The sequence below is a fragment of the Peromyscus eremicus genome, chromosome 6, assembly GCF_949786415.1.
Source record: "Peromyscus eremicus chromosome 6, PerEre_H2_v1, whole genome shotgun sequence".
Lineage (NCBI taxonomy): Eukaryota > Metazoa > Chordata > Mammalia > Rodentia > Cricetidae > Peromyscus > Peromyscus eremicus.
In genome coordinates, this window is record NC_081421.1 from 12085 (window position 1) to 156263 (window position 144179).

The window sequence follows — 144179 nt, forward strand, 5'->3', positions numbered from 1 at the left end:
ACTGGCACCTAGAGATCTGTCTTATTTTCTATTGAAAGTCCTCCAGCGTTTTTCCTTCCTCCATGTTCTGGGAATGTCTGGTAATTCAGACTTAAAAGCCACCAATCTACTCAGACAAAACAAACAGCAAAGCCGTCTCGTCAACCAAACGTGGAAAATATGAAAATTAAAACTTAAGTTGAAAATCATACCACGCTGGGAGTGATTATTTCAATTAAAGCATAAGAAAATAGACTTCTGCAAATTTCCCCTTCAGAGGCAATTTCATGGTAGAAAATGCAGGGAGTCTGAACATAGAGTCATTCTGTCACCCTTCAGAGTCCCCTGTTCTTACAAAGTGACTAATTCCAAGACAGAGAGATAAGTAACAGGCCTCCTCTCACACAACAAAAACATAAGATATACAAGCTAAACTCTAGGAATATAGCCAAAGCACCTGAACTCATTAGCTACCTGGCTAAGAAGTATGTTAGGAGACAGGTGCAGAGGCACAGGCGTATAACCTAACATTTGGGAGGCCTAAGCAGGAAGATAAGAAGTTCAAGGTCATCCTTTCCTACAAGCTGAGCTAGGGGTCAGCCTGACCCGGGCTCATAAATACAATACAAGCAGCATGGTGGTACTCACCTCGAATCCCAGCATTGTCAGTTCTGGGAGACAAAGGAAGGAAGTGAGTTTGAGGCCAGCCTGGTCTGCATGAGTTCCAGGCTAGGCAGGGCTACCAAGAACTGCTGTGGGATGGTCTGTATGTCAAGTGTGTTGCTGATTGGTCAGTAAATAAATCACTGATTGGCCATTGGCTAGGCAGGAAGTATAGGCGGGACAAGGAAAAGAATTCTGGGAAGTGGAAGGCTGAGAGAGAGACACTGCCAGCCGCCATCAGGACAAGGAAGATGTAAGGTACCAGTAAGCCATGAGCCATGTGGCAAAGTAAAGATTAATAGAAATGGGCTAAATATAAGAGTAAGAGCTAGACAATAACAGGCCTGAGCTAATGGCCAAGCAGTTTAAATAATGTAAGAGTCTGTGTGTTTATTTTATAAGTGGGCTCTGGGACTGGCGGAACTTGGTGGCAGGAGCTGGAGAGAAATTCTCCAGCAACAAAGAACTCTTGTCAAACACAAAACAAAGAAGAGAAGGAGGAAGAGTCATGTCATCCTAAGACATGGCCAAATTGGTTTCATCCCAACCGGACAAGGCTGGCTCAACATGTGCAAATAAATGTAATATAATAGATACGAATAGACTTGAGGACAGAAATTATTTAAGCTTCTCCATGGATGTAGAAAAGACCTTTGACAGCCGGGCAGTGGTGGCGCACGCCTTTAAAATCCCAGCACTCGGGAGACAGAGGCAGGGATCTTTGTGAGTTCAAGGTCAGCCTGGTATACAGAGTGAGCTCCAGGACAGGCTCCAAAGCTATAAGAGAAACCCTGTCTGGGGGGGGGGGGGGGGAGAAAGAAAGAGAGAAAGAGAAAAAGAAAGGAAGGAAGGAAGGAAGGAAGGAAGGAAGGAAGGAAGGAAGGAAGGAAGGAAGGGAAAGACCTTTGACAAGTTCACCATCCTTCATGTAGCCTTGCAGAAGGCTACAGCCAACATTATAAGAAATAGCACAAAACTGACATTTCTTTCACAAGGGTGCCAGTCTCTCCTTGCCTGCTGAAAACAGTGCTTCAAGACTTACTTACTCTGTAGACCACATTAGTCTCAAACTCAGAGATTTCCCCTGCCTCCGCCTGAGCACTTGGGTTAAAGGCATGTGCCACCACTGCCACGCCAGAAAATTCTTAATACACACTTTCATCAAAGTAGCAGGACATACATGATAGAAACCTCATCCAACTACTGAGGGATCTGGATGCAGAGATCCATGACTAGGCCCCGGGTGGATCTCTGGGAGTCCAATTAGCGAGAATGAGGAGGGTTTATATGAGCGAGAATTGTTGAGACCAAGGTTGGATAAAGCACAGGGACAAATAGCCAAACGAACGGAAACACATGAAATATGAACCAATGGCTGAGGGGTCATCAACTGGATCAGGCCCTCTGAGTGGGTGAGACAGTTGATTGGCCTGATCTGTTTGGGAGGCATCCAGGCAGTGAGACCGGGTCCTGTGCTCATTGCATGAGTCAGCTGTTTGAAACCTGGGGCCTATGCAGGGTCGCTTGGCTCGGCCTGGGAGAAGGGGACTGGACCTGCCTGGACTGAGTTTACTCAGTTGATCTCAGTCTGCGGGGAAGGTTTTGCCCTGGAGGAGATGGGAATGGGGGGCGGGCTGGGGGGAAGGTGAAGGGGGCGGGGAGGGGGGAGAACAAGGGAATCCGTGGCTGATATGTAGAACTGAATTGTATTGCAAAATAAAAATTAAAAAAAAAAAAAAGTAGCAGGACATAAAAGCAAAAACAAAAATCAGTGGCCTTTACATATACCAATAAAAAAGTTGCCAGGTTAATTAAAAAAAAAAGAAAAAAAAACTCCTTAAAATTAACAGCCTAGGAGGTGCTAATTTCACCAAGAAGGTGAAAGACCTCTATAATGAAAAATTTTAAAACATTAAAGAAATTAAAAATGAAGGAAAGACTTTCTATCTTTATGGACAAACATAATTATATACGGTAAAAATGGCTATGTTACCTTAAGTGAGCTAAAAGTGCAACCTCATCAAAATTTCAATTGAATTCCTCACAGAATTACAAAAATAAAAATAACCCAAAACCCACATGGAACAAGAAAGGACCCTGAATACCCAATGGAATCCAAAGCAGAAAGAGCAATGCTGGGCTATCATAACCCTTGATCTCAAATTATACTATGGAACAACAGTAACAAAAACATAAGGTACAGGTACAAAACCAGACATGGATAACAATGGAATAGAGGATCCAGAAATAAACCCATGCAGCTACAGACACCTTAATTTCTTTGTATTTGTACTTTTTAATTTTTTTTAAATTATGTGTATGTGTGTGGGTATGGGTGTAGATATATGCCCATGAGAGCAGGTGCCGAAGGAGGCCAGAGGCATTGAATTCCTCTGGATCTCGACAGACAGACAAGAGCACTTGCTGCTCTTGCAGAAGACCAAGGCTTGGTGTCCAGCAACCACACAGCAGCTTCTAACTGCCTCAATCCCAGTCTGTGGGTTCTGACACCTCTTCTGGCCTCCAAAGGTACCAAACATGCACATGATATGCATAAAAACATGCAGGCAAACACATAAAATGTTTATTTTAAAAAGAATAGAGGTGTATGTTACTGTATTATGTTTTCCCATATATATATATATACATATATATATATATGTATATATATATTCCCAAACTACACTTGTACAGAAAAATAAAAGGAGATTTGTTTCTGATATATTTAGTTACATTACTGACTACATCACAGGTTTATATATACTTAAGATTAACCTTTAAAAGGTGCTAATTCTATTCTCTGAGAGTAATGCAAGTGTCTGTATTCAGACATTGGTTTCACACGTACCTAAACAACCTTCCACTAAGGGGGAATATCACTTAAATCCACCCGCCAGCTGCATTCCACTGACAAGTGCCAGAGTTCTAAATTTAACAAGTAAGGGGGAGGAAGAGGGTATGTCCTTCTTTTAATTCATGATAAAGACTGTGAGCCACAGGCAGGGCTGTGACTTAGAATAAAATGTTCTGAGTAAATGATTAAATTCTGGGATCATGCTGTGGTGTTGGGTGGACACGGGACAACGGATGGACTACAGACATGGTCCAGTGGTTAAGATCATTGGCTGCTCTTCCAGGAGACCAGAGTTCAATTCCCAACACCCACATTGCAGCTCACAACTATCTACAACTCCAATTCCAGAGGCTCTGACACCCTTTTGGGGTCTCCATGGTTACTAGGCACACACATGGTACATGTACACATATTCAGGCAACACATCCATATACATAAAATAAAATTCAAATTTTTAATAAAAAAGTAGACTGGCTCAGAGTAAGCACGTGCCTAGCATGTACAAGACAGGGTTCAATCCCTGGTACCATAAACAAACAAACAAATGAAAGCCACTACCCTAGCTTAATTAGAAATCTGAGAAGTAAGGAGTTTTATTCAGCTGCAAGTAAATGTTTCAGAACACTTAGATTACAGTTTTGCTAGTGTAAATGGGCCTTTAGTGTCTGCACAAGTTCATGTACACAGACTGATTCACATGTGCCTTCATTATCAGATTTTTAGCATTCAAGTTCTTTTTAATTATTCCACTTCTTGCTTTTACAGTTTTTTAAACTTTTGCAATTATTTATTTATTCTGTATATGATGTGTACATGTCATGATGCATATGAGGGGATCGGAGGATAAGGTAAAGGAGTTAGTTCTCTCTGTCTAGTATGTGGGTTCTGGGGAGTGATGTCAGGCCATCAGGCTTGGGGTGGGGCAAGCACCTTTAAGTCAACATAGCTTGTACAGTTTTTAAAACTAAGACGAATTCATTAAGGAGCACAGCCAAGCATACTGATTTCACATTGAAGTATGTACCAGGAGCATACCAATAACCTGAATGTCTGCCAGGTAGGAGCTAGCTAAATAAACTGAACATAACATATTAATGTGCTAAGACTATAAGCAATTCCGTCCAAAAGAGGAAGACTTATATACATATATGAATATATAAGATTTTCTAAAGATGCAGAACAATGGGTATATAATGCTAGTGTTCATATACACACAGAGTCATACACATAAACACACACACACATAAACACACACACACACACACACACACACACACACGACTGAAAACACTGCGTGGCTCTAGGAAGCACATTCAAGGTTTGAGTAAACAGCAATTGGAGGAGGTTTTTGAAAACTTCTCTGATGTGCCTGTGTGCATCTTTGTGTAAGTTTCTGTGTGTGTATGTCTGTGCACGTGTGTGTTTCTGTGTTTGTGTACATCTACGCATGTGTGTCTCTGTTTATGTACCTCTCTGTTGCTGTGGGAGGTCTTTCTGTACGCTGTGAATATATGTTGCTACCACTGGTTAATAAAGAAGCTGCTTTGACCTATGGCAAGACAGGAGACAGCCAGGCGGGAAATCCAAGAGAGATACAAGAAGAAAGGCAGGGTCAGAAGAGATGCTGTGAGCCGCCACCTGAGAAGCAAGATGTAATGGAACTCACATGGCAATACAAAGATTAGTAGAAATGGGTTAATTTAAGATTAATGAGCTAGTTAGTAATAAGCTTGGCTATAGACCAAACTGCTTCTAATTAATATTAAGCCTCTGACTGGTTATTCAGGAACAGGCTGGTGGGAGAGATTGACCATTTACACTCTGTGGAAGTATTTGTATGTGTACATCTTTGTGTGTGTGTGTGTCTGTGTGTATGCGCATCTGTGTGTATGTATACAGGGGTTCATACAGCACAGCATGTGACACAGCACATCCATGGATGCTGTTACTCAGGCAATGCCGACCTTTTCTTTGAAAAGGCATTTCTTGCTAGTCTAGAACAGGCCAGCAGGCTGGGCTGGTTTGCCATCCGACTCCCGTACCTGCCTGGCTCCGTGTTCCCAGCACTGAGGTTGCAAGTGCAGGCCATGGCATCCAGCTTTTTCATCTGGGCTCTAGGGAAGTCACTCAGGTTCTCCTGAGAAATCCCCAAGGCTCCAAGTGTTGGAATTTAAAACACCATGCTCATGAAAGGCATTTGTCAGTTACAACTGATTTTAAAGTTAAGGTCAAGAGCTGAGGATATACCACAGTAGCAGACCAAATGTTTAGCATGGGCAAGGCCCTGAGTCTGTTACCCAGAAACACACATAGAAAGAAAAAGAAAGAAAGAGAAAGAAAGAAAGAAAGAAAGAAAGAAAGAAAGAAAGAAAGAAAGAAAGAAAGAAAGAAAGAAAGAAAGGAGGAAAGAAAGGGAGGGAAGGAGGAAGAAAGGGAGGGAGGGAGGGAGGGAGGGAGGAAGGAAGGAAGGAAGGAAGAAAGGAAGGAAGGAAGATGAATGGTGAATGATGGAACTAGTCTGCTGTCGTCTAAGTTGGCATTTCTTTACAACCCTGACACACTTGCTTCTCGCACACTTCATTGATTTGGGACTCATGGAAACTTTTGGTTTATGACTACTAGTAGCAGGACTAGGGCCATCCTCCTTTATTTGCTGTCTAGGTCAGCTGCTTCGGGGTATAATGCATGTGGGCCAGCTCTAGACCCGCAGGTACAGAGTTCTGGGAAGACTTAAGTCTACTTAAGTTCACACTCACTTCGGCAAAGCACAAGATGAGTAAACAGAGCCCAGGAATAATGCTTCCATTGTTATTCATTTATATTTCTGATGATGCAGGAAGAGATTCCTTTTACTCCCTAACATCAACTATTTGGTGGGTAAAGCATCACCTGGAGGCCTAATCAGAAGTAGGAAACATCATCAGAAAACAGGAGCACCTTTTATAAAGTCTTTAGCCAGCCCTGTCAGTGTCTCCATTCAGGAGGATGGAGGTAAATGTTAAAAAATACTAACCTTGGGGCTGGAGAGATGGCTCAGAGGTTAAGAGCACTGACTACTCTTCCAGAGGTCCTGAGTTCAATTCCCAACAACCACATGGTGGCTCACAACTATCTGTAATGAGATCTGGTGCCCTCTTCTGTCCAGCAGTCATATATGCTGTATACATAATAAATAAATAAATCTTTAAAAAAAAAATACTAACCTCTCCTGTCTCTGCAGAATGTTCATCCAATTCTGTTCATCTCCAATGGACATTATCTTGTTGTTTTTAAAGTAAAACAAGGAGCAGAAAATACTCTCAATTCTAAAAACCACACTGAAACACTAAATATAGAGTATATGGGAAGAAGCCACCTGCAGGTTATGTAATAAGTACCCACTACTAAAGCCAGAACAACCGAGGTTCAAACTCTGGCTCTGTTGTCTACAAGCTATATGACTCAGAAAGTTTCCTCATCTATCTATCCAGTGGGGAATCCTGCTACTGTACGGTGTTCTGGGTTTAAGAGAAGAGGTATCCAAGCACCTCACCTGCTGGCAGGCTCACATGCATAGTCTTCAAGAACCAAATTACAAGAAGGCAGTATATGCCCTTCTTGCCTTGCTTGGTCTGAATAAAGACACCAGACCAAGATTTTTCAAAGAACCCAAGAAAATAAGGAGAATGTCACAACTCTACTGGAAGCCTATAGTACTAGTGTCACAAATTAGGGAGCAGAAACACCCAGCAAGGGAGGCCAAGGGATGTAGCAGAGAAGATGAAACACTCCAGTGAACGAAGAAACACAAGGCAAGCACAGGTGTTTCTGAGCCCCAAAGTCATTGGGTAGACTCTGTCAGGTCCCAAAGAAACCCTGGACAAGTCTCACTCAGTACCTGTGGCTTCTCCTGGTGCCTCTCACCCTGCCCCCTACCCTAAACCTCTCCAATCTAGGGGCTGGCCTCCACTTCCCTTCCCCCAGCTTCTCTTTCCTATATAACCTCAGCCATGTTGGCCCTGTGCTCTCTCTTTTGGTCGTCAGCTCTTGGCCAGCTCACTCTTGGCTTCTTGGTCCTTGGCTCCTCTCTTGGTTCTCTGTGGTGATATTTGTGATCTAACAAATAAAGCTTGCCTGGGGATCAGAGGACAAAGCTGGCTGCTATACTAAACACAGAGGTAGGGCAGTGGTAGCACACACCTTTAATCCTAGCATTCAGGAGGCAGAGATTCATCTGGGTCTCTGTGAGTTCAAGGCCACACTGGGAATGAAGCCAGGTGTGGTGGCACACGCCTTTAATCCCAGCACTAGTTAACACAGAGGTCTGGAGGTCTGTACAAAGAGACAGGAAGTGATAGAGCTGGGCAGAAAGAGGAAGTGATGTAGCTGGGCAGAGAGAGGAAGTAAGATGGCAGGGCACAGAAAGGTATATAAGGTGTGAGTATACAGGAAGTAGCTCTCTTGGACTGAGGATTTCCTAGTGTCAAGAGCTTGTGGCTGGGGCTTGTTCTATTCCTCTGATCTCTCAGCTTTCACCCCAATATCTGGCTTCTGGTTTTTAATTAATAAGACAGTTTAGTAATTCATGTTACAGTCCTCATCTCTCGGTCCTTGGCTCTTCTCTACTTGCCCTCTCTTCTCTTTCTCTCTGGCTGTCCCCCTCTCTTTTCTCTCCTGGCCCAGTTCAGTCTGGACCCTTCCAGATGCCTCTGGCTGAACGTGCCCCCTCATATCTACAATAAGAACCCTTCTCCTCAACCACACCTAGGAGCAGTCATGTCCTCATTCAGACTCCTCCTTCAGCTAGGGGTCAAAGGTCGGGGCTTACCAAGATTCGGCTGGGACACTGCCATGGACCTTTGTTGTGCTGATGTGGAAGTGATGGCATGGTGGAGGCTCCCATGATTCAGGGGCTGATTCATCGTCTTCCTAGGGTCTTGCCATGTGGTGATTTTTTCTATGTGACTGAAGGAAGGAAGACAATTAATTACTAGTTTATAACCATCCATATTGTCATCAACACCACCAGTAACAACCAACACACCAGGAACACTGGTTCTTCCCCTTGGCTCAGCCTACAAATTGCTTTTGGTTTTACCCAAGCAAGGACTCCCTAGCCCATTTGGCCCTGCATTATGGTTGTGCATAGCAAGGACTGTTTACATCTTAGCTCAAGGAACCTACACATATCAGCACGTCAGCTGCTTCCTCACGCCCTCCAATCCCCACTCACAGATGCCACTGGAGTGGCAGCCCTCCAAAGCTGGTCCCATACTCCACCCCCAAACCACATCACAGATCACTCTTACTGCTTTACAGGACCTGTCCCATTCCATCAAGCTCAACCTTTAGCAAGTGGCCTTTAGTGTGCTGGTGTGGGTGGGTGAGTGTATTTGAAAGATGAGTTAAATACATGCAGTGCCCTTACTCTGCTTTATAAATGATATCAGAGATCTCTCTATATCCATTAAAGACAATAAACTATGATATTTGAAACTGAATATTATCCCTTTGTTCTGGCCTTACAGCCAAGTTTGCCTCTTCCTGTCAAACCCTACTTAAACACTTCCTGAGATACAACAGGAATGCTCTTTCTGTTAAACACATCTGAATTTTGAATAACAAAAGTGTTCTTATCTTTAGTGTTAAGAAACTACAATAACTATCTCTCTGGATTTATGCTAGGTCTAGAAATTTCCTTTCTGTAAAGTTGCATTAGTTTTGCTTCTCTCTCTCTCTCTCTCTCTCTCTCTCTCTCTCTCTCTCTCTCTCCCTCCCTCCCTCCCTCCCTCCCTTCTTCCTTGGTTTTGCTTTTTCTTTCCTCCCAGTTAGATGCTTCTTCCAAGACTGGGATGGATTACCATGGGGAACTCTCCCATTGCCTAGAGTGAAGACATAAGTGTTCTTCTTCAAATTGAGTATGATTTAAAAAAAAAAAAAAAAATAGAACAATAAACCAAGGGCCAAGTGCATGGGGAGGGTTGGGGCCAGAGTTAAGTTTGATTACTGAATGTCAAACACAGCAGATGTCATCTCAATCTTCAAAAAAAAGGGCAGCAGTGAACTGTTTCGGACTTGAATAAAATCCTTTAGTCAGCCTTTGGGCATGAGGAAACCCAGGTAGTGCCAGGGTTCTTCGTCACAAGCCTTCAGAGTAAGGAACTAACTGACAGAAATAAACTAAATGTCAAAATGAAGTCAATTCCCTTTAGCAAAGTCATTACAACTAAAAACGATGCCTGTCTTTCCAGGGCCAATGCTATTGTTTCCAGGCTAGGAAGACGGCTTGGGTGGGGGGGGGGGGGGCAGTAGGCTCGTGCACATGAGGACCTCACAGCTCTGGAGAATGCATGGTACTGTATGTCTATTACCACAGTGCTGGGAGGCAAGACAGGAGGCAGGGACGGGAGAATGCCTGGAATCTGGCTAAATCCGCCAACACAGTGGCAAACAACAGTGAGACCCAGTCTAAAGGAAAATAAACAGTTTCAAACTCAAAACACCTGAGGTGGTCCTCGGACCACCGCATGCTCTCATGCAACAAATGTATCTCTCTCCCTCCCTCTCTCTCTCCTTCTCTCTCTCTCTCTCTCTCTCTCTCTCCCTCGGACCACCGCATGCTCTCATGCAACAAATGTATCTATCTCTCTCTCTCTCTCTCTCTCTCTCTCTCTCTCTCTCTCTCTCTCTCGGACCACCGCATGCTCTCATGCAACAAATGTATCTCTCTCTCTCTCTCTCTCTCTCTCTCTCTCTCTCTCTCTCTCTCTCCCTCGGACCACCGCATGCTCTCATGCAACAAATGTATCTCTCTCTCTCTCTCTCTCTCTCTCTCTCTCTCTCTCTCTCTCTCTCTCTCTCCCTCGGACCACCGCATGCTCTCATGCAACAAATGTATCTCTCTCTCTCTCTCTCTCTCTCTCTCTCTCTCTCTCTCTCTCTCACACACACACACACACACACACACACACACACACACACACACACACACTTCCAAGGTAGGCTTATCCTAAATGAGTATTTCCTGCCCTGGTACCATAAATCCTTCTCTGAGAAATGGTCTAAGATACCAGCATCAAAAATACTGAAAGCCAGCATCAGAACCCAGTCTACTCCTGATGGGGAGATACACCAATATACTGGACTGGTTGATAGAGAAAGGTCACTGCTGTCATCAGACATCTAAGGACAAAGCTGAAGGATTATCATAGCAATGCTACGTTCCCAGATGCTGAGCCTCACTCTCCCCACTTCTAAACAAGCAGGTGATGGCTTATGAAGGTGGTGGGACCTAGTGGGTCCTTGCACAAAGCTGGCATGTGAAGTGGTAGCTAAGCCCGGTGTGCCGAAAGACTGTCAACGCTTTCCAGCTTCCACTGCTTTGGAAAGAGGGTGGAGCCTTCTGTGTGGACACTGCCTCATCCTGACAAGTCTGACCCCAAGATATAAAAAAGGAGGGACTTAGCCTAGGCACTCCCACAGTGTCCTGGCAGCCGCCACAGCCCACCCTTCCAAATCTACAACCAGCCACGGCATTTGTTCCCAGATCTGCTACCTGTGTCATTCACTGCCTTTCCCAAGACGCCAATAAAAGAAGAGCCCTCCTTGGGTGAGAAACACGAAAGCCAAGCTGCTATCGGGGAGACTGGGTGGTTTTCTTCTGAAATTCTCACACAGTGAAAACTACTCATTTACCAAAACGCCTGAGGTAGCTGTGAACGGAGACAACACATCTGTAAACCACATCTTGTACCAATGTCGAAAGGCTGGACGCCCCTCTAGCCGGAGACTGTATTGGTCACAAGGTTAATGGCAGTGCTCTAGATCTGACTTGACTAATTTCTCCCACTGTTGAAGTGATTTAGGGCTTTCGGCTTTGGCTCCCCTCCCCAACTTCCCAAGCCCAAAGGACGCCATTCACTTTTTCATTCCACTGTCTCATCTCAGCTCCCTCTATTAATATGACTGAGTCACTTCCTTTCTCCTGTTCTCAGTGTGACCGTGCTGTGTGCCAGGACCGAGAGTTAGCAGGATTAATCCCACTTCCCTTCTACTCCCACCTCCTTCCTGGCTTTATTCCCTCACTGGGTCTACTTTAAGAAAAGGCCTTCTATTTCAAACGTATAATCTCTTGTGGAAATTAACATCAACACATCTATCTGCTCATATACTCAATTTCCCTGTGTTTTAAACAGTCTATTTTATTTTCAAATATAAAAAGGGAACAGGGTAGGGGGGACTAACCATGTATGGTGACATAAGCAAATAATGGGTTCACTGGTGGGATTTGTCTGTTTTTGTTCTGCTGTATTTTTCCTATCTAAATGCTTTTATGCTTTGCAGGTTTTTAACAGTGACTATGAATTGCTTTCATAAGCAGCCAAGGTTGAAATAAATACTCATGAAGGCACAAAAAAAGGAACAAAGGAAAATTAATGCACAAATATGAACACGACCCGGCACTAGTTACTGAAGATAAACTGCAGGAGATTTAAAGGTCAGTCACAACTGTCAGTGGTCCTCACCCTTTGGTGATGCTCCCCTCCAACCTCTCAGTCTGGGGAAGTCATATTTCTTTCCCAATAGAATATAAGCTCTTTCAGCACATGAGGAATATTAAGATATAGAAAATAAGAACAATTACAGACAGTTCATTTTTGAAAGAATTTAGACATCCTCATAGCATGGGCAAAGAATTTTGTCTTCAAATATAAACTTGGAGCTGGGTGTGGTGGTACGAGCCTTTCATTCCAACCCTCCAGGAAGAGTCAGGCTGATCTCTCTAAATTCAAGGCCAGCCAAGGCTACACAGAGAGACCTAGTCTCAAACAAAACAAGGCAAAAACAAAACAACAACAAGAAGAAAAAGCTGCTTCCCACTTTATCTTCATGCACCAAAAAAGAGGGTAAATGGAATCAGTTTCTTGGCCCCATGCTGTTGACAAAGAATAACAGTTCCTATGAGGAAGGAAAACTTTTCTTGACAACCAAAAACTTTTCCATAGACTTAAAAGAAACTCCCTACAAGGTTTCCCATGAAAGGCCTTGAGTTGCATGTGGTGGGAAAGGTGCTCACAATAAATATGAAGGAGTGGCCGTTCTCCTTCCTTTGAAGGCCAGGCCAGTAGCAGGCTTCAAACCCCAGCAGGAGTTTGCTCCAGAACTGGCCAGTCACAAACGAGCAGCAGCTCTAGGGACCTGGGGTTTTGCCAACAGACAGGAAAGGAAAAGGCCAGCTCGCCTCTGAGAAGATTCTTGACTGGAAAGGATGGCATCTGGAAAACCGATGTGTCAAATAATCTTGGATTAATACTTTCTGCCATACAGACAAATGCTATTTTAAATGCTAGATAAATTCTGTGGGCTAAAGATGAACTGTGATAGAGAGAGGAACCACTCTCGTACTCACGTCCAAGCCCAGCCCCACCTATCAGCCTGGGGGACTGTCACCACCTCTGGCTTTCTCCTCTCAAGCACTGCTTTGCCCTTCAGAACTTTTCCTCCAAAGGAGGCAAGGCCATGAGCTCCCTCCTCAGTCTTGCTGGCTTACCTTTCCTTCTCCCCTTCCCTCCTCTTCCTTGAACAGTGCGTCCTCTATTCCACTTAGACTCATATCCCAGGTGCATATGGAACTCAAGTCACCCTTGGGAATAAGTAAGTCTCCAAAGCCTCCCTCTCCAGATCCACTGCTGCCACAGAAATCTATAACCAGACTCCTCACAAGCCCAAAACATCAGTCTTGAAATCACAACATACCCGGGAACCTGAACTTTACTAGCAGGGACCCTGTGTCATCTAACTGGCTAAGTCATCTAACCCACCCAAGACTTGGCATCCATAGCCAAAGAGAAATGTAAGACAAACAAGCAAAACCCCTATAGCAAATACGCAGGTACAAGTAAAGCAGGTCTGCTCTCAGCATCCTAGACTATCAAAGTCACTTAACAGGTTTCATGATTTCATGACCAGATCCCCAAGTTCACTTATTTAGTAAGTACAGGAAAGGCAGGCAGCTCCTGCCTCAAGCTCAGGGCTGACAAAATTTACTCAACCATATATCCATGATGCACTGGGCAGGTATAAAAATAAAAAGCATTTTTTTTAAAGCATTTTCAGAACAGGAGCTCCTACCATCAGCAGGACTTAAAGGGCCTTCCCCCTGCCTCTTTACCCACCACAACCTAGTAAAGTACATAAATAGAACTGTACCAATGAGATGGGCATTTAAAGGCAAACTGGAGATCAAAAATCAACTGTAACTGTTATTTTGATGAAGTTCCTCTTTAACCTCTTCCTTGACTCCCTCTTATTTCTCTTCCAATAAAATGTAAGCTTTTCTCATGACCATGGAACAAACTGTATGGCATACAGTGGCATTTAAAAAAAAAAAATCTTGTAATCCCCATGACATTATAAACCCAATTTAGAGTATAGATAAACTTGATGCACTGGGCCAGTTCACCACCCTCTTAATACTATACAACATGTATGTATTAAAGGCAATTACCGCCATGCCTGGAAGTGCACGCCTGTAATCCTAGCTCTTGAAGAGGCAGGAGGATCTCAGTGAGTTCAAGGCTAGCCTGGTCTACATAGTGAGTTCCTGGACAATCAGGGCTACACGATGAAACTCTGTCTCAAAATAAACAAACAAACAAAGGCAATAATGTTAAGCACTGCTAAGTAAAACAGCCCTGGGAGCTGCTTTCTGTGAACAGAGAATTAGACTCAGTCTCGGAAAGTCTTAAAAAACGAAAACTGAAACAGATTTGAATAAGGCAAATAAATTCTCAGACAGGGTTTGCCAAGTAAATGACGCATTATAAGCAGACAACAGAGTTTATGCCAATTTTTAAGCCTATAACAGATAGCAAGACTTGTCCAAGACTTAAAAGTTTGAAGATTCTTCCTAATGACAACACAAATCTGCAATAGCTAATTTACTTTTCAAAAACAAACATTACCCATCTTCCAGTCTAGTTCAACATTCTAGAAAAGCATTCTGACTGAAATGTCAAGACTTGGGAAACAGCATAGCATTCCCTATCTTTTACTCAGTTCTGGCATTTCTTGATTACTATCTTTTTGTTTAGTTTTGTTTTCTGGCCAATGACATTTTGGTCTTCTGACACCAAAGACTGTGTCTTAAACCATAAGAAAACGGTGGCGGCCATGATCTTTCCTTTACTAATTCTCCCAGGCCCCAGTACATATGTTTTCCACTGATGCCACCTAAAACCAGAATGCCATTGACACAGTTGACGTGGAGCCTATAGCAGAAGCCTCCACTCTGGTGGCTACTGAGCTCACAGCTCATGTCTAAAGCTGAGTCAACCCTGTTCCTAACAGTGAGATCAGAAGCCTGCCCTCTGCTCACTACATCAGCCTACTTCCTTGGCGGGGAGCTCGATTTTGAGGTTAAACACACTGACCATCAGAAATAAAGCATTGCTACCTCACAGGATGAACAGATGCACAGTTTGTGTTTATTGTATTTCTAAAGTCATCAGTCTCCCCGCTCAGTTCATTCTCCTTGCTTTCCCTCCTACTGATCCTTTGTCCCAAAGCAGCTTTCATTAACTACAACCAGTTACAATTCTTCTCCCAATCTGCCAAATCCTATGACACCATCCTTGCTAGCCTAGAATACACGACACCTGGAGACAAAAGTCGAACTACAGATGTGCACAGCTGACGTATCCATTATTGAAAGAGTCAACATCTAAATCCCAAAGCGGTACAACTTGACTTGTGCCATACAATAAACCGTTCTGTTCACACAACAGAAATATGAGTGTTCACCTTCTGAAACCACAAAAAATTGGTTCAAAGAGGTTCAAAGGTGCCCTCCCAATTTCCACTCCGGCACCTTATACACAGATACAGCTGTAGGATGACACAGGAGTGCCAGCTCATATACAGATAGGGGGATTTTGAAGATCTTCTAGGAAAAGATGATATAAAACCAGAAGCATTATTTGGGTGCATGCTTCCGGTCTCTACCATTTACTTTCCACTTCAAAAAAAATTTCTGGAATTCTGGAATTCTAAATGGCAGGGACTGTATTTTTAACTACCGTGTCTCTAATCCTTGACTTCCATCCCAGCCTTGCCAAGAAGCCACTGGCATAACTTAGCAGCATCAGTGTGACCAGGCCTTGCCCTGGGGCCAGCTGTGGTGATCTGTCTACCTCAAATTTTTTCTACTGAGCTCCATTTACTTTCAATTTATTCCCTCTGAACCCACTCGGCTGAGGCAGAAGTGAGTCAGAAGTGAGACAGACAGAATGGCTATCAGCACAGGAAAATAGGGAGAGCCAACTGGGGACCGTAATATCTTAATATCTGTGGTTCCTAAAAGGGTTTATTTACCAGTGTTTTGTGCTCGGGACAGGAAAGAAAAACACTATGAATGTACCATGTCTCACAGAAAACTACTTTGGGAAATGGCTCATCAATCCAGCCCTACAGTGTGACTCATGGACTTGTCTTTGGAGGATAAAGGGGTTCAGCCATAGTGTAGAAACAGGCCATCACCTGCTCTAGCCCCCAATATCACCCCAGGACAGACAAATCTGACTTTGCTTCTGTAAGTAGAGCTAAATTCTTGCTTGACCTCATTTTTCCTAACCCCAAAGAGGGCACGAAGCAAAAGCCTGGTGTTCTGTCTGTTTGACTCAAGCCACAAAGCCCATGGCAGAAACTTGGCTGCAAAAACAACTTCATTATAAACACACAGCAGTTCCGTTCTCTTCGCCTGTTGAGATTAACAACGCTATTAAAAGACGCACAAAGCACAGTTGGGCTCTACTGTTGGGACCCAACCAGAATGTAGAAGGTTATTTCCCTCCATTTTCTTATTTCGAGATGTCTAAAAAGACAATTACAAAATACATATTGGGTATTCGTGTTCTGTATTTTCTCACAGACCATAACATGGAATGAAAAAGAGAAGGGTAGAAAATATGAGGTCCATTATCTATAGGAAATGGAATGTTTTCATCCCTTTATTTATTCACTGAATATTTAAAGTAGTGCTATGTCTTCTGTAGGGATTCAATTACAGAATCGGTTTTGGGAACTGGAGGCAAACACACAGCACTGAGCTCTGTCCCCGCCCAAAACAAAGTTTTGAACATATAGAGTATAGAGGAAACTACCACTGAAAACTCTGCTGGGGCTTAGTGCACAGCATATGCAGTAAGTCCAATGCAGCCAGCTCCTCCAGTGCAGCCAGCTCCTCCAGTGCAGCCAGCTCCTCCAGTGCAGCCAGCTCCTCCAGTGCAGCCAGCTCCTCCAATGCAGCCAGCTCCTCCAATGCAGCCAGCTCCTCCAATGCAGCCAGCTCCTTCCAGGGTTAGGATACAAGCGGTTTCTATGGCCCAGCTTCAGAGGAAGCTGTTCTACACCCACCATATACATATGCGGAGGTTTGCTAGGCATGGAGAATTGAATCTGTGCCATTTAAATATCTATATCCTGCTGAGGGCTAACAGTGTGGGGGCCCTCAAAAGATTGTGAAGCCAAGGGTGGGGATGGGGTAGGAGTGAAAATAAGAGCTCATAGGGGGCTAAGAGCTATTGTTTTTAATTATAATGGCGCAGAGGCTGACATTCTGCCTCAATGGCTTCTTGTCTGATACACCAACCCCGCTGCCTCCGTCGGACATCTGGAAAGCAGCTCAGTTTGTTTCAAAGCCACTAAACTACGATAAATGCTTAAAGGCTTTGAAAATTGTTTTTCCAGGCTCTCTGTGTCTGACACATGTTTCTCCGTGCTGTTTTTCCAGTTGCTCTTAAGTGGGACATCCATTGACCCAATGCTTGGCTGCTCTCAAGTCACTCCAAATACCCAATGTCTCCAAGTTGGGCTGCGCTACCCTTCTCTCCCTTCTAATTGGGCCAAACGAAATAAATGTCACTTGGCCAGAAAATGAGGGCAAAGCTATTTCCAGGCCAGAGAAGAGGAATTAATGGAGAATTAATGCTGTGGAGTTTAACATAGGAAAGACAATAACCCACTGAAAGACTGGCAGCCCTTAACCTACCTGAGCTTCATTCAGCCAAAGGAACACAAAGAGCTCTGAAAAGCCCAAGTCACATTACAGGAATTGGGTACTGAACTAATGACCCCACAGAAAGTCCCTGCCCCTTTTCCTGCCCTCCAGGAAGCAGGCCACAGCAGAGACACACCTCTACCTCCTCTGTACCCTTCCCTGTAACAAACTACCTCCTTTCTTGTACTATACACGTACAATGAGCTGTACAGAGGCACGGGAACCTGGAAGCTTCAAGATCTGCCCTCAGGACTCACATCTGCACCAGCAATGATTTTAAGACCTCAATTTCTTTTCCATTAGTGAGTTCCTCATCTACTCATGCGGGGAGATCCGGTCCCTTCGTTTGATTTCTTTCCTCCTTTAATTCTAGGAAGATGAGCCACAGACTCTGGCTGTCTGACCCACTTTCTGATCATGTTTTCAAGGCACAAGACAGCAGGAACCAACCAGAAAAAGGCTGGCAAGCACCCCAGAGTCTGAAGACAGACTCAAAGTGCTTTTCCCAGCCACGATCCCATTTTGTAAGAAGTAACTAGAAGAGTCAGAGATAAATGCCAAGGTACTGAAATGGCGACGCTAGACTTCTGAGGCCAGGATCATGCCACCAAGGGTCAAGAAAGCAACCAGAAGTACATCGTGAGGTTTTTCTGTCCGTCAGCAGTGCCAGGGGCTGTACCCAGGGCTTGTGCACGCCTGGCAAACATATGCTTCATGATTTCACGTCCATAGTGGTTTGTTTTGTTTGTTGTCTAGTTTTGCGGGGATTGGGTTTGGGTTGAGTTATTGTTGTTGTTTGTTTTGGGGTTTTGTTTTTGTTTGTTTGTTTGTTTGTTTTTTCAAGGCAAGCTTTCTTTTTGTAGCCCTGGCTGTCCTGGAAGTCACTCTGTAGACCAAGCTGGTCTCAAACTCAGAGATCGGACTGACTCTGCCTCCTGAGTACTGGGATTAAAGGCTTGTGCCACCACCACCCGACCCACAGTGATTTTTAATAATGGCCTTGGTGTCTTTGGTAGAAAGTAGCAAAATGAAATGAGACACTGAACTCTGCCTCTGTCACTGACTGATTAGGAGGCCACTGTCACTTCACATAACACCTCTAAGCCTTGGTCTCCTCCAAGAGGGCACAAGAACATCTATTACATGGTGCTGTGTAACACGAACTGCTAAACAGTCTTATTAATAAAAAACCCAGAGCCAGATATTGGGGTGAAAGCTGAAAGATCAGAGAAACAGAGCAAGCCAACCACAAGTTCTTACCTCAAGCCTCAAAAACAGTGAGTTCCTGTTTCCTCATGCCTTATATACCTTTTTATGCCCTGCCATCTTACTTCCTAGGATTAAAGGCATGTGTGCTTCCCAAACAAAGGCATAAAATCTCAAGTGTTGGGATTAAAGGCGTGTGCTACCATGCCTGGCTGTGTTCCCAGTGTGGCCTTGAACTCACAGAGATCCAGGATCTCTGTCTCTGAGTGATAGGATTAAGGAGGTGTGCCATCACTGTCTGGCCTCTGTGTCTAATCTAGTGGCTGGCTCTGTCCTCTACTCCACAGATAAGTTTTGTTGGGGTGCACAATATATCACCACAGTGCTGTTTTGAGTATTTCTCATTTAACAGAAACAGTACACCATGCCAGGTAACAACTACATTCTAAAACTATTATTTCCCATCTGTTCCCTTATGAAAATCTAACTACTCTGCCTACTTAAAGAGATCTGAGTGATACAACGCAAAAAGAATATGGAAGGGAAGGGGGAGAAAAGAAAACTGCAAATATCCTAGATTAACAAAGAACCCGAGAAATGGGAGAAAATAAAGATGAGCATTAATTTACTGCAAAACCTGTAAATTTCATGTAGTCAGGGTGGCTAATGACTGACCTTGAGAAAAAGATATTCTTTTTAAATGTTAGATATCCTTAACGGCATTTTCCAACAAAGTATGTTTTAGGGAATTCTCCTCCCTCACTTCCCCAACCCCAGCTACCTTAGGTCTGAACACACACACATACACACACCCCTTATAACCTCCCCCTCACCAGTCTCTTTTCTTCTCTTATTTTCTATGCATCCTTTGTCAGAGGTTACATCCGTTTACATATATATTTATATGCTGACAGCTAGGGGCTGCACATGAAAGAAAACGTGACTTCTGTCATTCTGAGTTTGGGTCACATCACCTAACACAATTATTTTCCAGACACATCTGTTTTCCTGCCAACTTCATGATCTAATTCTTCTTTACACATAAACATCTGTTGATGGACATCTGGACTGGTTCCTCTGGAACTGGAGTAAAACATGGTTTAAGTAACTACCTGGGGGCTGGGAATGGAACACAGGTCCTCTGCAAGAGAAAAAGTGTTCTGGGCCATGGAGTCCTCTCTCGAGCCCCTTGTCAGATTCTGATTAGAATAATGTGGTATCTCAAAGTAGCGTTAATTTGCATTTCTCTGATGCCAGTAACGTGGCATGTTCCTATATTTACTATCCATCTGTATTTCTTCTATGAAGAACTGTCTATTCACTTCACTAGTCCAAGCTAGGCGTGGCGATGCACACCTTTAATCCCAACACTCAGGAGGCAGACGGAGGATCATCCCTGTGAGTTTGTAGCTAGCCTGATCTACATAGTGAGTTCCAGGGCCACACAGAGAGACCCTGTCTCAAAAGACAGACATTCATTAGCCCATTTGTTGACTGATAGGTTTGTACGGATGTGTGTGTTTCAATTTTCTGGTTCTTTGTAAATTTTAGATATTAGCCCACTATCTGAGGCATACAGATAATAATTCTTTTTATACAGATGGTAAATTCTTTTCTGCTATCCCATGGGCTGTTTGCTCTGCTGAAAGTTTCTTTAAAAAAAAAAAAAAACTTTTTACTTTCACAGGGCCCCATCTCTTGATTTCCAAGCCTAGATCCTGTGCTGCTAGAGGACTGTTGGCAAAGTTTTTGCCTATGCATATCTTGGAAAGCATTGCTGCCAGGCTGGCCTACAGAGTGAATTTTATCAAAGCAACAGACACCAAACTAGAATAGTCAAACCCCAAGAAGGGCTCCTAAGAACCCTGATTGACAGCTGGTGAGAAGCACAAGCCAACGCCCAGCCTTTTCCATTAGCATCTGTAGAGGGAGGGACAACCTTGAGGACCGAGCCCTTCTCCTGTAAGATGTGTCTTCAACAAGACGGTGTTAGAAATTGTTTGCTTGTTTTGTGGTGCTGGGGAGGAAATACAAGGTCTCTTAAGGATGCTAAGAAAGTGGCCGAATACTGAGCCCCACGTTCTCAGAACTGAGTTAAAACCATAGCATACCTTGGTGGCATGCTGGAGAATCTGGCATCAGAAGAGTTGTGGGTACAAAAAGTGTGCAAAAGTGTATCTAAAAAGAGAAACATTGCAGTCTTATTTCTATGTAAATGTATGTTTATGCAATGGGTAAATAAATTATAGTCCAGGCAATGAAAACATGAACAGCTATTATAAATGACATAGATCTATATTTTTTTTTTAAATGGAAGGATGCCCGTGATACATTGTTGAGAAAACATAATCCCATTTTGGATAATAGAATACATATGAATGAGGAGGAAGCAGACTTTAGATTTCTTTGCATTTTCTTCATTAAGCATTATTCTTCTAACTTGGGGGGGAAAAAACAACTCTTCACTTCCTCCCCTCAACAGAATTCACTTCCCTCTTTAAAAATGATGCTGTTTTCCACATCTGAACTTATATTTGCTAATTACAACCTCACAAAATATATATATATCACAGTTATGGGGCTAGACAGACGGTTCAGCAGTTAAAAGTTCATACTGTTCTTGCAGAGGATTTGAATTTCCCAACACCTATATCAGATGGCTCACAACCACCAGTAACTCCAGCCTTTTGGGAGATCTGAGTCCCTGAGCCCTCCACCCCGCACCCCATGTAGGCATCTGCACTGATGTGCACACACACAAAATTAAAAATAACGCGATTTCTGGGGCTGGAGAGATGGCTCAGTGGTTAAGAGCACTCGCTGCTCTTCCAGGGGACCCAGGTTGGATCCCCAGCATCCCCATGACAGCTCACAACCATCTGTAACTCCAGTTCCATGGGATCAGGTGCCCTGTTCTGGCCTCTGAAAGCACTACACACACATAGTGTGCAGACATCCATGAGGGCAAAACATTCACACATAAAATCTCATCATCATCATCATCATCATCATCATCATCATCATCATCATCATAATTCCACAGCTGGGGAGTAGGGTCAGCAGTCTAGCTAAGGTGTTTAACTACCAGCTGGAAATGCAACACTGTACCACTTCCTGTGGTTGGTGCTCAGCCTGAAGGTACATGGAATCAGAGTTACAAAAAAGGAGACTAGCACAAAAACAGGATAGAGAATCAGGCAAACCCTATAAGCAGCATCCTTGCAGCTGCCTATGGCAAGCGCTTGAGTGAGATGGGAAATCTGAAGGAGGTGTCAACAGACCCAAGAGCAGCCCCCTCCTTGAGGAGATCAGGCAGGCACTACGTTCTATGCACCGTCCCTACTCCACAGGACAACCTGGCATCTGTGTCCAGCACCTGTCAGCCTTGAGCCTGCCAGCTCTAAGATTTCTATTACTGCCATCTGCCTGGCCCAAGAAGGAGCAGCACATATTGTATGTAGAAAAATTAAAATCAAAAATAACTTTTTAACTTTTGTAAAAATTGTACATGTATTGGTATTTTGTCCACATGCGTGTCTATGTACAATGCAATGCATATGCCTGGTGCCTGCCAGAAGCAGGCACTGGATCCCCATCGGCCTTACAGATGATGCTGTGAGCTGCCTGATGTGGGCACTGGGAACTGAGCTCCGGTCCTCTGAAACAGCAGCAAGTGCTCAACCACAGAACCATCTCTCCAGCCCCTCCTTTGATTGTCCTTATGAAATCTGAAATATGAAGCGTGTTTGACTGTGTTTTCCTCTTTTCCCATCTCTTTTTTTTTCCTTTTTCTTCCTTCCTTCCTTTTTTGTTTGTTTGTTTGTTTTATTAAAGGAAGAAACTTACTCAGGTTGCTTATTTCTCACCATTAACCCCATGTTAATTATATACTCACTACAAATAATAGTTTAAATTTAGTCTCATGACTAGCTACCAAGTTCCTTGTCATCCCACCATGAGGCACATCCGGCCTTCGCATTCCTCCTACGATTTCCACTGACTTGAGAGGAACTCTGAGCAAGGATACAGACCACGGTATCTGTAAAGGAAACGGTATTTTCTATACAGGATACATTTGGGCTTTTCCTTTCCACGAACCTTTGGTTTTATGGGACAGGATGTCATTATGTAGTCCAGGCTGGCTTTAAACACTGGAGCCTCCTCCTCGCCCCCCCCACCCCCCCCACCCCCCGCCCCAGGGCTGAGATTATAGCCAACCACCCCAGGCTTGAAACTGAAGGAGATTTTAGAAAAGTTCTCAACTTCCAAGTAGTCCCAACCACAGACTGAGAGGACAGAAGGCCTGACTTACAGCAGGGATTAAAAACTACTAACGGAATAAAGGAATAAAGCAATGAATGTATGAATTAGTGAATGAATGAACAAATTTAATGAGTTTAGTCCAACAAACCATTTTAGCTCAGCATCAAATGTATCAACAGATGTGGTGGCATGTGCCTGTAATCTTAGCAGCTCAGAGACGAAGGCAGGAAGATCAGGAGTTCAAGGCTATCTTTGAATATATGAAACCCTGTCTTTTAAAAGAAAACTTTTTCAAATGCATCAAAGAAATATTACATATACCTGAAACATCCTTTAAAAAAAAAAACACAAATACTCATAAAACTCATTCAGGAAGATTTTTATTTCTACCAAGGACATAAAACTAGAGAATTAAACAATACCACTTGGCTAGCCTAGCCATATGGGCTAAGTTCTTGTCCAGTAACTGACCCTCTGTCTTAAAGCAGTAAAAGCAAGAGAGGAAGGTGGCCACCATTCTCTTCTGGCATCATTATGCACGCCTATTATTGCACACATGCACAGTTACACACACGCACCATACACACATATACACACACGTATCACACATATACACACACATATCACACACAAAAAGGAAAGAAAGGAAGGGATAAAGGAGAAAGAGACTGATTCCATTTGGGGTAAGGATTTCAAGTCATTCCAAATGACTCTTTCTTAAAAGAAGTTCATGTTTGCCTGTTCATACATATAATAAATATCAGTGCAAAACATATGGGGATACATATAACATTCATTGTAACATATGACGCCTAATGTGCAGTAGAAGTCTATCATTACACTGACATAAAATGAAAAAAACAAACCCTTAATTCACATTGACTGTCTTAATAAATGACATGTCTCATCTTTATTTGCTCCAAATATCTCTGGAACAGTAGATTTTGTTAAGCCAAGAAATGGCACTTAAGCTTGGAAAATTCCCATTAAAATTTTGACCATTTTAACAAGAAGGACGGGGGGGGGGGGGGGGGGACGACAGGTAGCCAATGAAAACGGAGAATGGTCAATGAATAGTCAATACTTAGGTCACTGTGTGGCCACGGGGAACTAAAGTGATTCGAGTACATCACTGAACCGATGGACTTACATGCTTCTCAGGTAATGAACATTGTCAGGCTTAGTCAGGGTGAGTCATGAACTGGAGTAACTTCAAGTGTGGTTCTTCTATGAGAGTTTAGAAAGTAAACCTGGCCCTCTACAGGTTTCCTTCAAATAGTTTAGAAGTCACTGGAAGGTACAGTTACCCCTAAAATCTAGAGAATCTTCATGCATATTGAAGGCTTTCATTTTAAATTAGCATAGCCCCAACTATCTCTTAATATATTCTAGTGTGGTTTTCTTCACACTTACTAACGTCCTACAAAATACATGTGTATAAGGATGCCTGTTAACCCCAGCACTTGAGTATGGTGAGGCTGAGGCTAGGCTGAGTAACACCCTGTCTTAATGCCAATGTTTAAGGATTAAATTCCAAAATCCATGGCTTATGCCGCATGACTACTCTAATCAGCAGCACTCTCTGAACATTCCCAATATTTCGGAGATTGTATAATCATTTTCACCCCCAACTACCAGAATTTTAAAATCTCTGGCAGTTCCTAGGCATGCTGGGCATGGTGGCACACACCTTTAATCCCAGCACTTGAGAGGCAGAAGCAGGTGGATCTCTGTGGGTTTGGTCTACATAGTGAGTTCTAGGCCAGCGAAGGCTACACAGTGAGACCCTATTTCAAAAACAAAACAAAACAAAACAAAAACCAACCAACAACAAAGAGAGTCCCTGGGTAAATGCAAGCAGGCTGCTGTGAAGTTCTGGTTCTGAAGCATTCCAATACCAGCTCCCCCAGAGCAGAACTAAAACAGATTAGGCAGAAACAGACAGCAAGAACATGAGAGATACCTGCATGCAAACGTGTGTGTGTGTGTGTGTGTGTGTGTGTGTGTGTGTGTGTGTGTACAAATATATAAACATGCATATATAAACACGTTTATAGTTTGAAACCAAACTTGTGTTTTCAAAAAGTGACCTGAGCTATTTGCATCCAGAAAACTTTTTAATCTTCCTCTTTACTTTAAAACCAAGAGCCTACGTCTATTCTTAGGGTGCTTTCAAAACAAAACTTAGTTTGAAGTCACAGCTGCTAGAAAACACTCCGGGTGTCTCTTCCTCCATCCCTTTGAGACAACTGGTGGGAAGCAAGCAATAAGCCATCGACCCAGCTGTTGAATCTTATTTTCTATTTTAGCCAGTCACTTCCCACTAGTGTCACTGGGACATGCCACACTGAAAACCCACACCACTGATTCCCACACCCTCTCCCCAGAAAATGCCAGACACAGAGCAAAATCACACTTAGGTGCCAACCCCAGCATCAGTCAGATGCCATTCCCAGAATACATGCAACCTAATATATGTAGAGCTTACCAGTGATCAATGAGGGCTTCACCAGACATCACAAACCAGCGTGCCACCCCTGATCCCTACAGTTTAGTCCACTGGAAAGTCAGAGTCCAGGAGACTGAGAAGACCAACTTCAGACTCCATGGCTGTGCTATCTGCTGGCTTAGCACCATGCAGGCTACAAGCTTTTCCACAGTAAATGCACCGCACACAAAGCCCTCAGGATTCGGTGAGGGCACCTAACAGATAGTGCACACTCCCACCCTGGTTTCCTATTATTTAAAAGCACTCTCATTGTAACTGCTCCAAGCCAGGAGACTTCAGAATTATTTGCTGATTATTTTTTGAGACTTACCAGCTAAAACAATTTTCTTACTACCCACTCCTGTTGGTTTGTTTAAGACTGGGTACCCTCTCAGCCCAGTGACGATGGTGTACCAGAAACCAGAGGCCTTGATCCCGACCAATGAACATTTGAAAGTAAGGCTGATTGGACAAAAGGGTATACTGTGTGAAACACCTCGACTCCCAATGCCACAGAGATGAATGAATTGGAGAGATGGGAAAGATGGAGGAGCAAAGAGATTTGTTTGTTTGTTTGTTTGGTTGGTTGGTTGGTTGGTTGGTTGGTTGGTTTGATTTTTTTTTTTTTTTAATTTTCTAGTGGGGGGGACGCTGCAAGGGTGAGGGACAAATATGGGGAGACTGGGCTTCATGATGTGAAATTCTCAGAGTCAATAAAGAGATTATGTTGTTTAAAAAAAAAAAAAAGACAGAGTCTCATTATTTAGTACAGACTAACCCTCAGCCTAACGGCAATTGTCTTGCCTCGTTTTCCAAGTGCCAGGACTATGGGATGAGCCATGAAGTCTAAATGAACTTCCTCTCTGGGGGATTTATTATTTTCATATTTTATGTGTATGAGTGTTTTGCCTGCCCCCATGTGCACTGTATGCATGCCCAGTGTCCTTGGAGGCCAGAAGAGGGTGCAGGGTCCCTCGGAATTGGAGTTAAAGTGCTCTTAACCGCTGAGCTATCTCTCCAGGTGTCTCCCTTACTCTCCTTTTATTTTTGCTTTTTCGAGTTCTTTTCCTGCATTGCCTCAACCTTGCTCTCAGGAATGAAAACTCTAAGAATGCTTTACCAAGCGCCCGTGTAATTGACTTCCTCCATTGTTAACACAGCCAGAGACTCGAAAACTTCCACAAATGGAAATAAAATGTCCTTTGAGTTCTATTGATAACTTAACCTTTAGAGTTTTGTTGATGAAATCCTAATTCTCAGGAATTAGGAAGAGAGGCTGGACGAAACCATTATGTCAAGCTTTGCTGTGGGAAATATTTTGTGTGAAAAAAATATATATATATATTTTTGCTTTTACATATGAAATTTGGTCTCCGTGGTGGTCTTTTGGGTGTCCCTGCAATCTGGGTATAACAGTGACATTTCAGAAAGGCACAGACATTTTGTCAGAACAGCCAGGGAAGACCTCCCTAAGAGGTACTTTTGAGAAAAGACCTTAAAAAAAATATATATTTTTTTTTCACACAAAATATTTCCCACAGCAAAGCTTGACATAATGGTTTCATCCAGCCTCTCAGGAATTAGGAATTCTCAGGAATTAGGATTTCATCAACAAAACTCTAAAGGTTAAGTTATCAATAGAACTCAAAGGACATTTTGTCCTTTTATATATATATATTGGTATATGGTATATCATTTAAAACTGTCTTTGAAGGTGGGCGTTCATAATTCATAGCTGTCTTAGTGTTCTCTTGCTGTGAAGAGACATCATGACAACAGCAACTCTTACAAAAGAAAGTATTTAATCGGGGTGGCTTACAGTTTCATAGGTTTAGTCCACTGTCATGTGATGGCACACAGGCAGACACGGCACTGGAGAAGTAGCTGAGAGCTCTATATCAGGAACCACGGGCAGTGGGGAAAAAAAGACACTGGGTCTGGCTTGGGCTTTTGAAACCTCAAAGCCCATCTCCTGTGTCACACCTCCTCCAACAAGGCCACATCTCCTAATTTTTCTCAAGTATTGCCCCTCCCTGATCACCAAGCATTAAAAATATGAATCCATGAGGGCCATTTTTACTCAAACCACCACAATAGCTAACACATATATGCCTTTCAGTGGTTCCCCTACTTGGTGTTTTCACTAAGAAAAATAAAAGTAGTTTTCAATCTGCAAAGGCACTCATGGCTGTAATTGTCAGGGTCACTCTTGGGGCTGAAGGATCTGCAAGGGGGCAGAAAGGGGCTCCTACAGCACTTCTTCCAGACAACCTCCATCAGGGTTAGATACGGGACCCATCTCAGGGACTCTATCAGCTTCAAAGCCTCTTTGAACTTCCTTGAACTCTGCTAGGTGCCACTGAAACCTTCACACGGAAGGACGGACGGACGGACAGACAGATGGATGGATAATGGCTTGCTTTGCAATGTGTAATGTGTGATCAGAGAGTTAATATTATTAAGATTGGAATAAGAGATTCTGTTTTGTTGCAGCCAAGGCTATTAAAGAAAGCAGCAATATTAAGCAAATTCCTGCCAACGAAATGGCTCTACTTTGTGAACTTATTGTTATTCAATAAATCTGGCTCTGTTGAAAGACACAAATGTGATTCTTTCTAACAGCAGGCTCATGACAATTAATTCAGAGAAACTATTTCTCTTTTCTCAAGTAAATTTCTTAAGCTGGCTTCAAACTCATGAAGTCTATACATATTACTAATTTGGGATCCTCCTGCTTTGGCCTCTAGAATAGTTGGGAGTACAGCTGTCTGTGTGCCATGACACCTGACTAGTTGTGGTAATTTGAATGAACATGGCCGTCAACCACTCATAGGGTTAGGTACTATTGGGAGGTGTGGCCTCATTGGAAAAAGTGGGTCACTGGGGGTGGGCTTTGAGGTTTCAAATGCTCAAGCCAGACTCAATGTCTCCCTCTTCCTGCTGCTTGCCAATCCAGATGTAGAACCCTCAGCTCCTTCTCCAGCATAGTATCTGCCTGCACACTGCCATGCTTTGCACCATGACGATAATGGACTAAACCTCTGAACCTGTAAGCCTGCCCCAATTAAATGTTTTCCTTTATGAGGGTTGTTATAGTCATGGTATCTCTTCACAGCAGTACACACCCTAGCCAAGATGCTAGGGAAATGTCATTATGGCTTATTTACTATTCTTTTTTATTTTTTGTACATGAATATTTTGCCTACATGTATATATGTGCACCATCTGCATAACAGATGCCCACAGAGGTCAGTAGAAGGTACTGGATCTCCTGAACTGGAGTTAGAGGGTGGAGCTGCATGTGAGTGCTAGGAACTGAAGCCAGTCCTCCACAAAGAGCAACAGTGCTTCTAACCACTAATAAATCTCTCCAGCCCTGCATCAATTTTAAGAGATACTCACTTAAGTATATAGGGATAAAACATTTGTTGATTGCTTAAAAGTACTTCCATAAGGAGACTGAAGAGAAGGCACGTATACACAGAGACACATAAGTAAAACAAATCTTTTTTAAAAATACAAGAGGCCAGGCTGGAGAGATGGCTCAGTGGTTAAGAGTACCAGCTGCTCTTCCAGAGGTCCCGAGTTCAATTCCCAGCAACCACATGATGGCTCACAACCATCATATAAGAGGATATAATGCCCTCTTCTGGCATGCAGAACACTCATACATAAAATATAAATTAAATAAATTCTTAAAAAAAAAGATTTAAAAAAAATACAAGAGGCCATGAATTCGAAAAACAGCAAAGAGGTGGGGAGGTTCATGGGAAAGTCTGGAGGGTGGAAAGGGAAGGAAAGAATGTTATATTATAATCTCAAAAAATTGTAAGTTTAAAAAAATACCTCCCATCAAAGAATATATTCCTCACTTAATCTACCTTTTCAACTTTTATGACCACATTTAAAACTCTTAATTCTTCCCAGGTATGGTGGTATACACCTTTATATTTAATCCCAACACTCTAGGCCAGCCTAGTCTACGTAGTCAGTTCCAGGACAGTCAGTGCTGCATAGTGAGACCCTGCCCAAAAATAAATAAATGAATGAATGAATGAATGAATGAATGATCGATCCTTAATTTCTGGTTCTGGGTATGAGAGCTTGTTTATTATCATGAAACAGAACTTTGCTATCCTGAGCATTCACTAGCTACATAAACATGGTTCTTGTTTACCAGGCATTTTTAAAAGGTTATATGAAACAAATATGATAGATGTTAACAAACCGAAATCCTAATCCACGCAAGGTATATACCACAAGTCACTCCATTCTCTTCTGAAATTTTACTTAAAAATAACACATTTTTATGCTATTTCTTCCCTTATGAACAATGAGAGCCTTCTCAAGTCTTTCTGGTCCCAAATTTTCAAGATAAATATCATCAGACCTCCTCTACAATTAATACTGATGGTCTGGTACAAAGTTCTCTACTAGCTGGTTCGGTCTGGGGAAACACCTCTGGCTATCAGACCCCCTGCGTCCCTCCACTCCTGACAATAATTTAGAGAAGAGATGGTAAGTGACTAAGAGACATTCCAAAGTCTACTCCGAAATCATGAAAACCCTTGGAACCTGCCAGTAAAAACAGAGGACAGCTTCAGGAATTCATTTTTCGTTCAGGATCATTCTCTACCAAGTACCAATGTAATTAGCCTTGTTACTTCTAATGCCCCTGCTTCCACATTAGGGCACTGATTAACTTAAAAAGAGCCAGTTCCCTGTGACTGTCTAGCTTCAGGAAGAATGAAACAGTGGATTCGGGGATGAAGGACATGGGATTGAGTACAGGGCTTTATGCTCGTGAGGCACACAAAAGAACTGTGAGCCCCCAAAGAACTGTAGATTTTAATATACAAAGCTCTGGCTCTAGGAGATAGCCTGATGGGGACTTACTCCTAGCACACGTTTTATGAGTTGTTTTGACAACAATGGGCAAAAAGCCTTCAGAATACCTAATGCGATAGTCTTAGATTTTGAAGCTACATTGCGTGATAGGCAATGATGGGGACAGCCGGGCAGAAGAATCTTGCCGCTTACAGTATGACCTTGTGGTTGACAGTCAGCTCTGCCAGTTACTCAGTCCCTCTGCATTCCTCAGTTTCTTCATCTACAAAATGGCACTAGTGAATAGCGGTTCAAAATCTCTAGCCAGTCTGAGTGCCAATTCTACCTTCCTGCACTTTCTAGCTACATAAACTTGAGCAAATAGCTTAACCATTCCCAGTTGCTCTACAATACCTATGATATACAGACACCTTGAAACAAAGCCTGTCCAATAGAAAATCATCAATAAACACCAGCTACCATTATTAGCAGGACAAAAGTATCCACACAAAAAGTTACCTTGAAATTAAATTATGAAGGTGTGCCAAGATTTTAAATCTAGTGCCTGATACACATATATCTGTCAAATGAATGTCAGCTATCTTATTAGGCTTCATAATAACTACTGGTAAACAATGCCAGTGAGTATTTTACAGAAGGAAAAGACATTCCTTTTCCCCAAACTGGTAACAATGACTCTTCTACTCCATACCTGTTCTAGTTTCATCTGTTCCTGTGATAAAACACCAACCAAAAGCAACTTGGGGGTGTAGTGGTTTTAATGAGATTCATCCATAAGTCTCAAACGCTTGGTCCCCAGTTGGTGACCGTTTGGGAAGGATTAAGAGGTGTGGCCTTTTTGGACAAGATATCACTGGGTTGGCTTAAAGCTACAAAAGCATCCCACTATCTCCAACGCACTCTCTGCCTCCTGTTGGTGGATGGGCACGTGAGCACTTAGCTGTTGCTCCATGCCTACCTGCCTGCTACCACGCTCCCCACAATGACAGTGATGCACTCCTGTCCCTCGGGAACTGCAAACCCCAAATAAACCCTTTCCTTTAGAAATTGCCTTGGTCGTGGTATTTAATCACAGCAATAGAAAAGTAACTAATATAAATGTTGGTGCCCAGAAGTGGGCTTTCTCCTGTGACAGAGCAGGTGGTCTTTAGGGGAAATGTGGAAGTCTTTGGGAATTTGGACTAAAGTAGTTGAATACTACAAGCTAAACATAATGGGCCTTGGAAGACAGTGTGCTGAGAGCTATGTAGCCGGTAGTGTCCCAGCTCAAGAGGCATTAGGGGAAAGCAAGGGCTTCATCAGCAGCTGAGCCAGAGGCCCATTCCTGTGATATTTAGGCCAAGAAATTGGCTGCCTTCTACCCTTGTCCTAAGAATTTGCCTGAGGCAAAATTGAAAAGTAATGGCCTATATTTTTTTGGCACGAGATTTCAAGACAGCCTAATTCTGACTTTGTCAAGTTGTTATTAGTAATTATTGTTATGCAGATCTATAACAAAAGCGCAAGTGGTGCTCAAAGAACACAAAATGTAAAGTTTGAAGAGAAAAAGAACACCAGAAAACTTAATGTTGTGTGGGAGCTAAAGTTATACTTTAAATTTTAATGACTAGGCCTTACAGATCCATGAAACAAAAATGCCTCTGATCTGCAAGCCCCTTGCTCAAGGACAGATAGTTCCTGAAATGCTGGAGACTATTGTTTATGGGAGATATCAAGCCAAGTGTTTTCAATCCCCTAAACAAGTTTGTACTTGATCACGTGTAGGCAGGAGATATATGCTTGCCCCTAATTGGATGTAGGCCAGAACTACATCAGGATGTATGCTTGCCCCTGACTGGACCTGCCTGATGGGAAATGCAATGAATTATGGGTTTTCCTTCTTAAGCTGCTGCAAACCGTGACTTGGGGCCATTTCCCAGGAACCTGGGTACGGACCTGACCAGAGCCCATCCATCTGGCCAGTATTGAATTAAAGTTTGCTTCAAATTTAGCCTTAAGCTGTAGTAGAGTCTTATTCTCAATTGATGGGATTAACAGTTGGAGCCAAGGATTGTGCTGAAAGTGTGGATGATCTTGAGATGGAATAAAGGGGAGAGGGGGTGCCCTCATGACAAAATCTCACCTACCTAAGATTCTAATTTGTGAGAGGAAAAGGCCTAAGGAATTTTCTACTCATTGAGAGGGGGTTAAAAATCATCAAAGCTGATGCAAACGTGATTCGAAGGGGCTGACTTTCATCCAAAGCAGGCAGCCAAACTCGGCAGTGCTGTCCCAGTGGGTCTGGCTCTAGAGTCATAAATAATACATGAGTAAAGAGACTGGTTTGGAATTTTCCCCCATGCTTAAGGAGGAAAGCCTGTGGCAGGGGAGTCCCTGTCTGGAGGACCTTAGAGGCCATCGTGTGAAGCTGTGAAAGTGAATCCTGAATTGTGGTGGAGACCCCAAGATGTTGGAGGTGCCAGAGCTGGGAGACATCTACCAAAGAGAGCTGCAGAGTAGAACCAGCTCAAGAGAGCTGTTATCAGCAGAGCTGGAAGGAACGAGCCAGCTAATCCTTTTGACATGAGGCATAGAGCTCCATGACTTAGTTTGTCCTGCTGGGTTCCAGGCTTGCTTTGGTCCCATATTTCCTCACCGAACCCCCTTTCCTGCCTTTTGGAATGTTAATGTATAATCTGTGTCACTGTGTGTGGAAACTATTTAGTTTGCTTTTTGAATTTACAGGTAAACTTAGACTTAAAAGTGTTGAGACTGAAGGCTACAGGTACTTTTGAAGTTGGACTGAACATATTTTGCACACAGCCACAAGACTATGAAGGCCAGGGGTAGAATGTGGTGGCTTGAAGGATTTGTCCCCCATAAGTCTCTAGCATGTACATACAAATTGGTTCCCACTTGGTGGATGTCTGGGATGGCTTAGGGGGTGTCGCTCAGGGTGGGCAGGCTTAGCTTTCAAAAGCTTCTCACCTTCCCCGGTGCACTGTCTGCTTCCTGCCTGTGGATTGGATGTGAGCTCTCAGCGGCTGCTCCCGCATCATGCCTCCATGCCTGCTGTCCTCTCATGACGGTAAGGGACTCTGATCTCAGTTAATAATCAAGACAGTGCCCTACAGATATGTCCACGGACCAATCTAACCTAGGCGGCTGCTCAATTGTGGCTTTCCTCTCAGATGAGGCTAGGCTGTGTCAAGAGGAAATCAAAGCAAACAGCACAAGGCTGCTCCCAGACATCTCCATCCCCTAAGAACCCCTGCAAAGGACAGAAAATGGCTCAGCTCACTAACATTAGCATAAGCAGCCTGACACTAAGCCTAGGAAATGATGAGAGCAACTAGACTCCTCAGCCTTGGCGCCAGTGCTTTGTGCTGAACTTTTTCCGGGAGGAGGTGGGGAATAAATTTTTTGTTGTTGTTGATTAGTTGGCTGGTTTTAATCCCATTTAAATGCACAGAGTTTTCCCTTTGAAAAATAAATTTGTTGCAAATCTTTTTTTTTTTTTAAATGTAGGTGAAGAAATAAGGGTTGGTGGCTCAACACTGCCAAATGTCAGAGCTGGATTCTGATACCCAGAACATATGCAAAGGATTGGTGAGCATGGTGCCCTGCTTGTATGTAATTCCAGCACCCAGAAGGTAGAGACAGGGAATCAATCCCCTGAGCAAACAAGCTAGCTATACTAGCCAAAATGGCAACTAAGCCCTGGGTTCAGTTGATTCTTTCTCAATGAATAAGATGAAGAGCATTAGATTGCCAATGTCAGCCTTGAGTCTCTACACAGACACACACTCACTTGCACACATCTTTTTAGACCAGGGCACCTTGTTCTTGCATTTGCATTAGGATCACAAAGTTCGTTCCTAGAATACCAAAGTGTATGAACACTTACAAGTCTAAAAATGTTAACCTTAGCAACAAACCCAACCTCTTTGTTAACTTGGCCACTGCTTTACTGTGCCACATTTTTTAAGTGGCAAGGAGACCATGTCAACACAAAGGAAAGGAAAGAATGTGACTTGGGCATCAACATCATTATTCTGGACACCAGCCCCTGAGTCAGGCATTGCCCTGCCTTTTGGGATCTTACACTATGAACAGTAGACAGGTAGTTACATCCTCAATGTAACAGAGGATGCCTTGAACACAAATCACCATCTCCATTCAGCTCTCTCATTAGGTTTGATGATGGTGGTGGTGGTGGTGGTGGTGATGATGATGATGATTAGTCTTTTTTCAAGATAGGGTTTCACTCCGTAGATGATGATGATGATGGTTATGATGATGATGATGATGATGAATCTTTTTTAGAGATAGGGTTTCACTCCGTAGCCCTGGCTGTCTTGGAACTCACTCTGTAGACAAAGCTGTAATCCACTGCCTGTATAGATCAGAACCTCCTTCAATGAGAAAACTCCAAGGTCTTTATAAAGTTAAAGATCCTTTATTAAGAGGCTTCCTTAGACTAAGCAATGGCAAGTGCCCAAAACCAGAAGAGAAACAAAATGGGAAGTGGTCACTGAGAGAATGTAAACACCTGATGTGCATTCTAAAAGGAAACTGAGGAATAAGGAACATTTTGTATTTTTCTACCGAAACAATGAAAAGGTCAACCACGTTTAAAATATTTCTTTGCATCATAATCATGTCTCCTTTCTCATGCATACAACTTCCTCAGCATGATCTTACTGTCTCTCTACCTTTCCCCTCTTTAATATCTGTCTTAGTTAGGGTTTCTATTGCTGTGATGAAACACCATGACCAAAGCAAGTTGGGGAGGAAAGTATATTTATTTGGCTTATACTTCCACATCATAGTTCATCAAAGGAATTCAGGACAAGTACTCGAGCAGGGCAGGAACCTGGAGGCAGGAGCTGATGCAGAGGCCATGGAGTGATGCTACTTATTGGCTTGTTCCTCATGGTTTACTCAGCCTGCTTTCTTACAGAACCCAGGAGTACCAGCCCAGGGTTGACTCCACCTACATAAGTCACCAATTAAGAAAATGCCTTATAGGCCTGCTTACAATTAGATCTTATGAAGGCCATTTTCTCTATTGAGGTTCCCTCCTCTCAGATGATTTTAGCTTCTGTCAAGTTGACATATAACCATCTAGCACAACATTGTAACAAAATTCCTATGCTTTTAAAAATTCCTAAATATCACAATTAACAAGCCCCTTACTACTAGACATTTACATAGCTCTTCCTTGCACATAATAAGCTAATACTCTAACACTCAGCTACACAGCCAGCCCTATATTTGCTTATTTCTATAGGGTGAGAAAATTACAAGCATATTACAAATGGCTCATAATAAGTATGGATTCTGAAAAGCATTCATAAGAGAACCTGAACAATATCTGCACTATACTATTGTCTCTTACTGGCCAACCTATTTTTAATCATATTCCACTGGGTTGGTTTGCATAAGAATAGCCCTCAGAGGTTCATACATTTAAATGCTTAGTCACCAGGGAGTGGAACTGTTTGAAAAGATTAGAAGGATTAGGAGGTGTGGCCGTGTTGGAATGGATGCAGCCTTGTTGGAGGAAGTGTCATTGGAGGTGGGCTTTGAGGTTTCAAAAGCCCACATCAGACCCAGGCACATGCTCGCTTGCGCTCTCTATCTCTCTCTCTCTCTCTCTCTCTCTCTCTCTCTCTCTCTCTCTCTCTCTCTCCCTCCCTCCCTTTTCCTCCCTCCTTCTCTCTCTCCCTCTCTCCCTTCAAAAGCCTCCATCAGGCTCAGGCTCTCTCAGCTACTACTCCAGTGCTGTGCATGCTCTCATGCCCCCGCCATGATGATAATGAACCAACCCTCTGAAACTGTAAGCAAGCCCCAATTAAATGCTTTCTTATATAAGAGTTACCTTGATTATGGTGTCTCTTCACAGGAGTAGAAGAGTGACTAAGACACCCACTGATGCTGAAATCCTGCCATGTTTATGTTGGTCTAAGAATTTCAACATGGGAATAACCAAGATCAAGGTACCATATGAACCTTGTCTAGAAATAAACACACTCTGCAAAGCACTTCTGTTTTACTATACACAGTAAGTTTTATTGTGGCATTTTCATACGTAATTCATTTTTGTTGAGCCTCCTCCCTCCCCATCCCTCTGACCCATCCTCCCACCTAGACCTTTCTACCTAATAGTCCTCTTTCCATTTTCTTCCCAAACGCCTTCCTCAAGACTTCTTTTTCCCTTCATGTGGCCCCCTTCTTGCTTCATGCCTACCCACATTCCCACCCACACATATACATATATAAACATCAAAGGCTGGGATCTGCCTCTGAGAGAGAATGTGTGGAATGTGTCTTTCTGAGTCTGGGTGACCTCATATAATGTAATAATTTCTAGATCCATCTATTTTCCTGCAAATTTCACTTTTCTTTACACATAAATAAAATTCACATAAATAAAATTATATATAAAAAATTAATAAAATGTCACTGTGTGGCTAGGCCATATTTTCATTATACATTTATCTACTACTGATGGGCTTCCAGGCTGATTTTATTTCCTTGCTATCGTGACTAGAACAGCAATAGACATGCAAGTGCAAGTATCTCCGAGGTAGGACCGAGTCCTTTGGGTACATGCCCAGGAGTGGATAGCCAAGTCATACAGGACTTCTATTTTTAAATTCTTTAGAAACCGCCACACTGATTCCCATACTGGCTGTACCAGTTTACACTCCCACTAACCATAAATAAAGGTTCTTCTTCCCTTGGCCTTGCCAGTATTTGTTTTCTTTGTCTTTCTTTCTTTTTCTTCATTTTTAATGAATTTTTTTTTAATGTTTGCCATTCTAACCTGGTGAGATGGAATCTCAAAGCAGTTTTAACTGCATTTCTCTCATGGTTAATGAGGTTGAACGGTTTTTAATATTGCCAATTGTGTTTCTTCTTTTGAATTCATCGGGCCATTTATTGATAGGAGGTTTGGGGTTTCAGGTATACATTTTGAAGTCCTTTCTATATTTTGCATATTACCTCCCGTCTGAGGTATAGCTAGTAACTTGCTTCCCAATCAGTGGCACTGTTTTTTTTTGTTTTTGTTTTTGTTTTTTTGGTTTTTGGTGGGTTTTTTTTTTGGGGGGGGGGCTATGGAACCTTTAGGAGGTGCAGCCTTGCTGAAAAGATACATCACTAGAGGTGAACGCTTGAGGGCTTGTAGACTCACCCCAATTCCTGCCCACACTCTCTGCTTCCCGTATATGAGTAAAATGTCATCAGCCAGCTCCCTGCTCCAGCCACCTTCTCCCATGTCTTCCCTGCCATCATGGGCTCTCCCGCCGGATCCATAAGCCAAATAAATGTTTTCTTCTGGCTAGCCTTAGTGGTACACACCTTTAATCCCAGCACTCCACAGGTAGAAGCAGAAGGTGCAAGTCACCCAGGGGTACAGTTTTGCCAAAACAAAACAAAACAAAAAAAAAAACAAGCACAACAAAATTACCCTTTTCTTCTGTATGTTGCCTTTTGGCAACAGAAAAGTAATTATTACATCTCCCTTTGCTGTATGCGCAGAGCTTCTGAAGTCTATGAAATTCAATGTGTCAATTCTTGGGGCTGCTTCCTGGGTTACTGGGGGCCCTTCAGAAAGGTCTGGCTTTGGCTTGCAGCTTGAGGCATTTTCTCTCCATTTTTCCTCTGGTAGTTTCAGAGTTTAAGGTTTTAAATTAAGGTCTTTCTTTGTTCGGTTTGAAACGAATCTGTTCAGAGTAACAAATGCAGATCAAGTTTTGCTTTCTGCAGATGGAGGTCCTGATTCCCCAAACCTGGCTGCTGGGAAGGCTGTCCTTCCTTCTGGTTTCTGTTTTTTTGATGCCTTTGCCAAAAATCAGGAGCCACTGCTATGTGGGATTTTTCCCCCTAGGTCCTCTATTTCATTCCATTAGTTTACATGTCTGTTTTTACACCAGTACCACTGTCTTCATCAAGACGACTGTGGTATAATTTGAGGTCAGGTATTTTCATATTCCCAGTGATGCCCCTTCTGCTTAAATAGCTTTGGCAATCCGTGGTCTCCTGTTTCGTATTAATTTTAGAGTTTTTTTCCCCCTTTTTCTATGAAGACGGTCACTGGAATCTTGATGAGAATTGCAGTAACTCTGTAGATTACTTTTGGTAGAATTACTCTGTAGAATACTGTGGCCATTCTCACAGTATTACTTCTGGAAATCCAAGAGCATGGAAGCATGGAAGGTTTTTCCATCATCTCATGTCTTCAATTTTTTTTTAAGTGTCTTAAAGTTTTCACTATAGCTTCCTTGCTTAGGTACGCTTTTGTTTTAAGTTTTTTTTTTTTTCTTAATTTCTCTCTCAGCAAGTTTTTTGTTGTTGTTTTGTTTGTTTGTTTTTCCCTGGTTTTTCAAGGCAGGATTTCTTTCTTTGTGTAACAGTCCTGGTTGTCCTGGAACTCGCTCTGTAGACCAGGCATTGAATTCACAGAGATCGCTTGCTTCTGCCTCCTGAGTGCTGGGATCAAAGGTGTGTGCCACCACTACCCAGCTGCAAGTTCATTCTTGACATATTAAAAAAAAAAAAAAAAAAAAAAGCTACTGAGATACATGTTACCTACATGTATATATGTGTATGTGGTCATACATACCCGGCACCCAAACAGACATCAGAACCCCAGAACTGGAGTTACAGAAGACTGTTAGTGACCATAGTTACACCTATGCTGTGTTCCCCAGAGAATTTCAATCTTGCCCCTAGCAAATCAGGAACCAAACTTTCCAAAGGGAAGGGTTTAGGCTCAAATATGGAATGGTGGCCCAAGTACCTTTGTGTGCTGCTGGCAGACTGCTGCCCTGGGTTCCACAGTGTAAATCCAGTGACACACACAGCTATCTATGGTGAGGAAAAGGTAGTCATTTCCTCTGTGTGGCTGTCTGAGGTCTGAGTTTCCTAGCCACACTTGGACTGCATCCCCTTGAGCTTTTTTCCTCCTGTTCAGTTCACCCCCCAGTACCGTCTCTTCCTGTTATTCCGATTGCTGTGAGATGTTCACAGGCAGATAGCTAACGCTGAGAAGTGGGGTGGCTATGGTGGGCCTGGTCGCACCAGCAGTGCTGGGAATTTGTGGGAGGTCTCTGGCATGGGCAGCCAACGCTGGTTGGCCAGTAAGGAAACTGGTGAGAATAGGTTGGTGTAATAACCCAAGAACTCTGCTCTTCCTTCTCTTACTATATTTACCCACTTTCTCAGGTGCAGCTTCTAATTTGCAGTCTTACCCAGATCTCTGCAGAGTGCTGACTTAGATTACTGATCTAGATATTGGGGGGGCGGGGGAGGGGGGCCTTCATTTTGTTTTTTGTTTTTGGTTTTTAACGGTGTCTTGCCATACAGCCCAATCTAACCTTGAACTCACTATGTGGCCCAGGCTGACCTGAAACTTAAAACAATCTTCCTGCCTCAGCCTCCTGAGTGCTCGAATCCCAGGGCTGTGCCACCATACTTAGCAGAAGGGAAGTTTGTCCAAGCCGTGTTAACAGACTGAGGACAGCAGTGTGACTGATCAACAGCAGATGGTTCTTGACCCTTTGCTGTCCCAGGAGGATACCATTATTGGTTCCCATAGCAGAGAACACAGAGCAAATAACCAAGTACAACAGTGAAGTTCAAGAAGCCAGCCAGCACCAGTTAGGGGCTCGGTGCCCGGGAAAGCCCGCCGCCGCCAGACAGACACTGTCTGCAAATGGCTGGGAAGTATGGTCTGTTGCCATCAAAAACAGAAGAGAAGCAGGATTTGGTTAAGCATTTGCCCAGGAAAAAAAACTTACCAAAATAGAAAAGGTGTTCACTGGCTGCCAACTGACCTCAGTTGAAAAGAGGGGACTGTCCATTATAGCCAAGCCCCAAACTACTTAAACCGTGTTGAGTGGAATTAAGACTTCAAATTCTGCCAACTCTAACAGTGGACTGACTTCCTAAATAAAAACACTCAACATTATCATTAAATCAGAGTTAACCTTAAAAGTAAAACATACCAAGATAGTATATGTATTCTAGAGATACAAGAAACTACAACTGGGATGCTTCATTTGTTTAAAACATCAAAATTTCAAACATTGTAAAGATTAAAAGCAGCAAGATAATATTACCACAGGGTAATAAGACTGGCAAGGGGGGTTGGGGATTTAGCTCAGTGGTAGAGCACTTGCCTACTTGCCTAGTAAGCACAAGGCCCTGGGTTCGGTCCTCAGCTCTGACAAAAAAAAAAAAAAAAAAAAAAAAAAAAGAAGATTGGCAAGGGATAAAATAGTAACATCTTCAAACACTAATATCACTACCAAGAATCAATAGCAATAACTACGATTTTACACATACCAGAGTCTCCTATGTAAATATAATAGAGTGCTGTAAGCAAAGCGTTTAGAACGTGGTAAACCCTTCATTAGCTAAGCTGACAAAATCAAAAGGTCAAAAGGATAACAAAGAGCCTGCCACCCTTCCCCATCCCCCCAGCCAGCCCAAACTGGGACCCCAGGCCCCTAACTTTAGACACCTCACTTCCTTGGCTAGGGACACAGGCTTGGTATTCTCCCTCTCTTCTTAGTGGAAACAAGGCCAATTTTTCCAAAGCAGGTACCATTGGGGTTACTCATTTGATAACTAAATGAAATCTCAATAGAACGTTGCTACGGGTCACGAACTGCCTACTGAAAACGTACACTGTCGGCATGCACAGTCAAGAAACATCAGGATATACATAGGAATAATTAGCGATTGTAAGCCTAACTTTGTCCCATTTGTGTGTCTCGGTTAACATCTGAGAGACACCCACTACAGAAGTGGTTTCCAGAAAACTGATAACAAATGAACACATTTTGAATAACTGGGCCACTGATGTGGGCACTTTCCAATTGGAACATGGGCTGGGCCTTGAGGACAAGAGCTTCGGCCTGCCTAAGTTATCAAGGCATTTATACAGCTTTTTTTTTTTTTAGGCAAGTAGTCCAGGTGCCCTAGAATTCACTTCCAGTCTCTACTCTCAAGAGCTGGGGTTACAGATTACAGACATGTACCTCCAAACCCAGCTGTAACTTTTCCTCCTTCTCTTGAGACTGTATGATCATGCATTCCTCAAAACTTTCCAGTAGCTAATACTTAGTATTTCTTTAGTTCACCATCAACCCAGATACTTCCAAAACCAGAATGCCCTAGTTCTCCATCCTATAATATCCTGTAAACAAATCTTCAGTGCCACAGGGTGTGAAAAAAAAATTAGACTTAAAAAAATTATCAGAGCTATTACTCACCCCCTCTAAAAGACTTTTGGTGTACTTGAGAAACAGTACGTACATGTTCACAACACAATCCTAAAGGCAGGCAAGCCAACAGGCAGAAGAGTAATCTAGGATATAGAGTGGCTGCCTTGGGCAAAGGAAATTCAACACCATCAAGGTGTGGAAGATGGGGTACATGACACTTTCAGTTGCAGAGTTTATGCTGGTGGCTGCAGTAAGCAGCATTTCTGCCTGATTTTCAATTCCTTCAGAGGATGGACGACATGTAATCTTCACATTCACCACTAACAGCCACAAACCAGACCCCACTAGAAAAACTACCAATATGCATTCGTGGGCATCAAACAGTTTAGGGGGAGGGGAAAAGGAAACAATAAAGCTTTCTCATGAGAAAAAAAAAAAATGCCTCCATAGAGCTGTGAGAGAAGCTCTGGGAAATCACTGAAGGCCAAGTTCAGTAAGAAGTTTCAATCTCAGCCATGGTGTAAGAGGACATTTGAAATCCTCTGTGTGCTCTGAATGAGCAGTCACATGTATTTCGGCTCTTTTGGAGCAAGCAGAGTATTTAAATAAAAGAACAGCTAAAGCTCTGAGAACAGAGGCAACTTGATATGTCTTCTGCCAGTTTTTTTTTTTTTCGGCCTGAGTCTGGAGTAGTTTTGAAATGCCAGCAGTCATACCGGGTCCTGAGTGACTAGAGACATTACATTAGAAAGCCTGAGACCTAATAGGAACTGAAGGTGCAGGGACTATTACCATAAAACAAATTTATTTTAGATAGGGTAGCTCACTGTGTAGACCAGCCTGGCCTCGACCTCTGAGATCTACCTGCCTTTGTCTCCCAAGTATCTGGCTAACCTTAAAAAACCACTCTTAAGGGATCACGAATCCTTCAGATGGTTGCCAGGCTCATACTGTTAAAAGGTACCTGGGCTGGTGCTCAAGTATTTTTATATGAAAAGCCTAATTTTAAAGTCCAAAAATATATAACCACATTCCTTTCTACTCTGGACCTCACATGTAAAAATCCAACTACGTACAAACTTCAGAAGATACTAACTTTGGGCTAAAGTGTTAAAAATCAATAAAGAAACCATGAAGGCATCTGAGGCTTTACTGGGAAGGGGGGTTACCACTGGCCAGTCTCCCTTTGTCTCCATCCACCCTGGGCTGTGAGTACTTCTCACTGAAGCCCTCTGGCTTCCCACCAAGTCCTTGAGAACTGATTTACTAAGTCAAGAAACCAGATTCTATGAAATAATAAAGGAAAATGGAGTTCATGACTGAAATCAAGCTGGGCAGAGACATAAAGGATCTTTTGTTAAAAACTGTACAAGGGAACACACATGAAGACAAGCTTTACAAGGAATTCTGACATCTTAATTAAGATTTATGTCGGCGCATGTTTCAAATACAAGGGTAAGTTCACATAAAAATACTGCTTTATAACTTCTTTAGCTAAAAAATAATTCGAGAGACAGTTGCTTCCTAATAATGCTAATAATTATAAAGCTAGTTCTCCCCTCCTTACCATAATTATATTCCATCCCCAATCCCCACTCTGTTTCCATCTCTGGGTAACTCTGAAGTAGAGCCATGAACTACCACTGACGAAATCATGAAAGCAATTACATTTTTCTATTCCATACAGAAAGGTTTTGTGTCACACAGTTTTCTTTGTTCACGTCCTTACTAACGCAGAAAAATCAACTGACATTTTCTCCTAATAACGATTGGATTATGAGAGAATGTCAGTGAAATTAAAAAGTGCTATCGTGTTCAAATGCTTCTCTGGTGCTAGTGAATGCCATGTACAAGAAGGCAGCTGAGGGGCTGCATGGATCTGTGAGGAATGCATTCTCCACAACCGAGGTCAATGATGGGATACTGCTACAGCTGCAGCTTTATGATGTATTCACGACACACTCTGAGCTGGTAAACGTACTCAATCAGCAGACGATTTTCATACTTTGTAAGCAGCAATGGTGTTATTAACGGTCAAATATGCAAAATGCTCACATTTTATAATGTGAAAAGCATTTGTTTTAGATTCTCCTAATATTTGTTGCATGCTCTAGTATTATTGCCCTGCTTTATAGGTGAAGAAATTGAGGATCAGAAACTCAGTATCTTGCCCAAAATTTTGCTGTTAGACCAAGACCGGAGCATAACTCCCTGTGATAGGGCTTGCTTACTGTAGCTCACTGCATTCAAGCCCTCCCCCACTAACTGAACTTGTGCACGCATGCACGCGCTCACGCACACACACACACACTCACCCATAGACATACACTCACCCATAGACACACACTCACACATAGACAGACAGACAGACAGACAGACACACACACACACACACACACACACACACACACACACACACTCACCCACAGACACATACTCACCCAGAGACACACACATACACACCCCACAGACCCAGAAGGGCTTCACAAGGGATTTTAGGGCACCTAAACTAGCTTCAATCACTACTTAACACCTAGCGGACCTCCTCAGCTGAAAGAGGGACTAATTTCAGGAAACCACTGTCTGCAGACCTGTTCTGCTCCTCTAAGTTCTATTTCAATGTGCTGCTGTAATTCAGAGAATGCAGGAAACGAAGGAAAGAGGCCAGAGACAGAGCCCCCGGACTTCCAGGAGGGCCAGGTGTTCCCAGTGTCACAGCTGCTGCTCCAGGGCTGCCTTAATCCCAGTCCCTAGCCCAGCCCCATTCCTCTCAGCCCACATGATGACCAGCTGCTCCATGTTTCTCTGTAGGGAGTGTTGGGGACAGATGTCAGGCCAACCCAGGGCTTCTAATCTTGGGCCCTCAAGTCCTGTCCTTCCTGTCGAAGGGGTACTGACCCATCTTCACCCCTCCTCCAATCAAGGTACTCTGAAAGACCAGAAGGCTGGTGCCAGGAGAGGTGCCAGTGAGAAAGCAAGCCTACCCAGAAAATAAAAACATTGACTTCTACATTCTCTTTCATAAAGCCAAGGGGCAGAAGTGTCTGTGGAAGACATGAGTGGTGACTTTTTAAGTCTGTGCACTAAGAAAGGGAAGAATAACTGAAGAGACACAAAGAGCAGTGAGAAGGCCCAGGGCAGGTGGGCAATGCAGTGTATAGAAGGAAAACTAAGTTCAGTAAGGCTAGGTCTAGTGGTCAATAGTCACATTGATTGGCCTTCTGAGCATCATAAGGTACATGGACTTCATCCTAAATGCCAAATGAAGTACTCGAAATCATACAGCACACATTAAGACATCCATCCACTAGAAAACACTCTTGTCACAGCGTGACAATAAAGAAATCAAAGAAAAATAAAACCAGTCATAGGAGGATGCCCAGTCAGATATTACTAGACAGTGATGACCCAGTCCTAAAGTAAGAAATGCAAATAGTATACAGAGGGAACGTTAGGCTCAGATGGACAGGATTGTTTTAGGGGAGGAAGAAATGATGTGTGAGGTCCCAGCTTGAGGAAAATTTATTGAGCCCTAACACAGTACCCTTGGGGGTAGGGCATATCCAAAGGCCAATGGATAGAAGAGTCTAATAACTAGAGATTGAAGGTTTACACCAGAAGCTTGCACGAGTAGAGTCTGAGATTTTTCTCCTAGTTACTGAAATGTGGACCTAAGTTACATACACACACACACACACACACACACACACACACACACACACGCGCCAGCCACTCCTGGAAGGCACTAACAGTCCCCACTCTAAACTTTCCTGGCCCTAAAAGCCTGTTCACATAAGTACTGGGAAGAAAAAGAAGAAATATGAGCAGACACCATTATTGGTTGTGTCCTTACTAAATTCATCCATTGAAATACAAACTCCCAAGATGGAGTCTTTTCAAAAGGATTAGATCCTAAAGGCTCATGAGTGAGGCTAGTGTCCTGCTAAACAGGCCTGAAAGATATATCCCTTTGGTGACAGGACTCAGAAAGCACCATTTGAGGACAGACACCAACATCTATCACCATTACCTTGAACTCCCTAGCCTTCCGAACTGAATGGGAAATAAATGTGTATCATTCATAAGCCACTCATTGTATTATTCACTGTATTATATCATACTAAGACATATTAATTAGTTCATACATATGCATTTTCCTGCCACCCAAGTTGGTTGGTTTTGTTTGTTTGTTTGTTTGTTTAAGGTTTATTTAATGTGTATGTGCATCATGTGCCTGCAGGTACCCACGGAGGCCAGGAGAGGGTATCCCCTGGAGTTAAAGTTATAGGCAGCTGTGAGCTGCCTGATTTGGTTGCTGGGAACCAGACCTGCATCCTCTGTAAGGGCAGTAAGTATGATTACCTCTGAGCCATTTCTCCAGCCCCAAAGTTGAAGGTCTCAAAGGTACACGCTAGTTTTCTCAAGATAGTGTTGGTTCAAAACAGTGTAGTCCAACGAATTTTTGTGCCATTTATATTTCTAAAAAGTTTCAACATTTCCTCCAACAGTGACAGGCCAGACTATATAAAGTCAGTAACTTTAAAACATACAGGTTATGAGGGGTCAAGGCCATACACGATACAGAACTATGAGGTGAGAAAGCACCAGTATTTCTCAGGAGATCACTTCAGTGGCAGCTTCAATGGCAATCACTTCTCTAATCAGACTGTCCAGATGAGGAAGACTGTGATGTAAACCTGGCTTGGCATCCCAGCCCCATTATGAATGAGGAGGTAACCTGAAGTAAGCTACTCAACCTCTTGGCAAATTAACAGCTTCTTTGGTGGTGGGATGGTAGAGCAGCTTAGCAGGTTTGTCCTTGCCACGTGCTGAGCAACACAGTCTCCACCTTCCTACAGCTCACTGTCGGCTAATGACATAAACACCTACATGTAATCACAGTTGCTCCAGGACAGCAGCATACCAACAGGGGAACTGAAGTCCCCAACCCTGAGGAGAGTTAGGGAAAGACTCCAAGAGGGAAGACGATCTTTTTTGCTCTTGGTTGTTTGGGGGTTGTTTTGTTGTTGCTGCTGTCATTGTTTGCTGTGGAATATTAGTTAAAGATGTGTTACATTTGTTTATGCTGTGGAATATTTGTTTAATGATGCGAAGATGTGTTGCATTCTTTTAGGTTGCATTTGTTTAGCTCTGTGAAGCTCTGTGTTTACTGTGCCTGTCTCAAACACCTGATTGGTCTAATAAAAAGCTGAATGGCCAATAGCTAGGCAGGAGAGGGATAGGCAGGGCTGGCAGGCAGAGAGACTATATAGAAGAATGTGAAAAGGAGAGCAAGAAAAAGGAGAAGAGCAGGACATCAGGAGCCAGCCACACAGCAAGCCACAGAGTAAGAAGTAAAGAAAGATATATAGAAAGATAAAAGCCCAGGGGCAACATACAGACAAGATAATTTAAGTTAAGAAAAGCTGGTTAGAAATAAGCCAAGGTAAGGCCAGACATTTATAAGTAAGAATAAGTCTCAGTGTGATTATTTGGGAGCTGGGTGGCAGGCCCCTAAAGAGCAAAGAGTGGCAAAGAAAAAAAAAAAAAAAAAAAAAAAAAACCACAGTTGTTCATTTCAAAGATGGCTACAATGGTGTGAAAGATCTGAGGCCAGATTTAATTTGATTTGATTTTGAAAAACTGGTAAGTCCCCATTGACTAACGTTAAGGCAGAGAGGACAACAGTCTGAAGGATGTGACAGGAAATGTTAGCTTTCCTATTGTGGGTTATTACTGTTACAGTTCTATTATAACAGCCTAATACCATCCCCATATTATAAAAATAATATGGTATCAAGGCAAAGCCATGAGGTAAATTTTTCTTTAGTAGAGTCAAAGCTACCCTCAAACTCTTAAACCTCATAATCCTTCTGCCTCAGCCATTCAAGTGCTAGGATTACAGATCTGTGGTACCATGCCCAGCACAGGGCAGCTTTTAACAGCCATTACAAAGTAAATAAGTATTCTCAGTTTTTCTTTTTCTTACCACTTTTATTTTGTTTTGTCCTGTTTGAAACATAATCTCACTATGCAGCTCTGGCTGACCTCAAACTCAAGAGATCCACCCAACTCAGCCTCCCAAGTACTGGTACTGAAGGCATGCATCACCACACCTGGCCTTTCCAAACACTGTTTAGTAGCCACTGAATAAACACACACTGTTTTAACTTGCTTTCTGTTGCTATGATAAGCATCATGACCAAAACAACTAACTCAGAAGAGGGAAGAGTTTATTTGGCTTACAGGTTACAGTCCATCATCTAGAGAAGCCAAGATGAGGAATGGTGCTTATGGGCTTGCTTCCCCTAGATCAATCTTTCTTATACAGCCCAGGCCCACCTGCCCAGAGACGGCACTGCGCACAGTGGGCTGGACCATTTTACACTAAGAAATACTTAACACGCATGCCCACAGGCCAATCTGCGGGATGAAATTCTTCAAAAACAGCTCCCTTTTCCCAGGTGTGTCAAGTAGACAGCTGAGATTAGCAATCACACAAATGAAAACTTTTTTTTTTCCAATAAAGAGCCATATATAACATGAATATGAGCTCACTATCATTACACAGAAGGCTGACAGTATGGATTATCTTCTGTGTCCTTTGTGAATTTGGTATAGTAAGTTTCAGGTTGTTTATCTGCTGGAAGAAGGGTCTCCCTATGTAACCCAGGCTAGGTTTAAGCCTTCAGTAGTCCTGACTAAGCTCCCCAAATGCTAAAAGCACAGGTGCACACCACCGCGTGCGGTTGTAGCAACAATTTTCTAAGACTCACTTGCTTGGCTTTTCCTAAAATCTTAATGGAAGCATTTTCCAAATTAACTAATGCAACCAAAACTAGTGACTTCATTCTGCCAGTGAGGAGTCAACATAACCTTCAATGATTAACAACTTAGGAGACTTGTAGGAAAGTCAACAAAGACCTGTAAGCTCGACAGTTCCCTCTGATAATCCAAAAGCATCACACAGAAATTTGCCAAGACATAACTGAAACAAGCCTGTGCCTGTGCCTGTGCCTGGCACACAGCAGATGCTCAAGAAATAACTCTTGCATAAATAAAGGCATAATGTGTAAAGTAGGAACGAAAGTCAGTATCTGAGGGGCTGGAGAGATGGCTCAGAGGTTTATAGCGTGCGCTGCTCTTCTGAGGACCCCAAGCTCAGTTCTGAGCACCCACATGACAACCGTCTATAAGTTCAGTTCCAAAGGATCCAGTGACCTCCTCTGGTCTCCATGGGTACCGGACATGAATATGGTACACACGCATACACACAGGCAAAACACTTGTACACATGAAATAAAACAGATAAATGTTCTCATTGCTATCTGATTTTTTTGTGGAGCCCGACTTATTCACAATTGTTTTATTATTTTGCCGTAATGCATATTAATTACCTATTGTGTTGCTTTTAACAGTTAAGAAAATCTGTACATTAAAAAAAAAGATGAAGCTAAACTACTGAAATATAGTTTTCTGACAACCCCAAAACACAAATCTACTGCTACCAAGACCCAAACGGTTAACAAATAATCTACCAAGACCCAGTTAGCAAATATTCTACCAAGACACAAAGAGTCAGCAAATATTAAGTTTCTCAGCAGATAACTTAAGTAATGTTTAATAAGATAAATTGCAGGAGTTATCAAAGACTACTAAATCAGGTGATAAAGATAAGCTCTACAGGGAGCCTAGGAGGTCATGTGGTTTACTGGACATTGTGGTGAGCCTGTTATCAGTCTAGCTAAGAGGATGAGTTGCAAGAATGGAGTGTGAGGCCAGCTTAGTGAACATCTCAAAATAAAACCAAGACATGCCATCTAATCTCAGCATAAGCCAGACAGGTGACCAATGTCCATCATTCAACTTTACATTAGGAGTCAAGGACTTCCAACAGATCAAGTGTCGTCCAGACCCCTGAGGCTTCCCCAGTATGGGTTAACTGACTACAAACAAATTACCTAATATAATAAAACACACAGAACATTCTTCACTACCCCTCTTCAGGAAATGGTTTTGCTCATTCATTAGCACAGGTAAAGGAGATTATGACATGCAACCAAATCCCATCCTCCTCCAGTTGCTGCGAGGCAGAGAATCTAAGAACAGTTTTTACATTTTTAAATAGCTGAAGCAAGTTAAAATAATTCTTTCTGACACTTGAAATTCCAAAACGGTGTGTTAGGTTGAGCATAAATATACTACTTGTTTATAGATTGAGAATAGGCATCTTTTCACACTGAGGCAGCAGATGAGGGCACTTTCCACAGAGAATATATACAGCTCTGGGCCTTTACAGAAAATGGAGATAGCTAACTAGACGTGTTAAGCTTCTTCTCCAAAAAGCCAGCCTTCTCCTGGTCAACTAGCTTGCAGCCACTCACATGCTATTTCCTCCTGGATTGTTGAAAGCCCACAGCAACCTATTGTTTTTCCAGTCACCAGAAAACAAAGATAAAAGTTTCCACAGAGGAAATAACAGCCTTCCTTTTCCAAAAGCCTCATCTGCCTTACTTCCAGTGAAATTAGAGCAACACCTCATTTACACAGGTTTCCTCATGTCATTTTCCCTTCATGAATTCGGAATTCCAACAGTTCACTTCTACAGGCAGAAAGAAAGAAAAAAAGGTTCTAGGCTAACTGAGCCTGTGTGAGAAGAGGAGACTTTTAACACTACATGAAAAAGAAAGTCATTTTCTCTTCCCTTGAGATGCTGTTCCAAAATCCAAACATGCCAGCTTCTAACAACCGAAAACAAAATACAAAAGTCATAAATGCTTAAAATGACTTTAAAATGAAACCAAGTCTTTTGTTTAATCTTTCTTTAGATTATTTTCCTCTACCAATATGCAAAGTATCGCCTTGTGATGCATAAACCAGTAAAAACTCATTCCTGGGGCCTTTGGAAAGAATCTCAAGGGGGTCTATGTTCATCATGAATGCAACTCTTATGCCCCCAAAGTTACAAACGGCCAGTTTTCATTTTAATTGCACATTTAAAGAAACTGAATGTTAATTCAACAAGGTAAACAGTTCCTAACACAATATAAATAATTATTTGGGTTGTAAATGGTAATTGCTCAAAGGAGTGGGAGGGTGTCTTCTTGCCTCCCTTCCTAGTAGGGCAAGTAAGGGAAAGGGGGCAGAACACTAGAACACTGGGAGAACTTAGCCACTGGAGGGCAAAGAGGTTGCCAATTCCCGAACACAGACTCTATTCACTTGCCAGCCACTGTCTGTCAAACATCAACTGAATACTTTCCTACCTGTACAACACCCAGAGAATTACAAGAGGAAAAAGACTCGACACCGTCCTTAAAAATCTATTCACATAAGCTAAGACAAGATATGTGCAAAAACCAGGAAAGCTACTTCACCCAAGGGTAGTTAGTCCCTGCTCTTCTAGCCTCTTTGATATTCATGGAAAATCCCCCAGGACTTGGTAAACTTTCAAAGAACACTTTCATTTACATTACTGCCTAGACTTGCATGGAGACCTCAGTCCTGGTGGTCATTATTTCCTCTGGCAAATGAGAAAAACTTGGTGACTCATCTCATGTTCCATCTGGAATAAGGCCAAAAGACTGGTTCAGACGCCTGAATTTCCTATCCCACCTTACAACTTATCAAGAAAGAGACTAATATTGAAAGGGTTTTTTATTCTAAACTAGAAGGCCTGATTTCAAAAAAAACAAACAAGCAAACAACAACAACAAAACAAAGAACCCAGATACTCGAACAGGAATGTAGTTATACAGCCCTATCAAACCTCAACTGTGGCCTGATATTTGCATTAGCTAAAACTGGAGCTACATAAAATCTAGACCAAAGACCAAGACTTTGAAGCAAACACATTCCCTGCTTTAACAAAATCTGCCCAGTTCACACCATTTTGTTAACATGAGCACATGGATTGGCCTCAATTCACTAGAGAAGGAAGAAACAAAAACTCCAAGCTGAAGCTGCCATCTACTAATTCAGTACACCTGGGTAGTTGGATGTCATTCATTCTTTCAGTAGAAAACAGAATCTTTAAGAGAAAGACATCACTTGCAATTAATTTCTCTGTCCCTTGGTACTAAGGGTACATACACAATAAATGATACTTGAATAAGCTCCTTAGAAACTTCAGTTTCCTGTCAATTAAGTGACATCTCCTTTTCAGGGTAGTTCCATCAAGAGACTCCAACACTTTGGGCTACTGATTTCCAAGGTTGTGTCACTGAATTTCTCCACAAGCAGAACGCTGAGCATGATGGAGATTAGCATGGAAATCAGAAGTTATTCCTTCCACTGGTGGCAAAGTCAGTTTCCACACTTCTAAATGATACAAACAGTTCCTTTAACCATGGACATTGTGTCCTCTCGTCCCCTAACCCACACCCTCCATTCCCCACCCGTACTGATTTCTCATCTCTTACTAGTTTATAATGTTTTGTTCTTCTGCTGCTTGCTTTATACAGACCAGCCTAGAGTTCTGACTAAGTTATCAACATTGTGGTGAATTTTCAAAACAGACCATGGTTGTTTTGAAATGCAGGTCTAAAAACCATTTGGAAATACTTAGCAATTCTCTTTCCAAAGCAGAGATAGCATGCCGGTCTTTATGCTCTCGGGATGAGACTACACCTCTCCTCTTCAGAATCTGATACACTCAATTAGTGTCCTGCCTACCAGCATCCTAGAAAAATGCAGAAGGCAGATCAAGAAATACAAAGGCAGTGAACAGAGCAGAATCAAGTATGAAACATCTGTAGGACTGACCCAGGAACCCCTAACCATCCTCTCAGCTGCCTGATGAGATGGTTTGAAGATGAATGTGCTGCGGCCAGCAATGAGAAATCAGTGGAGAGAGTGAAGAGACCTGACGCATAGGTAAAGCTAAGCAGATAAATGCTCTGAAGGAAGGTGAGGAGAAGCATTGCCTCCCCAAAAGGCTCCATCTCAGCACAGCCTGCTTCCGCTGGCTGCTCACCCCGCCCCCGCCCCCCCAACCACCAACAACACATTCCCCTTGAGACAAGGGCTTCTCTGTGGAGCCCTGGTTGTCCTGGAACTCACTCTGTAGACCAGGCTGACCTCAAACTCAGAGATCTGCCTGCCTCTGCCAGCACCCCACCCCACCCCCACTGCTGGGATTAAAAGCATGTGCCACCACTGGCCAGCTCTCTTCCATTTTTCATTACCTCCCCCTGTGCTTGTAGTAGGGAATGAAGCTGGGGCTATGTGCTCTACCACTGAGCTATACTATACCTCAGCCCTTTTATTACACTTGTTACACTCAAATGAGTCTGGGGGTAGATAAAATAAAAAATGAGACAAAAGGAGAAAAACTCTAACTCTAATTTCCCTATCCAGAGAACTGACTGCTACCATTCAGATCAACTGGCTCATCCCAAATGTCTTTTCAGGGGTTCTTTAATTTTGAGGGGTCTTTCATAAATTCCATCTGAACACTAAATTTTACTTTCATTGCCTCTGGAAAATCTGCCCTTCTGAGAGTTATCACGTCTCACAGGCAGCAGCATTCAGGATTTCTTTCCATCTCACCTGATACTCTATCTTTTCCCAAAATTAATCAAAATAGATTGATCCAGGGAGCCTTTCACAAACAGCATGAACATCTTCCAAAAGGCAATACCATAGTGACACTCAGATGCTAAGAATGGGATTCCTTCCGCCCTATTAAATCTTTTTGTGCCAACTTGTGTATAGACCACTGTGGGAGGTGCTCACTAAAATAAATAACATTTTGTACTTTTCAAAGTCTTAACTGAAGATTTACAGACATTATCTGATTTCATGCAGAAATAACAACGAAAGTTGGGTTAAAATATGAATTTCCAGTTGAGAATCCCAGACAAAGAGAAGAGGGTAGGAAATGTGAGGTCAGCCTGACCTACATGATGAGGCTGCCCCACCTACACACACACACACACACACACACACACACACACACACACACACACAAAAAAAAAAAAAATCCAACAAAACAGAACTAATTTGTACCTGTTTTTAAAACGCTTGCTTCTTTGATCCACTGATTTCTTTAAAAGTATGCAAAATTATATGCTATTTGGAATTTGCTTTAAAATAATTGGCTAATAATCATATGAATGTTAAAGCAGCTATAAAAAAACTGAATTAAGGCTAGAGAGATGGCTCAGTGGTTAAGAGCACTTATTGCTCTTGCAGAGGACCCAGGTTTGAGTCCCAGGACCCATATGGTGGCTCACAACCATCCACAACTCCACTTCCAGGGGATCTGATGCTCTCTCTCTTCTGACCTCCATGGACACCAAGCACACATGTGTGCACATACATACATGCAGGCCAAACACTCACACAAAAAATAAAATGAATAGATCTAATTTTTTTTACAGAAGGAACTAAGGAACTAGAATGAACGAATATTGGTAACTGCCTCAATGGAACGATGATAAAAAATAAAATAAAATAAAATAAAAAAACACAACTCTGGGTCTTTTTTGCAAATGGTTGGCCTTTTTTTTAATATGACTGTGAATGTGAATGAGCCAATCTTTTGCAATCAGCATGAGGCTAACCAAGCTTTACTGGAGTGGCCAATTACTGAATGCCCATAACTGTTCACAGCATGCCTACTTGGTAGTATTACTGCCTGACTTGCCATCTGAGGAAACTGAGCTCCAAAGAAACAAGCAAGTTGGCCAAGGACTCAAGGCAAGCACGGGGAGGGAGAAGGGCCACACCACGGAGGCGGCTGCCGTGCATGCTGTTTGGTTCCTTTATAAATATTATTGTACGTGAGCACGTCTGTTTCATTGTCGCTTGCAGTATTTTACTGTATCCTGTTTTTCTAAAAAAAAAAAAAAAAAAAAAAATGAATCAGCCTCTCTCTGTTTATCCAAGATAACAAAACAAAACAAAAAAGGCCTGAGAACAATATTGGTCTGATGGAGGCCATCCTGGCTGTAAAAGGAAACATCCCTGAGTCAATATCCTCAGTGAGAGACATCCCTTCATAACACACACACCAGGAATATTCCAAAAGGGCTCAAACGAGCCTGAACATCCAAACAGTACAGTGTGAGTTCTGCACTCAGCAACTGGCACTCTCAATGGCCCTGGGGACATTCCCCATCTCATCTCGCTCGGGCTCATCTCTACAAACCCCATCGATCCTCACATGCCCTCCAAGCCTGCCTCCGTGGGGCCTCTTCCTCTTAACTAGAAGGGCTGCTTCCTGGACCTGTTTTCCTGTCTTTAAAGCCTCAGCTCGGTCATGGCTTCCTCCTAATCTCATGTAATCAAATCCCCTGGCAAGCACAAAGTATTTCTTCCTCTGAACTTCCCTAGTCTCATAAATCTATTCCAGTTTGCCATGAATTATGAGAAGCCACTTCCAGACTTCTAAAGATAAATGTCAATTACTTAAGACATGCACTAATTAACACGTTTCAGAGTTTTGTTTGTTTGTTGTGAGATTTTTTGTTTGTTTGTTTTGTTTTGTTTTTCCCAAGACAGGGTTTCTCTGTGAAACAGCCCTGACTGTCCTGAAACTCACTCTGTAGACCAGGCTGTCCTCAAACTCACAGAGAGTCGCCTGCCTCTGCTTCCCAAGTGCTGGATTAAAGGCGTGTGGCACCATCACTTGGCCCAGAGTTTCTTAATATTGAGGATCAATGTGGAAGAAAAAAAAAGGAGGGAGGGAAAAAATGCTACTTTTTATACATAGGTTAGAGATGAATCCAATAAGGGGATAGTTGGGTTTTGTCTGTCATAAGATAAAAAGCAAAACAAAAACAAAAAAACTGCTGTTGAATATCTCAGTACAGTGTTTCCTTTGCTGTTCTGATGCATTTTATCTGAGTGAAACTAGCACATCCCATTTCTTTCAGCTTTAGGATAGAGTCCCAAATGCCATGACAATGTGAGCACACTCTGAGGAGCTCCTGGCAAACAAAATGAAAAGAAAGAAAAATGGATTCAATTTTCATCTCACCCCGCAACATCTGGTTACAGCTGTAATCCAGATACTTAAGTGTCTGAGGCTGGACAATTAGGAGTTCAAGTTCAGCCTTGGTTGCAAGACTTCATCTCAAAAAGAAAGGAAAAAAAAAAATCCCTCACTGTAAGATTGGAACACAATGCAATTCATCTTCTTTTCCTGTCCCCAAGTACATGTGGATGAGCCCAAGCTACACAATATAACTTACACTACTTCAAGTTTCAAACCACTATAGCCTTATGGGTTTCCACAAATTACTCATACTATTTTTAGCCATCCCTCCACGAATTACTCATATTATTTTTACCCATCCCCATTTTAACAAAGTATTTGGAGTCTTTTGAAATTCTATATAAATCAATAGGTAAAGGCACTTTCCACCAAGCCCAGGGGCCTGAGCTCAATCCCTAGAACCTACAGGGTAGAGGAGAGAACTAACTTTTTTCTTTTCTTTTCTTTTCAGGAGGGCAGGGGTTGGTTTTTCAAGACAGGGTTTCTCTGTGTAGCTCTGGCTATCTTGGAACTCACTGTGTAGAGCAGGCTGGCCTTAATCTCACAAGAGATCCTCCTGCCTCTGCCTCCCGAGTGATGGGATTAAAGGCATGTGCCATGATGCCTGGCTTGGATGGCTTGATCTTTAGGTCTCTCTAAACTGTAGGAACCTAGAAAGGTAAAGGAAGTCCCAGGTGGGAGGACACACAAGAACAAGCCTGTCCCTTCTCTCCTTTTCCTAGCCACCATCTGGACTCCGGGGTGGGGGCAGAATCAATGCAAGGGACAACACCTCTTCCAACTCACTGATATCCTCAAGATACTCAGGAACATTCAACCCAGATAGCCAGGCTCCTGGCTAAACAAGGAAATCTAAGATAAATCTAAGAGGCCACTGTAGTGACCTCACTGGACTGGAAGATTAAAAACAATGGGGAAAGAGAATAGTCATGCTTGTTTCCAGAACAACTTTCTAGGAGAGATGATATTCACCATCAGTCACACCTCTGGATTACGCCATGTGTCCAGAGGCTCGAGAAATGAAGCGAGGAGAAGACACTCTTGTGCGGATGCCCCGGGAAGGTCTCTTTTCTGGATGAAAAGCTGCATGGCTTCCCTCACACTAACTCCACACCAGTCAGTCTTCACACTAAAGGGGCGGTGTCTGCCAGAAGTACTACTGAAAAGAAACCAGGTCGGGCACCCTCGCTGATTCCTTCTTCAACCTCCACATACTCCTGGACACAAGAAAAACATTTTTGTTCGAGTCTTACTTTCCTCTTGAACCGACGGCATCGAGAAGCCCCTTAGCTTATCTGTGGTACCCAAAGAGTTGATAACACCAGAAATACTGACTGCACAGGCTGCTACTCACCTTCCCACACACTGAAACCTGTGACCACAATTTTTTCAATGGTCTAGATCTTTCAGTTTCAAGAGCGTTGATTTCTACATTTGGTTCTCAAAACCAGGAGTCTTTCGAAGCATCTAAGATGTTATCATTACACTAGTTAGGAATGTGGCTCCAGTTAACACCTACACACTGGTGGGTCTTGGTCCTAGACTTGGCCCTCTGGCACTCTAATATGCTTTGACATGAACTCGCTGTCTCGAGCACATTAACAGCCTAGGTTCCAGGATGTTTATCATCTCCATATCTCCATTTTGACACGAGGAAATGAGACACAGAGCTGAGAACTGAACCCAAACATTGTGAGTCCAGAACCCATACACTTAACCACCACACTAGGCCACCTCCCGTAAAGAGGAGTTTGAACACCTAGTCTCTTTTTATTATATTCTGTTCCACAAGGGAAACCCAGCACGTTGGACCTGAGAGGTCACAAGTAGGCTAGTCATGTGAAAGTTGAAAATGATTGAATTTTCTTGAAACCTGTTTGATAACCTGAGGCAACTACAGAATTCACCCACTAAGATGAAATGAGTCTGATTCAAAGGGTCACCTTCACTGAGGTCTGGATGAAGGAGAGAATCACCTTTAATTCAGAAGTGTCTTCAAATGAAGCTCCAAGATCATTATGATTCTCTGTAGAGTTGAATATCTTACAACTCCACGCATAGCATTTTCTCCTATGCTCTGTAAAACACCAGAGAGAGAGACAGAGACAGAGACAGACAGAGAGAGACAGAGAGAGAGAGAGGCAGAGGCAGAGACAGACAGACAGACAGACACAGAGGTACAGGTAAAGACAGGCAGTCTTAACTATTCAACAGAGAACATTTTCATAGGAACTGAAATGAACTCTCTCCATCATTTGCCTCCAGTTCTTGTCTGGTTTATAATCTCAAGTTCCAGCTCAGATCTCTATGACTTCCCACTAACAATATTTCCATTGGAAAAAAAAGTTAAAACTGTCTGTTCACATGCAGGAATAAATCATACTTCTGGGTCACAAAGGTGGAAAACTACACACACACATACACACACACACACACACACACACACACACACACATACACCACACCACACCACACCACACCACACCACACACAAGAATCTAGAAATTTCCACCGTTACACTTTGGGATATTCTGTTTACTTGTCATGACTGAGGTAGAAAGGATGCAAATAAACTACCAGAAATCTGAAGACCATAAAAGAATTCACGCCATTCTCGGTAGGAACAATTCTATGCCAGAATTAATTTTTTCCTGAAAGACTAATAGATCCCTGAAACAAATTTGTTGCCAATCCTACTTTATTGCTCTCAAAATGTCAAAGAATGACAAGATTTCTCTACCTTTTGCTTGAATGGATTTGAAGTTCATTAAACACGGCCTTTTTTTAAAAGAGCAAAACTCACTAACCCCATGTTTTGTTTTGTTTTCTTTTTTTAATAAAGAAATGGTTCTTGTTTTTTAAGCTACTCAGCTCCTTAATTTTACCTCTTTGCTGTCTACTTTTTAAAATTCCAGACAGTAATTCTAATCACTGAAGTCTTTGTGAAACTATATTTCTGTCATTTTTTTCTTAAATCCAAGTAATGTTATTGGAAGGAAGCAAAAAACCACAGTTCCCAAACAGAAGTGACGAATTCGAGATCGAGGGCTGTAATAAATAGGACACTGAAGCAGGAGGCCGCTGACCACAGTAGCCTATTGTAGGGGACCATGCCCAGGACTATTTGGAGACCAGCAACCAGACTTTCCAGTCCTCTTGATGTGCTGATCAAAGTAACCAGGTGCAGCTAGAAAATGTTTGCCAGATGACAGAAAATTATGGAAGAAACAAACAGGAAAAAAAAATCAAGTGAGAAATTCAAAGAAAATACTCAACTCAGGAAAAGATAGCAGTCATATTAATGTGGCCTGTATCTCAAGATTAACATGCAACTTCTCCCCAGATCCCTGAGGATATCCGCCCAGGTCCCAAAGAACCTAAACGTCTCTCTCAATCATGATGCCTTCCCCTTCGTTATTATTTCAACTCCTAGTCACTCACTTTCACCTAAAACAACAACTTGGTAGATATAACGAGTCCATACTGTAGCCCTCTCAAGATGCTCCTCTGATGCTTAGTGACAGCTAGGGTTATCACAGCAATCTGGGTGGCTGTTATTGTTTCCCCAGGTGGAAGCTTTCTCTTAAGCATAGTTATTATTTGAATAATGGGCTTGTTTTTCAGAAACTACAAAAATATTAGAGCTATTATTAAATAATGAATTTATACTAATAATAATGCCATATAACATGAGTAATATAGTTATGATAAGAATACTTTGGTACTTAAACTCAATATTCCATGTACTAAAAGAAGATGAAGAACCAGAGCTGGAGAGACGGCTCAATAGTTAAGAGCACTGGCTGCTCTTCCAGAGGACCTGAGTTTGATTCCCAACACACACGGTGGCTCACAACAGCCTGTAATTCTAGCTCCAGGAGCCCTCTTCTGGTCTCTGTGGGTACCCTCGTATATGTGGCACACACATACTTACACATAAATAAACACTAAATAAATGTGTTTTTATGAATAGACTTGATTCAGTACCTAAGTGCTTCTGGATTGACTGACTTCTTTTCCCACCATCCCCATTAAAACACACGGCAATAATAGCTTTACATCCAGTAATCCTAGCTTTAAGGATCATTTCTTTTGTTTGTTTGTTTGTTTGTTTTTCTTTTGTTTTTCGAGACAGGGTTTCTCTGTGTAGCTTTGGAGACTGTCCTGAAACTCACTTTGTAGACCAGGCTGGCCTTGAACGCACAGAGATCCGCCTGCCTCTGCCTCCCGAGTGCTGGGATTAAAGGCATGTGCCATCACCACCCAGCAGGATCACTTCTAATACATCAATGTGGGTACATCATTTTAAAACTACGTTTATTATCATATGCTTATTTAGAGAGTGAACATGAGAAACTGAGTGAACAAATTAGCATATAGCTATAAGTGGAATGCTGAATAGTCACTAAAAATCATACCAAGATGCCTAGGTGGCGAACCATCCCAGATGTATTTTTACAAAATAGGCTGGCTTTGGTTTTGTGAATCAAAGCCTTATCCACTAAATAACAACATCACTTCCACGAAACTGCATTCTGACATACCTATTGGAATGAGTGAGAAATGTTTTCTATGGGTAAATGTAGATGTTGTTAAAAAAAAAAAAAAAAAGCAGAAGCTGGATTGCTGCTTTCAGAACTAATAGTCAACTAAGGGACCACAGACAGGAGAAGTGCAATCACGATAAAGTTACCACAGATGGGAAATTGGGTATGATAACAAAACCTCACAATACTCTCTGAATGACTAAGGTTCATTCACCACAATCACACTTAACTTGAATTTCCTCATTGCCTCTCTGGTGTTTGGGTAGGTAATGCCACATCCTCTTGGTGTGTTTCTGTTCTTTCCAGCTTGCATACAAGGTAAGGCTAGGGTCCTCATTTCCTGCATGGCTTGCATCACTCCAAATATGTGGTTACTATCTACCCAGAAGATCCCTTCTTCCGGCCACAGAACTTTCTACCCCACCTCCCACCACCATGACCATTTCCATTGAGAAACTGCTCTTCATTCTAACTCTGTGATTCTTGCACAGTGACTAATCCAATACCTTGCTCGGCTGAGACACAGGGAAGGCACATAAGCAGAGGCTTCCATTCACTGCAGCTGGGGGAAAACCTTCTCATCCCTCTGAGATTGCTCACCTGGCCCCACATCTACCTGAATCCATATGCCCATCAGCTGGAAAAGAGAATGTGGCCCAGGGGCAGAGAAAGAGAGATACCAAAAAAACAGCTGAAGGGTCCAAATGACACTAATCAAGTCCATAGATAAGGAGTCAACGTGGGCCTCACTTAGTACACACACTGGACAGCCAGAAGCTTCGGCTGGAACAGTCCTGACTTGTTGGACTCTAACAAGCTGACTCTTGATCAAGCAGAAGTAGAAAACTATTAATTTGTGCTACATTTATGACCAGAGGCCCTAGCTCTGTCTCCAAGCCCTACAGACTGGGTTATTACTTGAGATGAATTAGTCCCACTCTGTGGTCTAACAATGTCCAATTTACTGCTTCTTTCTCAAACACCAGGCTGGAAAGATAGCTCAAAGGTTAAGAGAAGGTACTGCTCTTCCAAAGGACCTAAGTTCAAATCCCAGTACCCACATCAGGCAGCTCACAACTGTATGTAACTCCAGTTCAAAGGAATCTGATGCCTCTGGCCTCACACATACATACCCACACAGAGACACACATATATACACAGAATTTAAAATAAAGTAAATGTTAAAAAAAAAAAAAAAGTAGGGTAGTGGCACAAGCCTTTTATCCCAGCACTCAGGAGGCAGAGGAAGGAGGGGCTTTATGAGTTCAAGGTCATCCTGGTCTATAGAGTGAGTTTCAGGATAGCCAGGACTACACGGAGAAACCCTGTCTCAAAAAAAAAAAAAAAAAAATCCAGAGAGAGAGAACAGGGAAAAAAAAGAAAGAGAGGGAGGGAGGGAGGGAGGGAGGGAGGGAGGGAGGGAGGAAAAGAAAAAAAAGAAAAGAATAAAACACCAGTGCTTGTGCTAAGGGTATGTTTGTTACATTTTTTACAAAATTGGGAAAACAAATCATAATCATTGTCAAATCAAGGAAGGTTGATTACCAACAAAGTAGAATTTGACAAGACAGACTACCTTGTTCTTCTTTACTCATGGGTTATAGTGACTCTAACTTTGTCTTTGTCTTAATGAAGCAGAAATTAAGACTACAAGCAAACAAGTGTTTTCTCATAAGGAAGCAGGCCTTAGCACTAAGCTCCCTGACTCAAGCCAAATGTTGCCTCCTTCATCATTAACACACCTCCACTCAGCACCTCACATTTCCATGTGAGCTTCTACCAAGTCCCACCCTAGATGTTTGACACGAAGCTGAGCTCATGGATCTAAGTGACACTCATAAACCATTCACAGCAATGAATGTGCTACAACCACATAGTAATGACAGCAAAGTAATTGTCACTCATGACACAGGAGTTTTGCTGCGGGGCTTCAGAGAAATAAAAACACCGTGGATGGCCTTCTCAGCCAAAGGAAACTAAAGGGGACAGGTCTTAAATTGGGGAAACTGTGCATGGAGTAACTGAATATAAATTAATTCTACTCTGTCATCCTGTACTATGGAACCCTACTAATTAGTCATTGAGATCCCAGAAAGCCCCACAGACAGTCAGTAATATAAAGTAAACCCTGTCAGATCAACATCTTACACGTCATCCTCGTTCATGTGGCTTTTTCCTCCCCTAAAATCCTAAAATCAGGTTTTAAAAAAAGCTAAGAACTTGACAGCCCATGTAGTGGTGCATGCCTATAATCTCAGCACTTGGGAAGCAGAGGCAAGAGGATTTCTATGAGCTTGAGGCCAGCCTGGTCTAGATACAGAGTTTCAGAACACCCAGGGCTACATAGAAAGACTCTGTCTCAAAAACAACAACAACAACAAAAACCCACTTGTCTTGTATGAGCCAGAATTTAAAGAGAATGCATGCATACATATACACATACATACATACATATATGTATTCTGTAGTATATTAAAACCATATATGTATTCTGTAGTATATTAAAAGAAAAAAACTGACCAGGACCAACATGATACTTAGCATACCAAAAAAAAATGACTCTTACTTTATTAATATATGTATTAAACCCCCCAAAGCAGACTCTCTACTCTTCATTAGAGGTAAACTTCTACTCCATTTTTAATATATTAAGTGCCAAGGAAAAGATCCTGAAGGTGCTTGCCCTTGTGGACTACAAAAAGGCATCAACTGGACAGGTGCCCATACTGAATGTGTGGGTGATGAGGTGACGGAACATGCAATATAGGAGAACATCCAAAAATAGTATCAAAAACAAGGTGTTGCCCCATCTTGGTATATAGTGAACAGGTAGTTGAACACCCACTCTGTCCTGAGGCCACCAAGCAGCTGCTTGGCCAATCCTTTCTTTATGCCCTGCCCTCTTTTATTCACACTCGTGTAATATCCTGCCCATTGGGCCACTCCCCAGCACCGCTCCACAGAAAAGAAATCTTGGGCCTCCTAAGCTAGAGACTAACACAAAAGAAAAGAAAAGAAGTGTGTAACTTCAGGGAAGTACAGTAGCCAGAGCTGGCAAATACAAATGCCCATGGGAGTACATGCCTGCAATCCCAGCCCTCAGCCTGGGCATGGAGGCAGGAAGATTTTTGAATTCAAGGCCATCTTGAGGCTAGCCTGGGCTATATGAAACTAGCCTGGACTACATGACACCCTGACTCAAAAAAATAAAAACACAATATGCCCAGTTAAATATAAATTTCAGGTAACAACAAATAATTATTTTTACAAGTATGCCCCATGCAAGATTTAGGTTGTACCCATACTAAGAAATGTATCCAATGTTTATCAGAAATTCACATTTAACTGGACATCAGGATTTTATCTGGCAAGAATTCTTGTTGTTGTTGAGTACCCATTATCTATTTCCTTCTTTCTTGACTACAATCCAAATTTTGAAAACACCCTTATTTTCAGCCATGGGGGTGGGGGTACTATGTGGGAAAGTCAACCCCACATTTATGCCAAGCAATGAAATGCAGTCAGCAAATGAATACCAAATTTTGCTGGCAATACCATACTCTTGATGTTCCTAAAGGTGAAGAGGCTTGAACGAGGAACATATATGAGGTGCCTTACATCTAAGCCAGGAAAAAAAAAAAAAAGACTAAAGGTTAACAGCTTAAGGAGACCGACTGTGGCTAGAAAGGGGATTCTCAGACTATACAGGTCAAATGTGATGTCAAACCAAGCTAGAGACGTCCGTGCGGTGTAGCCCATGAAGCCACATGAGCTTTTCACTGATGAGATTCACAAAAGAGGGCAGGGCAGGCCCTCCCTGGTTTTTTATACAGCATAGCCCATGAGCAGTCTGTTTGGCTGTTATAAAGGCCTAAGAAAAACTCCTACTATTAAGCCAAGGAGAAACTTTATGAACTGCATCCTTAGCAGCAAAGAAAACCAAATGAACAAATTCTAAGCAACTGCCACTGAGGTGACTTTTGGCCCTTGGTACAGCTCTGTGCTTCAGGCAACAGAGGCTAATTCCTGCCACGCAGTGTCCTTTCCCAGCTGGTGAAATGTATGCAACCCTAACCAGAGGAAAGACAATGTGAGTTTTCAGAGATTTGGGAAAATGGTTATTTAGAACCAGTCTAGCTATTTCCAACAGTACCACGAGAAATTCCAATCAGATGACACAAATCTTGCAGTTATCTCTGCCAAATAGTTCAAAGAACAATTCGAAGAAAAGAAAAGGTGTTTCCCAACTCCTGCACCATTGTCAAGTCTGAAGGCAGGAAAGGCCTTAGTCCCCATGTCTCTTTTCATTTTGTTTTGTTCTGGTTTGAGACAAGAGTCTCTTCTCACTAGGTAGCCCAAACTGGCCTCAAACTATGAATTCTCCTGCCTCAGGCTTCCAAGTGCTAGGACCACAGGTATGTGCCACCATATCTGCCCTTATTTAAATCAATGTTGCTATTTAAATTCCAAAGGTGGTCTCACTTCTTTCAACTTCTTGCAAATATGGGCCTTTGATCTTACCTCAGAGTTCCTCAGGCTCACAGACATGAGCACGCGCACACATTGTTTTCTGCCTACTTACTCTACTTACAGGCCTGCAGGAAAGGATCTTAAAGTTCACCATCTGAGAACCAGTTCAGGATTTGCTGGGCTACGAACATGCTACCCACCTTAATACCATTTAGAACATGAATGCGCCAGAAGCTCCATTGGAACCTTCAGCAACATCCCTCCCGGGCTTTGTCTCTCCAAGTCTGAGAGTTTCTGTTAGCTGGGGTCTTGGAAAGGAAGAAACAAAGCCTCGAAGACATGCTCTGCCACAACAACCTTTGATATTTCTAGTTTCAGATATAACTAGCACACAATTGCACAAATAAAGCCCCTATGTGTCTTAGACCAATAACGAACACATGCAGAAGAAAATAAAACCCACAAAAGTGCCAATTTATCAACTATCTAAGATCTAGTTACGGAAGTATGTTCCCCAATGAGAAGCTCACATGCAAATGTGTAAAGAAGCACTTGGTGGATACTAGCAGGAGATTTTCAATGAGGTTGTCCTATTGTAGGAAAAGAAATTTCCAGGTTTCACTAGTAAAGCTCTCACCTAGCACATGACAGGATTCAAGATTGATAGATAGATAGATAAGAAAAGTTTTTAATTTAAATCCTCTTCCATTATTTTTACAATAACATAATATTTAAGGAAAGGATAATTATAACAAGTAGTCTCCAAATAACATATAAAATCAGTCTTTAATTTTGTTTCTTCCTCCAGCTCTGAAAGTGAACATTGGTAATATAAAGATTGGTAATATCATCTTTAATCCCAGTACTTAGGAGGCAGAGGCAGGAAGATCTCTGTGAATTCGAGGACAGCTAGGGCTACACAGAGAAATCCTGTCCCAAAAAAACAAAACAAAAAAAGAAAGAAAGAAAAAAAAAAAAAAAAGACAAAAGTCCCGGCTATTTAGGTCAGTAGCAAAAGATAAAATTCTAAAAATTTCTACTCCCCTTTTGTATTGATAAACTACGCCTTCATTTATGGACAAAACAACAGGATGCTAAAAATTCCCTCTTGCTCTTCAAGCAGACTGGAGTGCTCCTGCTAGGCTCTATGTGAGCCAGAAATGCAAGGCCAAGGATTGCTACTCCTGGTGATGCTCTGGTCACATGCCTGAACCCTCTTGGGCAGGAGAACAGGAGTTTACATGTAAATCAGGGAACCTCCAGAGCGGAACAATGGGAAGCTGACTCATGGTGCCTAAGCCTAAGGTAATGAGAATGGCTAAGGACTCCATGACTAAGCCTTCCTTTTGCAGGGCCAAGACAGAGAGAGACCAAGTGGCCCAAAGGTCACCCTGTAAGTGATGTCCATTCTCACGTCAGCCACTTGTTCGGACGCAGCTTGCATTAAGAGGAAGCAAATGAAATGCCCCTTACTAATTCCCTCCTCGTCTCTAAACTCTATTTCATTCCAAAGGGTCACAATCCAGCGGTGGGAATGACAGACTTGAAGATATTCTTTTGTCAGCATCTCCTACACAAAATACACTCAACCAGGAAATGACCTTCTCACAGTTCCTGTGCATAGGCCAAACCAGTTGCACAGGAGGTCAGGCAGGACCTATCCTATGAGCCTCGGTCCAGGACAGAAGAGACTCAAGACTCACAGACCCAACTCAGTTTTTTATCCACCTAAGAGTATGAAGGTAGAAGCTATTTGGATTTATAATTTTTTTAAAGAAAAAAACCAAAAACCTTATTCCCCGTTCTCTCAAAAGACCTGTGACTGTAAATATAAAAATTATATGCATTTCCATCTAAAACCTTAGTGTAAAATAATTTTTAAAAATGGTTGACCTGTGTGTGCACGCAGGCTTTACCTAAACTCTGAAATTGCAATCTCAAGGATTCCTTACAATTTCTTCAGTTTCCTAACAACTCTACCCAGAGTGGTTGTTACAAACACCAAGCTACAAATAGTTTGGGTCAAATGAACGCTTCATCTCTCATTCAACCAATTATGGGGGGAGGGGGCGCTTGTATTTCAGGCTTCATGTGCAAACCCCAAATATACAGCCGGCGTGGCGGCCCAAACCTTCAATCCCACAATCCCAGCCCTCAGGAGGCAAATGCAAGCAGATTTCTGTGAGTTCGTTTGAGGCCAGTCTGATCTACATAGCAAGTTCTAGGCCAGCTAGGACTACATAGTAAGACCTTGTCTTTTTTTTTTTTAAAAAAAAAAGACAAAATTTATAAACACACACACACACACACACACACAAACTTTTTCTTAAGGCCATGAATTTGAAAGAAAGAAGGGGAAGAGTACATGGGAGGGTTCAGAGGGATGAAAGGGGAGGGAAAGATGATGCAATATATTACAATCTCACAAAGTACAAAAATTACTTTAAAAAAATTTTTAATCACATAAGTAAGCTCAGAGTGACCAGCACCCTATAAAACAACCTTTAAGAAAAGCCTACAAAGGAAGCAACCCATCTTGTCCCTATAAAGAATAAAACATGCACCCTCTGTATCTTTTCAAAGAACAGGGGATACCTGTCATTCTCAAATAGCCTGATGCAATGGCCAGAACATAAAACTAGACAAAGCTGAAGAAGGGCTATGAGGGGGCTAGACAGACGACTTGGTGGTTAAGAGCGTATTCTGCTGCTCTTGCAGAGGAACCTAGTTTGGTTCCCAACACCTACATGACAGCTCACAATTGCCTATAACTCCAGTTCCAGCAGGTATGACATCCTCTTGTGGCCTCCACCGGAACCTTCACTCACGGAATGCACATAAACTCACACAGCGCGCGCGCGCGCACACACACACACACACACACACACACACACACACGCGCGCACGCGCGCACACGAATAAAAAATAAGCAAGTCCAACCTGCCCACTGACGTGGTTTGGGAGGGAAGGCTGAAGGTACTGTATTAAACGTGACAACTTGAAGCACTCATTTTATAACTTGTATGTATTTACTTACACACTTACTTGTTTTTACAGCCTTAGTAAGGTCCTTCTGCAGGGGTTGAGCTCAAAACCCTCTCTAGCACAGCTCTGACTCTAAGGAAACAGTCAAAGTAGATTCCACCTTACAAACAAGGAAATGAGAGCCTGCTGGTTATGTAACCTCATTCAGTGGCAGAACCATGATTCAAGCCGGAATGGCTAACTCCAAAACTCATGAGTACTCCCTGACTGTTCTCTGCTGCTGCTGACGGCCGAGTATCCGACCTGTCTATCCACACTGCGCACACACCACCATGAGGCCCAGATTCCTACGCTTGAAGCAGTGAATGGAAACTGCACTTGGCAACCATAGAAACCACTGAAGAGAAGGAAGAGGCCACTTCTCTCTCAAAAACAGAAGAAATTGCCAAAAGAAACAACCCAAATATTCACCAGCAGATCACCAGATGAACACATTAGCAACATTCATCTGCTTACAATAAGCCAGTACGAGGCATTATCATTTAGCTACAAGGGGAATGAAGTACTGCTTCTGCGTGCTACATGGAGGAGCCTTGAAAAGAAACTTGTCAAAGCTCACAATTGCAGGCTTCCATTTTCACAAGTTGGCCAGAAGAAGCCAACGTAGAGAAACATAAAGCAGATTAGTGACTGTTTAAAGCCAGGAAGGACAAAGGAATGGGGTGGCCATGGGGCTAGAGAAGGGGATAGCTTAGAGTTGTTCAGCTAGTAGGGGCTTTCTCCGTGGTAATGAAAATGTTCTAAAATTGATAGCTGCAAGTCTCTGCGAAGACACTAGAAATGGTGAATTATACACTTTACAGAAATTACACGTTATTTAAACCACATATCAACAAATATTTTAAAACTCCACTAATAAAATTAAAGGAAACCTTGGCTAACATCTCCTTCAAGTTCCTCACTCAAGGATGAGGAAATCAAGCCACAAACCCAATAGTCAGGTCCAAATCCGTGTGTACTAAGTACTGTGCCCACTGGCCCCACTACTCAGTGCCCTTCCAGGAAGCCCACCTCAGTGCTGGACCAGGCATGAGCCCAAAGGACATAAATCTAGTTGGACTTTTTTTTTTTTTTTAATTTTCCGGAGCTGAGGACCGAACCCAGGGCCTGTGCTTGCTAGGCAAGCGCTCTACCACTGAGCTAAATCCCCAACCCCCCTAGTTGGACTTTTAAGTCTGAGATAATGAAATTATGCTCTACAACCTTTAGCATTAGACTCAGGGGAGGCAAAGACCCTAAAAGCTGAGCAATCAGGAAGGAAATAAAGCCTAGATGGACCTAGATGATAGAATGCACTGAATAAAAGATCAGACAAGAGGTGGAAGGAGGCAAGCACCACTCAGGGGCCAGCCAACAGTGAGCCTGGATGAGCAGGGCAGAGTGTTCACATTGGAAAGGGTGAGAAGCCTGTCGGAAGGTCAGCGCTGATAGGATAGGACTTCACTGACACTAGAGAACAATGGGATGGGAGTGTCTAGTCATGACGTACATGGAACCAAGGTCCAGTATAGGCTATTACAGCCTACAAAGGAACAACCGAGTCACACTAGGGTGGAGGCAACAGGAATGGGGAACCAGGAAGGAAAGAAGAGATCCTGAAGAGGAGAGACAGTGAAGCCAACCATGTCAAGGCCTACTGGATGGAAAAGGGCAGCCAGGTCCAGGGTTAAACATTTGGCCAAGTTAAACATTCTCTGTATTGATTTCTTGAGTAAAATGAGAATAAAGTCAGTCACACCATTCTTGGGATGATTAAATATGGAAAGTATTAAAAAGAGTGTGTAAAGACAGGGTGGCTTACATCTTTAATCCCAGCACTCAGGAGACAGAGGCAAGTAGATTTTATGAGGTCAAGGCCGGCCTGGTCTACAGAGTGAGTTCCAGGCCAGCCAGAGCTACATGGTAAAATGCTGTCTAAACGAAAGTTTTTATTAATGAATAAATAAATAAGTGCACAGCATAGAGTGAGGTTTCTGTCTGATAAACCAATGTACAGGTGTCTCAGGAACTAGGAGACCCAGCTCCTGAAGACAATGGGAGAAGCAAGGAAAGCCTCACTGTCACCCATCAAAAGATCCCTTTTCAGTCTCCAGTCCACAGTTATTCATTCCTGGGTTCTAGAAAGAATAAGCCTGACCCCTGATCGTTGAGGGTGGGCCTCTGAGAGAAAAAGAGTAACAAACAGAATAATGACTATTCCTTACCAAAGTCCATCCATCATGAATACCTGAACATGTATGTGCACATGCACACAAACACACATTTAAAATAAAAAGAACTAAAAATAAATAAATGTAAACTATCGTGCAAATACAATATGTATTTAGCAACTAAACTTGTTGAGTCTCTTGTCTTTGGATATCAAACTCTCCCTTAAAAAAAGGATGAAGAGAGGCAACAAGGTAGCTCAGTGGATGGAGGTATTCTTGGGCCAGTCTATATGATCTTCAAGGACATGTTAGGAATAAACATCTCAAGGGAATCTCTACATGAAAATAGTAATGATGAATATATGATTTAGAATAGGGTGTTCCCAGGAGTACAGTCTCTCCGGGGTTTATCTGACTAAATTTCCTTTCAAGTTTATTTATGGGTGGTGTTAGTCCACCAAGAGTGAACTTGAGTCTGTGTTTAATATTCAAGACTGACTAGCTTCTCTGACATATTATATGCTCACTATTGACAAAGTTAATATGCTTAATTACAGCAAAGATCCCAAATTCCCATTTACTTCACACCCTGAAAAAAGTCTCTTGAAACAAAAATTGCCTTCTCCAGCTCTGCTAGGAAGTTTCAATTGCAAGAGTCTGTGAAAGCTGCAGTGTTAGCGTGGTAAATTTCCACCAACAGAGCATGAAAATGATCTGGGAAGGGATGTGCACAATGTGTTAGTCACAGCAATGTTTTCTCTCTTGGATCCTCATTGTTCTGTCTGAGGAGGTCTTAGAATGTATGGTCAGACAAGAAAATAAGTAACCGGGCTGGAGAGATGGCTCAGTGGTTAAGGGCACTGACTGCTCTCCCAAACTGCTCTCCCAAAGGACCCAGGTTCAAATCCCAGCACCCACAAGGCAGCTAACAACTGTCTGTAACTCAAAGATCTGACCTTCAGGCAAAACACCAATGTACATAAAATAAAAGTAAACTAAAAAATTTAAAAAAACAAAAGAAAAGAAATAACCAAGAATAATAGAACATATTACAGAATGAAATCTACTGTATATACACCTACTATGCTGAGCACAGTGGATACAAAATGAGTTCAACAAATATCAACTGGAAAGTTATCAATGATCAAAAGAAGTGAAAAATCAGTTGAATTTATTTCAAGAATTATTAATTGAATCCCATATATATATAACATATATATATGATATATATATATGCGTTTTAAAGTAAGTACTCAAGAAATACAAAGTGGTCAACATTTTATCCTTATCCACAGAAATTTACAAATAAAGAATGAAAATAAATCATAAAGGACCTTCCATCAGGGCAGACAAGGGGAGTCTACTATGACCAAACTCAACTGCAAAGCAAACCTGTACTATTACATCAAACCTAAATGTGTCCATTTCCACCTCTGACCGTCCGGTAACATTGTGATGATTTCAAGATGGCTTAGCAGTTAAAAGCTCTTATAGAGGACCTGAGTTCAACTCCCAGCACCCACATGAGGTCATTTACAACTGTTACAACTCAAGCTCCAGGGATCCAATGCCTCTGGCCTCCTCCCTGGGCACTGAAGTCATGTACACATGTACGCATACACGCATACACACACACACACACACACACACACACACACACACACACAAAATTAAAACATTCAATGGCAACACTGTATCTCCTCGCATCAGTGTGCATGAAGCTAAAGCTAACATAACACCCAGTCCATATTTTCAGATGGCAAGTCAGGGAAATTAAGCCCATTCTTTGGACAATAAGCATTACACAACATTTTAATGGCCAACTATTGCATGGTACAGATTAAATTACTATGGGGATTTGGGAGGGGTGGAGAGGCTTTCTACTTGTTTAGTCCACTATGGTGTTAGAGAGGAGATGGAGTGGGCTAAGTCTTAAAAAAAAAAAAAATCACAGAGGCAGAGGACATCCCATGCAAAGAGAGAAACGCACAACTCTTGCCCAGAAATCGAAAGAGTGCCCCCTCCCCACCCCCTGTATGAAGCTTGTGACATTTTCTATGCAGTATATGGAGCAAAAACTGGAGAAACAGGCATCATTTATACAGCTCCCTCCAAGCCTGTGTTATAACGTAAAAAAACCCACTCCCCTGCTGGATACACAGATATGTGGAGATAAGATACTTGGCTGGGAAGAGGCTCACACTCCCAAGCACAGCGAGTTCCCTGGCATCTGGACTCAAAGGGTTCACATGAAGGGCAATGGCATTCACATAATACCCACCCTTGACTTCAGATTTTAACCAGAAGACACAGGACAAGTGCAGTCTCTGTATCTACTTCCCTAACTCTAACTCTCTGAACCTTTATTTTTCTCTTTCCATCCTTTTTGGTATAAGTTTAAGAAAGAAAAAAATCAAAATCAGTGCCACAAAGTCTGTACATTTAAATTCAGCCCACATGACATTTCCTTCACATTTAATTACTTCCATACAATTTATATCCGCTAGTCACGCTAGACCCCAGAGTATTAAACATGCTCCTTGACAAAGACACTCTTGTCCAATAATAACCCCCATAATCAAAGTTCAGGAATTATGGGTAAGGCCCAGTTGGCTGATGGGTGAAACAAACAGGTTTTTTTTTTTTTTTTAATTCATCCAAGCAGGCTCCAGACAAGAAGCAAACCAAAGCGTCACGCTTAAGAACAAAGCCGGACAATACCTGCAAAAGAAGCAGTCTTAGCTTGCAATCACCTGCTTCATGGAGCTTGTCAGGAGGAGCCAACACGCAGTGGGACCTTAAGACACACGGCCACGGTTCTGATTTCAAGGTGTTTAGGTCTGGACAACAAGCTGGTGTTTAAATGTTTTTAAAGACACAATCATTCATTCTTCAAGGAAGCTCTTTTATCCTGCAGCATACCCAGGCAGCAATGATGATCTATCCTGTAACAAAGGCTATCTACAAAACACCTCAAGACTTTTAAAAGTATTTCTATTTCCACACACTTGCTTAAGCTTATCTTAATTTCCCCACCTTTCCCAAAAATTTAGCTTGGAAAATTCATGACAGTAAGTACAAGGGTCCTGACACAGCTTCTTGGGTCTCCCTTACTCACATAGCCCACTTTTCACAAGAATCATGCCACTTTTCTTACAAAATCCCCTTAAGGCTATTCAAAAAAAAATCAACCATTTATAACTTCATGCAATCTCTCCTCATGCTCAAAGCCCATTCAGACTGCCAAGCACAAACAACCAGAACTGTTTCTCACATTCACAGTCATCCTGGATGACTCATTAAAGTATCTACAGCTTGCCCCTGCTCATCTTCATAAACCACCACTTTGTCTATGGATAAAGGTTAGAATGCACCACTTATACCACTGTGAACTTAAAATGACAGATGACAAGTTTTGCTTCCAGCCAAAGAACTACTTTTGGTCTAATAATTTGGTTCTAATAAAAAGCAGCTCTGGCCGGGCGGTGGTGGCGCATGCCTGTAATCCCAGCACTCCGGAGGCAGAGGCAGGTGGATCTCTGTGAGTTGAGGCCAGCCTGGTCTACAGAGCTAGTCCAGGACAGGCTCCAAAGCTACAGAGAAACCTTGTCTGGGGGGGCGGGGGGAGTAGTAGCTCTGAGCTAGGCATGGTGGAACACAGCTTTAATGTCAGCATTCAGGAGCTCTGTGAGATCAAGGCCAGCCTGGTTTATATAGTGAGTTCCAGGACAGTGGGCTTTGTAAAGAGACTGTCTCATTTAAAAACCACTCTGGGAGCAAGCAAGATGTGCTTACTGCCAAGCCCAAGGATCTGAATTTGATCCCCTTCCATGCCTTTAATCTCAGCAATCGGAGGCAAAAGCAGGTGAATTCCAATTTGAGATTAGCCTTGTCTACATGGTGAGTTCTAGGCCAGCCAGCATGACACAGTGGGACCTGGAAGGGGGAAATAGAATAGATTTTATGGGCTGACTGGGGGCAGGTGGGAATAGAAGGTGGGAGAGAGAGAGTGCAGGGAGAGATGGCTAGAATTGGGTGGGCATTTGGAGGATGGTATGGAAACCTAGTGCAGTGGAAACTTCCTAAAATACATGAAGATGCTTCTAATAAGAACTCCTAGCAATGGGGGATATGGAGTCTTAACTAGACATCTCTTGTAGCCAGGCGAGGCTTCCACTGATGGAACTGTTGCATTCAAATGAGTTGTTGACTAAGGGGATACCATAGAAACCCAAAAACAACACAGGCTGTTGCTAAGACAAAGGGTTGCTCTCTGCAACTGAAAGCTGGGGTGGGGGTGGGGCGGTGGGCATTGCTGGGAACAACACTCACACAACTTACTGAACAAGGAGAAGTCGGAGGTGCCTAGAGCCCTCACCCAGGTGTTCCCACAGTCTAGTGTCTTTGATGTGAGAAGGGTACTCTGCAGGCTACCAAAAGAGAAGTGAGGACACCAACCCAGCCCCAAAACCTTTGACCTACCATCTGTCCTGCCTGCAAAATATGCTAGGTCAATGGTGGCACAGAACCTGTAAGAGTTGTCAACCAATGTCTGATTTGACTTAAGGTCCACTCCACCAGAAGACACTCATACCCAACACTGTTTGGGTATCCAAGAATCAGAGATTAGACAGCCCAGACCTAGGGTAAAACCAAACAGTACTGGTCTTAAAAAAAAAAAAAATCAATGATTCTTAATGATATTCTGCTACACTCATAAATCAGTACCTCATCCAGCCATCACCAGAGAGACTTCCTCCCTCCAGTAGCAGATGGGAACAGATGCAGAGACCCACAGCCTGCCATAATGCAGAGAGACAGTCTAAATTGGAGGTCTCCATCAAATCCCTCCCTTCAGTGCTCAGAGAATCTCCAGGAAAATGAGAAGAAAGATTGTAAGAGCCAGAGGGGATGGAGGACACCAGGAGAACAAGGCCCTCTGAATCAAGTAAGCAGGGAGCATATGAACTCAGAGACTGAAGCCATCGAGCACAGGGCCAACACGGATCTGCACCAGGTCCCCTGTGAATATGTTATAGCTATTAGTGCAGTATTTTTATGGGACTCCTGACTGTGAGAATGAGTGTGTTGAGTGTGTTTCTGACTCTTGTGCCTGCTTTTGGGACCCTTGCAACTTCCTCCAGTTGCTATGACCAATTTCGATGATAGTTTTTGCTTCATCTTACTATATTTTATTTTGTCATGTTGTTATCTCTTAGATCTTTTCTCATGAGACAGAAAAGGAGTGAATCAGGAGGGGAGGAGAAGGGGGAGGAACTGGGAGGGGTAGAGGGAAGAGAAACAATCATGGTATATTGTATGAGAAAAGAATCTGTTTTCAAATTTTAAAAAATGAAAATAAATTTTAAAAGGACATTTCACCAAAATTTAAATATGAGCTTCTACATGAATGTTTTAAAAACCTGATTTTTCTTTAGTGCAACAATGCGTTGGTATAAAAAAAATTTTTTTTTGTTTTTTTTGTTTTTTTTTTTTGTTTTTCAAAACAGGGTTTCTCTGTGTAGCTTTGTGCCTTTCCTGGAACTCGCTTTGTAGACCACGCTGGCCTCGAACTCACTGAGATCCGCCTACCTCTACCTCCCGAGTGCTGGGATTAAAGGCATGTGCCACCACCGCCCGGCTAAAAAATAATTTTTGTCTCTGAATATATCTACATGTATATTTTAACATGTACAGCTACATCTAGGCCCTGGCAAGACGGCTCGGCAGGTAAAGGCACATGCCACCACTCCTGACAACCTAAATTCAGTCCCTGGGACCCACATGATGAAGAGAAAACCAATTCCTGTAATTAGTCCTAAGTTCCACTCACAGTGTGGGACAGGCAAGGTGTGGTTATGAAGAAAATAAATGTAATAACAATTCATTTATGATAAGTATCAGTACATAAGATCTTTTCAGCCGATATAATTCCATGACAATAATTTATACCTCCATGTTCATGTGCAAGTTTATAATCCTTTCTTCCTGCAGCTCTCAATCCTAGGTTCCATACAGTAGGCATGAATCACCCAAGATGTTTACCAGGCCTAAGAAGGACCTTGTAGAAACTACTCAAACTCCATCATGACACTTTGCTTTAAGGCATGCATAGACAATTGTCCTGGAGCCCCCTGCCCACCTATGAGGTAAAGCTGGATATCCTGATGCACGTGAAACCGGGAACTCTGCGTCCTTTAGAGGTTTTCAACCAATTAACTAGGACTGGCCAATTAACAGGTTAAGGAAGAGCGCTGGGGCAACACCACCTGACTCACATCACTATGGCTAATAATTACAGAAGGCTGCAACAGCACATAACTGAGAACACCTGTCAGATTCAGGCTAAAGCGTCACAGAAAGTCATCTGTTGAACACTGACACCCCATTTTCCATAACGAACCCCAACACTGCACTCTGCCCTACTGTGTAAGAGCTCTTTCATCCTCACTGGTCAGTAGTGACTCAATTCCAGCAACAGACACATGAAGAACAGCGGCTGCGCTGTGTCCCGAGGGGACCACAGTCCTGAGGCCTTCCTTTAGAGCTGTCCACGAGGCCAGAGCCCACCCTCACCACATTCACCTGCACACCGCTACATCAGTAACTCAAGCTGAACTTGCCTCACACCGCCAATGGGATAATTTTATTAAAGACTAGAGGGAAAAAAAACAGAAAAAGAAATACTACACTTAGTTATAACTTAAGCTCCCAGCAGCCTCTCCTTACTTGATCACTAGTTTTCATTTCTTCAAGTTTTTCCAATGTAAATTCATGGCTGGATGTTATGATAAATTGCACAAGTTAGCCAAATATGCATTAGATGATACAATTTTAAAAAAATCTATACTTTTCCCAAAGCTTCACATACATGGGCATATATTTCACACACTACATAAAACAAAGACTCATCAAGTGGGGACAACTGCACTCTAGAATTTGTGTTCAGAAAACTTCAGAGCCAGACTCCATAGTGACACACACCTTTAATCCCAGCACTCAAAAAGCAGAGGCAGGCAGATCTCTCTTTGAAGGCCAGCCTGGTCTACAAAGCGGGTTCTAGGACAGCCAGTGCTACACACAGAAAAACCCTGTCTCAAAACAAACAAACAAAAACAGGAAACTTCAGGAACATCATGAACAGAAGGTAACTGCCTCCTTTACGAACCCTAACCCCTCTGATTAAATTCATGTCTATACAAATCCCAAACCTGTAACACGGTTCTCAGTTGCTCCTAAATTGGCAAAATGTAGCAAATAATTGCTTATCATTATCATTATTATCATTATCATTAACATCATTATTATGTGCTTGCACGTATGTATGGTACCCCTAGAGGCCAGAGGAGAATCCCCTGGAACTGTAGTTACAGTTGTGAGCCACCATACGGTGCTGGGAATCCAGCATGGGTCCTCGCTGGAAAGCAGTCGGTGTTCTTAAAAGCTGAGCCATCTGGCCAGCTCCATGAAACAGCCTTTTAACCACAATGTAAGCTTTAACTATAAAATGTAACCAAACTCAGTCTGATAGAATAAAACATAGCCTGGAGAATTTACTTGCACTAATCTCAGAATGGCCTTTGCCAAGTACTAGTGAGTTCTGAGAAACAACAAAAACAAAAACACAGGAAAGACAAACCCTCCCCCAAAACTACCGTTAGAGTTCCAGAATTATAAACTTATAAATGATACTCTCCAACATAATCTGCTATTTTACGGCTTTATGGCTATTTAGTATGAGACACCCCAACAATAGCAGTCCCACATGCTACAAACTAACAACGATTGGCCCAAAACTGAGAATGGAGGCCAGGACAATTGATTATGGTACCAATTAAGGTAATACTTGAATTCCAATCTTGTTTTTAGATTTATTTTTATTATTTTATGAGTGTTTTGTCGGCATGTCTGTCTGTCTGTCTGTCTGTCTGTACACCACAAGCATGTCTGGTGCCCTAGGAGGTGTGAGTCTCCATGTGGGTGCTGGGACTTAAACCTGGGCCCTTCTCAACAACAGCAAGTGCTCTTAAAGACTGAGCCAACTCTCCAGGCCCCAAATTCAAATCTTGTAACTTAGTTACAAAAAACACTGATTTCAGATCTCTTTTTAGGAAAGTGCTTAAGCAAATGGAAGGTCTCTCCACAAAGCATTAAACCTATAAAGTGAGAGAATCCCTCCGTGTCAGAGACACTAGAGATGAAAAGAATATTTGCAGGGCTGTAAGAGAATGTGTTGCCTACACCTACCTGAAATCTTCATTTTTCTCTTTTCTAAAATTAAATTACTAGGTTAGCATATGATCTAGTACCTCAGGCTCCAGTCTTTGTCATAGCCCAAGAGAGTGGACTCAGTGAGGAGTATGTTCCCTAGGCATATCTAGGTTCCTTCCTCCTTCTAGACATGCTCTTTCCTGGCTTCCAGGCATTTTTTTTTTTTTTTTAACATTTCCTAATGCCTTTCTGACTACTCCCCTTCATCCTTTACAGGATCTATAAGGACTCCTCTATCTGAAGCCCTGTAAGACCTCACCCACTCATGGATTCAAATCTTTACACAATACACTGATTACATAGCACAGTGGTAGAACCCAGAAGGACTAGACAGAGCACCAAATATGTCTAAGATCATAAGGGCAAATAATACACAAACACATTAAAAGTTACTTAGATATACTAGAAAAAAAATCATTCAGAAAATCATGGTCCACCTTCCCTGAGTATTTAAAGGAAGTCACCAGTTGCTAGAGGGTGGTGCTCATGAGGGCCAATCTCTCCCTGAGGGGATACTAGGAGTTAATGGTTGCTGGGGAGGGAGTGATGTCATCACTGGTAAGGCCCTCATGCCCTATTAATAACCCCTCCCGAATACATGTAAGCAACCCCAGTGAAATTCACTGAGTCTCAAAAAAAAAAAAAAAAAGACATGAAAGTCGAAGAGAGATTGGCTGGGGAAGAGGATCAGGGGGATGGGAAGTCAAGAGAGGTAATGGGGAGTAAATATGATCACAGGACATGGCAGTCATGTATGAAAATGTCATAATGAAAACAATTCTTCCATAGAATTAATATATAGTAATTGAATAAAAAAATAAAAAGTTTTCCCTCAGGAAGAAAGAAAGAGAATTATGATCAGAAACCTAGCATGGTCACTCAAAGCTATAATCCAAATTCTCAGGGACTGAATGGGAGGATCATCATGGATTTGAGGCCAACCTGGGCTACAGAATGAGACTATGTCTCAAAAAATTATGGTCAAAATATGAAGGAGAGGGGATGTAAATTTAATCAATGAAGAGTAAGAAGAAAATCCATTTCATTGTGGGTTGGATATATTCTCTTGTTTGGTTAAGGATTTATAATGTCAGACACAAGTGCTAGTTGAAAATTCAGTCTATGCCAGCTGAGTGGTGCACACCTTTAGTCACAGCTCTCAGAGGCAGAAACAGCTGAATCTCTGAGTTCAAAGCCAGCCTGGTCTACACAGACTGAGTTCTCAGCCAGCAAAGGCTGTATAGTGAGAGACCCTGTCTCAAAAAACCAAAGCAATAAATACGTAAAATCCAATTTTGACTAATATATAAGGAAATTAATCATTTACAGAATTAAAATCATAGAAATGTTGACTGTGGATTCTCAGCTTTAAGAATTATGAATGGCTACAGAAATGGCTCAGTGGTTAAGAGCACTTGCTGCTCTTCCAGAGGCCCCAAGTTTAGTTCCTAACTCTCACAGCTCACAACTGCCCCTAACTCCAGCGCCAAGGAACCTGCCATTCTGTTCTGGCCTCTGAGAACCAGCACACACAGGGCAGTCACACAGACACATGCAATAAATAAAAAATTGGTAACAGCGAATCTTAAGAAGAAAGAATTTATGAGTCTATTGGTACACCAGTTTAACCCCAGCAATAAGAAGACAGAGACAGACAGAGTTCTGTGAGTTCAAGACTAGCCTGACCTACAGAACAAGTTCCAGGATAGCCAGGGCTGCACAGTGAGATCCTGTCTCACCACCATTTAGACAAAGCACAAATTCGGGTCATAGGTTCCTGGCTCCGGTAATATGGAAGGTCCCTGTGAGCAGGCAACCTGTAAGAACCAGCAGTCAGCCATACATCACCGACTTAAAGAATGGGACAGTCTACCAAAAGAGACAAACTGGCTGGGTTGGCAGTGCAGCTGATAGAGTGTTGCCTAGGATGCATGAAACCATGGGTTCAACAATATAAATGAGGCATGGTTGCACGTGCCTGAAATCCCAGCAGCACTCCGGGAGGGAAGGCTGGAATACCAATCACAAGTTCAAGGTAATTCTCAGCCTTTGAAAACAGCTTGGGATACACGAGACCCCGACTTTAAAAAAAAAAAAAAAAAAAAAAGTTGAAAAAAAAAGCAAATAAAAAAAAAAAAAAAAGACGACTAACAGGCAAACAACATGTAAACAACAAACTCAGAAGAAAAAAAAAAAAAAAAACTAGTGTAAGGAACTATGCTCTCCCTACCTTATCAGAGTCTATCCCTGAGGGTTAAAGAGGAAACCTAATCAACTACAGATACAATTTTTAAGTTTAATGGTTCTTATCCGTGAGCACCGAGGATCGAGGAAATCACTGTTGTTCAACCAAAGACGACTGTACACTAATAGATCTGTGGCCAGCGTGAAGAAGTTTGACTAACAAAATGTATTTTAACATACATATCAGAAAAGGCCGGGTTTGGTGACCGTGCCTTTAATCCGAGTGCTCCTAGGAGGCAGTGACAGGCAGGAGTTCCAGGCCAGCCACAGCTACATCATGTGACCCTGTATTATTAAAAAAAAAAAAAAGCCGGGCGGTGGTGGCGCACGCCTTTAATCCCAGCACTCGGGAGGCAGAGGCAGGCGGATCTCTGTGAGTTCGAGGCCAGCCTGGGCTACCAAGTGAGTTCCAGGAAAGGCGCAAAGCTACACAGAGAAACCCTGTCTCGGAAAACCAAAAAAAAAAAAAGTAAAATATGGCAATTACTAATAAGAATGGGCAATGTTATTGTATGTAAGAGTAGGAGAAAGTTTTCTCTAACAGAATTATTACTTTTCTACAATAACATTTATAGAATAAAGACTGAAAGTTAACTGAAGGTCATCATTTTCTTTATAACTCTGTTTTATGGTACATGCACAAAAACCATGTATTCCATTATAATCAGAAATTTAAAAATAAAATGATAATCTCAGTAGGGAAGCCGAATGCTTGCTGCTCTCCCGGAGCACTCACTGGGGTTCCCAGCATATATATTGGGCTGCCCACAACTGAATCTGGAAACTCTGACCTTCTCAGGTATCGATAAAATAAGCTTTAAAAAAAAAAAGTCCTCAGTGGGTTCAGTACCAAGCCAGGCTGCATTCGGGTGGACTCAGAGTTTTAGAGGGATCACCAGGTTTCCGCTTTGCCTCTCTACCTTAAAGGTAGCCACACCAGAGAAAAGGTGTGACTATCCAAAAAGCAACCTTTAAGAAGAAACAGAAAGGATTGCCTTTAATCCCAATACTCAGAGGCACAGGCAGGCAAATCCGTGAGTTGGGAGGCCAGCCAGGGCTACAAAGTGAGACCCTGCTTTAAAAAAAAAAAAAAAAGAAAGAAAGAAAAAAAGAAAGCGATGATGTCACATACCTAGGAATAATCTAGCTTACCTAAGAAAATGACAAAAGACAGGTAAAAGCCCCTTAGAGGACTAGGCTCCATTTCCCCCAAAGCCACTGTTCAGCTGTGTTAGTGACATAAGCAAAAGGGCGGTCTTTAGAAAGGGAAAAGAACATCTGCTTCAAAATAGATGGAGAAATCATTTCTGACAGAGTCTTCTGTCAGATAACATGACTTCTGCCAAATCACATCTTCAGCCTCCTCTAGCCAAAAAAAAAAATAAAATGAAACACAAAAGCCACTAAAACCCTCAAACTGATCCTTGTCAATTCTAAATTCCTTTGGTTTCTGACTGATACAAACCTGGGCTCCCCATAGTCAACAAAGGGATTCTTCTGCTAGCCCCATTTACAGATGATAAAGCTGAGTAATAGACCAAGAGTTCAAGAGAAATCGAGTTCAAGAAATCAAAATGTGACACAGAACATTTACCTTATTCAAACTTCAAGCAAAGGTCTAAAAGACATGGAGGATTCTGGGCAGATTGCTTATTCTACAAGACAACACTCACCAAAAACATAATTCCCTAAATTCTCTTAGTCACTTAGCTTAGAAATTTCCAGGGATGGCATCAGGTCATGCCAGCCTACTATTTACACTCCACTGGCTACTCAGAATGAAATGAAGGAGCACTCTGGTTTAGCTGGAGGAGTGCCCGGAGCTTCACGGTGCACAGAAACAGGTCCCAGCAACTTTCTCTAGACACAAGGCTAACTCCTATTTCTGCCCTAAATCACAACTTTAACCACTTAAAAAGACATGTAGAAAAGAATTTGTTTTTATTTAGAGGCCATTTTTGTCTATGTTCCCACAGACATTAGGCAATCCCAGCTCTTATTTCATATTCATGAGCAATTTAAAAATCATCTGAGACCAAAAGAGACCATCTAAAATTATTGAGACTGCTTAGATTTATTGCAAAGTCCATGTTAATAAAAGTCATGGTGAAATACATACAGCTGTATTTACCCAAGTGAACTTAATACATAATGATATTTTGAACATGTACGCACTACAGAAACTGTCTTCCTTTGTAAACTTAGCACAATGTCATGCTAATACATCATATACCTGACTTCTACCACTATTTAGAAATCAAAGCACTGAGCACATGTCTACACCAGCTGTGATAAAAGGCCATTGAGTTGGCTTCACAATGCATCACATCAACCCCCCAAACAAAGATTAAAAACAACAAAAAGCATTTCCAAGAGACTGGAGAGATGGCTCAGTGGTTAAGACCACTTGATGTTCTCGCAGAGGACTGGGGTTCAGTTCTGAGCACCCAAATCCCAAATCAGGGGAGGGGGTTGCAGCTCACACTGCCAGTTCCTGAGAATTAGACATCCTCTTCTGGCCTCCATGGGCACTTTCTGTATGTGGTACATACACATACACCCAGGCAGACACACACACACACACACACACACACACACACACACACACACATAAAATAAAATAAATCTCTTTTGTTTTTGGAGACAGGGCTTCTCTGGGTCACAGCTCCAGCTGTCCTAGAACTTGCTTTGTAGACCAGGCTGGCCTTGATCTCACAGAGATCCGCCTGCCTCTGCCTCCCAGGTGCCAGATTAAAGGCGTGTGCCACCACCGCCCAGCAAACTAAATCTCAATATGCACAAGATGTCAACAGCTTTGGGATAGGGAAGGAAGAAAAGACAACCAGCACAAACCTCATCCACCACCACATGCTCATTCCTAGGGCCTCACCAATCCAAGGATCAAAGATTAATGCCAAACAGGAGTTTGGTTAAACTTTTTTTTAAAGGAGTACATGCTATACTACATTTGAACTTTTTGAAACAAGGCTACTTCAACGAAGAAATGGGGCTCTAAGATGAACTTTAAGATGTGAGTCCGTGGGCATTTCCCCTTTTGGCAGTGAAGATTGGCCAAGTTGAAGTGATTCTGCACCAAGTCGTTCTGCCCCAACTTCCATCTAGGTCTTTGCTAGCCTGACCCCTATGGCCTCACTGGTTCTGATAACAAGTCAAGTTCCAGCCTGTTTTTTTCCTCAGGAATGCCAATCTCTTCCAGCATTTGAAAATACATTTTTCTGTACAACCTAATCCAAAAACTGAATCTAATGTAAAATTCACTACATCCAAAAGCTGGAACAATGTGGTATAAAGGATGACGACGCACACTCCTGAGGTGATGGTATTCTAGGTTACCAAGTGTAACATAATAAGACTCCTGACCCAATTTCCACACAATTTGTTGGTCCAACCCATAACTACTTTACAATGCAGTTGGTAATTACATCACTGTGCTGTGTGGTCATTACATCACCAGCTGGGAGAGGTATAAACCCACTAGGCACTGTGCTCTTTTTCGGCTTGCTTTTCCTGAGTGGTTAAAGAACTCAGACCACCTACTCACTGGCAGATCCTCCTCTTCCAAGGTTTCCCCAGCGTTCCTGTTATCTTATGCTAATAGACCCGGCTCTGAGCTAGCTAACTTAAGTGAGGGAACTAAGGGCCTAAAATCACAAAAATTGGCTCTCTGCTTCTAGTCAAGTCCAACTCCCAGAGACTCACTCCCTACTTTTCCAACTTTGCAGGTCTCTGAAGAACCTTGGAAGAGTCTCAGTCAGTCTCTCTGTCTCTCAAATACACACGCGCACGCACACACCACGAACTGGGTATGGCAACTATGCCCCTCTTGGCTGCCGGCTGACTTACTTAAGGAAGTATCTCTGGCCAGTGGCTGTGAAGGTCATCTCCCACCCGGGGGGCAGTGGCAGCTCGTCGGTCACGTCATAGGATTGCTGACGGAGATGCGCGTGCTGCTGTGCAGGGCCTCCAGCGGCGCCCGCCCCAGTGCCTAACTGCAGGGATGCAGGCGACGAGTGCGAGCGGACGTGCTGCGCGCCGCCCGCCAGTCGAGGCCCGGGGTGGCCGCCCGATGAGTCGGTGCTGGACTGCCGCGAGTGCGATCCAGAATCGGGCTCCTTGAAGAAGGACTCTGGCAGGATCTTTTTCCGCCAAGAGCTGGGCTTGGGGTTCATGACAGAGTTGAAGAGGGCTTCGAGGTCCGTGTCGAGGTCCTGCGTGACGTGGATGACTTGCTGCCCTGGCGGCGGGAGCGAAGGGGGCACCGAAGACGGATTCATCTTTCTGCAACGGAAAAGGAAGATCAGTTCAAACTTTTAGCTCAAGTCAGAGGAGGGGTCCCGGGGAAAGACAGAGAGAGCGCAGAGACAGTTAGATACGGGTCGAGGGACCAGCGGTGGGGGAGGGGGCGCCCCTGGCCTCCGAGATTATGCAACTTTCCCGCAGCCAAGAAGCTCCCCTGAGCAGGCAGCAGCGGGAGGAGATGGGGGTGCCTGCATCAGGCCCTGTCGCAGCCTCCCCTGAGCAACACACCCACTGCCGACCCCAAGCGCCCGGACCGCCGACGCCGAAGAGCCGGGCGCCCGGGAGGGTGCGGGGCGCGGCGGGTGCTACCTGGGCACGCGGGGAAGCCGAGCCTGAGTGCCTCCCGAACTAGCGAACTGGAACTCGGCCCCGGCTGGCAGATCCTGAGCGGATTCCCAGCAGCCGAAGGTTTGGCCTCTTACATCCCCGGAGCCGGCCCCGGGCGCTCGCACTGCGCGAGGAGGCAACAGCGAAGACGCAGACGAGCGCGGCAGCCAAGGCTCCCGGACTGTCCCATAAACAAAGTTTGCTGCAAACTCCCACCCCTAGGAAAGAGGCGGGCCGAAAGTGGAGCTGTTGAATTATGCATGACCTCCTGGCTGGAGCCAGCCTGCCCCATGCCCCTCCTCTTCCTCCTCCTCCCATCCCGGCCCGGCTGGCGCGGGTGGGCTGGGCACTTCGGGGCTGGAGAGAGACCGTGCCCCCGCCCCGCCGCGCCGACCTCTCCCGCCGAGCGCTCTATCTGCATTCCTTTGAGTTTACCACTGACTTGGGGCGGGATCAAAGAGAAAATGGCTCAAGCCTGTTAAATCAAGGGGTTATGGACAAAATCCAAGCCTGAGAATAACGGAGGGCACGCTGTTGAGGGGCCAGGGCCCAGAAAGGGTCGGCCCAGGGCGCTGTGCCCTCGCCTTGAGGGGAGCGCCCCCGCACCCGGAACGCGGCACGGGGCGCGGATCTGCCTGAGGTCCGGCCGGGGCGCACCCTGGCGCAGGGAGACACCCGCGAGGCCAGACTTTCCACGGAAGGCTGCTTAGCGCTTGTGACCATATTTGGTCTGGTGAGGAGGCAACTTGGCGGTTTGGCTTTCAATTGTCTGCAAGAGCGCAGACGGTGTCCAAAAAGTGCCGCTGTTGATGAAGATGCGGCTTCGCCAAAGAGTCGGTTGTAAACGACCAACCTTCAAGCCTTTCATCAACCGTTCGTTTCCTCTACGGGGTGAATCAGGACACTAGGGGTTGAAAAAGGGCCGAGACAAAGCTGAGTTCTAAAAGGGCCAAGCAATCGCGCCCCCTTCCCTCCTCCCGCGGCGTCTAAGAGGGTAGTGGGAGGATTGGAATGTCCCTGAGTCCCTCCAGGGAGCCTGGAACTGGGATGGAACCCGGGCAGGTGGCTAGGATAGAGAGGGTGTGCCAGTGACCCGGAAAAAGCCACCCACCCTCCCACCGACTGGACTTGGGCCAGAGGTGGAGACCCCTGCCTGCCTTTGGGGAAAGGAGGTCAGGCCTGGTAAGACAGCTGCCGGGAAGAGGGAGGCGGCCTTGCCCTTCCCACTGCCAGCTGCTCAACTCTATTCCTTCTCTCCTGCGGCCTCTCTCCAAGAAAGGGTAGCCGCGTTCTTAAGTCAAATTCCAGGAAGCCCCTACCCGACCCACAGATTCGAATAGACGTTTATTAGATAAGCCAAATGAGGCAATACTTGTAAAGCACTTTGCTTAGCCTGGGCTGGGTACAAGTTTGTCTACAGAATTGTATTAAATTCAGGTATTGTGACTCACCTTGTTAAAGAGCTAAATAAAGTCAAAATTCAATCCACAGTTGACGGGCAGTGTTATAGAAAAAAGAAGAGGCCTGTTATCTAACAAAAAGTTGAAGGGACAAAGGCAAGGCCACTCCATAATTTTTACTTTAAGAGATGGAAGAACGCCGGGCAGTGGTGGCTCATGCCTTTAATCCCAGCACTCGGGAGGCAGAGCCAGGCGGATCTCTGTGAGTTCGAGGCCAGCCTGGTCTACTGAGCGAGATCCAGGAAAGGCGCAAAGCTACACAGAGAAACCCTGTCTCGAAAAAACCAAAAAAAAAAGAGAGAGAGAGAGAGAGAGATGGAAGAGTGGACAGCACTCTGGACCAGCTAGTTAAAGCCCTTGAGGGCAATCCTGACCACCTGAGTTCGAAGTCCACACTCCCATGATGGAAGAAGAGAACCAACTTCCAAAAGCTGTCCTCTGGCTTCCACATGAGCCCCTACCTAACACAATAAAATTTTTTTTTTTAAATTTTGAGCCCATGCATTGAATAACTGTATCCTATCCCAAAGTGAACTACATGTCCAGTTCCCTGTGCTTGAACTGTGACTCCAGGTCCCTCACAGACTGGGCAAAAACAGGGTAGCCTTATATCAAGGTCTCGCGAACTTTTCCACTCATGGCCCGTTTCTACCTGAAAAAAAAAAAAAATGTTTACCTGGCCCCTAACTATACAGGTGTATAAAATACATACAAATCAAACACTTTCTGATAATCATAAATTGATTTTAAAACAATTCCTGGGTATATATAGAATTTTGCCATTCATTAAAGACAATGAACTATGCTTTGGGTTGTGTCTATATAGCTCACTGACAGAAGGGTTGCCTAGGATCATTCCCTAGTAATAATAAATAAGATGAATACGCTTGTTTCTATATAAAGAACTAACCTGTTTAATACTGCAGGACATAGGGCATCTTCAATATTTTTCACTTTTTTATTTTATAATTGCTAGTCCTGAGTCTGGTGTAGTACAAAATGGCAGATGTATGTTTAGGGCCTTCTCAGAAACTGTTGGGAGTTCTGTCCTAGTTCCAAACGAAAATTTTGTTTAATGATTTCTTCTTCTTACAAAACTCAAGTCAGCAACTCAAACAGTCATTTTTAACACCAAACATTCTAACACAGTATAACCCAAAGGTACGCTAATATGATACATACTGAGGAATGATGGTAGAAAAACACTGTCTGTGTTTTCCATAATTAAATCACTGTGTTGCTGTAAAAGCAGAACACTGTGTACCCAGTAAGAACACTGCAATGCAAATCTGAGCAATAGTATTTCAAGCAGTGTTCCTTGGTGTGCTATGGTGTGCCAGCGTGTACGGAACCAAGTGCACATGCTGTGTGTTCAAAACCAAGACTATTGCAAAGTCACGAGATGCCACACAGGCAAGTACAGCCAGAAACACAACTCAGATCCATGATGTTTGATTTTGAATTAATTTTTGGCCCAGTGTGTGTGTGTGTCCCAAAAACTTTGTTTTTGTTTTGTTCGTTTTTTGGTTTTGGTTTTTTCGAGAGAGGGCTTCTCTGTGTACCCCTGGCTGTCCTGGAACTCACTCTGTAAACCAGGCTGGCCTTGAACTCAGTGATCTGCCTGTTTCTGACTCCCAAGTGCTGCCATGAAAGGCGTTCACTATGTTGGCCACCGCCTGACATCAGAAATCTTTTACAGTTGCCAAATTTTCATGACCCCTGCTCCACAATAAATTACACAACCCATATGAGATCACAACCTGGAGTTTAAGAAGCACCCGGATAGCCTCCCGAGGTAAGCAGGGTTGGCTGCCTCTGGGCATCTGAAACTGTTGTTCTCCACCACGTAGCAAGTCCTCTCTCCACCCATAGGACTGAGAGGAAGAAGGAAAGCCTCTGCGGCTCCCTCCATCAGAAGCAGAATCTTTGCAAAAGGGAAGGGATTAACTGTCGAGCTGGAGGAAGTGTGCCTGGGATGGGAAGGTTACTAACTCAGAAGCTGCAGGGCTGATGGGAGGATGTTGGAGGCCAGTCCCATTCCAGGAAGGTTCTTTTCTTTTTTTAATTTATTTTTTTTTTTTAATGTGCTTTGGTGTTTTGCTATGGGTGTTAGGTCCTTTGGAACTGGAGTTACAGACAGTTGTGAGCTGCCATGTGAGTACTGGGAACTGAACTTCTGGAAGAGAACTTGGTGCCCTTAACCACTAAGCCATCTTTCCAGCTCCTCCATGAAGGTTCTTATCTCAGAAAGGGGCGAATCCAGTTTACGATTGGTTAAGCAAGGATGCAACCTTTATTCCTTGCCAAGCCTCAAGAAACAGACAGCAGCGAACACAGTCCTAAGTGTCTGAAATGGTTGCTAACTCCAAAGTGTCCCATTCATAAGCAGATAGATTATCATCTTAAGGCAGGCACAGTGGCATGCATTGTAGTCCAAATGCTGGGACAGCTAAGGCAGGAGAACCTATCACTTTGAGGCTGGTTGTTCCAGGCCAGCTTGGCTAGCATAAGGAGACCTTGACTTAATAAACAAACAAACAAACAAACAAACAAACGTAATAGTAGATGATTCAATAAGATTTGTTGTTATCCAAACCCTTCCAACAATAATGGCTTAAATGACAACTATCAGGTCACTCCTATAAAGGGCAGCATGGCGTTGTTGATGTGCTGGCTGGTTTCTTGATTTTTTTTTTTTTTTTTAAAACTTGACACAATCTAGAGTTATTTTGGAAGAGGGAACCTCAACTGAGAAAATGCCCTCACCAGATTGGCCTGAGGGCAAGACTGTGATGCATTTTCTTGATGGATGCTTGATATGGAAGGGTGCATCTCACTGCAGACAGTGCCACTCCTAGACCGGTGATCCTGATTGCTAAGACACCAACGGAGCATAGCATGAGGAGCAAGCCAAGAAGCAGCACCCCTCCAGGGCCTCTTCATCAATTCCTGCCTCCAGGTTCCCGCCTTGAGTTTCCACCCTGTCTTCCTTGGATAATGAACTACAAGTTGTAAGATGAAATAAATCCTTTCTTCCCCAAGTTGACTTTGGTCATGGTGTTTTATCACAGCAGTAGAAACCCTAAGACAGTCTATTTCTTTTGGCTGGGCACAGGGGTGCACACCTTTAATCCCAGCACTTAGGAGGCAGAGACAGGCGGATCTTTGTGAACTCAAGGCCAGCTTGGTCTACATTGTGAGTTTCAGGACAGACAGGGCTACATGGTAAGACCTTGTCTAAAAGAAAAAAAGGTATAATTACTTCAGTTACCCAACTCACCTCAGACACACACTCTAGTCCTTTGATTCCTCCTTTGTAGTTTCAGGAAAATAATAGTACCTGCTTCACAAAACTCCACCTTTAGAGCCAGGCATGGCACAAGAGCAAGCCAGCCCAAATCCATGCATAGTTGAAAGAAGGGCTCATGAAGTCTTATCCCTAGCTGAGGAGCTATTGACAGTTGATGCCGCAGTGGGAGGAAGAGACAGTTTTCTTCATGGATGTGGTACCTACAGAGTTTTAGTGGATAGTCCCACACCCATGTCCGTACAGGCTGCACAAAGTGGAGTCAGTGGGTCTAAAACAAGAGCAGGTGAAGTTGGGAGGGAAAGGAAAGGAATTGGAGACGAGGGAATGGGGGAGATTTGATCAAAACACATCATAGGCAAGTGTGAAACTCTCAAATAGCAAAGCATAAGCAAAGCTTGAAGTTGTGTCTCGGTAGAGTACTTTCTCCACCTCAGCACCCACTACCTCATAAAGCCCAGTTTAGCAGGACAGACCTGCAGTTGGAGGAGTAGGGAGGTGGAGGCGGGGAAAGTCAGAAGTTAAAGGTCATCTTCAGCTGTGTCATGAGTTGTCCGGGCTTCAGGAAACTGTCTAAAAATAGAAGAGATCCCGCAGGAACAGTGACTCACTCCTCTAATCCCAATGCTTGGGAGGCTGAGGCAGTGGATTGGCAAAACTTCTAGACTAGTCTGGGTTACGGAATGAGACAGTCTCGAACAACAATAAAAGCAACATTTTAAATTAAAGCAATTAACACATTTTGTGTCTTGACCCAAAGAACACAAGCAGGGGAGATACCATGAACACGAAGGTGGTTTTCCCAGAAGGAAGCCTAGCCATTGCAGTCTGGATATTCTGACCCCCACGATTTCCCCCAAATGTGAGAAACTCAACTGCTTCATTTGTGGTAGTGGGGTACTGTGTTCTCGCTTTCCGCTTAATAAAAAAAGAGAAGAAAAAAAAAAAGAATTAGAAGCTTTGAAGTACTTGGCTCCACCTTCCTTCAAAGGACAAGTCATTTAACCTCCCTAACTCACACAAAAGTTGTGACCACCTGTTGAAGCCAGTGGGCCACCCTCCTTTAGTCCTCCCTTTGAGTAGTCTTGTCCACTTAAATATGGCAGGGCCATAGATTTCTCTTAACAAAGAGACCATAGAGTAAAGCTACATCAGTGCCTCCCAACCAAAACCTTCCCCTAGGCAGGTGGATGCTTTTGCACCTTCAACAGATTTGAGCCTCAAGAGAAGTCCAACCACCCTGTTAGGAAAACCATTTGGCAGAGGAGCCCACTAGTGCAAGTTTCTAGTCCCAGTTAATCAGAGGCTGAAGGAGGAGGATTGCAAAATCAAGGCCTTCCTAGGCTACAGAGCAAGGTCAATGTGAGCCTAGGAAACTTGCCAAGACTTTATCTAAAAATAATAGTCGGGGCTGGAGAGATAGTTCAGCAGTTGAGAGTACTTGCTGCTCTTGCAGAGGCAGGACCTTGGTTCAGTTCCCAGCACTTTCGTGGCAGTTCACAACCATCTATAACTCTAATTTCAGGAATCTGACACCCTCTTCTGGCCTCCATGGACGTGGGGCATGCATGCAGTACATATGCATACATACTTACAGGCAATCACTCACACACACAAAATAAAAATAAATATCATTTGAGAGAGAGTGAGAGAAGAGGCTGGATGGAATGAGAGAGAAGTTCAGCTTTAAAACTGACCCCAGGCTCCTGCCACCTCACTAGGTGAGTGCAGACCGATTAGTAAGCACCAGTAAAGCCAACAGAGCCAGGGCTAGACCAGAGTGCAGAACTGTATGCAAATAAAATGGGTTCTTCTGCCTTGAAATTTAGAGTTAGTATGCAGAATGCATATTCTAGACTAAGAAAATGAAAATTGTTTGTTTGGTTTTGGTGCTAGAGACTGGGCATAGGAGCAAACTAGCCCTTGGGCAAAGTGGCAAGAAAAATTAACACAAACCTTGAATAATGGCTGTGATTTAAATCTCATAAAGGCCAATGCAAGAGCCAGTACATAGAAAAAAAAATCTCATTTTATAGATAAGAAAATCAGCCCAATTGGTTTTAAAGTATTTTGTCCCAACACATACAATGAAAACATGAAATTAAACAAGCAAATCCAAAACTGCATGGGTCAGCCCTGAACAGTATGCTCTTTCCCCTCCCACATCATTCCCCTCAGCATCCTGTGCGAGCTGGGCATGGCTGCTTCCTAATGCCCTATGAAATCACTGTGATGTCTTCTGCCCAACTTCTGGAGAAACTCCACAGTTTTTATAGGATAATCAGCTGAGAGCACACTCCTGCTGGTATGTACATCTTGCGCTCTACTTTCCACCAGAAGTCTGTCACCAAACCCTCCCCCAACACACTGCCTAAGGAAGCTGTTCCTGGGTCACCCCACCCCCAGTCCCTGTTTGTTCACATCCAATCAGAAGTAAATGCTATTGATCCTTTCTTCTGGCTTGCTCAAATCTGTCCTTCCATTCACACTTCCACAACAAGACCTTATCTCAACACATTCCCAGCAGCCTCCTAACTGGTTTCTCTGGCCTCCTGTTTTCATGATGTCATTCCCTGGCTCTGAAGCTTTTTGACAACTGCCTGAAGGAAGGAATAAAGGTCAAAGCTATTACTCTAGCACTCTAGGTCTCTCAACAAATTGCCATCTTCATAGATTTTTGACCTTGCTCTTCACAGATTCCAATTAGCCTTTGTCTATTCCAACAAGGCTCTGACCCATGAGTATTTCCTCTACTGCTCCTTTGTATGTGTAGGGGGTCAGAGAGGTGGAAGTATTTTGCCTGAATGTATGTCTGTGCACTGTATGCATGCCTGGTGCTCAAGGAGGTCAGGAGTCAGATTCCCTGGAACTGGAGTTAGAGATAGTGTAAGTTGCCATGTGGGTGCTAGGAATAGAAGCAGGGTCCTCTGGAAAGAGCTGGGAAACGAAGCAGGGTCCTCTGAAAAGAGCTGGGAATCGAAGCAGGGTCCTCTGGAAAGAGCCAGTCTCTTACCTGTTCAGGGGTCTTTCCTGCCCCTAGGTTTAAACCCAACTCAAAACTGCCTTCTGAACTCTGTTGTCATGTTTTCATTGGGCTCTTCCTTCTTTCCCCTCAATTTCCACCTTCTTTGTCTTTTTCGTTCCCATATAATTAAAGAGAACAATACTTTATATTATATTTTTTTAAAAGATTTATTTATTTATTATGTATACAGTGTTCTGTCTGCATGTATCCCTGCAGGCCAGAAGAGGGAGCCAGATCTCATTACAGATGGTTGTGAGCCACCATGTGGGTGCTGGGAATTGAACTTAGGACCTCTGGAAGAATAGCCAGTGCTCTTAACCTCTGAGCCATCTCTCCAGCCCTACTTTATATTATATTTCAGCCTTAACCTCATGATCTCCTGCCTCCTCAACTGAATTGTAAATATCAGGGGAGCTGGAAGTATCACACTTTTTTTTTTTTTTTATGGAATTCCCCTGAGCAGGCAACAGTTTCTTGTTGAATACAAAACTATTCTAACAAGATCTTTCCCATTCTGCTTTCAAGATCCATCCCTACTGGTCGGTGATGGCGCACACCTTTACTCCCAGCACTCGGGAGGCAGAGGCCGGTGGACTTCTGTGAGTTCGAGGCCAGCCTGGTCTACAGACTGAGTTCCAGGATAGCCAGGGCCACACAAGAAAAAACAAGACAAACAAACAAAGGAAACAAGACCCATCCCTGTATTCTAAGAGTGTATAAGGCATCTTTCTACCTGTAACTGAAGTTTTCTCTGGTCCTGCCCAGCCCCATGGACCCTGCAGCTGCTTATAAAATAATCACTCAGAAGCTTATATCAATAAAAACTGTTCCACCATTAGCTCAGGCCTACCACTGACTAGCTCTTACATTTAAACTCAGCCCGTTTTTGTTAATCTATATGTTGCCACGTGTTCCGTGGCTTTACCTGTGTGTCATTACATGCTGCTCCCTGGACGGTTTATTTTATAAGCTGCTGCAAGGTCCATGGGGATAGGCAGGACCACAGAAAACTTCAGCTACACCACCAGTTCCTACAGTTTGATCATGACACACCTACTCGACTCCTAAACAGTATTGGCAGCTCTTTAAGAATAAGTCCAAAAAGTTTTCTTTTTATTGTTTTTCCCATGCCCAACAAAGTATTTTGGACAGTGGTGTCTAGTGTGTGTGGCTGCTAGGCTAGTAACTTGTTGTCCCAAGTATTCATCTGCCATTTTTGTCTCCAGAAAGTCTCAGCCCTACCCTGGGGTGACACACTGGGTGACTGACTAGATCTGAGTGGCTGATTCCAGTTTAGGTGAACTGTTAGAAAATGGTGAGGTAGCTGTGATGTTAAAAAAGACCATAGCCCAGAAACCCTTGGGGGCAGAACCTGCCTGTACTTGCTGAACCAGTACAGAGAAAATTCTCAAAAGCCATGGTTGGGTCATCTAGCAACTGAAGAAATGAAAAGCAGAAAATAACCATGAGGAGATAAAGGGCCCTAGTTTTAAAGTAAGTAATAAGTCCAGAAAACTGTAAAATGAGATTGGCTTTTATTTAAAAATCAAGACAAAAGTTGACTGGGTCCTTGATGTGACATATGTGATACATGACCAAGCTCAAACCAAAGCAGACCGGTGCAGCCACCATTTCTGTACTTACTCTTCGGATTCAGGTCTCATGTTGTATATCACTCTGCTGTTCTTAATAAACACATCAATGGCTTGATGCCGAGGGAAATACTCTTGCTACTGTGTATGGATGGGCTGGTCTTCTGCCTATTACCTATTGCCACAGTAGTGCTTGGGCCACAGGAAAAGAACTACAGAGGTTACCTCTTTGATGTTTTCTGTTTATTTTTTGGAGAAAAGGTCTCTCACTCTGTAGCCCAGGTATGCTTGGAACTCGAGACAATCCTCCCGCCTCCATTTCTCAAGTGCTGGAATTACAGGTATAAGCCATCATCTCGGGTCCCTGCAAACATTCTTACCTGGTTTTGTACTTTATGTAAACTTTTTAGCCTTTATTATTCTCTTTTTTTTAATTTTTATTTTTTGAGAGGAGGGGGTGACAAGAAGAGAATGGCTTAGTACATCTAACAATCGAATACAGCCCATTATGATTTGGTTAGTTAGTTTAATAAAGATAGTATAGCATTCTAAAAAGGTGTTCTTAATATTTTTCATGAAAAAATCCAGAAAATAAACATCTGTGAATGGCATAATTACAACTTTGTCCAAATCATTAGGGAAATGGGTGAAAAGTAAGATGCTAAAATAATAGCCCCAAGTCAGATATTTAATATAAAAATTAAAAACGAGTGTTTCTCACTGTATATTTAGATATGTACAGATGTGCCTTATAACAAAACTGAATCATTTACTCTCAGAAGCCCAAATGACATTATAAGTAACATTTTGAGGATGATTAGAGAATCACGTAACAGTGAATAGAGGGGAATTTCAGGGGCTGGGATTATCTATCCAGTCAGTAAGTACTTTGGGGATGGGGGTAGAATCTTAAGGCCAGGCTGACTTCCAGCTAAGTTCAATCCTGGTCTTCCTGAGTAACCCGCAAATGCATAGATTTATGAATGCCTATTATGTGGGAGGCCAGAAGTAATCTTCCAAGCTGAGCTTGGAAGGGTTTAACACCTGATAAGACATTCATGGGATGATGATGTCATTCAGCTCCTCCCTTCCCTGAGTCTGGTTCCACCTGCTCTTCAAGCTACCTCTCTTCCCTGGCCCTATTTTTCCTGTTGACAGCTGCCAAACCATACAAGCACCTGTGTTAGCTCCTTCCCAGCATTGTCTAGACTCAGGTTAGGCCACTGTTGATGGCTGGTCAAGAGAAGTCAATTTGTGGACCAGAGATGAAGGTTACTGGTGGAGTACTTGCTCACCCGTTTTGTGGGGGGCTCTAGGCTCAGCCCCAGTTCTGACAAGAAAAGCTCAATTCATGGTTTGGAGCAAGTAGTTCTCTAATGTCATGGCCTGGTGTATACACATGCAAGCATATTCACGCTCTCGAACACACCACACACACACACACACACACACACACACACACACACACCCATATGAACATGCACATGATAAATTAAAAAAAAACAATTTAAATACATATTTTCAAATAATACTAGGTAAGAAGGGGATTTATTCATCATATAGTATTTACCCATAGCAAGTCCTAATTTTACCATATAACTGAAGACATTACCAGGTCATGGTAATTAAAAATTGCTAATATTTTAGCTGTTGTAGTAATAATAAATAATAGCATGATATTGTACAGAGTATAAAACATTTTACATGCACAACCACACATGGTAAGCCTGTGAGAACTGGTAGACTGTTCACACTCCTCTTACACAAAGGAGAAAACCAATGTCCAGAAAAGAGCTCTTAGCAAGCCAACCAGGGCTCACATCCTGCAGTGCCTTCCAGGCTTTCCAGGTCTGTTTCTCTTGCAACATTTTAATTGTATCAGTTGTAATTGTTTCCTCGTATGTGGGCTGGGCCTGGTGCTTCCTGACCCCCACCTCAAGTTATTTTGTTTTGTTTTTGAGATGGGGTATCACTGTATGGCTTAGGCTGGTTCCTGGACACGTGATCTTCCTGTCTGAGCTACCTAAGCAGCCCGGACTCTAGGCTCTTGACATCATGCCCATTTAAATTCTGTAATTGTCACCCGTGACTATATCAGTCGAGGCTCTTCCTTGATAGAGACTTCAGTCAAGAGTTCATGTAGATGATAAATAAGTCTGACTAGTTAACATTGAATCAGCAAAAATAAAACTAGTTAAAGGCTTTCAGAGATGTCTAGATTTTCAATCATCTACTTCTTTTGCATGTATTCAAAACAACTCTCTTTCCTCTCCTTTTATTGAAAATAGTCTTTTTTCATACAATATAAAAATTTCTTTTTATAATTAAATATATCTCGTACGTTTCAGCAGAGAACATGTTTACTTATCTAATTGCTTTTCAATGAAAAAAATTATTATTGCCAGGCATGGTGATGCACATCTTTAATCCTAGCATTCAGGAGGCAGAGGCAGGCAGATCTCTGTTAGCTGGAGGCCAGCCTGGTCTTCATAGTAATAGCCAGGGCTACATAATGAGACCCTGTCTCAAAAAATAATATATTTATTATTATGATGATGATGATGATCGTGTGCCTGTGTGCATTGTGAGTGCCATAATGCACATATGGAAATCAGAGGACACCTCTAATGACTCCATTCTCTTCTTTCTACTGTGGAATTCAGGGGTCAAGCTCAGGTTGTCAATCCTGCATGATAAGTGCTTTTACAGGCTGAGCCATGCTTCTAGGCCCTAATGTTTTAATAACATTCTCATACAAAATCTATCTCTCCCATCAGTCCTAGAATAGGTATATTGATACTCCTGCTTCTACCTCCAGAGTTGTGGGATTGTAGGAGTGTGTTACCACCCTTGATCTGTGCAATCCTAAGGATGGAATTCAGTGCTTTGTGCATACTGGGCAAGCAATCAACCCTAACACCATGGTGGATCCCTTTCTTAGAATAAAGAATTCCTCAAAGAAAGCCATTAAACAGTTCTATTTTTGTTGATTCAATGCTAGCTAGTCAGACTCCAAATGGTTGTTCTCGCTGATGTTGAACTCCTGATATTACAGTCTATATCAGGAAAGAGCCTTGACTGATAGTCACAGATAGCAATGACAGAATGTTTAGTTAGGTATGATGGCAGAGCAGATGTAGTCCCAGCTGCTTAGGTGCTGAGACAGGAAGATCACTTGTGTTCAGGAGCCAATGTAGGCCCACACAGTGATGCTTCATCTCAAAACCAAAGCAAAATAACTTGGGGAACAGGCAACAACAAAAGGGAAAAAAGGAGATTTTTAATAAGGTGGAGGTAAAGTTTTGGAATTTGATGATTCTGGGACAAGCTAACGTTGATTCTCGCACAAAACTTCCCTCAGACACTCCATTCACTGAAATACATCACCTGGGTTCCAAAATGTTTTGTTGTTCACCTTTAAATGCTCCACAAAGAGGCTGTGTCCCTAAATGGACAAGCATAATGTAGTAAGAGATTCATCCTTGCCGATGAATTCTCCTCTGAATTTTTGCCAAACTGGTTACTGTACAGTCTCCAAAGCAAGCTGCTGGTATAAAAGAGACCTACACCCCTTTATGCGAAATCATCAACGGCTTTTGGTATTTACCGAGAACCCAGGTATTTACCTCCAGGCAGTCTCCCCCATTTCACCAGTGAAAGGGGCTTTGTTTTCATTGGCAAGATACTAAGACCTCTCATGCAGGTACCTTCCTTAAAAGGAAACCTCTTCAGTGGCCACAAAAATCCTACCAAGAAAGACCCCATTAGGTTTTATTCCTGTACCAGTCCCATCAATCTGCAAATGTTTCATATGTATGTACAGTCCTATGTTTTACAAGGGACATGTTGGTTAATAGTGTCAACTTGACAAGACTTAGGATCATAGAGGACAAATCTGTGGGTGTTGTGGAATATTTTGATCGCACTCTGACACTCCCAAGACTGACAATAAAGTTTACTTTGAATCAGAGGGTGGAGCTCACTACTAGCTGGCCAAAATTAGCCATAGAGATTTTGGAGGACTGAGGACACACAGGAAGCCACAGGAAGTGGTAGGGAGGGCTTTAGAAAGATTCTCGGCCCTTTTGAATAGAGGAAGGAGAGAGAGAGAGAGAGAGAGAGAGAGAGAGAGAGAGAGAGAGAGAGAGAGAGAGAGAGGGAGAGAGAGAGAGAGATCACTGGTCCCTTCTCTGATCATTCAGGTTCTGCAATATCAGGAGCTTTTATTGAGTTCCAGATTAAGTAAAGAGAGGAAAGGAAACAGAACACCAGCTACCATCTCTCTCTGCATCCCGAATGCAGACGCAGTGTGCCCAGCTAACTTGTGCTCCAGCAGACATGCCTTCCCCACCGTGGCGCCCTGTACTCCTGAACTGGGAGCCAAGATAAAACCTTCCTTCCTTCTGTTGCCCTTTGTCAGGGGTTTTATCATACCAACAACACAAGTAACCAATACAGCAGACAAACAGGGTACCCACCAAATTGGGGAAAGAAGGGGAGAAAACAGGAAGGTATCCAGGAAAACTCGGAAGGTTTGCTTGCCCTTCTGAAAATAGACAAAGGTGGACCTGTGCTTCTTGCCATTATTCCAGTAGAATTTAAACCATCCTGAAACTTGTTGGGGGAGTTCATTTACACTAAATTGACCAGAAACAATACCTGTATTCATAAGATCTGCTCAATCTTCAACATTCAACTATTCATCAAGAGGGGGAAAAAACAGAAAGAAAAATGAGTTTGTGGGAAAGAATAAGCACAGTGTGTGGGGGGCTCAGTTCAGACCCACCAGGAACCAGATGATAATTAGATGAGCGGGATATGCAGTGGAGAGAATGCCAACAATGGTTGAAGAGGAGGAATTAGAAGCCATATGGAGGATCAGGCATTGAGAGCCTTGGACGACGGCACAGTTCTAAGAGCGTGATCTCAGGCTGATGCAAGTTCCGAAGTAATGACTGTCCATTCAGTGCCCCATCATGGGCCGTAGTGGCTTGGCACTATCATCCTATTGGAAGCAACCATTCCATTGGAGACTGAGGAGAATGTCAAGAGGGTTCCTCCTACAGCCAATTTCTGGGTGAAGTCACTGGCACTGTCAGTTCACTAGAGTCCTCTCAGGGAATTCCCTCCAGAACCAAGAAAACCCTAAGAATTCACTGCAGGACGGTCCCCATCGTCCTTATACTCTTGCATGCATTTTAGGACGTAGCCCTACTGAGGTTCCTGTGCCAACATCCCTCTTCCTGAGTGGAAATTTAGATTTAATGATGTAAATTATAGTTCTTGATGCTATGGTTGGTCTTGAAACCATAACTCTTGGTTTTCTTTCTCCTTTCCCGACATTGGATGCTATCAGCTCTACAGGCAGAGTTGATGGCCCAGCCTGATGGTACAATTCAAGCCTTCATTCCTAAGGATCCCAGGATCTTGTCATCATACCCAAAGGCTATGACATGTACCCATTCAGTTATAATTGTGCAAGGGAGTCCCCAGAGGCACCAAAGTGAATTATTTGGTTACATGAATTCACCTGGTTCTTTTTTGTACAACAGCAACCCTAGTTCATTCTTGAGACCATTGATCCCAACAACAATGATCACAACTCCCCTTGCCAACTGGTACCCAGACACAAAAGTCTAACACATTGACATGGAACCCATAGATTATAGTTTAATAGTACCCTTGCTATCTGGACCTCTTAAAAATGATGATGGAAAGCAAAAGACTTTCAATAGGTCACAAGGATTGTAGTAAGTAGAGTCACTCCTGATTGTACATCTTTTTCTTGGATATATAATTCTTCCCAGTTGTCACAAACGTCTCTTCTTTAATGAACATAGTACACACTAAAGGCTGGTGTCCCATCCCCACAGTACACTGATTGCAAGTTGGTATTTTAGTTCTGTACTCGCTCTGTCGTCCATGTGTATAGGTTCTTTGTCTACACATATGTCTGTGCACCATTTATGTGCCTGGTACCCACAGAGGCCAGAAGAGGGCATCAAATCTCTGGGAACTGGAGTTAACAGACAGTTGTGAGCCGTGTGGGTGCTGGGAATTGAACTGGGGTCCTCTAGAAGAGCTATCCATGCTCTTAACCCCTGAGCTATCTCTCCAGTCCCATTACCTCATTCTGTTCTTTTTGTTGGTTTTTTTTTGTTGTAATTTGAGACAGAGCCTCACTCTGCAACCCAGCCTGACCAGGAACTTACATCACTCCTCTTTCCTCAGCATCCTGAGTGCTGGGATTACAGACAACACACCCAGCTGATTTAGTTTCCTTTTTTAAAAGATTTATTTATTTATTTATTTATTTAAGATTTATTTATTTATTGCTAATTCCTTGCCGGGTTCCATTCTCCTGAATGCTTAAGGGAAGCTCCTTGTCTGTGTATCCTACATAATGGGCGTTAACAGCTTAGATGCAAGATTGTAAAACATCGGTAATGAACTTCTGCCCTCCGGCGTTCTCCCATTGTGCTGTAAGACTGTATTTAAGACCTCCTCCCTCCTTCAATAAATGGCATTCGGCCTTAAAAAAAATTTATTTACTTATTATGGATACAGAGTTCTGCCTGTACATATGCCTGAATGCCAGAAGAGGGCACCAGATCTCATTATAGATGGTTGTGAGTCACCATTTGGTTGCTGGGAATTGAACTCAGGACCTCTGGAAGAGCAGCCAGTGCTCTTAACCTCTAAGCCATCTCTCCAGCCCGATTTAGTTTCTTTCTCTTGTATGTGTAAGGAAAGTACAAGTCTGGCCATGAAGCAAAAGCAGTCTAGTGCATAGTTACAGAACCAACAAATTCCTATTACTGTGTGAACTGATTTAATTTCTCTTACTTAAACTGATTTAGTGTCTAATATGGAAAACAATGCAAAGGAAAACATAAATGCCTATTCTTCTCCCTTTGAGACCTAGCAATAGCCATAAAAGTACCAATTTTCTGTTTCTTGGTCCAACCGTGGGCCCGTTAGCTCTCCTGTAACACAACTGTACTCAGGGAAGCCCTGTATTTCAAACAAGGTTGTGGTTTGAGGTTCATGAATTTGAATACTTGATCCCCAGTTGGTGGTACTGTTTGGAAGACTATGAGATGTCACCGGGCATGTGCTTTGAAGATCTGTAACCTCACCTCACCTCTACTCTACTCTCACTTTCTGCTTCCTGTGTACAGTGGGAAAATGTGGCCAGCCAACTTCCTGCTCCTGCCAACAACCTGCTTCCGTGTCTCCCCACCATTACGGACTCTCTTTCTAGAACCATAAGGCAAAGTAAGTTCTTTCTTCCTTAAGTCATTTTTGGGCACGTTATTTTTATCATGGCAACAGAAATAATTAAAACACTTTGTGGTGGTTTGAATTAGAATGGCTCCCATAGGCTCATATATTTGAATGCTTAATCATTAGGAAGTGGAACTGTTTGAAAGGATTAGGAGGTGTGGCCTTGTTAGAGGAAGCGTGTCATTGAGGGTGGGCTTTGGGGTTTCAAAAGCTCAAGCCAAGCCCAGTGTCTCTCTCTTTCTTACTGTTGGCTGCTGATCCAGATGTAGGACTCTTGGCTACTTCTTCAGCATCACGTCTGCCATCATGCTGCATGCTCCCCACTATGATGATAATGGACTGAACCTCTGAAGCTGTAAGCAAGTCTAAATGCCTTCTTTCTTAAGAGTTGCCTTGGTCATGGTGTCTCTTCACAGCAATAGAACACCAACGAAGACACACTCTCTCTCCTCTCTTCCCTCCTCCCTCCCTCTCTTCCATTATCTTTTTTATTTCATGTTTATTCTTTTTTTTATTGGAATAGACTTGCTATAGATTGAGACTAGGGACTCACACGAGTGAGGCAAGCACCCAGAGACTGAGCTTCACATCCAGCCCTGGATGCGTTCCTCAACATTAAAAACCCAGGCACAAAGGCTGCCAAGCTGCTTTCCATCCTTTACTTCTATCAGCCTTGAAACTCTACCCTCTCCCATCTAGAAACTGATATGTAAACAATGGGAAGAGGAGGAAGGTAGCAAATGGCCACACTGCAGCGGCCTTCTCCCCTCTATTCTCTTCTGTCTCACAGCTCATGCTGCTTGGCAATTCCAGTGGTGGCTCATTCCCTTCTGCAGATCTCTTCTCCAGTGCTGGCCCTTCATATTTACCCAGCTCCATCCCCAGAAAGAGATTGGGGGAAAGAACAAAGCAGAGCATAATGGGTTATGGTCTTAGCCTGTATTTTGGGGGCTAGGATTGGAAAATGACTGGGAGGCCATATCAGCCAGTGGTCCTAAAAGCCCATCTAAGTGACCAGGAAGCTGTGGCTGACACTGAAGCCAGGCGGTATAATCCTGCCTATCTGGCTCTACCCTCCCAAGAGTCTCTCTAGATAGCAAACAACCTTAATAGCACTAACCAAGCTCATGTCATCCATTGTCTTTTCTTACATCTATTCATTTGTATATAGTTGGACTCTGTTTGAACCATCAGCTCCCAAACAATGACATGGAGACTGATTATTCATTATGAAAGCTTGGTCTCAGCTTAGGCTTGTTCCCAACTAGCTCTTATGACTTAAGTTAACCATTTATATTAATCTACATTCTGCCATGTGGCTTGTCACCTCTCGAGAGCTCCATACTGTACATCTGACTTCCCCATGCTGGCAAATCCTCCCCACTCCACCAGATTCTAACCCAGAGTTTCTATCTCTGCCCAGAAGTTCCACCTAGCCTCTCTTGTCTAGCTATTGGCCATTCAGCTCTTTATTGAACCAATCAGAAGGTGCCTTGCAGGCAAGGTAAAACAATGATGTATTTTCACACAGTGTGATCAAATATCTCACAACATTTGTGCGTTTGTGTGTATGGGTGTGTGCACACACCTGTGTGTGTCCCAGTGCATGTGTGGAGGTCAGAAGACAACTTGCAGGAGACAGTGAGTTCTCTTCTACAATGTATGTTCTGGAGACTGAACTCAGATCATCAGGCTTTGTGCATGCTGGCCAAGAGCTAAGTGGAGCCCCAGTGCTACCATTGTTAGAGGCCTTAAAGTATTTCTAGGTGTTTGAGAAATAAAGACCCCATTGCTTCAGGGTTTAGTTTGGGATTTTGTTTTCAATATGTGTTATTGTTTGGTTTTGATGCAGAATCTCAATGTATGATCATGATCATACTCACCATCCTCCTGCCTCAGCTTCTGGGGAAGACACATTTCTTGGACTTCACCTCATTACTCTTTGTAAATTAGTTAAGACTCAGCATTTGACGTGGGCACATGTATTATTAAATCCTTGTTCCAAGATAATCATTTTAGAGCTTTGTTATATTTGGAAGTATTTTTAAAATTTAATTATAATAAACTGTTCCCATTGTAACAAAGCAAGCCACTCCAAGCTAAGTGGTACAAAATGATTATTTTAAATGTCAAGCTGGCTCAGCAGACAAAGGCTCCTGCCACCAAGTCTGATGTCCTGGATTCAATTTCCCAGCACCCACATGGTAGAAGGAGAGAACCAAGTACCTCAAAATGTCCATACATGCATTGTGGCAACTCCCCACATACTCCACCATCCATATGCATTCACAAAATAAATAAAAATGCATAAAACTTAATGTCATTATTATCTTTCAGGGTCTTTAGGAACTATTTATCTCAGCTAGGCAACTCTTACTTCAGGTCCTCAAGCATCTGGTGTCAGAAGATGGCTGGGTAGAATTACCTGAAAGGTTTCTTTACTCATGTGGCTGGTGAGTGATTCTGGGACCCTCAACTTATAAGTGATACTTATATGTGATCTCCTTGCGTCAGGGCTTCTTTAGGCTGTGGTGGATGAGTTCCAAAAGAAGCTTCCTAAGAGACAAACAGGTAGAAGTCTTTTAAATGACATTGTGTTACCACATTGTCTTGGCAGAAAAGGCACAAAATTATTCCCAAGTTCAAAGAGAGATGATAAAATTCTACCTCTTGTGGAGAATGCCAAAGCATAAGGCAAAGTGAACATGAGGAATGAAAAATACTGTGTGTCTTAGTTACTTTTCTATTTCTGTGAAGAGACACCATGACCAAGGCAGCTTAGAGAAGAAAGAGTTTATTGGGGCTTACAGTGTCAGAGGGTGAGAGGCCATGACTATCATGATGGGGGGCATGGCATCAGACAGACAAGCATGGTCCTGGGCATTAGCTAGGAACTTACATCTTGATCCACAAACAGGAAGAAGGGGGGGAGGGAGGGAGGGAGAGAGAGAGAGAGAGAGAGAGAGAGAGAGAGAGAGAGAGAGACAGAGAGAGAGATGGCATATGGATTTTGAAACCTGAAAGCCCACCCCAAGTGCGTACCTCCCTCACAAAGGCCACACCCCCAATCCTTCCCGTATAGTTCTACTAACTACAGACTGAGTATTCAAACCTATAAGCCTATGGGGTCAATTCTCATTCAAACCTGCATTGTGACAGCCAAGTTTGGGAAATAGAATCTGCCAAAGTAAGACTGTTTTCAATAAAATTGAATAAATGCTAGCTGAGGCAATTCAATGTATTTTTGTTAACTAAATATGAACTATGGGAGCTCTTGTTCAAACATCTTTTTCAATGAAGCAGATTTGGATTTAATAAAGATATTCTAATATATGTTTACATGTAAGGTTTAGAGAAAAAGTGACATTCAGAAGAAAATCAGGATGCATCTGAGAACATGGGTAAGAGCTTCTCCAAGAAAAGTCACAGAAGGTAAGACCTACCCAAGCATGGGGGTGACCCCTCAAGGAAAAGTCACCTCCACTGAAACATTTTGAACCAGGGAAGCCCAAGACACCTTAATATAAAACAATTCCCTGATACACACTCAAATGTGTCTCACCACTTAGTACTGAATGTGTCTGTCAGAACTCATAAATATTCATTTGCATAATGCAATTTAAAATGCAAGTCTTCCAAAAGATTTTTTTAAATTAAATCAATTATTTTAACAGAATATTTGGAATCTTGCCTATCTGGCAGATTCATTAACACATGAAGGAAAAACAAAAATAATCACATGTTATGGTGATACTTTAATTATACTGAAATGTGATTTTGTTTGTATGTTAATAAATAAAGTTCGCCTGGAGATCAGAGGTCATTATCAAGTCAGGAACAGAAGTCAGGTGATGGTAGCCCACACCCTTAATCTCATCACAAGGCAGGCAGAGTCTCTGTGTGGTCAAGGACACAGTCAAGCATGGTGACCCTTGAGTCTTTAATCCCAGTACCAACCATAGAGACCAGGAGGTCTGTATAGACAGGCAGTGACGAGGAAGTCATGTGTCTGGGCTTAGAGCCAATGAGAAAGCAGAACAGGAAAGCAATAAAACTCAAGACACATAGGAAGAAAGTCTCTCTCTCAGGGGAAGGATGACAGCAAGTGGTAAGCTAAGGGGAGTTGTGGCTCTTGCTCTGATCTCTTAGGCTTTACCCCTGTATTTGGCTCTGTGTTTCTTATTTAATAAGACCGTTTAGAATTTCATCTACAACATGTTGAATTATTTGAAGAGACAAAGAAAAGAAAGCAGCCAGGGAAAGTTGTTGAAGCCCTTTGGATAGTTTTCTGTGTTAAGTAAAGGTTGTTCTGTATACTATTAATTTTGTGGGAAAAATTATGTGCCCTTAAAAAAAAAAGACAACTTGAGGCAGGCAGTAGTGGCATATACCTTTAATCACTTTTAATCCCAGCACTCTGGAGGCACAGGCAGGCAGATCTCTGTGAGTTCAAGGCCAGCCTGGTCTACAGAACCAGTTCCAGGACAGCCAGGGCTACACAGAGAAACTTTGCCTCAAAAACCAAAACAACAACAAAAATACCCCAAACAAACAAACAAAAAAGAATATGTGGCTTATCCCAAAGGTTTGAGGACTAGCCTACAGTTTCCATAATAATCCAAACTGTTTCAAATCAAATAAAAATGTTTATATTTTTGGCTTAATTTTCAGATAAAGTTCTAGTCAAAACTTCTCGCTGTAAAATTTTCACTTTTGAGTAGATTTACATCCCAGGCTTTTAATCTACACGTTTGTTATTGTTTTTCAGACAGGGTCTCACTATAAAGCCCAGGCTCGGGGCCTGGAGAGATGGCTCAGAGGGTAAAAGCACTGGCTGCTCTTTCAGGAGCCCCAGGTTCAATTCCCAGCACCTACATGGCAGCTCAGAACAGTCTGTAACTCCAGCTCCAGGTGATCCTACAGACATACATGCGGGTGAAACACCAATGGACCAAAATAAAAATAAATGAAATAAAAAAAAAAAAGCCCAGGCTGGTCCACTTGAGACCCTTCTGCCTTAGACTCCCACATGCTTGGATTTCAGGTGCCCACTACTACATTCAGCTGCCTACCATTTGTGCATTTGTGTCCTACTTTTGATAAAAGGATTTCTTGTTATCCAAAACCAAAAAACAAACAAAACAAAAACAAAAAAAACCCTTCCATTCTTACAGAGTGCTGTGGTATGTACACTGTCAACTAAAATGACTTTAGTGACAGCATTTTCAAAGCTATGTTATGATTTGAATCCTAAATGTGCTCCCCACCCCTACAGGTCCATGACGTCAACACTTGGTCTCTATCCTATATTAGTATCTTGAAGATGATGATGCCTTTAGTGGGTTGGGCCTGGCAGGAGACACAGGTCACCAGGGTGGGCCTTTGGAAGTTAGACCCATCCTTAATCCTGACCAGCTTCCTATTCTTCCTGATCTACCACAGTGTGAACTGCCACCTCACATTCCTGCTGCCACCAGTGGAGTCACTGCTGACACCCTGCCTTTGCCACTACCATGCACTGTAACCCTGTGGAATGAGAGGGCTGGGGAGCCAGACCAGAGCCATGACAGGTTTCTAACAGCCCTGCCAGGGACCAGGTCTTAGTTTCAGTTTGCTGGAACTGGTTGGAGCTGAGCAAGCAGTTCTCAGGAAGACCACAACTCAGGGGCAACCAATCAGCAGGTGCCCCCCCAGCCTTCTGCTAGCTAAAGAGAGCTTTCCCTACCCTGCAGCTGGAAGGTCCCTAACCACTAAAGCCTTCCATCAATCAGCCCCCAGACTAATCTTTCCTCCACCAGTCAGCACCAGATTAATCCCTCCTCCCTGGAATTCCCCTAACTCTGCTTAAAAGGAGCTTGCGACCTCCCTTTGGGGTCGCTATTTGCCACCCCAACATGTTGGAAACAATAAATGCTCTTGTTGATTGCATATGTGACTGATGGTCTTTCTTGGAAAGAAACTAACATGGACTCTAATGTGGAACTGAGAGGCAAAATTTTTCTTTCTCTAAAGTGTTTCTGTAAGGCATTTGGTTATGCCAAGCAAGAGTAACTAACTAGATTATTGCACCAAATGAAATGACGCAGTTTGTTGTAGTTGTAAAAGCTTTTGCTTTAGACCTTAACTGTACCTGCAAACTCTGCCAGATACTTTACTTTTTTGCTTTCATCATTGAGGTTTTTGTTTTTGCTTTTGTTTTTGTTTTTGACAAAGTCTTGCTATAAGTCCTGGGCTACCACCAAACGCAGGCTGGCCTAGCCTTGAACTCTCAATCCTCCTGCCTCAGTTACTCATGTGCTAAGATTACAGACACATGCAGTCATGTCCAGTTCTGCCAAATGCCATTTTATCAAGTATTTAACAAGTGCCTCTTCTGTACAAGGCAGTGTGCTAAATTCTGTGGGAATCATCAAGATAACCAGTTTGTGATAAATGTATTAGTATACATACATGTTTTCATTCACTACCACCAAGTGCTAGGACCACCTCCATCACTGCTACCACCTGCAACTCTCCCGCCAACACTGACAGCATCACCATACACCAAACTGTACCACCTCTACCCACTGTAACCTCAGCTACCATCCTCACCTCCGTCTCCACAACCATTATTCCCAGAACTGTCACCACTACAAACACCAGCAGCCGCATATAGCCAACCACTAGACAATATATTTATTATGAAAAAAATAGTTTTTTAATATTTTGATATGCTAAGAAGGAATTTTTTAAAATATGGAGTTTATTTATTTTAACTAGTTCATTTTTATTTTATATGCATTGTTGTTTTGCCTACATGTATGTCTGTGTGAGGGTGTTGGATCCCCTGCAACCAGAGTTATAGACAGGTATGAGCTGCCATGTGGGTTCTGGGACTTGAACCTGGGTCCTCTGGAAGAGCAGCCAGTGCTCTTAACCGCTGAGTCATTTTTCCAATCCAAATGACCAATTCTCTCTCTCTCTCTCTCTCTCTCTCTCTCTCTCTCTCTCTCTCTCTCTCTCTCTCTCTCTCTCTCTCTGTGTGTGTGTGTGTGTGTGTGTGTGTGTGTGTGTGTGTGTGTGTGAAATGAGGCTTTGAGAGGTGAAGTGGCTTGTGGCTGGACCATGGTCAGTGGTCTAGGACAAGAACAGATCACAGGTAGAACTCCCAGTTCTTACAATCCAGCACTTGGAAGGTAAAGGCAGAAGGATTAGGAATTTAAGGTGCCGCTCTTCAGCTACATAAAGAGTTTAGGCCAGCTTGGGCAACCTAAGACCTATGTGAAAACAAAACAAATAAAATACACCAAAAAGAATTCCATGCTCTTGATGGATTCACTGCCCCAGAACCTTCCTCTCCAGCAGCAGGAGTCTTTGCTGCAAGAAGACCCACTGGGCACTGTCAGTCTAGGCTGAAAAATCTGCCGGTGGTGTCCAATGCCTGTAATCCCAGCACTTGGAACACAGCAACAGGAGGATCATAAGTTTGAGGCCACCCTAGTTTACACAAGAAGTTAGAGGCTAGCGTGGACTACATGTGAGCTGATCCTAAAAAAACAAACAAACCAATGAACAAGGTAAGAAAAAGAATAGAGGAAAGTGAAAAATGTCTCCCAAGCCCCCTTTTCCAGCTCAGTGTAAGACTCTGTGTAGGTTATGTAAATGAAGAGGCCATGCAAGAAAATGGGGTCATACGTTTCCTGGGGATTAAACACAATGGTCTGTTTGGAAAGAAAATGACATTTCTCACTTGTATAATGCCTTTACTCTATCCAACAATAATACACAGGACTCTGTACTTTCACCCAAATGGTGCAAAGTACTTAGCAAATGTTCAACTCATGAATCCTCAGAATAACCAAGAAAGGACAACTTTTTGAAGGAAGAAAACAAACTCATGCTTCTGGGTCTGTGGGAAATCAATCTAAAGTGAGAAGAAATGGCGTAGAGCTGGCTAAAGCGCACCACTGGCAGGAAGCATCGAACGGGGCCATTCCTGGGCTGATTACTGCTTAAGATGCCCTGGACAGAGACTTTGGAAAGGCAGAAGTGATCCAGAATAATCTTGTTCACTCTTTTTGCCCTGGGGTTTTAAAAGATGCTTAATTTTTTATTTTCAAAAGTTTTTGTTTTGTTTTGTTTTGTTTTGTTTTGGAGACAGGGTTTCACCACACAGCCCTGTAGAACTCTCTGTAGAACACAGAGACCCTCTGCCTCTGTCTGAGCTCCTGAGTGCTGGGGTTAAAGACGTGTGTGTCAGCAAAGCCAGCCAAAGGTCCATCTGAAACTGGTTCAAAGGTTGGAATGCATGCTGGGAGAATTTTTATACCCTAGAATACCCCAATAATAATTTTTTGAGACCAGGTATTGACAAAAATGTAGTTGATATCCAAAGCATTTTATAATGTTGGTCCTGATTCCCTGTGGAACTGGTTCCTCTCTCCACCTCATAAGGGTCCTGGGGACTGGAATCAGGAAGCCAGGCTTGTACTGCATGTGCCTTTGCCCCTGTGCCAGCGCTAACCACCATTTTATTTATTTACTTATTCACTTATTTACATATTTAAATGTACACTTATTTATTCATTGAGACGTCTCACTAAGCAGTCCCAGCCTGCCTAACATTGAACTTTTGCTCCTCCTGTCTCCAAGAGTGTTGGGATTTCAGACATGTGACACCAAATTTTAAATCAGAAACTTTACATCATCTCCCTTTTTCCTTAAATGTGTATTTTTCCCCACTTTCCCCACACATCTTTATCTTACTGTTCAATAACACTCACTCACTCGGTTATACTCCTCAGCAATAACAATGTTTGTGAATTAATTTTTACTTAACACACTTTTATTTATTTAAATGTTTTTAAAGTATATAAATGCTTTGCCTGAATGTATGCACGTATGTGTACCACATGCATGCCTAGTGCCCAAGGAGGTTAGAAGAGGAGATGTGTGTGTGCCAGGAACGAACCCAGGTTCTCTGCAAGAGCAGCCAGTGCTCTCAACCACTGAGACATTTTTGCTGTGGGATGTATGGCAAATGTGTTGCTGATTAATCAATAAAACACTGATTGGCCATTGGCTAGGCAGGAAGTATAGGCGGGGCAAGGAGGAGAATAAAGCTGGGAAGTGGAAGGCTGAGTGAGAGAGACACTGCCAGCCGCCACCATGACAAACAGCATGTGAAGATCCTGGTAAGCCACGAGCCATGTGGCAAGGGATAGATTTATGGAAATGAATTAATTTAAACTGTAAGAACAGTTAGCAAGAAGCCTGCCACGGCCATACAGTTTGTAACCAATATAAGTCTCTGTGTTTACTTGGTCGGGTCTGAGTGGCTGTGGGACTGGCAGGTGAGAAAGATTTGCTTTGACTGTGGGCCAGGCAGGAAAACTCAAGCTACACATTTTTACAACCAGTATTTATTTATTTGTTTTTATACTGATACTTGAACCCAAAGCCGTGTACATGTCAGGCAAGCATCGACTTATTCTGTTTATATCTCTAGTACTATCTGATACACTTTTCAAATACTTATTTTATATATTTTAAATTTTTAACTGGTACACAGTAATTGTGTAGATTTGCAGGGTGAAGTGTTTGTCACTTCAAACACTTAGGGTTTACTATTGGTTTTTTTTTTTGTTTTGTTTGTTTTTTGTTTTGTTTTGTTTGTTTTTCAAGATAGAGTTTCTCTGTGTAGTTTTGGTGCCTATACTGGATCTCGGTCTGTAGACCAGGCTGGCCTCAAACTCAGAGATTTGTCTGGCTCTGCCCCCCGGCTTGTCATAGCTAGTTTTATGTCAACTTGACACAAGCTAGAGTCATCAGAAAGGAAGGAACCTCAACTGAGAAAATGCCTCCATAGAATTAGGCTGTCAGCAAGCCTGGAGGGCATTTTCTTAATAAGTGATTGACGAGGGACAGTCCATTGGGGTGGGGTTACCTCTGGGATGGTGGTCAGGGTTCTATAAGAAAGCAGGCTGAGCAAGCCATGAGGAACAAGCCAGTAAGCAGCACCCCTCCATGGCCTCTTCATCAGTTCCTTCCTCCAGGTTTCTGCCCTGCTTGAGTTCCTGCCCCCACTGCTTTTGGTGATGAACTGTTATATGGAACTGTGAGTGAAATAAACCCTTTTGGCCTCAAGTTGATTTTGGTCACGGTGTTTAATAACAGCAATAGTAACCCTAACTAAGACATCTGATGATTTTTCTTACTAACAAATGGAGGCTTTCCAAAAATCAGTGCTTCAAACTGTGCCTTTGTCGATCTCTCTTCTATTCCACAGAAGGTTTTGGAGGTATCAAAGTGATACTCAGGATGGGTAAAAGCACAATGGCAGTGTTGAAGGGAAAGTCAAAATAATAACAAGTCTATTAAAATTATGGCTGGTCTTCAAGGAACAAGCTGAGAATCTGGAAGCTGACTCTCTCCTTTTAAAAGATTTATTTTTATTTTAAATTATGTGTATGGGCATGTGTAGCCAGAGTTTTCCTGCCTGGCCCACAGTCAGGACAAATCTCTCTCACCCACCAATCCACAGCTGCTCAGACCCAACCAAGTAAACACAGAGACTTATATTGCTTACAAACTGTATGACTGTGGCAGGCTTCTTGCTAACTGTTCTTACAGCTTAATTAATCCATTTCTATAAATCTATATCTTGCCACGTGGCTCGTGGCTTACCGGCGTCTTCACATGCTGTTTGTCATCGTGGCGGCTGGCAGTTTCTCTGACTCAGCCTTCCACTTCCCAGAATTCTCCTCTCTCCTTGCCCCGCCTACACTTCCTGCCTAGCCACTGGCCAATCAGTGTTTTATTTATACAGAACGATATCCACAGCTGGCATGTGCATGTAAGTGCAGGTGTCCATGGAGCCCAGAAGCACCAGATGCCTCAGAGGTGCAGGTGGTTGTGAGCTGCCTGTCTGATGCAGGTGTCAGGAACTGAACTCAGTCCTCCACAAGGATAGCCATCATTTTCCTAGCCTCACCTGTTTTTCTTAACAATAAAAGAGAAATCTAGAGGCTAGAGAGATGGCTCAGGAGTTAAGAACACCTGGCATTGTTACCATCGCAGAGGACCTTGGTTTGCTTCCTGCACCCAATCAGGGGCGAAATTACAGTTCCATGGGATTAGTACCATTTTCTAGCTTCTGAAGACACCTGCATGTACACGATGCACAAGATGCATGTACATACGTATAAGTACACACATACATATAAAATTAAATAAATTGTTTCAAAAATGTGCTCTTATACACCACCACCACCACTACCACCATCACCACCACCACTACCATCACCACCACCACCACCACTATTACCACCACCACCACCACCACCACCACCACCACCACCACCATCACCACCATCACCACCACCATCACTACCATCACCACCACCACCACCACCACCATCACCACCACCACCACTACCACCACCACCATCACCACCACCCACCATAGAAAAATTGCTTAGCCCAGTGTATCGATAGCTCTCTTAGGGGCATTTCTACATACCATGCCTTTCTAGTCTGGCTTACGTCTAGCATGCCTGGGAGGGGATGTAGCTCACTGTGGGGGAGCTCTCGCTTAGCATGTGTAAATGTCACTGAAGTCAGCTTTTGACATTTTAACTTCCTGGGATGTTCAAACTGTTATGTTCTATGGTTTGGAAAAATTCTGGGATAAATCTGAGTACTCTTATGAAGGTTAGGGAGACCCATTTTTAACAAAAGGGCAGTGTGGCAAAGTAGTGTTTCTGGAAGAGAAATTGGCAGATTTGTGGAAAGCGGGTTTAGGCTTCAAGGCAAAGAATGTGGGGAGACAAGTTAGGACACTGATATTTTCCTGCAGTCCGATCACCAAGGAGGGACTCATGTGACAGTCTTTCTCTTTCCTCACCTTGTTTCTTAGTAGAGAACCGCCAGTTGTACGTGGATGTCTATACTTGAGGGGAGATGCCCTTGGCACTAGCTCAGGGGCATAACTGAACAGTCTTTTTTTAAGATATATTTATTTTTAAGATGTATGTATACAGTGTTCTGCCTTTATATATGCCTGTAGGCCAGAAGAGGGCACCAGATCTCATTACAGATGGTTGTGAGTCACCATGTGGTTGCTGGGAATTGAACTCAGGACCTCTGAAAGAGCAGCCAGGGCTCTCAACTGCTGAATCATCTCCCCAGCCCCAGCTGAACAGTATTTTTTTTTTTTTTTCTGTTTTTGGAGACAGAGTTTCTCTGTGTTGTTTTGGTGCCTGTCCTAGATCTCACTCTGCAGACCAGGCTGGCCTCTGTAGATGTAACAGTCTTATTAAATAAGAAACACAGAGCCAAATGCAGAGTTAAAAGCCCAAGAGGTCAGAGCAGTAGCTAAGAGCTGATACTAAAAACCCTTTCTTACCCTTCGCTGCTGCCGACCTTCCCCTCCGAAAGAGGCCTACTTCCTGTGTGTCTGTCTTTTTATTGACTTTCTGTTCTGCCTTCTTATTAGTCATAAACACAACCACATGACCTCCTTTGCACTGCCTGTCTATACAGACCTTCAGGTCTTCTATGGTTGGTATTGAAATTAAAGGTGTGTGTCTCCATGCTGGCTGTATCCTTGAACACACAGAGATCTGCCTGTCATGTGATTGAGTTTAAAGGTGTGCGCCACCACCACCTGGCTTCTGCTATGGCTTGCTATTAGCTCTGACCCCCAGACAACTTTATTAACATAAGATAAAATCACATTTCAGCAAATAAAATATCGCCATAGGCCTCGAACTCACAGACATCCTCCTGGCTCTGCCTCCCCAGTACTGGGATTAAGGGTGTGCGCCACCACTGCCCGGCTATGCTGAACAGTCTTAATGACAGCAGTTATATTAGACTTCTGGTCAGTGATGCTTTAACAAAAATAATGTGCTGGTTTTAGTGGTGCATATCTGCAATCCCAGCACTCAGGAGGGAGGAGCAGGAAGGTCAAGAGTTTGAGGCCAGCCTGAGCTACAGACAGAGAGTTCTAGACCAGTGTATGCTGCATAGTGACACCTTTCCTCAATTTAAATAATTATCTAACTAATATAAATATATCATCTTTTCTGGGCCAACGAAGTATTAGAGAAATCTTCTGAGGTACTCTTGGGGAAGTTTTCTTCGTTCATACTAAACAAATATAGAAAGATGTTGTCTGCTTCTGTGGCATCCAGGGTAATGCCCAGATCACATCTAGCCATTTTGTAAGCAATATGTTAAGCTGCCCTGAAGCTAGGTGACCATAAACACAAGAACAACCAGGGACCTTAATTATGCTATTCGGCCTCCTGTGCTCTCGCCTTCTGGGTTAGTAACACCAGGGGCATTGAAGAGGGTTGGAAGACCAGAGCAGGGACCGAGAAGGAGCCAGTGATGCTGTCAGGAACACAACTGGTGAGAACCGTGGAACTTCTAGGGGGAACCAGCTGGCACCTAATCAACCAGCACCGTGGGATTAGAGCTAAGGGGTGACATCAAGGCCCAGATGGCATGTGTGCAGGAGCTTGTACCTATAGGGTGGAGGGGAAAGGGACTTGAGCAGAACACTGGCCATGTCCTGGTATCCAGACATAACTCTTGTGAGAGGAAATTTAACCCCAAAGGAAAAGAATAAGATGTTGCAGAGGTGGAGAGGTAACTCAGGAGTTAAGATGGCTTATTGGTCTTCCAGAGACAGAAATCCATCATTTCCCAGCACCCATATCAGGTGACTCACAACCACCTGTAACTCCAGTTTCAGAGGATCCAACACACTCTAGCCTCAGTGGGTCCCTGAGTAAACTCATGCAGGCACACACATGTAAGAATAAATAAATCATTAAAAAAAAAAAAAGACTGTAACATTGCTATTGCTAAAGAAAAGGGAGAGAGAGGGGGCTGGAGAAATGGCTCAGAGGTTAAGAGCACTGGCTGTTCTTCCAGAGATTCTAAGTTCAATTCTCAGCAACCACATGGTGGCTCACAACCATCTATAATGAGATCTGATGCCCTCTTCTGGCCTGCTGGCATACATACAGGCAAAGCACTGTATACATAGTGAATAAATGAATAAATAAATCTTTAAAAAGGAAAAGGGAGAGAGATGCTTCTTCTAACTTATCCTTTACAATATTTTTTTTGTTGTTTTTGTTTTTTTGGTTTTTCGAGACAGGGTTTCTCTGTGTAGCTTTGCGTAGCCCAGGCTGGCCTCGAACTCACAGAGATCCGCCTGGCTCTGCCTCCCGAGTGCTGGGATTAAAGGCGTGCGCCACCACCGCCCGGCCCTTTACAGTATTTTTTAAGTTTATTATTTTATTTTGTGTGTATGAATGTTTGGCTCACATGTAAAACATGTGTGCCTGTGAGCCACTAGATGGGTGCTAGGAATCAAACCCCAATCCTCTGTAAGAACCACAAGTGCTCTTAAACACTGAGTCACCTCTCCAGCCCCTTACCTGCTCTTAAAATCAAGATCTGTTTGTATTCCAGAACAGGAATTTTGGCTCCCTGAGAGGGAAACAAAAATCCACATGAAACCTTTGTTAGCAAATTTAACATGAATATTTCCAGATAGCTTCAGGGTTTTATTACCTGCTGCTTTCAAGAGGAGTCTGGATCCCCTCATTAACCCAGCCTTAGATAAATCCAGTCTCACTTTTACTGACTCAGTAAATCACAATCCCTAACAAGTTAGATTCTCTGTGGGCTCTGTAAGACAGAAGAAATCCATTAGCATAGACTGCCTGCCCAGGAATAATCATTACAACTGTGGTAGTTCATTGCTCATTCCTATAATGAAATGCCTGAGGCTGCATACTGGCCAAAGAAAAGTTTACTTGGGGCTGGAGAGATGGCTCAGAGGTTAAGAGCACTGGCTGCTTTTCCAGAGGTCCTGAGTTCAATTCCCAGCAACCATATGGTGGCTCACAACCATCTGTAATGAGATCTGGTGCCCTCTTCTGGTATGGATGAAGACAAAGCATTCATATACATAAAATAAACATATAAATATTAAAAAAAAAAGACAGGCGGTGGTGGCGCATGCCTTTAATCCCAGCACTCGGGAGGCAGAGCCAGGAAGATCTCTATGAATTTGAGGGCAGCCTGGTCTACAGACCGAGATCCAGGACAGGCACCAAAACTACACAGAGAAACCCTGTCTGGGCCGGGGGGGGGGGGGGGGGGGGGGAGAAGAGTTTACTTTGTTCACAGTTCTGGGGAGTCAAAGGTTCATGACAGTCTTATTATTGCTGACAAGGTCCTCAGGAAGCTCAGGCCATCACATGGCAAGCCTCTCTGTCTCTGTCTATCTCTGTCTCTCTGTCTCTCTGTCTCTCTGTCTCTCTCTCTCTCTGTCTCTCTCTCTGTCTCTCTCTCTCTCTCTCACACACACACACACACACACCCCTCGTCTTTCTATAGAACGCAACTAGTACTCAATCACAGGACTCCATTCCGACGACTTCACCAAATCCTAACCACTTCCCAAAGGCCCACCTTTGCCATCTCTACACACCATACTCTAATTATGTTTCTGCTTTCTTTATATTGCACAATAGGAATTTGGTTTCAACTCATGAACTGTTCGAGGACACACAAAAACTATTTCCATAGCAACAAGGTTTGTGCAGGATGACTCGCTCTGCTTCCAGTCCTAGCAGCTAACCTGCCTGGGAGATACTATTTGTGTTGATTTACAATAAGGAAAACAGAGGATTAGCTAGATTGAGTAATTGGCCCAAGGCCACAGCTAGCTGCATTCTAAACTGGGCCTGCCTGTTTTCAAGGCTCATGCCCCTTTTGCCATATGCCACTTACTTTTCAAAGGGCATGGCTGGACCTGGGATGTAGCTCGGTAGTAGTACACTTGTCTTACATGTGTGAGGCCCTGGGTTTGATACCTAGCACTTCCAAAAACAATGGTGGGGTAAAGTGCAAGGAAAACACTGGGCCTGAAAATGGGCAAGAGTCAGAAAGAAGCAATCAGAAAGTCAAATCCTGAGTCCTACCACACCCATCTAATTCCCACAGTCGCTCGAACAGTCTTGAGACTCCTAAACAGAGGACACAGAGGCAGTGTGGTGCTTTACCACAAGAACAATCTTTTTTTTTTTTTTGGTTTTTCAAGACAGGGGTTTCTCTGTGTAGTTCTGGTGCCTGCCCTGGAACTCACTCTGCAGACCAGACTGGCCTTGAACTCACAGAGATCTGCCTGGCTCTGCCTCCCAATGCTGGAATTAAAGGCATGTGCCACCTCTGCCTGGCCACAAGAACAATCTTAATCTGTAAAAAAACAGTCTTTCTCTAAACATACTCTGATGGAGGAGAGCACTGTGGATGCAAACAGCCCCAGAACTTAATGTGGGGTGGTACATTAGTTAGGGTTCTCTAGAGGAACAGAATCGATAGAATGAATAGGTGTTACAATGAGGATTTAATAAATTGGCCTACACAATATATGGTAGTCCAATAATGGCTATCCTCATGTTAAAGAGACTGAGAACCTGGAAGCAGCTCAGTCTATGAGGCTGGATGCCTTGAGCAATCTCAACCTGGTGCTGAAGACTTGGAGAGTTCTAGTCTTTAGTCCATGCTGGAAACCAGAGAAGCCGGCATCTGACGGCAGCATCAGCATGGGCAGAAACAACAGAGTAGATGTATATGTACATCAGCAAGAAGCTAGGGTGGACAGGCGAGAGGCAGCCCTGCTTTTCTTTCAGGCCCTGGAATGTCCGGGCCACAGCTAGATGGTCCTGAATACTCTAGGGGAGGCTTTCCATAGCAGTTAATCTTTCCAGGAAATACTCATAGACCTGCTCAGAGGCATGTCTCCTAGTGGGTCCCAGATCCAGTCAAGTTTAAGCATTGTGGTGAATCATCCCAGGCTCTGTTTCTGGGTCTTTTATCTTCTTATTATATAGGGTCTTGATCCAATTCATCCATCCCTATAACTTTTACTACCTTCCTGTGCTGATAAGTCACTAATGTATATCTGTAGAGCTCTTTCCAACCCTAACACCATTTAATGTTTCCTCATGATATTTCCATAAATAACTTCAAATTCAACAAGTTTAAAATTGAACTCAGAGCTGGAGAGATGGCTCAAGGGTTACAAACACTGGAATCTCTTGCAGTGAATCAGGGTTCAGTTCCAACACCAACATATCTGCTCACAACCATCTGTAACTCCAGTTCCAGGGGATCTAATGCCCTCCTCTGGCCTGTGTAGACACCAGATACACACATGGTACACATACATACATGCAGTCAAACACTCATACACATAAAATTAAAATAACTGAATCTTTTTCAGAAATATCGACTCACCACACCATCCTCAGACCAAAGCTACTTTCATCCATACAGCCAAGGAGGTGTTGAAGTCTGAAGCTCAAGCATCACTAACACTTCCCTGCATCCTTTTCTCACCCACACAGCTCCAGCCCAGTCCTGCTTTGCAAGTATCTTTTCAGCTGAACCCATCAGGACCTTCTTCGGTGCACACATTTAAAGCTTGCTAAGGTTGAAATGAGGGTTATTGTTATAGTTGAAATAAACCAGGGCAGTGGCTAATTGGCTAGGTTGGTTAGAGCTTGATGCTGACAAAAAAAAATAAACAAACGTAAGGATTAGTGTATATGTCTATGGCTAAACTCTAGAAACCGAGAACAAAGATATATTTAGGACTTCATGACCCCCAATCCAGGGAGTGAACTAAAAATGTTCTTCCATCTTCCATTTACTTTATCCATCCATCCGTCCTTCTTTCTTTCCCATTCTCCCTCCCTCCTTCCTTCCTCCCTCCCTCCTTCCTTCCTTCCTTCCTTCCTCCCTCCCTCTCTCCCTCCCTTCCTTCTTCCTTCTTCAGGGTTTTATTATGTGTCACAGGATAGCTCTGAATTCACATTCCCTCCGCCTCTGGAGTGCTTGGACATGGTCAGCCACCACGTCTGGCTATCAGACAGCCCTACTCTTTATCTTGTTTTTTTTTCTACATTTGAAATGTTTGTTTTATGTGCATGATGGTAGGCAGTGCATGCCACAGGACACTTGTGGAGGTCGGAGGATAACTAGTGGCAGTCAGTTCTCTCCCTCTGTCATGCAGGTCCTGGGGATTGAACTCAGGTCCTCAGCTTTGATGGCAGGTTTCTTGCATTTTACTCAATGAGCAATTTCACTGGCCCCAGAAACCTTTCCTTTCCTTTCTTTCTTTCTTTCTTTCTTTCTTTCTTTCTTTCTTTCTTTCTTTCTCTCTTCTTTTCTTCCTTCCTTTCTTTCTTTCTTTCTTTCTTTCTTGCTTGCTTGCTTGCTTTCTTGCTTGCTTGCTTGCTTTCTTGCTTTCTCCCTCCCTCCCTTCCTCCCTCCCTTCCTTCCTTCCTTCCTCTCCCTCTCTCTCTTTTTCTTTTTTTCAAGACAGGGTCTCACTATGTAGTCTTGTCTGTCCTAGAACTCACTCTGTAGACCAGGCTGGCCTTGAATTCATAGAGATCCACATGCCTCTGCACCACCACTGCCCAGCTTTTTTTAAAAGTAGTTATTACAACTTTGATCGGTAGTCTTTCTTAAAATTAATAAATTTATTTATTCTTCCATATATTACATCCCTATCACAGTTTTTCTGCCCTCCTCTCTTCCCAGTCCCTTTCCCAACCTCCCCTCTCCCCCAGATCCACTCTTCCTCCATTTCCCTTCAGAAAAGAGCAGGGACTAACCTGATAGGGACATCAACCAAAAACAGCAATAACAAGTTAGAATAAAACTAGGCTCATAACCTCATATCAAGGATGAAAGAGGCAATCCAATAGGAGGAAAAGGGTTCCCAAAACAGACAAGAGTCAGAGACAGCCCCTGTCCCCACTGTTAGGAGTCCCATGAGAACAGCAAGCTACACAACCATAACATATGCAGAGGACCTAGCTTAGACCCATACAAGCTCCCTGGTTGTTGCTTCAGTCTCTGTGAGCCCCTGTTATGCCTGGTTAGTTGGTTCTGTGGGCCAGGTTCTCTTAGTGTCCTTGACCCCTCTGTCTTCTACAATCCTTCCTCCCCCTCTTCAGTAGCATTCCTGAATTCCACCTAATGTCTGTGGATCTCTGCATCTGCTCCCATCAGCTGCTGAATGAAGTCTCTCTGATAATGATTGAGCTAGGCACTATTCTATGAGTATAGCAGAATATCATTAGGAATCATTTCATAGACTTTTTTTTTTTGCCAGTCATGTTTGGTTCTGTCCTAGGTCTCTGGGCTATCTAGCTTCCGGTTCCTGGCTCTCCAGACAGTGTCAGGGGTGGGCTCTCTCTCCAGGAGTGGTTCTCAAGTTGGACCAGTCATTGGTTGGCCACTCCCACAAGTTCTGAACCACCTTTGCCCTCGGCACATCTTGCAGGCAAGACAAATTGTAGGTCAGAGGTTTTGTGGCTGAGTCGGCGTTCCAATCCCTTCGCTGGAAGCCTTGACTGGTTACAGAAGATGGCTGTTTCAGGCTTCATATCCCCCACTACTACGAGTGTTCTCTAGGATCACCCTCCTAGATTACAGGGAGTTTCCACTGCATTAGGTTTCTACCTCACCCCCAAATGCCCTCTTGTTGTGAAATATTATTTTAAGATGTGTTACAATCGTTTATGCTATGGAATATTATAATGATGCAAAGATGTGTTGTATGCTTTTATATTGCATTTGTTTAACTCTGTAAAGCTATGTTACTATGCCTGTCTTAAAAAAAAAGCACCTGATTGGTCTAATAAAGATCTGAATGGCCAATAGCTAGGCAGGAGAGAGAAATAGGTAGGGCTGGCAAGTAGAGAGACTAAATGTGAGAGAAAATAACAGGAACAAGAAAAAGAGGAGAGGAGGATTCAAGGGGGCTAATCACAGCCAGCTACAGAGAAAGAAGTAAAGAAAGGTATATGGAATAGAGAAAGGTAAAAGTCCAGAGGCAAAATGGGATACAAGTTTGCACTACACCCAGCAATAGAGGAGTGTTCCACTTGCTCTGCATCCTCACAAGCATGGGCTGTCACTTGTGTTTTTGTTATTAGTTATTCTGGCAGGTGATTTGCATTTCCTAATGGCTAACGATGCTGAATGTTTCTTAGCCATTTGAGATTCCTCTGTAGAAATTCTCTGTTTAGATCTGTACCCCATTTTTAAATTGGATTATTTGGTTTGTTGATGTCTAGTTTCTTGAGTTCTTTATCTGTTTTGGAGATCAGCCCTCTGTTAGATGTGGGTTGGTGAAGATCTTTCCCCATTCTCTAGTCTGTCATTTTGTCCTATTGATGGTGTCCTTTGCCTTAAAGAAGCTTTTCTGTTTCATGAGGTCCCATTATTAGTTGTTGATCTTAGCGCCTGCATTATGAGTGTTCTGTTTAGAAGTCAGGCCAATTTCACTGGCTCCAGAAATCCTTGATTCTTTTCTGCTTCATTTTTTCTCTTAAAGACTAACTTTCGGAGTTCTCCTGTCAATAAATTTGCCCCAAATCAAATGGTTAGTTAAAAAAAAAAAAAAAAAAAAAAAAAAGATTGAACAACGGCACAAGCTTCTGCCTTATTGGCAGGATGACTTGCTCTGTGGTGGTTAGTATCAAGAACCTTCCCAGGCCCCAGAAGTGTAACTGCACAAAGACAGATTGATATAGATAAGAGCCAGATGTTTGGGAAGGAACCAAGATGCAGCAGTTAAACCAATTGAAAGGTGGCATCACAGAGCCAAGGGAGGAGCCGACCAGTGCTCAGTGTCCTAGACAGTGGTTCTCAACCTTCCTAACGCTGTGACCCTCTAATCCAGTTTCTCATGTGCTGTGACCCCAACCATAAATTATTCTTGTTTCCATTTCATAACTATAATCTTGCTACTGTTAAGAACTGTAATGTAAGTATCTGTAGTTTCCAATGGTCTTAGGCGACCCCTGTGAAAGGGTCACAACCCACAGGTTGAGAACTGCTGTCGTAGAGTCAGGAAGTGGCTGCTGCCTTCTCCTCCTTCTTCATCTTCACTATACTGGGTTCCACACGACTGTGCAAGCACATTATGTACTTTAACGAAATTCCTCACACTCCTCCACCACCCTCCCCTTTCTCACCACTCCTGCTTCTGGTGGTCCTCTTTCTTTGGAGTGGAATTTAAATTCTTTTAATTATATTCAATTATTTGAGTGTGTGTGTGTGTGTGTGTGTGTGTGTGTGTGTGTGTGTGTGTGTGTAGAGGACAGAAAACAAAACTTGTGGTTTGTCAGTCTTGGCAGCAAGCGCCTTTGCCTGCTGAGTCATCTGAGGGAGTGAAGACATTTAATGTCATTAAAGATCTCCCCACATTTCATTAGTCTCTCCCCACCCCCTCTCCCATACACACTGCTAAGTCTCCAGGGGCTTACTCAGGTCTCATTTGACCATCTCATACCATGTCTGGACACGCCTGCACCCCAGTGACAGTCACTCTAAAAGCCTCCACGCCTCTGCTGAAGTCTGTTCTGCTGTCTTCCCTCACTCTTCCCTTTACCTGGTGGTTAGAAATCCTTTGTTTAGAAATTTGTTTTTATTTTATGTGTATGAGTGTTTGCCAGAATATACGCAGCACAGGTGGAGAGTGCCCTCAGGAGTCAGAAGATGGCATAGGATGCCCTGGAGCTGGAGTTACAGATGGTTTTGAGCTGCCATGTGGTGCTGGGAGTAAAACTCAGGAAGAGCAGCCAGTGCTCTTTTTTTTTATGTCTTATTGTTATTTTATTTTCATCATTAAAAAGTTCAAGGTAAACTGGGTAGTGGTGGTGCCCACCTTTAATCCCAGTGCTTGGGAGGCAGAGGCAAGCAGATCTCTGTGAGTTTGAGACCAGCCGGGGCTACAGAGTGAGTTCCAGGCCATCCAGGGCTGTATAGTAAGACTCTCTCAAAAAAACAAAAAGAAAAAAAATGAAAAAGAAAAAGAAAAAAGTTCTAAGTACATTTAAAATCATTATTGACTTTCCTCCTATTAAGGGCAAAACACAAGAGTAAAAGAAAGATGCTTCATTGACCATTCACTCTACTGCTAGGTATTTTATTTTAATTTAACCTTCACTGTTATATTGTGAAGTATGTACTGAGGCTGGCTTTGAACTCCTGATCCTCCTGCCTCCACCTCCCACATTCTGGAACTAGAAGCATGCACCACCCCTACCTAGCTTAATATAAGTACTAATATAAAAATATATTAAAATAAATATTATAGAGCTAGGAGTGGTGGCACATGCCTTTAATCCCAGCACTCAGGAGACAGAGGCAGGCAGATTTCTGTGAGTTCAAGGCCAGCCTGGTCTATGAAATGAGTTCCAGGATAGCCAGGCAGCCAGTGTTCTTAATCACTGAGCCATCTCTCTGGCCCCAGGAATGCATGACTTTCAATGTGAAAGCCACTTTTTTTTGTTGTTATTGTTGTTTATTTTTTTGGAGACAGAATTATTATGCAACCTAGGCTGGCCTGGAATTCACTTTAGACCAGTCTGGCCTTGAACTCAGAGATCTGTGTATCTCTGCCTCCCATTTGCTGTGATTAAAGGTGTGGTGGCATGTTACTTTTGTTTATGTTACATTTGTTTAACTCTGTGAAGCTGTGTTAACTGTGCCTGCCTAAAACACCTGATGGTCTAATAAAGATGGTCAATAGCCAGGCAGGAGAAAGGATAAGCAGGGCGGTCAGGCAGAAAGAATGAGTAGGAGAAATCTGGTAGAGGAGAGATCCAGGAGCAAGAGAAGGAGAAGGACACAAGGGGGCAGCCACCCAGCTACACAACCAACAATGGAGTAAGAAAGAAAGAAAGATATACAGAAATAGAAAACGGTAAAAGCCCAGAGGCCAAAGGTAGATGGGCTAACTTCAGAAAAGCCCTGAGGTGAAAGACAGATGGGATAATTTAAAGTTAAGAAAGCCTGGCTAGCAACAGGCCAAGCATTTATAGTTAAGAATAAGTCTCCGTGTGTAATTTATTTGGGAGCTGGGTGGTGGGGGCCCCAAAAGAAGAGTAAAAACAAACAACAACACACCTAGCCTTGAGGTTCCCTTTTTAAATAAGCCTTGGTTCTCAAGATTGGGTTGGCTGATGCTACTTGCATTGGTTAGTTTTTGTCAACAAAAACTAGAGTCACCTGGGAAGAAGAAACTTCACTTGAGAAAAATGCCTCCTCCATAAGACTGGCCTGTGGAGCATTTGTTGAGCAATTGTTGATGTGGGAGCGCCCAGCCCCTGTGGGCCGTTCGAGCCCTGGGCAGGTGGTCCTGCATACGTAGTCCTCTGTTATAAGGAAAGCAAGCTGAGCAAGCCACAGGTAGCTAGCCAGTAAGCAGTTCTCCTTCATAGTCTCTGATTCAGTTCCTGCCTCAACTTATCTGCCCTGCTTCCCTCCATGGTGGGCTATGACAGAGAAATGCAGACCGAACAAACCCTTTCCTCTCCCAACTTGGTTTGGGTTACTGTCGCAGCAAGAGACAGCAAACTAGTTCATCCCATAGTTCAAAGTAGTTGTAATTTTCTCAAAGCTCTCTTCCAGACTGAGAAGTGCCAATACAGCATTTTCTTGGTCTAGCTTTGGTGAATACTGAATCAGGGAATGAATCCTGGCTCCATTAATAAGTGGCTATCTCAGTCGGTTTTGAGCTCAGTTTTGAAATCTGTAAAATGCAGTTAAAAACAAGAACAAAAATGTAGAAAAGACATATCCTGGACTCCATGTTTTCCCTCAGATTCTGAGACAAGAGCAAAAGCATTCAAGTTCAAATATATTGGAACAATAACCAAGAGGCCTACATGGCATCAATATATTTAAAGCTCACCCCAGCGCCTCTGGATGTATTGTCCAAAACCGTTACCAGTGGATAATACTGGGAAGGGAATTGCAAAGTTGAGGTCAGAGGCAGGCGGGTCTAGCTTTAGCACTTTCTATGACTCTTGGCCATGTATAGACTATCCAAAGGAACAATACGTTGAAAAAGTAAAGTGCCTGGCACACAATCTGGTATTCCACAAAGGGGAGCTTCCTTCAGTGTGTGACAAACCCCAACGACTGGCTAGCACCACCAGCAGGGTGGTTCTCTTTCTGTATGTGTGCGTGCGCGCACACGTGTATGTGGCTGTGTGATGGAATGTGGGTGTAGAGACCAGAAGTCAACAGCTATGAATGTCTCTTGTATCACTCTCCACCATAATTTTTGAGACAAGGTCTTCACTGAACTTGGAGCTCACCCACTCAGCAAGACTAGCAGGGAGCTATCTCTTTTTTAAAAAAGTTTAAATGATGTATTTATTTTATTTGGATGTGCGAATGCTTACATGTATGTTTGTGTAACATGTGCTTGACTGGTGTCCACAGGTCAGAAGGAGGCGTAAGCCCTGGGAACTGGAGTTACAGACAGTTGTGAGTTGCCATGTGGATGGGAAATGAGCACAGATCCTCTGTTATGGTGGCAAGTACTCTTAACCATTGAGTCATCTTTTCAGTCATGGGTCTTTCTGCCTCTACCTCCACAGTGCTGGCGTTACAGGCACATGCTACTGTACCAGGCCACCTTCGATGCTATTCAAGATCTCAACTCACATTCTCATGCTTGTGTGACAAATGCTTTACTGACAGAGCCCCCTCTCTAGCTTTGTCCACCCCTCCTCCTCTCCTCCTCCTCTCCTCCTCCTCCTCCTCCCCCTCCTTCTCCTCCTCCTCCCCCTCCTCCTCCTTCTTTTATCCAACAGTTTGACCATATAGTTCTGGCTAGCCTGAAACTGTATAGATAAAGCTGGCCTTGAACTCAGAGATCTAAGTGAAAACTATTCCTGTGGTTGCTGTGGCTTCCCAAGAAGCAAGGTGTGAAGGGGCTGGTAAGCCACGGACCATGTGGCAATACATAGATTAATAGAAATGGGTTAATTTAAATATAAGAGCTAGTCAGTAATAGGTCTGATCTGTCAGCCAAGCATTTATAGTTAATATAAGCCTCTGAGTTGTAGTTTGGGAAGCAAACTGCAGGGTATAATTGAGCATACGGGACAGAAATCTCTGCCTCTGGTTACACCATAGCACACAGTTGGAGGTCTGAGGGCCACTTAGGGGAACCCAATTCCCTCCTTCTACCATATGAGCTCTGGGGATCAAACCCAGCTCATTAGGACTGACTGCAAGTGCCTTTGCCCACTAAAGTCATTGACATTGCATTTGAAACCAGTACCAGACACATCACAATTAGCCGACCCAGTTTGCCAGTTATGAAAGAACAAGCAAAATCTAAATTCTCTTGACTGCAGAGGTCCAAACCAGTGTAAGGCACCATGCTTTGACTAGCACCTAACTGGGCTGTCAATGGCATGTCTGAGACCACAGGCTGTGGTGCTAGGCTTTTGTTTGGGGCAGTGAGTTTGTTGTTATTGTTTGTTTGTTTGCTAAAGACAGACTCTTTATGTAGCCCAGGCTGGCCTCCCAAGTGTTGGGATTACTGACATGTGAGACCACACTCAGTCCTGTTAATAATGTTTGGCTGTGAGACTGGGCAGACACCTGCAAGGTTCAAGCCCCTGGAAATCAGCCATCTTGAAGTCAGCTGTTAGAAGGGTGTCAAATGTGGAACTCCCTAATTTGTCACATAAAATTAGGACCCAAAATGAGGAAGGTGTAACCTGGTATGGTGGTGCACACCTTTAATCCCAACACTCAGGAGGTAGATCTCTGTGAGTCTTTCCTTTTTGGTCCCACCTGATCCTGCCCAGGCAGCAGCCATTTTTATAAAATAATCACTCAGAGGCTGAATATTAATTACAAGCTGTTTGGTCTATGGCCCAAGCTTATTATTAACTAGCTCACTCATCTTAAATTAACCCATTTCTAGTAACCTATATTTTGCCACATGGGCATGTTGCTACCTGTCTGCTGGCATCTTGCTCCTTAGGGAGCTGGATGGTCTCTTCCCTGACTCTGCCCTTCTTCTCCCTGTATCTCTGCTTGGATTTCCCACCTGGCTACAGTCTATCTTGCCATAGGCCAAGGCAGCTTCTTTATTCACCAATGGTAGTTACATATATTCACAGCATATGGAAAGACCGTCCCACAGCACCAGCTTGCTCTACAGAACTAGTTCCAGGAGCCAGGGCTATAAAGAGAAACCCAGTCTCAAAAAACCAAAACTGAATCAAAACAAAATAAAAAACCCCATATAATCAAAATGAGGAAGATATAAGCACTTACAGTGCCAGTTAGGACTTCTATTGCTATGTTGAAACACCATGACCAAAAGCAAGTTGGGGATAAAAGGGTTTATTTGGCCTATACTTACATATCACTGTTTGTTCCTGAAGGAAGTCAGGACAGGAACTCAAACAGGGCAGGAACCTGGAGGCAGTAGCTGATGCAGAGGCCATAGAAGGCTGTTGCTTCCTGGCTTGCTCCCTATGGCTTGCTCATAAGGAGCTTTCTTTTCTTTTCTTTTCTTTTTTTTTTTTTAAATTGATTTATTTTGTATACAGTGTTCTGTCTGCACACCAGAAGAGGGTATCAGATCTCATTATAGATGGCTGTGAGCCACGATGTGGTTGCTGGGAATTGAACTCAGGACCTCTGGAAGAGCAGTCAATGCTCTTAACCTCTGAGCCATCTCTCCAGCCCTCAACCTGCTTTCTCATACAAGCTGGTGTTGGGAGCATAGCATGAAGGTCCTTCTGCCCACAGATCTACAGACAAACCAGGTATGTTAAGCACTCAAGATTGTCTTTCCAATGAGAAAGATATAAAAACCTATACTTCAATACAGAAAGCTGGGAATTAGAAGTGATTAATAGCTGGGTGTTCTGTGTTATCTGTTGGACCAGGCCATATCAAGCTCCTACAATCAGGACCAGAGGTTAGTAACCTAAATGACTCTTACAGCCAGCGATCCCCAAGCTCCCACAACCAGAATTGGAGATACCTTAGTCTAAATGACTCTTACATTATCTACGTAGCCAGGGGTTCCCCAAGTTCCCACAACCACAACCAGAGGTGGCTAATATGACTGAGGCCAGTCCAGATCCTTCCCCAGTTCCTTGAGCTAGTACAAGTAGCCTATCTCTAGAATCCATCTTCTTGGAAGAAATGACATTTACCCTGAGTTGAGTTTCAATGTAGCTATGCTCCTTGTGTACAGGGGATTGAATTACACCAGGAAATCTTTTCCCTCTAAATCATACTCTCTGAAATCAGACTCCCTGAAGTCTTGATCCAGGTTGATGAAGTCAGTCTGAACCAAGTTTTCATTCTCTTTTCTTCACGGCTCACTTCCCTGACTGGACACTTGGTACCACCTACAGTGGGCTGGACCCTCCCCGATAAGTCACTAATTAAGAAAATGCCCTACATCTATCTTATGAATTGAGGCTTCCTCCTTTTAGATAACTCTAGTTTGTGTCAAGTCGACATAAAACTATCCAGCACACGTACTGTGGGCCAAAATCCTTGCCAATCTTTTCGCTCCCACTTCCCCACCCCACTGGCCAATACAAACCTTCACCCGTCATATTCTATAGGAAGAAGATAAAAAATAAAACCCCCCATCAAAATAGAGATTGAATATGAAATGTTTTCTGACATGGAGTCTTTAGTCAGTCGGAGATCTCTTTCTTGAGAGCTGCCAGGCTGCAAGCCGACATAAGTAGACTTGAGGATGTGTGTTTGGAAGCCTGTGGTGTTGTGAAGGAGTGTCACAAAGTGGGAGCCTGGATTTCATAGCCCATCTGGGTGGCACATGTTGTTTACGTCTGTAGCCACATGAAAGGTAACGAACAACCCAAGAGGGTTTTGCCAACAAATAGAAACATTTACCACACAGCAGTTATGATGGCCAAAACATTAAAAATCAGTAAGAAATTAATGAATATATTTTCAAAACTATTCTAAGATACATTTGTTGATCTCATTAGAGTGCTTTAGTTTGAGTTTCTGACACAAAAAAGCTATTTTTCAGAATAAATCATTACATTAAGCATATCTTTTCCAAGAATACTAATTAAAGATGACTGACAAAAAAATGTTTGCCTCTAAACTTCCATTAAAATGAGAATAATTTGATTTTTTTATTAAAAAGAGGAAGAAATAGTGAAAGCAACAGAATTAGGATTTAAAAAATTTACTGAACTGAGAAAGTTAAACTGTAAGCCAGCAGAAGGGAAAACCAAGAAGCAACCCAGGGCTCATCAGAGGCCAGGCAAGAGCATCCTTCCCAAACACACATCTCTAAGCAGAAGACTTGAGGTCCTAGAAAGTATAAAGTTGTCTATAAAGCATAACTGAGACACTGGGCAGGATTAAGGCTGGCAGTGGGATACTGACAGTACATATATTTGAAAAACTGGTTTATATGATAAAGCGTTACGCTCTTCAGCTGACGTTCAATCACTAGAGTGCTGACATCCAGGAATAACTACCCTCTCTCTGTGAAGAACATGTTTTCCTCCCTAAAAAACTCAACTAAGATAGTTTTTAAAGAAGAAGAAGGGGGAGGAGGAGGAAGAGAAGGAGGATAAGGAGGAGGAGGAGGAGGAGGAGGAGGAGGAGGAAGACCCTGCCCCCAGTAAGCAGGCCATGCAGAGCACTCTGAAGACAGGCAGCCAGCTTCATCTGTGGCATGGAGTTTCCATGACTAAAATACCAGTGAAGACTCAGAATCAAGACAGGTCTACAGGGACAGCAAGACAGAACATATATGGGAAAAGAAACGTGGTGCACGCCTTTAATAACAGCACTCAGGAGGCAGGGGCAGGTGGATCTCTGAGTTTGAGGTCAGCCTGATCTACAGAGTGAGTTTCAGGACAGACAGGGCTACACAGAGAAATCCTCTCTCGAAAAACAAACAAATGAACAAAAAACCAAAAAACACATACACAAAAAGAAAGAAATAGAGGAAGGAAGGAAGGGAGGGAGGGAGGGAGGGAGGGAGGGAGGGAGGGAAGGAGGGAGGGAGGGAGGGAGGGAGAGAGAATTAAAACAGATGAAAGGACTAGATGGAAGGCTCTAGAAGATAAAAAGCCCTCTAATACTGATGGATTGGAAGAATTAATACTAAACTACCGAAAGTATTCCACAGATTCAATGCAATCCCCACTAAAATGCCAATGTTATTTTTTGCAGAAGTAGAAAAAAATATTTAAATTCTATAGAAGTACAAAGGACCCCAGATAGCCAAAGGAATCCTGAACTGCAAGAACAGTGTTGGAAATATTACCATATCTGATTTCAAGTTGTGCCACAGAGCCACAAGAACAGACACATAAAGCCATATAGAACAGATGTGGTATCACAGAGCTTTAATCCCAGCACTTGGGAGGCAGAGGCAGGGAGATCTCTGTAAATTTAAGGCCAGCCTGGTCGACAAAGGGAATTCCAGGCCAGTCAGGGATTCATAATGAGACTGCTGCCAAAAACCAAAAATGCCAGACAAAATCCCAGACACATAGATCAGTGCAATAGAGCACCCAGAATTAAACTCATGCCGCTACAGATACATTATTTTTAACAAAAATGGTGAAAATACACAGTGGAGAAAAGAAAACAGCTTCATCAAATGGTGCAGGCCAAACTGGATATCCAAATATACAGAATGAAATTAGATCTCCATCTTTTACTGTGAATGAAAATCAATTACAAATAGATCCAAGACCATAATATAAGAGGTGAAATTCTAAAACTGATAGAGAAAAATGTAAGACAAACACCACAAAATATAGGCATAGGGAAGTGATTTCTGAATAGGACTCTGGTTGCTTAGGAAATAGATTCAGAAATAGATAGATGGGACTTGGTGAAATTAAAAGACTTCAGCACAAGCAAAGGACATCATTAATCTGATGAAGATACGCCTTCCAAATAGAGGGAAGTCTTTGTTAGCTATACATCTAACAGAGGATTGACATCTAGAATATGCAAAGAACTTGAAAAACTAAACACCAAAAAAAAAAAAAAAAAAAAAAGCCAAACAGCCCAATCAATACGTAGACTACTGAAACGAGCAAGGCCATGTGTAACTGGTGCGCATCTTTAATCCCAGCACTTAGGAGGCAGAGGCAGGCAGATCTCTGCGAGTTGAAGGCCAGCCTGGCCTACATAATGAGTTCCAGGCCAGCCAGGGCTACAATAAAGATGCTTGTACAGGCCACCAAGCCTGAGGACCTCTTGAGTTTCATCTTGAGAACTCCCATGGTGAAAAGAGAGCACTGACTCTCACACGTTGTCCTATGAATACACACACTAAATAAACTAACAGACAAATGTAAAGAAAAAGTCAAAACATGAAAAATACTCAACACCACTAGCCACCAGAGAAATGCAAATAAAAACTACTTTGAGCTTTCATCTCACCTCAGTTGGAATGGCAGAATTAAGAAAACAACAAATATCGATGAGGGTATGGATAAAAGGAAACCAATCTGCTGATGAAAATAGAAACTAGCCGGGCGGTGGTGGCGCACGCCTTTAATCCCAGCACTCAGGAGGCAGAGCCAGGCGGATCTCTGTGAGTTCGAGGCCAGCCTGGGCTACCAAGTGAGTCCCAGGAAAGGCGCAAAGCTACACAGAGAAACCCTGTCTCGAAAAACCAAAAAAAAAAAAAAAAAAAAAAAAAGAAAATAGAAACTAGTCCAACCACCATGGACATCAAGATGGAGGGAGGTTCCGCAGAGCTAAAAGGAGATTTTCCCTATGATGGCTCAGCTATACTACTTACAGTATTTACCCAAGGGACTGCAAGTCAACACATCACAGAGACACTTGCACATTGATGTTACTGCGGCACCATTCACAATAGCTGATTATAGAGCCAGCCTTGGCCCAACAACAGAGGATGATAAAGAAAATGTAGACTATATATACAATGGGAATTTTCTCAGCATAGATAATAATGAAATTGTGTCACTGGTAGGGAAGTTAATGCAACCAGAGATAATCATATTAAGTTAATTAAGTTAATCTCAGGAAAACAAGTATCTCATTTCCCCAGATTGGTAGGTCCTAGATGTTACCCTTATAGAAAATCGTGTGGACCGATGACTGAAAGCGGCTGGAGAAATGGCCCTGGCTCGACATTCAGAGCACAAACTGCTCTTCAGAGGACCCGAGTCTAATTCCCAGCACCCGAAGGGGCAGGGTCGCTCGCAACTACTTCCAACTCCAGTTCCAGGAAATTCAACACTCTCTTCTGGCCTCCACAGGCACTTCACTTGTGTGCACAATCCCTCCCCTGTATACAAATGATTAAAAATAAAAATAGCATCAGAAGCTGGAGAAACTGCTCTTGTAGGAGACCAAGGTTCAGTTCCCAAGACCCATATGGTGGCTCACAACTACCTGCAACTCTAGTAACAGGAGACCCAATCCTCTCTTCTGACCTTCTGAGATTCTTACATGCATGTGGGGTACACACACACACACACACACACACACACACACACACACACACACACACACTCAGGCACATACATACATCTACATAAAATATGACTAACTAAATTTTTTTAATTTAAAAGAAGTCAGGCTGGGCAATGGTGGCGCACATCTTTAATCCCAGTACTCAAGAGTCAGAGGCAGGCAGATCTCTGTGAGTTCAAGGCCAGCCTGGTCTATAGAGCTAGTTTCAGGATAGCCAGAGCTACACAGAAAAACTCTGTCTCAAAAAAGCAACCAAACAAACAAATGAAAACTGTTTGGGGAGCAAAGGGGACCAATGGGACTGAAGAAGAAGGAGGAGGGATGTGGGGCAGAGGTTGAATATGCTCCAAGTACATTACATGCTTGTATGCAAATGGCTTTATGTAATCCTGTATAATAAAATTTTTAGTGCAAAACTTTTAAGATGTTAATATAGTCAAAGTAGTGGAGATATTATAAGAATAGCATGATACATAAAAAGCCATTAAAGTACAAGAAAGAATTGTTAGAAATTTAAAATATGAGAACAGAACAGGCTGAGGACATAGTATGTGGAAAGCTCTGGATTCCATCTTACAAACTGAGGATCTCCAAGAAAATAAAGACCAAGGGCAGTGGGAAGGACAGTGGAAAAGAAAAGACTGTGAGAGGATGAGTCTTCTCTGAAAGGATGCTATTCTAAAAAACAGGAGATCCAGAAAGAACAGAGCTAATGACTGGCAAGAGTCACCAAGATGAGACTGCCAAAGCCAAGAGATCCGAGTCGCCAGCTGGGCTTAAAAGTACCGGACAACGGATGAAAACAGACCAACACCAAAGCATGCCCACGACCTCCGGAGACCGGAGAAATCCGGACAAGATTTCAGAGGGAAACAGCGGTGGCCACACATGAAATTCCTTAAAAGTGGATCAGAACAGCGAAGGTACCCAGTGGAGCCAGTGTGTGAAAGATGACCACGAACAAGACACCATTCTGTTTCGATAACGTAAAGTGAACCGGTAGGTAGCATTCTACCGGCACACTTCCCGTATACAAGGAGGAATTGACAGCAGATGGCCAATGCTTTGCAGTCAGCAATGAGTAGATTAGAAAATATTTCCTCTTGGTCCGGTGTGAGAAATGTTGTCTTTTGCATTCTATCTAAGGTAGCTTGCTCACCAAGGGCCAATATTTTGCAAATCTCCACTTTTATCTTGTACAACTTGTATGCAAATCTTTCAGTGTCTTCCCACCTGGTCAGCTGAGCCCTTACCCCTTTCCTTCATTTTCTTTGCTCGAAAGCTTTTAAAACTATCCAGTCTTGGAGACTGTGAGGTTGGACTCCAGCCAATGGGGGAAAGGCACAGGCACTATCTAAATGAGAATAAAAGCCAAGTCAGCTTCCTGTCCCTGTATGCTACCTAGCCTGGTCTGGGGTCTGGAGCACCACTTTTGTAAAAATAAATTGCCTTGCTGAGTTACTCGTGTGCTTTGTTTGTGTGTTCCTCTGTTTGACACTGACATTTTCAAGGCAGCCATGCTAAAGGTGGCTAACATGAGTGCTTCTAGCACAACTGAGCTGTTGTGGGTCCTCACGGCAATCCAAGTAGACAAAAAGAACTACCATATGCTCGGGTTACACTGAGTGACTTATCCAAGGTGGGGTGAGGACCTAGACTTCAAGTCTAAAACTCATTCTTGAGTTCTTTATGCCACTGGAAAATAGTATTCATAAAGCCAGGTGTGATGGCACACACCATTGATCCAGCAACCAGGAGGCAGAGACAGGCAGATCTCTGAGTTCCAGGACAACCAGCCAGAATAACACAGAGAAATCCTGTCTAGAAAAAAAAAAAGGGGGGGGGGTGCATTTCGGTCCCATATTAGAGAAGCCCAGGTCTGTTCTCACTGCCTGTGTTTGTTCATTTGTTGTTGTTGTTTTTTTTTTTTATTTTCTTGCCACACTAGAGACTGGCCTTAGGGCCTCCTATGTGCTAGGTGAGCACTCTAGCACTGAGTTTTATTTCTGTCCTCACCTACCCCTCTTTTATTAAGACAGCATATCACAGCTGGGCGGTGGTGGCATACGCCTTTAATCCCAGCACTTGGGAGGCAGAGACAGGCGGATCTCTGTGAGTTCGAGGCCAGCTGGTCTACAGAGCGAGATCCAGGAAAGGCGCAAAGCTACAAAGAGAAACCCTGTCTTGAAAAACAAAACAAACAAACAAGCAAAAAAAGGACAGCATATCACAATTGTTGTGTCTCAGAATGGCCTATAGTATGAGACCCTCCTGTCTCTCGGCCTCCCTAGTGCTGGCATTATTGGCATGAGCCAGCACACCTGTCTTCTCTCACTAATTCATTGTATTTTATTAGTTATTACTCGGGTAGAGAGTGTGTGGAAATCAGACAACCTTCAGGAATCGTTCTCTCCTTCGACTATGGGTCATCCGGCTTGTGTAGAAAGCGATTTTACCCACTGGGCTCTTGTGCCTATCTTCACACAAATTTGTTAGAAACAGAGAAATGGGTGAATAAAGAGTATTTTATGTGCTTATAATTTGAGAGAGAGGTCAAGAAGGGAGGAGCTCACCCTAATGTTATTATAAAATAAGATTGGTTCATCATGGTTTTAGAAAAGCATGTCTTGATTAACTGGCAGGGAACTTTATGGGAAGGAAGGTCTTGGGACTGGGATGTAGCTCGGTGGTAGATTTCTCAGCATATACAAAGCTCTGGGTTTGGTCCACATCATCAGGGAGGGTGAGGGATGACAAAATTGAATGCATTTTAAGAAGAAAGAAACTGAAATCTTCCAGGATAAGGGTCCAAAAGAAAGTGGCAATGGTTTTGTTTTAATTGCTTTTCTGCTCAAATGCTCAGTGGTGTGAATACTCAACATGCGACAGGGTCTGCACGAACTTTTATAAGTTGGCCTGGCAGCTATCTTCAGTACACAAGCCACCCCACCCTCTGCTGAATTTTCCATAGTAAGGCACTTGCATTGTTCTCCGCCAGGCCTGCAGTAACTGTAGCTCTGCTCCAGATGTTTCCTGACATCAGCATTCAAGATGTGCTGGCCAGATGTCTTTAAAATTGCAGGAACTCTGTGTTGTGTATATTAGTTATGCAAATGGAAAAGTGAGGACAAGAAGCCAACATGGAGGATAAAAAAGAACAAGGCAGAGACCGGGCCAAGTCTCTACTGGCACATGCACTTTAGGGAGAAAGCCAAGAGAGCAAGCTGTCTTTGATCAAAAACCCCTCAGCAGTCTGCCGTCCACACCGAGAGGCTAGTGTCCTCGGTGTCCAGGTCGGGCCTGAAGTTCTGGAAGTTTCTGCCGTCTATTGATGGGTGACTATAGAGAAATATTGAATATCTACAGATCTAACAACCACTTGACTTTGCTTTACTTTGCTAACAACAACAACAACAACAACATCTTCATAGATCAAAGAACAATTTCCCCAAATGTAGTCCTTAATAAGTTAATAGATTGTTTTCAAGCCAGGGTTTCTCTGTGTAGTTTTGGTGCCTATCCTGGATCTCGCTCTGTAGACCAGACTGACCTCAAACTTACAGAGATCTGGCTGCCTCCTGAGTCCTGGGATTAAAGGCATGCGCCACCACTGCCTGGCGTTAATAGATATTTTAAGGGGGAAAAAGGGCACAGCAGTCAACTAATTTCAGGAAAGCTTAAACAAAGTTAAGCAGAGGCTGGAGAAATAGCTCAACAGTTGAGCTCCTATTGCTCTTTTAGAGAACCCATAGTTGATTCCCGGCACCCACACGGTGTTTCACAACCTTCTGTAACTCTAGTTTCAGGGGATCTGGCACCTCTTCTGATCTCCAAGGACACTAGACACAAACATGGTACACAGACATGCACATAGGTTAAACACTCATACATATATAATTATAATTTATTATCTATTTATATATATATATATATAATATTAAGCAATTCTCTTTCCCAAAGCACTCTCAGAGCTTCTGCTGTTTGTGTGCACAGTGAAAAACTGATAGAAACACTTCTCAAAGGCCCCAGAGCCTGACAGAAAATTCTAGACTAGAGGCCACATAGGTTCTTAGTGCCAGTTGTATACCCAAGTGAGCATCTTTGTACATCCACACTTAAGCAGGCCTGCCACTCAACTCACAATGGAGTTTTCTTCCTGCTCAGCTCCAGCTCTATTTTCTTGGGTTATGGCAACACAACCCACAGTCACCTAAACTACAGTGATACACTGTGATCATCTTCTCTTTTCTTTGGATCTGGCCCTAGGCCCTCTCCATCTCTTCCATTCTGTCACAAAAGGCCACTGCTCTGTCTTCTGGGTACTGTCGTGTGTCCAGATCTCTAACCTCACACCAGAATCGCAGCTGGTGCTTCAGTGTTTGTATTGTGCACTAAGAACACTGACCCTGGACATGCCAGGAACTTAACTCACATTCTCCTCATCAAACATGTATCTTTTTCTCAAACTCTGTTACTTACAGTGGTATACCACGATCTCAAGAAGGCCAACAGGATATGTTTTTCCCCTTTGTTTCTTGGTTGGACGTAGTTTATTAGTTTTGTAATTATGATAAATATATGTATAACATAAAATTTATCATCTTAATTATTTTAAAGTGTACAGTTGTAAATGGAGCCTTGTCTCCCACCCACCTATTCCCAAATTCCTGTCAGCCACTTCCCAAATGACCACACAGAGGCCTATATTAATTATAAATACTTGACCAATGACTCAGGCTTAATACTAACTAGCTCTTACATTTAAATTAATCCATTTCTATTAATCTATGTATTGGCACATAGTCCATGGCTTTACCAGTCCTCTGGCATCTTGCTTCTTGGGCAGCTGGCTCGAGTCTCTCCCAACTTTGTCCCTCTTCCTTTGAGTTCTCAGTTTGATTGTTCTGTCTAACCTTATCCTGCCTCGCCATAGGCCTAAACAGCTTTATTATCAACCAATGAGAGCAGTACATATTCACAGTGTACAGAAGGATCATCTCACAGCATACAATTCACTAATATTAAGCATATTGGATAGTTAAAAGACTGTACTTCCTAGCTTCCCTTGTGGCCAGAAGGGAGGGACTCAGGAGCAAATGTGTTGCAATCATTTTCCATCCCTATAAGGGGTCTCAGCCATCTGTCTCGGTGGGCATTCTCTCATCTACCTGCACCTCATGGGACACATGGCTCAGTTTCCTGTTGCCTTGTGAGCAATAAGCACAGGCCTGCTGTCTAAGGCCAGATGTGCCTCTTTTTCTGCTTTTCTGTCTTCACAAGATGCTTCAGAAATCAAACACTATTCACACTGTCATTCAGTTGGCTGTTCCAACCCCCAGAACTTCTCGTCTTGTACACTTGAGGGACTAGGATTTAGATGGATTCCCTGAGAGGCAGGCAGAAACAGAGAGATAATAAAGCTGGCCATCTTCCAAGATGGCTGGCTTCTTCCTCATCATCCTGACCTAAGACAAAAGCTTGGCATTTAAAACAAAGGCCTTGCAGGCTTTTTCCATCCCATCTTTTCTTGAGCTGACCAGCCCCAAGTTAGGGGAGGAAAACTCCTTAGAGACTGAAAAAAAACCTTAGCCCCAGAGAAGAGTCAGGACTGTCAGCTTTGCAGAGGGCCCTTTTCTCCGTGTGCCTGCTGTGTGTGTTTCCTCACCCCTAATAAGCACCTTTCTTCAGCTGCTGCTTCTGTCTGCTCCTGTTTGAGGTGATGGAGACTTCTCTGCTGCTGCAATTCCTGCCTCTGTTCCCTGGCAGACATCATTTTACCTTTTTCCTCTATGAATTTGTCAACAATAGGCACTTGATAAAAATAAAGTCAAACAGGGTTTATCTTTTTGTAGCTGGTTTATTCTATTTACATGTTCTCAAGGTTTATCCAGGTTGTAGAATGGCAGAATATATTAGTTTAATTTCATTTTGAAATTATTTTATGTGGGTGAGTATTTTGCCTGCAAGAAAATTATTTTGGATCTACTGGAACTGGAGTTACAGATGGTTGTTTAAGCCTAAAAGTCCCTTGTCCAAGTATTTTTTATTTAATTTTTTTACTTCTTATTCTCCTCTCGTACATTACACCCTGACTGCAGCCCATATCTGCCCTTCCCTTTACTCCTCCAAGTTCCCACCCTCCACCTCCTCTTTCCCCCAGATCTATTGCTCCTGTTTCCCTTCAGAAAAGAGCAGGCCTCCCAGGGACATCAACTGAACACTGCATAACAAGCTACAATAGAACTAAACACTGACCCTTATATCAAGGGTGGACAAGGTAACCCAGTAGGAGGAAAAGGGTCCCAAGAGCAGGCAAAAGAGTCAGAGACACCCCTCCCCCCAAGTCCCACTATTAGGAGTCCTACAAGGACACCAAGCTATACAACCATAACATATATGCCAAGGACGTAGCTCAGACTCATACAGGGTCTGTGATTGTCACTTCAGTCTCTATGAGCCCTACTTAATTGACTTTGTGGGTCATGCTCCCATAGTGTTCTCAACCCCTTAGGCTCCTACAATCCTTCCTTTTCCTCTTCTTTGGGGTTCCCCTAACTCTGCCTAGTGTTTGGCTGTGAGTCTCTGCATCTGTTTCCATCAATTGCTGGATGAAGCCTCTCTGATGATGATTGGGCTAGACTCCTATTTATGAGTATAGCAGAATATCATTAGGAATCATTTCATTGATTTTTTTTTGGAGGGGGCAGTAGTGTTTGGTTCTATCCTAGGTCTCTGGGCTATCCAGCCTCTGGTTCTTGGCTATCTAGGCAGTGCCAGATGTGGGATCTTTCTTGTGGCATGGGCCTCAAGTTGGACCAGTCATTGGTTGGACTACAAGTTCTGTGCCACCAATACCACAGCACATCTTGGATACAGAACAAATTATAGGTCAAAGGTTTCATGGCTGGGTTGATGTTGGGAAGGGAAAATAGATCAGATTTTTCAGGTGGACTGGGGGCAGGTAGGGATGAGAACAGGAGGGATCAGGCAGGGGGTAGAGTGGGGTGGGAGAAAGGATAGAGGGAGAGAGAGTACTGGGAGAGACAACTGAAAGTGGGGGACATTTGGGGGGTGATGTGGAAACTCCCTGGAACCTATGAGTATGACCCTATGGAAGAGTCCCAGTAATGGGGGATATGGAGCCTAAACTGGCCATCTTTTGTCCAAGTCTTGTTGAACTTGGGTGAACATCTATTCATATAGTGAACAGTGCCATATAGCCTAAGTGAAAGATGACCTGGACCAATCAAATTCTTCCTCTCCTGAGAAAGTGTTCTGATAATCACAGGCTTAAACTGCCATCAGGCTATGAACTAAGATTGAAAGATCCAATAGAGTTGGAGTATTACTCATCTGGAGCCATATCCACAAATGGAAGAAGAGATGGATCTGGAGTTAAGACACTTGCTGCTAAGCCTAGCAATCTGAATTTGATCCTTGGCACCCACATGGCAAAGAGAACTGACTCTCTCTGACTTCCACATACATACAGTGGCACATGAGTGACCACATGTGCACATGTGCACACTTATAAATAAAATATCATTTTTAGCCGGGTGGTGGCGGTGGCGGCGGCGGCGGCGCATGCCTTTAATCCCAGCACTCGGGAGGCAGGGGCAGGCGGATCTCTGTGAGTTCGAGGCCAGCCTGGTCTCCAAAGCGAGTTCCAGGAAAGGCGCAAAGCTACACAGAAAAACCCTGTGTCAAAAAACAAATATATATATAATTTTTAGAAATGCTAAAGATATCCTGACATGGGGCTTGAACAGTGCAGAACATGACCATTTATTTATGCCAGGCAAGGGCACACCACTGCAATGCCATACAATGTTGTGGAATATTTGTTTACACTACAAAGATGTGTTTCTGCCTAAGGTGCCTTCTGATTGGTTTAATAAAGAGCTAAATGGCCAGTAGCTAAGCAGTAGAGATAGGCAGGAGTTCTGGACAGAGAGAAGAAACTCAAGGTGAATCTCAGTGCACGACGGACACCAGATGTAGAATGAGTCAGACACACAAAATGGTAAAAGAGATAAAAGCCACATGGGAGAACACAGATTAATAAAAATGTGGGTTAATTTAAATTATAAGAGCTAGTCAGGAACAAGCCTAAGCTAAAGGCCAAGCTTTCATAATTAATACTAAGTCTTTGTGTCATTACATGGGAGCTAGCTGGCAGGACAGAGAAAGCTTCTTACACTGCACTGGATCATGAGTCCCATTGTCTGGGATCACATCTTGGTTGGACACTAATGGTGGGTGACTGAGCAGATTATTTAACATCTGTGCTTTGAAAGAACAATCAGACTGTAACCCACAGAACCAGGGAGGCTACATAGCAGTGGGGACCCCAGGATGACTGTGGCTTATAATAAGTTTTGGTTTTACTCAATCACTGGGCAAGTTTTAGTGAAATATTTCACTATTAGGATAAGAATTTGTACTGTATCAAGTTGATAATAGAAAAAAATAAATAAATAAATAAAAATGGAAAAAAGATTCATACACACACACACACAAAAAAAAAAAATCTGTGCTTTGTCTTCTCTTGATGTCATTGTTAAGATGAGGTGACTTGTTATCCGGGAGCCCTTAAACCATTAGCATTATCACCTCTATCAAAGGAAGGAATGGAGGCATAAAGACTTTAAGTAGCTTGCCCATCTAGCTGAGCCAGAGCTGGGTGTGGTGGCTCACACCTCTAATCCAGCACTGAGAGACTGAGGAAGGAAGAGCTCAGCTTCAAAGCCAGTTGAGAGTCACACAAATTCAAGGCCTGGACTGGGCTGCAAGAGTACTGGGGGAGAGGATGAGAAAGGAGAGAAGGAAGTGTTGTACCCGTTTCGTGAAACTTCCAGAGACCACCAAGGAGCCTCCGACATGAGCACATAAGGGTCCTTTATTCAGGTTCAACCTGGGCCGCCGCACAGCAGATGGAAGGAAATGTGGCCACGGGCCCAGATGAAGAGAGTTTTTACAGGGAAAAACCACAAGCTGGAAATTGGCAACTTGGGATTGAGTAAGAAGGAATATGGGACGAGGTGATTTTTTAAAATTATTGGTCTAGACTTTGGGCGTGAAACCACACTTGAAACCATTGTGTTAGACTTTTGGCGGGGAACCACAACCCACTGAACAGGATTATCTAGACTGCTCAGTAGGATTATCTAGATATCTTCTTCAAGGGCCGTAAACCGCAGACAGGATGTCTGCAGGAGGACACTGCTCTGGTCCTTCCTGGAACTGAGTACAGCAGGTGGTCTGAGATGGTGGCCCTTTCCCTAAGACAGATCCTGTAAAGTTAAGTCTAGGCCTTCACAGAAGGAGGGAGAAAGGAGGAGAGGGGGAAGGGGGAAGGAGGAACAGAGGTGGAGAGGAAGGAGTAAGGGAGGAGGGGATGGAGAAAAGAAGAGAGAGGAGGGAGGGAAGGAGAGAGACATCCAAGTTGTTTATGTTCTGATTAAACCTTAGGGGCCCACAGTCTGGGAAGGAAGTGACGGTGGGGATTGTAGTGTTTGAAATACACGAAAAAATAAGAGAATATTCAGAATCCGGATAGAATATCCAAGAGAGTGTGAAGCCAGTCAAAATGCCTACCAGACAACTCTGACTCCTGCTGGTGTGGCTGGTCAGAAATGAAACGAAACAGACCCAGCTCTGGATCTGTTTTGAGTTGCCAAGTGTCAGCATCTGATAGATTGTGTCTATACAGAGTGGTGAAAACGTGTGTGTGTGTGTGTGTGTGTGTGTGTGTGTGTGTGTGTGTGTGTGTGTTTTGATATGACAGGAAACAAGGCCTGGAGGCCACTGTGTCCTAACGTCACTCTCCTGCATACCACAGTGACTTCATTGGACGTACATTATGAATTTACTTCTCACTTCTCTCTTCTTGTGGCTTCTCATGAAAGTCATTTCTATAAGAAATAAAGGCCTGAACTTAAGAAATAAGGATGATTTTCTAACAGTCACCAAACAGTTTACATCCAAATTACAGCTTTAAATCCAGTATTCATGTTTCTTACAGCAATGCTTTCCCAAACATGGACACAGCTAATAGGTTTCTCTTGCAACCCAGCGTATCACTTGAGGGAGACATTACTCAGGAAGACTGACTTGTCCAGAGAGATACAATGATACACAACTTTCACGGAGATGAACTAATGGGATGAATGCAGCATTGTGGTCATTTGGTTGACAGTGGTGAGGCTCAAACAGATGTTTTGTTGAGTGCATGAGAGGCTGTTGAGTTAGTCTCAAAAAGACTGGGAGAGTCGTCCACTCTGTGAGATGGGACACCCACACTTAGGGAAAACAACCCTGTGCCGTGCTTGAGAACACTCTCCCGGACCCTAGTCTCTGCCTTTGATTACATCCGACCTGCAGCAGCACCGGCTTCTGTCCCAGTCACTCCACTGTTCCTGGTTTGCTCAGGTCACCAACGTCCCTGCTGGTTCTCACCTGTCTTACCCTCTCAGTATCAGATGAACTTTCACTCTTGACACATTCTCTCTCTCTCTCTCTCTCTCTCTCTCTCTCTCTCTCTCTCTCTCTCTCTCTCTCTCTCTCTCTCTCTCTCTCTCTGACAACTACACATTTTCCTGCTTTCCTACTTATCACTCAAATGTTTACTTCAGCCTTTTGATGGCTTGATCTGACCTCTTAAAGCTGGTGTTCCCAGGGCCCATCCAGGCCTCGACCAGCGTCTGGCTCCAAGTTCTCTAGGCTCTCTTGTTGCTAACCTGGGAGGTGTTTTCTTGCCCCAGGGAGTTTGTATCCCCCCTGCTTGGAATTCTCTTCTCTCAGTATCATTAACTTGTTTTCTTTCCTCTTGGAAGTCTGTTTAACTTTTCCTAGTGAAGTCTTCTTATCAAAGGCTGTAAACCAGCCAGGTATGGTGGCACGTGCCTTTAATTCCAGCACTCAGGAGGCAGAGGCAGGCGGATCTCTGTCAGTTCTAGACCAGCCTGGTCTACAGAGTGAGTTCCAGAACAGCCAAGGCTACACAGAAAAACCCTGTAACAAAAAACAAAACAAAATAAAATCCTAAGAACCGAGGCTGGAGGCTTGGTGGTTAAGAGCTCTTCCTGCTTTTACAGAGGACCCTTTCTTCATGCTCTGAATCTCCCCCTCATCAAGTCACCTGAACTCCTTTTCTGCAATCTACTTAAGCACCTGTATCTCACCTTCTGTA

General features: G+C 43.1%; 1 protein-coding gene and 1 non-coding gene across 2 annotated transcripts; one reads left to right on the forward strand and one right to left on the reverse strand.

Annotated features, from left to right (window-relative positions):
- Nucleotides 1–8259: 8259 nt before the first annotated feature.
- LOC131912804 (WW domain-containing transcription regulator protein 1-like) lies at nucleotides 8260–85654 on the reverse strand. The gene is made up of 4 exons (XM_059265070.1): nucleotides 85442–85654; nucleotides 84914–85149; nucleotides 84149–84583; nucleotides 8260–8440 (listed from the first exon to the last, which is right to left on the reverse strand). Exons 1-4 carry the CDS (start codon nucleotides 85652–85654, stop codon nucleotides 8275–8277), a joined length of 1050 nt encoding a protein of 349 aa, XP_059121053.1. The 3' UTR covers nucleotides 8260–8274.
- A 4805-nt stretch (nucleotides 85655–90459) lies between these two features.
- On the forward strand, nucleotides 90460–90619 carry LOC131913974 (U1 spliceosomal RNA). Its single transcript, XR_009380040.1, has one exon. It is a non-coding gene; the product is annotated as a U1 spliceosomal RNA (small nuclear RNA).
- Nucleotides 90620–144179: the final 53560 nt, after the last annotated feature.

Excerpts from the sequence above, each read along its gene's own strand:
- LOC131912804 (XM_059265070.1), bottom strand. The coding sequence starts at position 85,654 with ATGGTCACAAGCGCTAAGCAGCCTTCCGTGGAAAGTCTGGCCTCGCGG. Across the intron at positions 84,584-84,913 it reads CGGCTTCCCCGCGTGCCCAG|AAAGATGAATCCGTCTTCGG; the intron begins GTAGCACCCGCC and ends TTTCCGTTGCAG. Across the intron at positions 8,441-84,148 it reads GGCCAGAGATACTTCCTTAA|TCACATAGAAAAAATCACCA; the intron begins GTAAGTCAGCCG and ends TCCTTCCTTCAG.